At 36.2% G+C, this 144,179-nt stretch overlaps 1 protein-coding gene across 1 annotated transcript; it reads left to right on the top strand.

Annotated features, from left to right (window-relative positions):
* The first annotated feature begins 136,581 nt into the window (after positions 1-136,581).
* Positions 136,582-138,316, top strand: LOC149159523 (putative pectate lyase 18). Its single transcript, XM_089433504.1, has 4 exons — positions 136,582-136,702; positions 136,822-137,470; positions 137,571-137,674; positions 137,795-138,316. The coding sequence occupies exons 1-4, from the start codon at positions 136,608-136,610 to the stop codon at positions 138,153-138,155; spliced, it is 1,209 nt and encodes a 402-aa protein (XP_089289630.1). The 5' UTR covers positions 136,582-136,607; the 3' UTR covers positions 138,156-138,316.
* Positions 138,317-144,179: the final 5,863 nt, after the last annotated feature.

A 144,179-nucleotide genomic window follows, 5' to 3' on the forward strand; every position in this document is an offset into this window, starting at 1 on the left:
TGGTGTCCTACATCTCTGAACTGGACACCTCCAAGGAAATCTACAATAGACTGATGAGTTTATTTAAAGTTAATGATGCAAATCAAGTTTCGTTTCTTAGAAATAAGCTGAGGTAAATCAAGAAGAGTAAGTATGAAAGTATGCAAGCATACTTCTTAAGAATCACCGAGATCAAGAACGATCTCCTATCTATTGGGGAAACTATTACTGACAGAGAAATGGCACTCAAAACTCTTGGAGGATTACCATCCGAATGGTACGTGTTCAAGACTACTCTTCTGAACTATAATGTAATTCCCGTTTTCGAGGAATTAATGGCTAGATGCATTCAAGAAGAAACAAGGGAAGAAGTGCAAGAAATGCCCATGCCTAAAGGTCCTCCTGTTGCATTTTCTTCTCATGCAAAGAGAAGAAAGGACTCACACCGGGACGATGATCAAAATCCCTCTGATGGAAAATCAAAGGAATGACAAATTCAACAGCAAAGGTAAGAGGAGAGCTGGAGACCGAGGAAGAGGACAACCATTCAATAAGGCTAGAAAGTCCAAGAGGTATTAAATGTACCTGACCTCAAAAGGAACCTAGTGTCCATCTTGGCAATGGAAGACAGAGGCTACAAGGTAACCTTCAGCAATGGCAAGGTATGTATATGGAAAAATAATGTTAAAGATGCCTTTACTCTTGGGTTTAGTGTTGATTCATTATATCAGGTCGATGAAAGTCCGCTAGGTGTCATGTCTTGTGACACAACTCTTTAGTATGAACTTTGGCATCAGAGGTTTTCCCACCTTCATTACAAAGCTCTACCCGATGTAAGATAGATGGTAACAGGGATGCCTGAATTTCAAGTAAAGAAAGAAGGTGTATGTCCGGGATGTGCCGAAGGAAAGCTCAAAAGGGGACCATTCCCTTCAAGTCAAAGCAAGACCTCCGATATATTACAACTAGTTCACTCAGACATATCAGGTATGATGCCTGTGAACTCCTTGGGAGGATACTCATATTATCTTACTTTTACAGATGACCATTCTCGAAAGACCTGGATATACTTCTTGAAAAAGAAGGATGAAGTGTTCCCTTGGTTCTGACACTTCAAAGCCCTAATCGAGAATCAAACCGAAAAGAAGATCAAGATCTTAAGAACTGACAATGGGACTGAATATGAATCTAATGAGTTCCATAATTTTTGTAAAGAGGCTGGCATCAAGAGGGAGACTACTACACCATATACTCTTGAACGAAATGGTGTGGCAGAAAGCAAGAACCGCACAATTATGGAAGCTGTCCGGGCCATGCTACATGATCAAAGTCTTCCTAAGTTTCTATGGGCTGAAGCTGCAAACACTGCCGTATATGTACAAAATCGATGCCCTCATCAAGCATTGGGTTCCAAGACTCCTGAAGAAAAATTCACCGGTAAGAAACCTGATGTTTCTCATTTTAAAATTTTTGGAAGCCCTGTATACTTTCATGTGCCGAAAGAGAAAAGAAATAAATTGGGAGCATCTAGAAAGAAGGGAATTTTCGTGGGCTATGGTGAAAATACTAAAGGCTATAGAATCTATGTAGCCGGTCAAAGGGAAGTCATAATCAATCATGATGTCACCTTTGACGAAGATATGGATCTCAGCAAGGTGATCAATCTTCCGACTTTGAGGATCTCTCAAGAAGCCGACAGCAGGGAACCGAAAGAAAAGGCTAATGAATCAATGCCTGATGTAGAAGAACCCATGGATCCGATTGATCCTCCTCCACATGAGCCTTCCACTTCTAGGAAGAGGCCTTCATGGCTTAGGGGCCTAGTTGATGATGCTGAAGGACATGCTGCACCCCAAGGAACCTTTCGTGAAAGTAAGAAACCTAATAGGTATAAAGGATACCTGACCATCATCATACAAAATGAGCCTTCATCATTCTCAGATGCCGTCAAGAATCAAGTATGGAAGGATGCTATGACCGAAGAATATGAGTCTATCATTAAGAATGATGTCTGGGAAGTAGTTCCTAGACCCTGGACAAGACAATTGTTACTTTAAAATGGCTTTACAAGATAAAGCATGCAGCAAATGGAAGTATGGAAAAATATAAGGTTCATTTTGTTGCTCTGGGTTTATCCCAGAAGGGAGGTATAGACTATGATATTTGCACCTGTTGCCAGATATACGACCATCCGCTTGATCATAGCCTTTGTGGCTTTACAAAGATGGAACCTACATCAGATGGATGTTAAGACTGTGTTCTTGCATGGTTCTATCAAAGAAGAGGTCTATGTGGAGCAACCTGAAGGATTTGAGATTTATGATTGAAAATCTCATGTATGCAGGTTGAAGAAGGCTCTCTAAGGGCTAAAGCAAGCACCCCAAGCATGGTATGAGAGGATCGATAGCTACTTGATGAAGTTGGGATTCACTAGGAGTGAAGTTGATCCTAACCTTTACTTTAAGGTTGAAGATGACAAGCCTCTCATACTGATGTTGTATGTGGATGACCTCTTTCTAACATGTGCAAACCCTCTCATTCACAAATCTAAGAGGGAGATAGCTTCTGAATTTGAAATGAAGGACCAAGGACTTGAAGTGTGGCAGAAGCCAAGGGAAATTTTCCTATCTCAAGGAAAATATGTGGTAAATATATTGGAAAGATTCGGTATGATGGACTGCAAGCCTGTGACTACCTCAAGGATCTTAACTTTTAGAAGTTATACGGTAGTGATGTCGGACCAGACTTGGGAAATGCCTCTGAGTTTCAAAAACTCATTCGCATTGATGTTCTTGGTGAACCTCCGTCCGAACATATGTTTTGCAGTTAGCATTGTGAACTCATATTTGGTTGAGCCTCACTGGATCGATGCCAGGAATCTTCTGAGATGTCTTCAGGAAACAATCTCTCATGGCTTAAGATACACTGCCGGAGATGTGAGACTACTTGGATATACTTATGTTGATTGGGCAGGTAGTGTGGTGGACCATAAGAGCACTTCCAGGTACTGTTTCACCTTGGGATCTGCTTCGATATCCTGGATGAGTAGGAAGCAGAAGCCGGTGGCTTTGAGCACTGCCAAAGCAGGATATATTGTTGCTAGCATAACCTCTTGTGAGGCAGTCTGGTTGCGAAAGCTCTTCAGTGAGCTGTTTGGATTTACATTGGATACCACTGTGATTCTCTGTAACAACCAGAGGTGGGATTCGATTATTGAGGAATCCCGTATTCGTCAATTGCTCCAGCAGATAGACATCATCTGGGATATGGTAAGTCGATGAGCAAGGAAGCTCCATCACATTAAGATGATGTACAGGTTGATACACCTTGTCAAAGCCCCGAGGAAAGCTCTAATCTGTGATTTTCCCAAACGACTTGGAGTCGGCAAGAAACCCTTGTACAAGGGTCCTGCATGTTGCATACATTGAGCTCTGGGAGCTTTGAGGGCTTGTGGTTCCTACTGGAGCAACATATGACCACAGGGTGACTCACCCTCCCCTGGTGGTGCACACTGGAACAAGATGATTCGCTCTCTTGTGGGACAAGATGATTCGCTCTCTTTTGGAACAGGATGATTCGCTCTCCTGTGTAGCAGGATGATTAGTTCTCCTGTGAGGCCTGGATTGATGTGTTCTCCATGGTAGCCTGGATTGATGTGTTCTCCGTGCCGATTGTAGCAGGATTGATGTGTTCTCCTGTGAGGCCTGGATTGATGTGTTCTCCATGGCAATTGTAGCAGGATTGATGTGTTCTCCTGTGAGGCCTGGATTGATGTGTTCTCCATGGCAATTGTAGCAGGATTGATGTGTTCTCCTATGAGGACAGGATTGATTAGTTCTCCTGTCGAGGCATCCTACCCATGCAGTCTGGGACTCATGGGAAGTACCTCTCATCTGATCAATGAGCATGGAAATGAAGTTAGGGACCATAGTAGTACCGATGGATGCATCGTTGTAACTACCGTACTCCCTACGCTAGGATGACCTCCATTGATCTGGGATCAATGATACTGGTCTGGGACGAGTGGTAGGAGTTGTACCATACTATGATGCTGACTTCAGGTCGGTTGAGACTGGTCTGGGATCAGTGGTACATACTCTGAGACTGACTTTGAGTCAGTGGAGGATGATATTGGTCTGGGACCATTGGAGTTGTACTCACTATGACGCTGACTTTGGGTTGGTTGAGACTGGTCTAGGACCAGTGGTACATACTCTGAGACTGACTTTGAGTTAGTATGATACATCCTCGATCATTTCTTCTTCTTCATAATTCGGACAAAAGCAGAGTAGAATAGAAAAATGCAAGAGCAGAGCAGAATAGAACAAAACAGTACAGATCAGTGCAGTGCAGGGCAGAACAAGACAAAGCAGAATAGGAAAAATAGAGCAGAGCAGGGCAAGGGTCAGGCTGTACAAGGCAGTGCATTTGATGGATGAATAGTAACGGCCGATAGACAGATTGCAGATGAAGTTCTCCATGGTTGAGAGGGAGTGTTAAAATTGGCAACCAGGGCAAAACTTCATGTGGGTCATCTTATTCATGGCTAATAATATTTTTATTAGATTCCTCTCGTCGAGAGGTGTAGGATTGATATAAAAATCATCCAATTCTGATAAGTATTCATGGAGATATGAATTTATTTTGATTATGGAATTATTATCAAGCCGACCTACAACTCATGTAGGCTTAGAAGCCCAACAGTCGCATCTATTCACCCACCAACATTGTGTATAAATATAAGAGGACTTTTCCTCATTTGGACTCACTCATCTCATCACATCTCTCTCTCTCTACTGCGTAGATATGAGTCTCTTCTCTACTGCGCTGAAATGGGTCTCTCTCTCTCACACATGTGAAGCCGGAAGCTGTTGAATTTGAAGCTGCAACTGCAGAAGTAAAGATTGACTTGCGTGGCCTAGAAGATCTCCTCTTTGGAACTGCACTGTAGGTTCATCTGAACCTCCTTTGAAAGCCGCAACTTTTGGTTGTGGAATGAAGTCAATTCGACGAACGGTTTGCAAGATATCGACTTCCCTAGTTTGAAGCCAGAAACTACTGAAACTGAAGCTACAACTGCAGAAGTAAAGATTGACTTGCGTGGCCTAGAAGATCTCCTCATCTGAACTGTGCTATAGGTTCATCTGAACCTCCTCTAGAAGCTGAAACTTTTGGTGGTGGAATGAAGTCAATCCGACTGTCGGTTTGTGAGATATGGTCTGCCCTAGTTTGATAATGAAGCCGCTAATGCTGATGCTACTGATCTAGGGTTTGCTACTGCTGATATGAATCAGATTTTTTGTACTATTTCTCTCTGCTGAATTATTGAAGATAAAAGAAGATTTGATCAAAGGGTTTCCCCACACATTGTGGGGTTTGTCCCTGGCTAGCCGCCACATCTTGTGTCTCTTGTCTTGGCTTGTTTTCTATCGATTGTTTAATGTTCTATCTGCACTTTACTTTATGTACATGTGATTGCTAATCGGTGGAATATAATAAGAAAAAGAAGTAAACTGTTATAAGCATAGAACATACCATAACTTAACACAACATTATTAATATTGTACACTTTCATTAATCCAAAACATTTTTTCTAATTTTAATAAAAAATATAACAATTTTTATTATTTTAAAATATTAAAACAATGATAATTATTCGATTTGAGATACTTCAAATCCTAGAAGGAGATGTCTTACTCGTTTGATTGATAAGTAAATATGCCCTTTTTTTTCCAATAAAATAGTTGTTTTAAACTATGTCATTTGAGATTATTCAAATCTGGGAAAAGAGATCTCTTATAATGTAATTAATTGACAATTATACTCTTATTAGTCCTTGCCATCTGGCAATGGCTAGGGACTATAGTAATTGAAAATGATGTAGTTAACATTAGTTGACCTATTTGTTGGCACTTGTTTATCGAGTATAAACAAACTTCTTTAGTCCATAGTGATTTATGGTCTTATTTGGCCTCTTCCTGAGGTAGAGGCGTTGAAACCATATATTATCTTGCATTTATCTTACATTCATCTGGTTCTTTCTTGTCTCGTTCATTTTTCGAAGTTCTTGATTAATGCTAACATTAATCTAGCAGTATAGAATAATAGCTCCTAGCAATTGTTTATGTGGGACTGATGGGATTTCTTTGAAGTTGCCAACAACAATGTCTTTGAAATTTCCACCTGTTGCAATGTGTCTACTCTGCATGCTGCTGTGGTGTCTACGGAACAAATGTTGTTGTGTTGTCATCTCCATCTATAAGCATAAAGCTGAAGAATCAGAAGGCTGGATATGCAAAAAAAGGAGAGAACCGAAGGGTAGGGAGGCTTATAATAAGAATGAAGGAGGGGATTATGAGTGGCTTTAAGGACCACCAGCGGAGGTCGATGAAACCACGAATGGAATGAAGAAGGGGAGGGGTGATTCCCCAGCTATGTGAAGTATAAGATGGATATATAAGTACCATCTAGAAAGCGGAACGGGGAGAGTTAAGGGCTTGCAGGAGATAGCTGGTTGAATACCCGGAATACAAATAGAGACATGAGATTGCTGGTTGAATACTAGGAATAAAAAAAGATACATGAGATTGCTGTGAGATCGCTGGTTGAATACAAGGAATAAAAATAGAGACAAAAGATTTCTAGTTCAGAGACAAAAGATCGCTAGTTGAATACTCGGAACCATGATGTCTTCTTCAGCAATTCAGCAACCCTAGACACCAGACTTCTGGAGGCAAAAGAATCCACTATACGGCTTGCAAAAAATACATTAAATTTAGCAACGCCATTAGCTTTCTATGCAAGAGCTACCTTCTGTGCAAGAGCTACCAGCAACAATTACCAGTTTTTTGTGCAACAATGGCAAGCATGGTGAGAGGAGGAGAGGAGGTGTATTATGGCAAGAGGAGAGGAGGTGTATTGCTTCCATTAACTTTCTGTGTAACAATTACCAGCTTTCTGTGCAACAACTATGAGTTGGCCTGACAGATGTGTCGCAAGTTCAAGTCACATCAAAGAAGAAGCATCTTTTCACTGTTGAAGCCTATTTTCACTATTTTTTTCATCTGCAGTTGGTCTAATACCATGATTTCATGCAGAAATCATGGCAACAACAGAGATTCATGGAGAAATAATGGCAATAACAGAGCTTCTAGAGAGCTAACAACAAAGATTCTAGAGTGCTTGTAATGGTCTTAACAGCTCTGTAGAGAAGACAAACCACATTCACATTCTCAATTTTAGCTCTGTGGAAATGACAAACCACATTCACATTCTCAATTTTAGCCTCAGCTACAACATCAGTCACAAAATTTACAACCCACAACATCAGTCACAAAATCTATGACCCATCAGTGGGAAAACCAATGGGTTGTTTTTTTATTGATGTCCCTTTGACATTTCTATTCAGTTTGATTATGAAATATAGAAAAGGAGAAGGAAATTACCTCAACTCTGTGAGGAACCATAATCCAAGAATTCATCTGTCATAATTCAAGCAGTTAAATCAGTTCAACGAGATAAGTGAGCTAACAACCCTATAAGGCTACTTGACTATCCCGTAGGAGCATGGTGAGCTAATACAAGGTCCTTGAGCTAATACAAGGTCCTTGACTGACCACGCACAATCTCTCCATCCACCCCTTTCTGGTCTGATATCAAGAAATCTATCCCATACATGCAGATTGGCACAACTTTCTTTTTATAACAGACAACAAATTACTTGAGGGATCTCAAATTTTTTTAGCAAACAGTTGATGCCCAGCGCAGTAGCAAACTGCTAATGCCTAGCATAGGATGAAAACTTGAATTAGGGACTGGGACTACGACGAAGAACCAAGAGAGCCCCTTATTTCTCCTTTCATATGTCATTATAGCAATTTTTCAAAAAATCTGTCTTTTTCCTCTCATATATCGCTCCAACAATTGTTCGAATGACCTCTGCCTATGCTCTTCCAAATCTATTTCATATTTTTCACATAAATAGTCAATAGGTATCACCGTGTCAAATAGTGATATGTATGCATGTTGGTGCTCATAACTGATAGATACGTGGTTGTAACATGGGCTAGCTTTTACATTTTAATTCATATTTAGTTAAATTAATATATTTCTTCCAAATCTATTTCATATTTTTCACATAAACAGTCAATAGGTATCACCGTGTCAAATAATGATATGTATGCATGTTGGTGCTCATAACTGATAGATATGTGGTTGTAACATTGGGCCAACTTTTACATTTTAATTCATATTTAATTAAATTAATATATTTCCTTTAATAACTAGTTAACTGTAACAATTATCGCCATGCACTCTGCCAGATATTAGATTTCAAATGCATTGCAGGGTCTCTTGGGCACATGCGTTAAGTTTATACATGCATTTTGCCAGATGCATTATAGGGTCTTGTCACCACATGCTCTGGCCAACATGATATTCTGGTATGTCAATGTCGATGGCCTAATATACCAAAAAATGATGGGATAATTCCCATTTGTTAACAATTTTTTGGGAACATTGGTATCAAGGGTTCTGCGTGGATATTTCAATGAAGTGCCAATCTTTAACTCGGTCGAGTACTAATAAATCATTTTTACAGGTCAACTATTCTATACAGTGGGTGTACATCCTACAAGATGAAAAGTAAGTTTTCCATTTTTTCGCTCTTCTGTGTCTTTTAAATTCTTTTGTTTATGGAACCCATGTGTGAAAACCTCATCCTTGAAGTACATTTTCATGCGTCTTGATGAGTCTATCCTTGGCCGTCTCCACACTTTGATAGATGAATGGAGGTACAACATAGCCTTCCTTCCATCTATTGAATATCCATCTTGGGTGCCTGCTGATGTAGCCCCTACCTAAACTGGTCTAAATCTGCTTAGTACAGGCCATACCCCTTCGTATCTAAAATTACATTCAGGTGTAAAACAGTCGGTTTGTTTCCTTACCTACCTGAAGGAGCCAACTAAGGCAATCACTTATTCAGAATTTGAATTTATACAATAAATGCTTTCTTTTAGTTTGAATCATGATTGCACTTAGCAACTTTGTATGTTGGTATAGCCGTTGTTATCTAACTATCTTTTGGGATCCGACAGGTAATGTTTATCATGCGGCTTTATAATTCAGGCTACTGGTTGGTTTGGCTGACTTGGGAAGGCATCTTCACTTTTGTATCTGCGATTCTCATGGTCCTCTTTGGAATGTTGTTCCAGTTTAACTTTTTCCTCAAGAACAACTTCTCAATTTTTTTCCTTTTGTTCTTTCTCTTTCAGTTCAACATGGTGAGGACATGGACATCCATCCCAGTTATTTTCAAACCCGTAGAGTAAAGACTTTGATTTTCTTTTTAAAAAAAATGGACTGAGAATTGGGATGGGACAAATTGGTGTGCTCAGATTCTGCATAGGCAAGGCTATTGGAGAAAAGTTGACCTACAAGACTTTCCCCAAAAAGACCAAAGAAATTGTCCATGTGGAAGTCGAGATCATGCAACACCTTTCTGGTCATCCTAATGTTGTCACATTGAATGTTATTCATGAAGATGAAAATATTCTATATCTTGTGGTGAAGCTATGCTCCGAGGGACGCCTAATCGATGACATGTCCAAAAACGAATGCTACTATCAGCATCAGGCTGCAGAACTGATCAAAAACTTAATTGCCACTGAAAAAGCAAAGGGGTACCATCAGTCAGTAAATGATATTTGTTGATAAGTAATAGTGAACAACGACATGCTTTCAAAAGTATGTGTATAAGAAGATATTTATATTAGATTGCCACCAGCATCTCTTGCTTGAGCTTTTTAATTTTCTGAGTCTTTTTCCCCAGCTTCAACTCCAACACTATTTCATTTTTGATAGTGGACTCATTTTGAATGTTGGCTTCTAATTGAAATGCTTTTGTTGCATTTTGGTATCACAAAGCAAAGTCCTGGCAAGGAAACAAGGATAGAAGTACTGCGTAGAGATGTACATTTCCTTTCCTCTATCCAAAGCCACCTCATTTTCTTCTCTGCATCTTACCAGAGAGGAGTGCTCACTCGTTGTATATTCCATTTAAAATGTAAACCACTATGAAATTACTACCTTCTGTAAATGCTTGGCTATTCCAACAACCAAACATGGATGGATTAAATTCAACTTGTAACAAAAGATTAATAGAAACATTGATACTGCCCATTTAAGCCAAACGATGGTGCAAAGATGGTGAACATACAGGGCTAGTCAAACGCTGAGAAGCTTGATGACATATCAAAACTGATGCATCCTCGTTCACCTATAAAATCTGCTTGGAAACGTTGTTCTACTGCTGGTATGAATGCCTTCTAGGACTGCACAGAAGCACCCTAGCTGCTGGAGAAATCAATATGATTATAGTCAATTGCTACAAGACTGGATTATACTGAAAGTTAAGATTCAATCAAATTGGAAATATACCCTTGGGCCTTTGCTGCTGCTATGCGCAATCAATGAATGCATCCATGTCACTTGAATCAGCCTGTTAATATGTTTCAGACAAGGTGCTATGATCATCATGCCAAGTCCATATCTACTAGAAGACTGATCCATCTTCAATGACCATGACAACCCACCAGGGAGGAATTGGGTCTCCTTCAAGGGAGAAAGAGCTTGTTTCTTGTCCATAGTCCGATTGCCTTTATTCACATGTGGTTTTCAATGAATCAGAATATTTCTAAGCCAGTTCCATCACATTAATCTTCCTAGCACCTTTCAAAGGCTAGAGTTCCCCCAAAACTAGACACTGATATCTAAAGTAATGAAAATCCTTCTTAAATTATGAAAATAATATCTTACATTGTGCATTGCCATTCCCTCCAATTGTGTACAATCATGAAGACTAAATTTTGGCCAAATATGACTTCCACTCTACCTGATATCACCATTTCCACTGTGTAGGAATCTACCCCTATTCAATATAAAAACTTCACTGCAGGAAGCAAAAAAGAAAGACCAAACATAGGAATGAATTATAATATGTATACTTTTACAACTCGTAATAAAGACTGTTTCCTCCAAAACATTGTATCAGATAGGCGATACCATCACAAACCAGGGAAAGTTTTGGTCCTACATGTTATAGAGAGGAAAGGAAGAAGTGCAAATTCTGGAGAGGGTATTGAATGAATTCACATCTGCCACTTCAAGGACTAATTTTAATCATTTCATACACACTGCTTCTAAAGCATTCTAGTGTATAAGGGCGTAGACATCATTGTCATGCAGTGCTAGGATATATTTTGGAAAAAGGCCACTTGAGCATTCCATAGCTGAGATTTGTGATCACATTCAACTTATTCACAGGTAGGTTCTATGCAATCAGTTCTATGCTTGCAGATCCATCTATCAGATAACATTTTTTGCCCCAAAATGTAGCCTCTCTTTGGTCCATACCAGCTATGGGTCTTGTATGGTGTTAAGTATATTGTAGCCTTTGTTCATAAGCACTATTACAAGCTCTTATATGAATTGTACGTGAAGTCATCGTTCAACACCGCGTAGCTATTAAAAAGTTTAAAGCAACCCATGATCCTTCATGGATGTTGATAGTTAATTTTTTTTCTTATAGGTAGATAGATTTGGCAGAATTCAGGCAGGAGAGTTAAGGGCACATTTATACCAGCAGTTAAAGAAAGTTAGGCATTGAAGCCAGGCCTACCTTCGAGGCCTATTGTTTGTTATTTCTTGTTTGCACCAATTTTTATGGGAAGAACAAATGGCAGGTATGCCTTTTTAGCATTTTTATCCATGTTTGGCGGGATGGCTTCATTTTCTCTCGCCGCTTGCTGGCTAGGATGTGTTGTTAAAGCACTCAAAGCAGGGATTAGCTGCTACGCAACCTGTCTTGTTTATTCTTATTCTTACAGGCATTCTCTAATACTTGAAGTGTTAATCTCTAAATTCATATACCTGCCTTTGTTCTCGGTGTGGAAAATGACAGATTTGGAAAGGTATCTCTCTTCTCATGCAATGGACAATTTTTTATTATTAGCGTCGAAAATCTTATGCCCTGATCCTAGATATCCTGAATGCCACCTATCTGTGTGTTTCAAATTCGTTTCCGGTACACCATATTCTCAACGTGGGTGAGAGACTCCAAATAGTAACTGTCTTATCATGCTAAGAAAAATATATTAAAGCACGACGGATATGCCCAGCCCTATTCTATCCTATAGAACTTTTGAAGTTTTTTAAATTTGTCCAAAGAGCATGTGTTGGAATCATAAATTTGAGTTGTCAATTTTTTACTATCTAAATATTTTAGGGTTTTTTAATGCACTAAATATATATACAATAGAAAATTTAATTTCAACAATAAAATCAAAATCACACAATTTTTTTACCCAAAAATAAAAAATATTTAATAATTAACACAACCACATTAGTAAATGTAATTGATAGAAACTTTAGACATCATTTTGTATCATTTATATAATAATACCAATTACCATAATTTAATATTAATAATATTTATAATAGAAACTTAATTTCACTAATAATATTGATATTATTTATTAAATATTATTAATAGTAAAATAATAGAAAACCTGGAATCTCTATTTATCTTGGGGTCATGATCTAGTCTTGACAATGAACCACACTTGTTGGTTCGAAACAGGTCGACAAATGAATTTTGATGTGATTATTGCTGAAAACCACAAGCCTAAATTCAATAATATAAAACTTAAGATAAGAAAACCTATTATTATTAAAATCATAAAATAATAACACCAAAAATATAGATTAATAACCTAAAACTTAAAAGTAATATTAACTTATTTATTAAATATTATTAATATTAAAACAATATAAAACATAAAACCTAATATTATTAAAATCATAGAGTAACAAGTGCTACATAGTAGCTAGTTGTAGCAACTTAGCTTAAATATAGTTTAACTAAATAAAAAAGTAACGAAGACAAAAAAATTATCAGAAAAATAAAACAACTAATAAAATATTGTATTGTTGAATGTCGTCACTAAAAATTAAGTTATATGATTAATTAATATTGTTTATATTAATATACATATATATGTGTGAGTTATTTTATTAATATATATAATTGTCTATAATTAAATTTATTAGAATCTGTTTTTAATATAATAGTAAGTCATTTTAAATTGAAAATATTGTGAAAAAATTATAATTCTTGAAAATAGAAATAATAGAAAAAAGAAAAAAGAAAAATCAAAAAGTGAAATAAAAAATAAATAAAACTCAAAACAAAAAATTAGTAACTAATAGAAATAAAAGTTACTAAACAATCTATAATAATGCTTCAACCAATCAACTTACAAATAAATGAATTTAAATAATGATAAATAATAATAAAAATTGAATTCTTAATGTTAAACTATGAAGAAGTGTCATAAATTTTTGATCAAAGACTAATTACTAAACAATCTATAATAATACTTCAACCAATCAACTTACAAATAAATAAATTTAAGTAATGATAAATAATAATAAAAATTGAATTCTTAATGTTAAACTATGAAGAAGTGTCATAAATTTTTGATCAAAGACTAATTAATACCCATCAAAAATAAAACTGAATAATAAACCTAAAATAAATAAATTAATAGCCTAAAATTTAAAAGTAATAAGTTAAATAGTCACTGCATATTAGATTGACCTAGTACACTGTTAAGATATTCTTTGCCATAAATCAATATAGATACACTGATTGACCTAGTCCATTGTTAAGATATTCTTTGCCATAAATCAATATAGATACACTGTTAAAACATTCTTGGAATAAATCAATATAATCTACAAATCTGGTTTTACATTTTTAATCTCGTAATAAATTTACTCTCCAATAACTTATAAGGTGTGGTGAGCCGATTCCATCGAGTCTTTGAAATACGAACTACAAATCTGCTTTTAGATTTTTAATTTCATAATAAATTTAATTTCCAGTAACTTATGATTTTTGGTGAGCAGTCCATTCGAAGATATAATTCCATGTGACAGGATTTTATTTGTTACCTATTACTTATGTCAGAGCGATTCCAATAACATATTATCAAGAGCACGCTGGAGCGCAAACGTTTTATCCATGCAAGCCACGTTTCGGGTGCGGTTTGAGTTATGTTGTATTCTCAAATTAAAATATCACACATTGAAGTGTCACACATTTACCTGTAAAAATAAAAATAAAAATAAAAATATTTACAACTGTAACTTGAAATTACACATACTATTAATATATATGATGGCACTGGGATATAATACCAAACTGTCGGTCATTACTTTTATATTTTTTGTGAGAGTCTAAGGTCAAACACATCATTATACATATATTATATATATATAAACACAATGGCATGTCTTATATTCAACATGAATAATACACATGATTGTATTTTAATTTAATCTTGAGATTTTATGGATATTCCATCATATCATTTTCCAAGATTAACCAGAGTCATTTACTAGCACAGGTGAATCAGTTGCGATATTTATTACTCCCACAGTCTTGCTTACTTGTGGTGTTAATTTTGAAGATGTGGGAATTGGTCGAGGTGTGATGTATTTTCTCTTGTTGTGTGTTTTTCGTGGCACTGCCTTGCTGTCATCTTTGGAGGGAGTTCCTTATCGACAGTGCCCACTCATCGAAATGATCGAACGACGGAGATCAGTCTTAGATTTCTATGCCTCTGGATTTGGATGTCGCTTCTCCATTTCTTTCATTTCGGCGAGGGTTTCAACTACTCAGAGGAGGGTTTCATTCCGAGCTGTGGCAATCGATAGCCTTGAATCCTTTGTTGAGTTATTTGTCGATTTGCATGAGGCTCCATACATATCTTCACCTGATTCTGGCTTTCCTTTGCAGGTGCAATATGTTTTTCCCATGCCCGAGTTTTGAAGGGAGGAGGGTTTCTACCCACATTTCCATTTCTCAATAAGGATTGTTAAATTTGAGTTTTTGTTTTCCCCATTTCGATTGTAAACTTAACTGAATGCACAGATTTCTAACTCTGTTGCTCCTTTCAGGTGGAATGGTGGTTTTAATGGTGCCCAAGATTTGGGAGGAGCATCGAAACTTGTCACAGCTCCTCTTTCTTGGAACAGAATGATCATTCGAGCAATTCCCCCAGGTATTTGTGCTTTAACTAGTTTGTTCTTTAATGGGCTTTGATAGCCAAAGAGTTTAGGTGCCAGGAGCATTATGCTACTGCATACATTGTTGTCTGTCTCTAATATTTTGTTTCATTCTACTGTTAGAGGTAACACCAGACTTTTATGGTGGAGATTGTATATTATTTAAGGGTGCAGTGGTTAATCTCCCCGACCCAACTTTGAATTATTCTCTCTTGTGCTTTCTAAGATATGTGACTTTGACTGGTTTATTAAGATGTTTCCTAGCTTTTTCTTGCATCGCGGTTTTCTAAGTTGTTTTCTTTGTTTTCTTTGTAACTCTCTGGTTATTTAAATATATCTATACTATTTGGCAAGGAAAGAGGGTTTCAATGCTTTTAGCGAGTAATGCATCATTTATTCTAAATCTAAATAGGTGGTTTGTGAAATGATTGTGTAGTGAGGCCAGGGTTCCATACCCTGTCAGGCCGTGACAAGGGATTCCTTATTTACAAGTTATAAATGTATAATTTCTGTCCTTAAATCCTACGAGCAAGTAGATAATTGTCTCTAATAAACAAAAACTCGGTTATTCCACTCATTCTTCCTTTAGTTAGCACTAGTGGTTCGTTGATTATTTAATTGACTGATAAGAAGGTCTATGTTATTATCAGAGTTTTGATCTTTTATTCTATTCTCTCTGTTATATAGTATGGAAATCTTTCACTATTTATTTATTATACTGTTATAATGAACATCAGAGTTCATATTCAGATTCTCACTTTGCCCTACTTTATGTGATATGATATGTTTACGATCTTACTCGTAGACTAGGGTTTTGGTAGTTATCATAAATGTGTAGTAACACTTGCATGTTTATATTTATTTTATAATTAGCATAGGTTTTTAGACATTCCTTTGCCTATTTCATTTATAAACTTGGCCATAAGGCTTATTTCTCCAAACTCTGTCATACTTGATTGTTTGCGTTATTCTACTAAACATTCCACAAGGGTTGGAAAATATAACTACTTTAACTAGATATTGAAAGTTGCGTCAAAGCTATTAAAACAAAATGCATGAGTTCAATATTTCTCCACTACTTATCAATTAACAATTACAAACATGCTTCTATTTAACTATCAACAAGCATAGGTTAACTAGAAAACTACATATTAGATTCCCTACTTAATTACTGTAAGGGTTTTCCACTTATCTGGATTTCGTTATCTGCCAGATTTGGTCCAACTCTAGACCCTGCTACTTGTTTTTTTGCCTCCCAACCTTGAGACTACTGTCACACTTAGTTTCCCCCCGAGTTATTCCTGATTTAGGAACCTTCTTCCTTTTTAATATTCGAAGCTCAACTATCTAGTCCAAACGAGATGTAGCCACTAGAAAGTCTCTTTGATCTATTAGCAGAGATTTCCTTCATTTCTTGCTCACAAATTTTTGATCTCTGATACCCTTATCCTCTTGATCTTCTTGAATAAATCCTTAAGAAATTAGTTAGGGACAGGTAACTGTCTTTCTAACTAATTAGCAAGTAAAATAATATTTACTAATAACTATTGTTTCATTTTTATGAAAAGAATTAAATTCCAAAAAATAGTTTTTATAACTCAGAAAATAAATAGTTTGTTTGGTCTGTAGTAATTTAGATATTTACATGGTTTGGGGATATCATATCTTCCCCCCCAAGATGTAACATCGTCTTGATGTTTTCTCCCTGAAAATAAACTTGGAAAGGTCTCCCTCATAAACTGCTCATCTTACCAGGTGGCCTCTTCCAGCCCATAGTGCTGCCATTGCACTTTAACATGGGTGATAACTCGTTTCCGTAGTGTTACTTCTCTTCGATCTAGTATAACCAGAGGTTCGACCAAGAACTCGCCTTCCAGTTCGAACTATACATAGCAACAAAACAAGTTAAGTCATCAACCAACTTGTTTAATAAATCTGTATCTGTATTTAAAAGAGAAACTTATTGAATATTTTACCTGAATGTCTTTCGAATTGATTACGTGTTTAGCATCATAAATGTATTTCTTAAGTAGAGAAGCATGAAAAACATTGTGCACACAAATGTGGCTAGGTAAGGCAAGCTAGTAAGCCACTGGTCTAATTCGAACAAAAATTTGGAAAGGCCCATAAAATCGGGGTGCTAGTTTAGCACATCCGGTCCATTGCAAGGTGCTTTTCTTGGCTCGCACTCAAATGTAAACATGATCCCCTGCTTGAAATTCTTGGAAGCTTCTTTTCCAATCAACAAAGTTCTTTTGTCAGTCCTGAGCAGCTTTCAAATTGGCTCGTACCTTTTTGACCATCTCCTCCATTTCCTCTAACATATCTCATCCTAACATCAACTTGTCCTCTGGAGCACTCCAACTCAAGGGTGTTCGGCACTTATGTTTGTATAACACTTCGAAGGGACTCATCTGTAAAGATGTATGGTATCCATTGTTATAGGAAAATTATACGAAGTGTAGGTATTCCTCCTATTTTGATGGCTGTTGCATTACATAAGTTCGCAACATGTCCTCAACTACTTGATTTACTCGCTCCATTTGTCCATCCGTTTGAGGATGATATGTGGTGCTAAAGTGTAGTTGTGTGCCCAATCCTTCAAAAAGGGCCTTCCAGAAGGCTAATGTAAATTTCACATCACAGTCAGAAATGATCATCTTGGGTATCCCATGTAATTTAAATTTTTTTTGCATAAATATATTAGCAATTTGTACCGCTTTATAAGTTGACTGGACTGGTATGAAATGAGCAGACTTGCTTAATTTGTCCACTACCACCATAATGGAGTCATTTTTCTTTTTTGACTTAGGCAATCTAGTAATGAAATCGATGGATATGTTTTCCCATTTCCATTCAAGAATAGGCAGAGGGTGGAGTAATCTTGCTGGGTGTTGGTGCTCAGCTTTTATTTGTTGGCATTCCATACATCTCGCTAAATATTACGTTACCTCCTTCTTCATACCAGGCCAAAAAAATTCCTTTCTTAAGGAAGAAATCATTTTCTGGTATCCGAGGTGGCATGCATAAGGAATCTTATGATATTCATCTAAAATTAAATTTTTAAGATGTTTCCGGTTAGTCACATATAACCTTTTGCTATAAATCAACGATTTTTCCTGAATTTACCTCATATCCCAATTGTTGTTCATGATTGTTCGAAATCTTTGCTTGCTGCCATGAATGTTTATATACTAAATCTCGCATGGTTGTTTCACGAATCTGCTCATAAAAAGTCGTTCGTGATTCACTGAAAGAAATTTCATATAAACAATTTACCTTTCAACTTAAGGCATCTGCAACCCAATTTTCCTTTTGCTTCAAATGCTTGATTTCAAAATTGAATTCAATTAGGAAGTTTTCCCAACGCATTTTCCTAGTATTTAAAGTGGCTTATTTGAAGTAGTTTGTTAGACTATGATGATTAGTCATTAACATAAATTTTTTACCCATCAAGTAATGTCACCACATCTTTAAGGTATTAATCATTGTTGTTAGTTCTAAGTTGTCTGCTGATACTTTTTTCCGTACTCTTTAAGCTTTCTGGACTCATAGGCAACAACCCTGCCTTCTTGCATTAATACGCTACTTACACCTTCCTTTCTAGCGTCTATGCAAACCACATATTATTTATTGGGATCAACAATTTTCAAAATGGGTGTGGTGGTAAAGAGATGCTTGAGCTGATCAAATCTCCTTTGACAGTAGGGGGTCCACCTAAAGGCTTTTCCTTTCTTTTTTAGAGAGGTAATAGGATATGTCACCCTAGAATAACCTTCCACAAATCACCTATAATATCCAGCTAGACCCATGAAGATTTCTTATTTTCTCTAGATCTACTACGCTTCCATTCTTGGTGATGATATGTCCCAAGTACTAGATTTATTCCTTAAAGAAGTCATATTTGTTGTATTTGGCATACAACTGGTGTTCTCTTAAGACTTGTAGAACAATATGAAGATGCTCCTTATGTTCTTCTATGCTCTGAGAGTAGATCAATATGTCATCATTAAAGATTAATACAAACTTGTCTAAGTATTGATAAAATATATTGTTCATGAGACACATGAAGGTTGCTGGGTCATTAGTTACCCCAAAAGGTAGCACTACGAACTCATAATGTCCATAACGAGTTTTGAATGTTGATTTTTCTATATCCTCCTCCTTTATCTAGATCTGATGATAACCTGAGTAGAGGTCATCTTTGAGAATATAGTAGCACCCTTTACCTGATCAAATAGCTCATCTATATGAGGTAGGGGGTACTTATTTTTAATGGTCAGATTGTTTAACTCACGGTAATCCATGCATGTTCGCAATGTTTCGTCTTTTTTCTTAACAAAAAGCACTGGAGCTCCCCAAGGCAACACACTCGGGTGGATATACTTTTTATCAAGCAACTCTTGTAGTTACATTTTCAATTCTATTAGCTCTAGTATGCTCATACGGTAAGGGGCTTGGGAGATTGGGGCATCTCCCGAAGTTAACTCAATGGTGAAATCTATGTCTCTTTTCAGGGGTTGGCCTGGGATTTCCTCAGGGAATACATCCGAAAAATTTTGTACCACTGGTATGTTTTCTAATGAAACAGATTTATCTTTAGAGTCAGTGTACCCTACTTGTATTGCATAAATCTGGTAGCCTTTTCTGATGCATTTTTCTAATTGGGAGGCTGTTACAGGTCTTATTTGCAGAGGTTTTTGAATACCTTGAATTTCCTGCCTATCTCCATTCTCTCTCTGTAACTAATGGTTTTGGTCTTACAGTTAATAAGGGACCAATGTTTTTCCAACCCGTCCATACCTATAAGGATGTCGTATGACCCCAGCGGTAACACATTAAGATCTACCATGATAGATTGATTAGCTAAAATTAGAGGGAAATTACTGACTTTGGCCAAAAATCTTCTTTTTTCTCTCGTGGCTCATTGTACTAACAAGGGATTTTTAAACTTGAAAGCTTGCAATTTACATTGTGCCACTATCTTGGGGCTAACATAACTCAAGATAGCCCTGGGATCAATTAAAATGGATATAGTTTAGTCAAAAACTTTACCTTCAAATTCAACCATGGTTGGCTGAAATTCTGCCTGATGGTCTTCAAGGGCAACATTAATTTTAGGGAGGCTTCTTGCCACTTCTCCCACTGTAGATGTTTCTTGTATTTTAGAAATCTAATCAGCTCCTTTGTGGTGTAAGTAGTTTTTTACATAATGCGGGCCTCCTCACCCCCAACACTGTACATGTGATCTGTTAGTTAAATCTGCTTCAGTTCTGCCAGCTTGCTCATTCATCCTGGTTTCGCCTCGTACTTTAAATCTGGGTTGATTCCTATTCATATTCTAGTTAGTTTGATCTTTATAGAATCCCTTGTTGCCTGTTCCCTTATTCCCCTTATGGGTGGGAACAAATTTACTTCACTTTTTGTCAGCCCACCTCTTGCTCATATATCCCTTTTGTTTGTTTTGCTGGTAAAAGATCCATGCCTTACGAATAACTTCGTCCATGGTTTTTGGGTTATCAAATTCCACTCATTATTTCATGAACAACTAGAGATTGTTGATAAACCACTGCACCTTTTCTTTTTCTTCACGTATGTAAGGGATATACCGAAGTAATGACGTAAACTTTGTTATGAACTCATCCATGTACATTTGGCCTAGTTGAAGATCATGAAACTCTTTTTCTTTTTTGTCATAAAATCTTTTTGTTAGATATTTTTCTTTAAAATATCTCTAAAAATTTTCCCAGGTTATGCTTTGTTCATTGACTCCTCGAACTGTTTTTACTTCCTCCCATGACAGTGTGGCTTTCCCTTGTAGCTGGAAAATAGCCTGACGAGCCTCCAGATTATGTTCATACTCGTACAACTAGAAATATTTGTTCATACTGATGAGCCATGCTTCCTCCACCTCTTCATGTTCACCATTAAAGAGAGGAGGCTTTATTTTATGAAATTCCCCTTGAAGTTCCATTTTCTGCCTTTTCTGTGTCTTGTGATTTGACACATTATCTGATTCTTCATTATGATTTTCTTCACCACCTTTTGTTTCCACATTCCCCATTCGAAACTCTTGTTCCCCTGTCATATTTCCGTGTTCAAGGCTAGGGAATAGTGGCCAATGATTCTATCTATCAGATAGACTCTTCATATTTGTTTCTTGCTCCAACACCAATCTTCCATTGTCTGCCCGTAGCTGGGCCATCTCATCCTTGATTTCTTGTACAATCATCATGATATTTGTATTGATATTTCGCAGCTCATCACCTAGATGCACCCAAACCTCGTGATTTCATTCCTGAAATGATGTTGGTCCTGCTCCCATTATGGACATGTGTGGTAAATTCCCAGTTCTCCTCATGCTCACTGCTCCCTGCTTCCTACCTGCACATCACCGAATTTGTTATTTCTTTATTCTAGAGGTCTTAGTTTGGCAACCTAAGTGCTCTGATACCATATGTCACACATCTACCTGTTATATTATGTAAAAATAAAAAAAATGGAAATATTTACAACTCTAACTTGAAATTACACATACTATTAATATATATGATGGCACTAGGATATAATACCAAGTTGTCATTACTTTTATATTTTTTGTTAGAGTCTAAGGTCAAACACATCATTATATATAGCATGTCTTATGTTCAACATAAATACACATGATCATGTCTTAATCTAATTCGCCAATTTTATGGATATTCCGTCATATCATTTCCCAAGATTGACCGGAGTCATTTACTACCATTCATGAATTAGTTGTGATATTTATTACTCTTGCAGTCTTGCTTACCTACAGTGTTAATGTTGAAGCTGTGGGAATTAGTCGAGGTGTGATGTATTTTCTCCTGTTGCGTGTTTACCCATGGTACTGCCTTGCTGTCAGCTTTGGAGGGAGCTCCCTATCGATGGTGCCCAATCATCAATATGATTGAATTACGGAGAGGGGTCTTAGATTTCTATGCCTCTGGAGTTGGATGTTGCTTCTTGATTTCTTTCATTCTGGTGAGGGTTTCAACTGCTTAGAGGAGGGTTTCATTCCGAGCTATGGTAATTGATAGCCTTGAATCCTTTGCTGAGTGATTTGTCGATCTGCATGAGGCTCCATACATGTCTTCACTCAATTCTAGCTTTCCTTGGCAGGTGCAATATGTTTTTCCCATGCCCGAGTTCTGAAGGGAGGAGGGTTTCTACCCACATTTCCATCTCTGGGTAAGGATTTTTAAATTTGAGTTTCTGTTTTCCCCATTTCAATTGTAAACTTAAGTGAATGCATAGATTTCTAACTCTATTGCTCCTTTTAGGTGGAATGGTGGTTTTAATGGTGCCCAAGATTTGGGAGGAGCATCAAAACTAGTCACAGCTCCTCTTTGTGGGCTCGGAATGATCATTCAGGTAATTCCACCACGTATTTGTGCTTTAACCAGTTTGTTCTTTAATGGGCTTTAATATCCAGAGAGTTTAGGTGCCAAGAGGGTTATGCTACTACATATATTGTTGTCTATCTCTCATATTTCATTTCATTCGACTATCAGAGGTAACACTGAACTTTTATGGAAGAGATTATATATTGTTTAAAGGTGCAGTGGTTAAACTCCCCAACCCAACTCTGAATTATTCTCTCTTGTGCATTCTCGGATATGAGACTTTGACTGGCTTATTAAGATGCTTCCCAACTTTGGTTTGCATCGCGGATGTGTAAGTTATTTTCTTAGTTTTCTTGGTAACTCTCTAGTTATTTTAATATATCTAAAATTTTTGGCAAGGAAATAGGGTTTCAATGCTTTTAGCGAGTAATGCATCATTTATTCTAAATCTGAATATGTGGTTTGCGAAATGACTGTGCGTAGTTAGGCCAGGGTTCCATAACCCGTCGAGCAGTGATAAGGGATTCTTTATTTACATAGTATAAATGTATAATTTGTGTCTTTAAAACCTACGAGCAAGTAAAATATTGTTTCTGATAAATAAAACCTAATTATTCCATTCATTCTTCCTTTAGTTAGCATAAGTGGTTCGCTGATTATTTAATTGACTCATAAAAAGGTCTTTGTTATTATGAGAGTTTTGATATTTTATTATTTTCTCTCTATTAGTATGGAAATTTTTCATTGTTTATTTATTAAACTGTGATAATGAACATTAGATTTTATATTCTCACTTTCCCCTACTTTATGTGATATGATATGTTTACGGTCTTACTCGTAGACTAGGGTTTTGCTAGTTATCAGATATGTGTAGTAACACTTGCATGTTTATATTGATTTTATAATTAGCATAGGTTTTTAGACATTCCTCTGCTTATTTCATTTATAAACTTCACCATAAGGCTTACTTCTCTAAACTCTATCATACTTGATTGTTTCTGTTATTCTACTGAACATTCCATGAGGGTTGGAAAATATAACTACTTTAACTAGATATTGAATGTTGCTTCAAAGCTATAAAAAAAAATGCCTGAGTTCAATATTTCTCCACTAATTATCAATTAACAATTATAGAAATGCTTCTATTTAAGTATCAATAAGCATAGGTTAACTAGAAAACTATAAATCAGATTTTCTACTTAATTACTGTAAGGGTTTTCCACTTATATGGATTTTTCTATATGCCAGATTTGGTCCAACTCTAGACCCTGCTACTTGTTGTTTTTCCTCCCAACGTTCTGACTAATGTCACAGTCAGTCTCCCCTTGAGTTGTTCTTGATTTAGGAACCTTCTTTCTTTTTAATATCAGAAGCTCAGCTATCTGGTCCAAACCAGACGTAGCCATTGGAAAGTATCTCTGACCTATCAACACAGATTTTCTTCCCTTATTTCCTGCTCACAAATTCCTGATCTCTGATACCCTTATCCTATTGATCTTCTTGAATAAATCCTCAAGAGATCAGTTAGGGACAGGTAACTGTCTTTTTAACTAATTAGCAAGTAAAATAATATTTACTGATAACTATTGTTTCATTTTTAATAAAAGAATTAAATTCCAAAAGATAGTTTTTATAACTCAGAAAATAAATAGTTTGTTTGGTCTGCAGTAATTTAAATATTTACATGGTCTGGGCATATCAGATTCCCCCCCCCAAGATGTAACATCATCCCGATGTTTTCTCCCTGAAAATAAATCTGGAAAGGTCTCCCTCATAAATTGCTCATCTTCCCACGTGGCCTCTTCTGGCCCATAGTGTTGCCATTGCAGTTTAACCTGGGTGATAACTCGTTTCCGTAGCGTTACTTTTCTTCGATCTAGTATCACCAAAGGTTCGACCAAGAACTCGTGTTCCGGTTCGACCTATACATGGCAACAAAACAAGTTAAGTTATCAACCATCTTTTTTAATAAATATGAATTTAAAAGAGAAACTTATTGAATATTTTACCTGAATGTATTTCCAATTGATTACGTGTTTAGCATCATAAATGTATTTATTAAGTAGAGAAACATGAAAAACATTGTACACAGGAATGTGGCTGGGTAAGGCAAGCTGGTAAGCCACTGGTCTGATGCGAGCTAAAATTTGGAAAGGCCCACAAAATCGGGGTGCTATTTTAGCACATCTAGTCCATTGCAAGGTGCTTTTATTGGCTCGCACTCGAATGTAAACATGATCCCATACTTCAAATTCCTGGAAGCTTCTTTTTCGATCAACAAAGTTCTTTTCCCAGTCCTGAGTGGCTTTCAAATTGGCTCGTACCTTTTTTACCATATCCTTGATTTCCTCTAACATATTTGGTCCTAACATCAACTTGTCCTCTGGACCACTCCAACTGAAGGGTGTCTGACACTTGTGTCTGTATAACACTTTGAAGGGACTCATATGTAAAGATGTATGGTATGCATTGTTATAGGAAAATTCTACCAAGTGCAAGTAGTCCTCCCATTTTGATGGTTGTTGCATTACATAAGTTTGCAATATGTCTTCAACTAATTGATTTACTCGCTTCGTCTGTTCATCCATTTGAGGATGATATGCGGTGTTGAAGTGTAGTTGTGTGCCCAATCCTTCAAAAAGGGCCTTCTATAAGGCTGATGTAAATTTCACATCACAGTTGAAAATGATCATCTTGGGTATCCCATGTAATTTAAAAATGTTTTGCATAAAGATATGAGCAATTTGTACCGCTTTATAAGTTGACTAGACTGGTATTAAATGAGCAAATTTCTCAATTTTTCCACTACCACCATAATGGAGTCATTTTGCTTTTTTGACTTAGGCAGTCCGATAATGAAATTGATGGATATGTTTTCCCATTTCCATTCAGGAATAGGCAGAGTGTGGAGTAAATCTGCTGGGTGTTGGTGCTCAACTTTTATTTGCTGGCATTCGAGACATTTGGCTGAATATTCTTCTACCTTCTTCTTCATACCAGGCCAAAAAAATTCCTTTCTCAGGGAAAAAATCATTTTCTGGTATCCAGGGTTTCCTGCCTAAGGAATCTTATGATATTCATCTAAACATAAATTTTTAAGATGTTTCTGGTTAGGCACATATAACCATTTCCTATAAATCAACAATTCTTGTGAATTTAACTCATATCCCAATTGTTGTTCATGGATGTTTGAAATCTTTGCTTGTTGCCATAAATGTTTATATACTAAATCTTGCATGGTTATTTCACAAATCTGCTCATAAAAAGTTGTTCATGATTCACTGAAAAAAATTTCATATAAAAAATTTACCTTTCCACTTAAGGCATCCACAACCTAGTTTTTCTTTCCCTTCAAATGTTTGATTTCAAAGTTGAATTCACTTAGGAAGTCTGCCCAACGAGCTTGCCTAGCATTTAGTGTGGGTTGTCTGAAGTAGTTTGTTAGACTATGATGATTAGTCATTAACCGAAATTTCTTACCCATCAAGTAATGTAGCCACATCTTTAAGGCATGAATCACTAATCTCAATTCTAAGTCATATGCTGAATACTTTTTTTTGTACTCTTTAAGCTTTCTGGACTCATAGGCAACAACCCTGCCTTCTTGCATTAATATGCCACCTACACCTTCCTTGCTAGCATCCGTGTAAACCACGTATTCTTTATTGGGATCAACAATGCTCAAAATGGGTGTGGTGGTAAGGAGATGCTTGAGCTGATCAAAGCTCCTTTGACAGTCGGGGGTCCACCTAAACACTTTTCCATTCTTTTGCAGATAGGTAATAGGATATTTCACCCTAGAAAAACCTTCCACAAATCACCTATAATATCCAAGTAGACCCATGAATGATCTTATGTCAACTACATATTTCAGTATCGACCACTCCATGATAGTTATAATTTTCTCTGGATCTACTGCGATTCCATTCTTGGTGATGATATGTCCAAAGTAATGGATTTGTTCCTTAAACAAGTCACATTTTCTGTATTTGGCATACAACTGGTGCTCTCTTAGGACTTGTAGAACAATACAAAGATGCTCCTTATGTTCTTCTATGCTCTGAGAGTAGATCAGTATGTCATCAATAAAGATTAATACAAACTTGTCTAAGTATTGATGAAATATATTGTTCATGAGAAACATGAAGGTTTTTGGGGCATTAGTTAGCCCAAAAGGTAGCACTACGAACTCATAATGTCCATAACGATTTCTGAATGTTGTTTTTGTTATATCTTCCTCCTTTATCCAGATTTGATGATAACCTGAGCAGAGGTCGATGTTTGAGAATATGGTAGCACCCTTTACCTGATCAAATAACTCATCTATATGAGGTAGGGGGTACTTATTTTTAATGTTTAGCTTATTTAACTAATGGTAATCCATACACATTCACAATGTTCTATCTTTTTTCTTAACAAAAAGCACTGGAGCTCCCCAAGGGGACACACTAGCGCAGATATAGTTTTTATCAAGCAGCTCTTGTAGCTGCATTTTCAATTCTGTTAGCTCTGGTATGCTCATACGGTAAGGTGCTCGAGATACTGGGGCAACTTGTTGGAGAGAATACTCAATGGTGAAATCTATGTCTCTTTTCGGGGGTAGGCCTAAGATTTCCTCAGGGAATACATCTAGAAAATTTTGTACCACTGGTATGTTTTCTAATGAAACATATTTATCTTTAGAGTCAATGTACACTACTTGTATTACATAAACCTGGCAACATTTTCTAATGCATTTTTCTAATTGGGAGGTTGTTATAGGTCTTATTTGCAAAGGTTTTTGAATACCTTGAATTTCCTGCCTTTCTCATTTCTCATCTCGGTAATTAATGGTTTTGGTATTATAGTTAATAAGGGACCAATGTTTTTCCAGCCAGTCCATACCTATAAGGATGTCATATGACCCTAGGGGTAACACATTCAGATCTTCCATGATAGACTAATTAGCTAAAATTAGAGGGCAATTACTAACTTTGGCTAAAACTCTTCTTTTTTCTCTTGTGTCTAGTTGTACTAACAAGGGATTTTTAAACTTAACAACTTGAAATTTACATTATTCCACTATCTTGGGGCTAATATAACTCAAGGTAGCCCCAGGATCAATTAAAGTAGATATAGTTTGGTCAAAAAATTTACCCTCAAATTCAACCATGGTTGGCTGAAATTTTTCCTGATGGTCTTCAAGGGTAGCATTAATTTTAGGGAGGCTTCTTGCCACTTCTCCCACCATAGATGCTTCTCTTATTTGTGAAATATTATCATCACCTTCGCGGTGTGGGTATTTTTTGACATAATGTGGGCCTTTGCATCCCCAACATTGTACATGTGGTATGTTAGTTAAATCTACTTCAGTTCTTCCAGCTTGATCATTCATCCCGGTTTCGGCTGGTACTTTAAATCTGGGTTGATTCCTATGCATATTCCGGTTAGTTTGACTTTATACAATACCTTGCTACCTGTGCCCTTATTCCCTTTGTGGCTGGGAACAAATTTACTTCCCTTTTTGTCAGCCCACCTCTTGCTCATATCTCCCTTTGGTTTTTTTCACTGGTAACAGATCCGTGACTTACGAATAACTTCGTCCATGGTTTTTGGGTTGTCAAACTCCAGTTGTTCTTTCATGAACAATGGGAGACTGTTGATAAAGCACTGCACCTTTTCTTTTTCTTTGCGTATGTAAGGGACATACCAAAGAAATGATGTAAACTTTGTTATGAACTCATCCATGGACATTCGGCCTAGCTAGAGATTATGAATCTCTTTTTCTTTTTCATCATAAAATCTTTCTATTAGATATTTTTCTTTAAAATATCTCTAAAATTTTTCCTAGGTTATGCTTTGTTCATTGACTCCTCGAACTATTTTTACTTCCTCCCACGACATTTTGGCTTTCCCTCATTAGAAAATAGCTAGGCAAGCCTTCAGATTATGGTTGTACTCATACAACTGGAAATACTTGTTCATGTTGATGAGCCATGGTTCCATCGCCTCTTCCTGTTCACCATCAAAGAGAGGAGGCTTTATTTTATGGAATTCCCCTTGAAGTTCCATTTTCTACCTTTTCTGTGTCTTGTGATTTGACACATTATCTGATTCTTCTTCATGATCTTCTTTGCCACCTTCTGTTTCCACATTCTCCATTCAAAACTCTTATTCCCCTGTCATATTTCCATGTTCAGGGCTAGGGACTAGTGGCCGATGATTTTATCTATCAGATAGACTCTTCATAATTTTTTCCTACTCTAGCACTAGTCTTTCGTTGTTTGCCCATAGCTGGGCCATCTCATCCTTCAATTATTGTACAATCACCATGATATATGTATCAGTAGTTCGTGGCTCATCGCCCAGATGCACCTAAACCTCAGGATTGCCTTCGTGAAATGATGCTGGTCCTACTCCCATTATGAACCTGTGTGGTAAATTCCCAGTTCTCTTCATGTTGACTTCTCCCTGCTTCCTACGTGCACATCACCGAGTTTGTTATTTCTTTATTCAAGAGGTCTTAGTTTGGAAACCTGAGCACTCTGATACCATATGTCACACATCTACCTGCCATATTATGTAAAAATTAAAAAATGGCAATATTTACAACTGTAACTTGAAATTACACATACTATTAATATAAATGATGCCATTGGGATATAATACCAAATTGTCATTACCTTTATATTTTTAGTGAGAGTCTAAGGTCAAACACATAAATATATATATATAAACACAACTGCATGTCTTATGTTCAACATGAATACACTTGATTGTATCTTAATCTAATCTGACGATTTTAAGGAAATTCCGTCATATCATTTCCCAAGATTCACCGGAGTCATTTACTACCATCAGTGAATCAACTACGATATTTATTACTCTCGGAGTCCTGCTTACCTACGGTGTTAATGCTGAAGTTGTGGGAATCAGTCGATGTGTGATGTATTTTCTCTTATTGTGTGTTTTCTCGTGGTACTGCCTTGTTGTTAGCTTTGGAGGGAGCTCCCTATCGATGGTGCCTAGTCATTGAGATGATCAAACAGTGAAGAGGGGTCTCATATTTCTATGCCCCTGGAGTTGGATGTTGCTTCTCCATTTCTTTCATTTCAGCGAGTGTTTCAACTGCTCAGAGGAGGGTTTCATTCCGAGCTATGGTAATTGATAGTCTTGAATCCTTTGCTGAGTAATTTGTCGATTTGCATTAGGCTCCATACATTTCTTCACTTGATTCTGACTTTCCTTGGCAAGTGAAATATGTTTTTCCCATCCTTGAGTTTTTAAGGGAGGATGGTTTCTACCCACATTTCCATCTCTTGGTAAGGATTATTGAATTTCAGTTTTTGTTTTCCCCATTTCGATTGTAAACTTAACTAAATGCACAGATTTCTAACTCTATTGCTCCTTTCAGGTGGAATGGTGGTTTTAATGGTGCCCAAGATTTGGGAGGAGCATCGAAACTGGTCACAGCTCCTCTTTCTGGGCACAAAATGATCACTCGAGCAATTCCACTGGGTATTTGTGCTTTAACCAGTTTGTTCTTTAATGGGCTTTAATAGCTCGAGAGTTTAGGTGCCAGGAGGTTTATGCTACTGCATACATTGTTGTATGTCTCTGATATTTTGTTTCATTCAATTGTTAGAGGTAACATCGGCCTTTTATGGCGGAGACTGTATATTGTTTAAGGGTGTGGTGGTTAAACACCCTGACCCAACTCTGAATTATTCTCTCTTGTGATTTCTTGGATATGAGACTTTGACTGGCTTATTAAGATGCTTCCCAACATTGGCTTGCATCACGGTTGTCTAAGTTATTTTCTCAGTTTTCTCTATAACTCTCTCATTATTTTAATATATCTATAAGTTTTGGCAAAGAAAGAGGGTTTCAATCCTTTTAACGAGTAGTGCATCATTTATTCTAAATCTGAATATGTGGTTTGTGAAATGACTGTGCGTAGTCAGGATGGGGCTCCATAACCCGTCGGGCCGTGACAATGGATTCCTTATTTACAGGTTATAAATGTATAATTTGTGCCTTTAAATCCTACGAGCAAGTAGATAATTATTTTTGATAAACAGAACACGGTTATTCCATTCATTCTTCCTTTAGTTAGCATAAGTGGTTCATTGATTATTTAATTGACTGATAAAAAGGTCTCTGTTATTATCAGAGTTTTGATCTTTTATTCTTTACTCTCTATTATATAGTATGGAAATCTTTCACTCTTTATTTATTAAACAGTTATAATAAACATTAGAGTTCAGATTCTCACTTTTCCCTACTTTATGTGATATGATATGTTTACGGTCTTACTCATAGACTAGGGTTTTGGTAGTTATCAGATATGTGTAGTAACACTTGCATGTTTATATTGATTTTATAATTAGCATAGGTTTTTAGACATTCCTCTGCTTATTTCGTTTATAAACTTGGCCATAAGGCTTACTTCTCTAAACTTTGTCATACTTGATTGTTTCCATTATTCTACTGAACATTCCATGAGGGTTGGAAAATATAACTACTTTAACTAGATACTGAAAGTTGCTTCAAAGCTATTAAAAAAAACTCCTGAGTTCAGTATTTCTCCAGTACTTATCAAATAACAATTACAGACATGATTCTATTTAACTATCAACAAGCATAGCTTAACTAGAAAACTACATATCAGATTCCCTACTTAATTACTGTAATGGTTTTCCACTTATCTAGATTTTGCTATCTGCCAGATTTGGTCCAACTCTAGACCCTGCTACTCATTGTTTTGCCTCCCAATCTTGAGACTATTGTCACAGTAAGTCTCCCCCGAGTTGTTCCTAATCTAGGAACCTTCTTCATTTTTAATATCAGAAGCTTAGCTATCTGGTCCAAACCAGACATAACCACCGGAAAGTCTCTCTAACCTATCAACATAGATTTTCTTCCTTCATTTCTTGCTCACAAATCCCTAATCTCTGATACCCTTACCCTCTTGATCTTCTTGAATAAATCCTCAAGAAATCAGTTAGGGATAGGTAACTGTCTTTCTAACTAATTAGCAAGTAAAATAATATTTATTGATAACTGTTGTTTCATTTTTAAGAAAAGAATTAAATTCAAAAAATTGTTTTTATAACTCAGAAAATAAATAATTGTTTGGTCTGCAGTAATTTAAATATTTAGATGGTCTAGGGATATCACATCAAGTTTGATAAATAATTTTTTAATAAATTAAAAGTCATTTTTTATATTTTATTTTTTAATAAATTAAAGATAGAAATAGAAAAAAAAAATCGAGAAAAACTATTCACATATTTTTTATATTATCTTTATATAATGTATTAAACTAAAAATATTTTGAAATTATCAAATTTTAGCAATTCATGATTTTAAAATTAATAATTCCTCAAACCCAATTCTAATATAAACCAGTAATTTAAATAATTACACAAAACTTATAAATCAATAATTCTAAATAATTGCACAAGGCCTATAAATCAATAACTCTAAATAATTACACAAGACCTAGTATGAGCATATATTTCTAATATATTTCTAATTATATATTATACCCTCTAAAAAAAATTACCCACCAAAAATTCCAAAATACCTAATAATTACTTTCCAATTATATATCATACACAATTATCTATATCTATATATAATGTATCGATTGTAACTTTTTTACGATGAAAGTAAGGCAGCGGCAGCATTGCCTTTTTATGGAGTTATTCTTGAATGACAAGATATCATTCTAAAGTTTTTTGTTGTTTTAGACCACGGAGTTACTCTTCGATAATTAAACATTATTCTGAAGCTTTATGTTGTTTTAAATCATGGATTTACATGAGACATTGGAGTTTTTATATGATGTTGTAGAAAAGAAGTTGGAGTGTAAGGGCTTTCAATAGAATTCATATTTTGTCACAAGTTTTGGGATAAGTTCACATTCATTGTGTCACATGAGCAGGATGGCTGGGTAGTTCTGCAATGTTAGATAAATTTAAAATTAAGTTCATATAAGATTTGATATCTTTGGGTATTTGATGAATTTAGAAGGGCCTAATGTAATTAATCAACTATGAATATGATTTGGTAAATGTATATTAATATTTAGCCACATTAAAATAATTTAAATTTATAACAATTTAAAATAAAAATAAAAATAATATATATATATATATAACCTTAAGATGTTGGATGAACTAAACTTTTGTAATGGATAATAAATGGTTACGGTTTTGTTTGATTGAGTGGAGTAAAATTTTATTTAGAATTTTATATTTCTAGATAAGTGAATAGGTAAGTAATTTTATAAATATTAATTAAGTATAGATAAGTGAATAGGATAGGTAATTTTTTTTTGTTTTTTTTTTATATAATAATAAAAAAAATTAATAGTTTTTAAAATAAGGGAAAGGAAATTATATATATGAATACTTTTATAATAATTTTATTAATAATAAAATTAATATGGAGGTGATTATAATAATAATAATAATAATTAATTTAAGATAAAAATAGTGTTTTTTTTACATTATGGTATGGTTTTCAATTTATACAGGAAATTCTATTTATTTTAACCAATTAAAAAAGGTTTTTTTTTTTTTTTTTTTTACCAAAACTAACTCAAAGTATATAGGTAAGTCATAATCTTTTATGTTATAAATTTGAGTGGTAAATTTTACATTGATTTATTTCCACATGATTTTTGAATATTGTTTAACTATTAATATTACATTAGTCTTATGTTTATGCCACAAAGTATATAATAAATAAATTTCATTATAGTTCAGATTAGTTAGAGTAATTCTATAATATAATCTATAATATAATTAGATGATCAATTTGCAGCCATAAATAATATAAGTTATATATGAAAGATAGATATTAATGATGATGGTGATGATGGTTAACGTCCACCGAGACCAAAATTTGGTCTATCATACCTAAAGAAAGCAAATTAATTACTTTGATTGAAGATTTTATTCCTATGCTCAAAAATCTTGGAGATAAGCCTCCCAAGCTCACTATAATTTTGACATCATAAAAGGCTAGGAAGGTTAGTGTTGCAACAGAGATTATGAAACTAAGATCTAATGTGGTTGTACATGGGGCACTGTAAGAGGAAGTGATTTTCATCCTTGATATTCATATTCTCACACATATGGGAGATTCTTTCCATCCATGGTGTTTTAGTAACTGCCCAACTACCCGTTTCACTATGGAGCTGATGAGAATTCGTTCTAATCTTGACTATATTAATTTTCTTCTTTGAGATAGTTAAAACCGAGAGATACTTTTGATCTTCTAGGGTGGGGTTGATGATCTCCTTATAATAATAATTATTATAATATTATCAAGTATTATATTACATTTTATTATTAATTAATTGCATTTTAATAATATTAGTTAATGATGATGATGATGATGGTTAACGTCCACTAAGACCAAAATTTGTTCTATCGGACCTAAAGAAATGAATTATTTAGTTTGATCTAAGATTTTATTGCTATGCTCAAAAATCTTGGAGAGAAACCTCCCGAGCTCACTATAATTTTGACATCATAAAAGGCTAGGAAGGTCAGTATTGCAACAAATATTATGAAACTGAGGTCTAATGTGGTTGTACACAGGGCACTCTAAGAGGAAATATTTTCATCCTCGATGTTCATATTCTCACAGAGAGATTTTATTGCTATGCCCAAAAAGCTTGGAGAGAAACCTCCCGAGATCACTATAATTTTGACATCATAAAAGGTTAGGAAGGTCAGTATTGCAACAAATGTTATGAAACTAAGGTCTAATGTGGTTGTACATAGGGCACTCTAAGAGGAAGTGATTTTCATCCTCGATGTTCATATTCTCACAGAGATGGTAGATCCTTTCCATCCATAGTGTTTTAGGAACTGCCCAATGACCCGTTTCACTATGGAGCTCATGAGAGTACATTCTAATCTTGGCTATATTAATTTTATTCTTTGAGCTAGTTAACACAAAGAGATACTTTTGATCTTCTAGGGTGGGACTGATGACCTCCTTATAATATCTTAATTTTCTTTTAGCTGTTAAATCTTTCTCACACCACATTTTTTCTTTAAACTTAGAAGTAACAATATTTTTAATATTATTAATGTTTTGCAATGCAACATTCTCATAGATCTCCCAATGGTTTAACCAAGCCCTGGTGTCTTTATATCAACCTCGTTTGAGCCTTAGGTAGTTTTGGCTAGAATTTAAAGCTAGCTTAGAAAGTTTTATGATTAATATATAAAAAATTTCATAACACTGAAAATTATCACATGTAGATTATAGAGTGGCATTACATTCACATCAATGAATAATATTATGTGAATTTTTTGTTATGATCACACAAAATAAAGTGACATTTTTACAATTAAATAATGTATTATAGTATGTGTTATATATGAGAATTAAATGAATGTCATTTATCCTAATTAGGAATTGTGGAACTATCCAACCATCTAACAACTTGTAAATGAATTGTGGAATTACTCAACCATTTTTATCAACTTGTTATTTGTTGTTTATTTTTACTTAAGATGGATATAAAAAGATGATTAAGATGGATGGAGACTCTTTTTTTTTTTAATTTCTATTTAGTATCTAGGATAATAATCACTGTAACAAACAAATCAATGCATGTCATCAATAATTACACATTATTAATCTAATTACTTTGTCACCTATGCACATCACTCATATATTCATATTATATTAATTTCTTATGTATTTCTCCATTAAATTGGTTTTTATTGTTCATTTATATTCAAGATGGATCTAGGTTGATGATTATTGTAACATATAAATCAATATGCATCATCAATAATTACTATTTGCATACATTGAAATCAATACGCACTGTTAATCTAATTACTTTGAAAGCAATGCACATAATCCATTTACTTACATCATATCAAAATTAACATATACACTAAAACTAATGCATCTAGTGCAAACAATAAAATATGATTAGAAATCAAATTTACACTAAAATAATGCGTTAATTACAATAAAGCAAATAATATTAAAAATCAATAGAAAGAAAGAAAGAAATTATTTTAACGTCCACGAGGCTAAAGATAGCCTATGGGATCAATGAATCAACATTTACACTCAACAATGTGTCAAATGCAATAAATCAAATAAAATAAAATAAAAAATCAATAGCTGCAATGAAGTTATTGCATTACACACAATTAATCAAGTAGAATTAAAAACTAATATCTACATTGAAATAAATGCATCTATCTTAATAAAAAAGAAAAATATTAATGTCAAAATAACCTACATTCAATTTAAGAGCTAACATATGTATCTACCTCTTTTTTGTGAAATTTCAATAATTTTTTACATATTATTTTTAATTTGATTTTGAAACAATAATGAATTTCTAAATCTAACATTTTTTATTTATTATAAAAGCCTTAGCTCCCCTTCTTATGGTTAACCATCTTCAATATTATATAATACTATATAATATTAAAACTAATATAAGTTTTTGAATTATTATAATATTATGTTTAATAAGATATAATATTACATGTAAATATCTTTATAATTAATTAGTATTTAATATTCTACTATATTAAACTTAATATTATGTTAAAGATTTTCATCCCAATATTCTTCAACGTTATTTATTTATTTATATATATATATATATATAATTTATTAATTAATATTTAAATTAATAAAATATTATATAATATAAATATTTTTCTATTGTAAATTAATATTAAATTATATTTTATGAAACCTATAATTAATATATATATATATATATATATTTCACCTTAATATATTCATTCATATATAGTGTAATAATCTTCCATAGAAGGTTCTATATATAGAGAGAGTGAAAAAGAAGTATTATTAACTATTCCTATCAAGATTAGTTAGAAGTTAAAATTAGTTACTTATAACCACTTTTCTTTATTGATTGGAAAAACGATTTTTACATGGGGACAGGAATAATCGATTTTCGGAGAAAACGTTTAAAGAGTTCTTCATAACTAATTTACATTATTTATTGAGGGGTTGAACTCGTGATTTGGTTTTCTATTTTCTTTTCTTCTTAATAGCGTTTCTACCAAATTGTCACCATTTTTTATAACGTTTTTGTTTTTGAAGTACTTCCATTTTAATAGCGTAGTTTGAACTAGAGAAATGAACAAAGCCAACAATTGGAGTTCGTTTTAGTATAGAGATAGAATGAGAGCATGAAAAAAAATAGTGCTAGCTGATGAGGAGAGAAAGCACAGATGAAAGGAAGAAAGGGGAAAATGCTTTAAAGAAAAGATAAGTGTCCTATGTATTGAATTCTCTTGATTCCTTTAAATTAGATTTCTAAAAAGAACCACTAGACCTTTAAAGAGGAGTATGTTCTTATTTTATTAGATTTTCTTGATGAGAAATATGCACAAAATATAACTATCATGCTTGATATTTCTTGAGAAGAAATAAATTCTTTACTTGCACCAAGATATGCTACTATGCTTGATATTTCTTGAAACAAATATGTTATTTTATTGCACGAAAAAAAATAGAAATATAGTGTTTGATCTCTTGAAAGGAGATGACCTTTGCATCCATGAAAAGTGCACCTATGATGCTGGATTCTTTAAAACAATTATACATGGAAAGTATATAATTATTGTGTTAAACCTTCGAAGAGAAGCAAGTAATCGCATGGAATAAATGCATTAGCTTTCCTTTGAAAATATACTTATATCTACACGAGATAATCACTAACACATTAGTTTTCTTTTAGAACAAAGAATGTATTTTCTTCTACAATAGAGTTTGTAAATAACTCTATCTTGGGAAAGATGCTTTTGGAAAAGGGACTTGCATTTGCATGCATGATAATAGTATCTATTATGTTAGATTTCTCTTAGAAGGGGACATGCATTTGCATGCATAACCATAACAGTAATAATATCTATTTTATTGAAAATATTATTTAGTTAAATGAACAAAGAAGAAGCTAAGGGGCTAGCTCTCTTTGAATAATTTTTTTATCTAATTATCTATGTAGAAAAATGAAGATAAGTTTATAACATTATTTAAATGAAATGGATGGTTACAGTGGTTTCCTTTGGATATGAATGTGTACTAGTGCAAGAATGATCATAATAACGTGGTAATTATTTCGACATGCTTGATAATTATTTACTATACATGCACAATGTTGTTACAAGAAGCATGTTGTGATATCATATTTATATATCATGTACGCACATGAATGGATGTTAAAAGATCACTTTTAAAGGATGATTATTGATTGATTACTGCCTTATCTAATCATGTTATCAAAGCTTGTTGACAACAAAAATTACAGGATATGATGGCGATTTGAACAAAAGACAAATTATGTTTAATATTATGGTAGATAAAGAAATAATGGTCTATGAATATGAGTATGAGCTGCAGGATCATCCATTGATGGAACAATCATGCCACAATGATATAAAGAGTGGTGATTTGGGGGTAAATGATTTCATGATGATTGTAATAGATTTTAGCTAGGTATGTTGTATTTTAAAGATATTTCATTATAATATTTTATGACAATGGTTAAGGGATGGAATCCCTTATAAGCCATTGAGTGAGGGGTGAATACCCTCACAATCATTTAATAATAAAATTAAACATTTTCTAGTTTTCAGCCTACTGGGTTTCTAAGGTATATTGGTGTTCCATGTTGTTATTGATTATTGTGTCAGTTTGATTATGTTGATTCCTTGCTTGATGTGATTTTCATAATATCAAGTATGTGATTAATTAATATGGTTAAAGGAACCATGAAATATATGCAAGGTTACATCATACAATTTATGTTAATCTACTACAATAGTGGTTGTTAATGGCTATGAAACTTACTATACCTCTACTGAAAGTTACTCTATGTAATGATGAATATTCTATCAAATAGTTAATGAGGAATATGGATTAGTAATTTGGATAGTTACCTGTGGGTAAATTGTGTAAATTTTTTCTAACTCCATGTATTTTCATGTGAGGTTATTGGGGTATGTTACAATTGGTATTAGAGCTGAAGGTTGCAGCATTGGTGTCTTCGGGAATTGTTAAGTAGAAAGGAAATCATGGTATGCTACTAGTGGGCATCAGCTCAGGTATGAGTCTAACAATCTACATATTGATACATGCAATAAATAACTTCTGGCTTGAGATGCATGATGCATGTTTATAATTGCATTGAAGAGTAATAAGTAATATTTTTGGCTAGAAAACTGTATTCGTGACATTTGAATCCCGATGAGGATGAAAAATAATAAAACCTCTATTACACCTACGAACAATCTTGAACACTCACTAGCGAAAGTGAAATTTGATGACCAACCTTTGAAAATATGAAAATATTAATGATACATTTAATGAACATGACTATGGTTACAATGCACTAATTTTAATGAGTGAATACATGAATGTAAAATATGGGGAATTTCCTTGAATAAAACGATAGAATGTTTTAAAATGACATGGGAATAACCCATTTAGATATTAAAAAGAGATAATGGGTCAAGTAGTGAGACTTGACTGTAATAACTAATTGTTGATTAAGTCTTTTCATGGTTGCATTAAGATGGTTGGTAGCAGTGATTGGTTAGTGTTACATGACTAACTAATAAAATTTATATGCATAATTTGGTTTTTATTTAAGCTTGTTGCAAGTTGTGAACAAGTGATTATGGTAGTTACTTCATGGACTGGTCTATTGATAACAATACACTGTGGGAAATTGGGAATGTTTGGATTGTTACTCTAATTGTTATTGACATTTACACATTAATGAATATTTTTATATAATTTTATGCATGACTTTGTTGTATGCATGAAACTAAAATTGTTTCAAAAGTGTACTTTTTTAAACAATGCATATTTATGACGTTGTTGATGGGATTAAGCAGAGGTAGCTTAATGGCAACAAGAAAACCGATGAAGGTAAAATGTTGCAATGTGAATTGCAATCGTAAATGAGAAGTATAATTTTATAGTATCCATAATTGTGTTATTTAGAAAATGAAAATGTATAGCACCTGTATGTGAGTTATCTCTCCTATCAATATAGATATTGTGGACCGATGTTGTATGAATGCATGATGTACATACATATTTCTTTTGTTTTAATGATAATGTGCATATGGTTCATTATGTAAATTACTGTGGGAAAGAATGCTAAAAGAGAATTTTACATGCCAGATAGTTGTGAAAGGCCAAGAGGCCTTGGGTTGATGGTAGTTGCTTGTCCGGACGGGTTGATGGCACTTTCCTGCTCAAATTTCCTCTCCATAGAGATAAATGAACTTGGTAAGGGAAAAGGGTTTGCCAAGATGATGAAGAGGGGAAAAGCCCGAGGAAACTCTGTTGATTTGGAGCCTATTGGAGGAGGCCCAAAATTCCTCGTAGATGGGACCCTGCCATAGGAATAGGCAAGACGCTGCTAAGAGGACTTTTGTATTGGACCTTTTGTGGCCATTGGAATTATTGAGCTGGTAGGCCAAGGGAATTCCAGAATGGACCTAGTATGGTGTCTATTAGAGGACTATTTAGATGTGAAAATCACTCAATATGGTTGTGTAAACTAGTTCTCATGGGTTAGGAGGAGAATTCTTTTGCCACTATGGTTATCATAGCATAACAAATTAACTATTCAGTTATCTATTGTGTTAAAAATGAATTTTATATGTAATTGTGTAAACATGTTATGTACATCTTGATAGGAAAGGAGCCTTGTACTTGGTAAGGAATTATTGGTAGTGGAGTTCATTTATTGTATTGCTAATATTTTGAATGTCTTAGTAGGGGCTAGGACAATATTCACCTAGTGAATTTATTGATCATTTTGATGATTAGAGAGGTGCTCTCTGAGTACTTTTATAAGTACTATGTGGATGACCTTAGTAGGAGCTAAGACAAAAGACAATGTGCATGTGGTGTAGTGATTTATCATTTTGATGACTAGAGTGTTGGTGCTCTTTAAGTACTTGTAGAAGTATTGTGATAGAAATATCACCTGACATTTCATAATTGATTTATAGTTAAAATTCTTTCATTTGATTGAAAATTTTGTGACTAATATGATTATGTTGGATTTGTTAGTCATAGAATACATCGTTCTTGTTGTTGAGCTATCAAACCATTGGATTTTTTTGCGTAAAAGTGACCATGACTTCTTAGAGTAATTGGTAAGTAATGGTAAGTTGGTATAGAGATTTTGTTTTTATTTTGTGAATTTAAACAATGGCTTAATGATGGAAAGTGGAACTTGTATATTTTTGCAACTATAAATGCTTATAGTTATTGATAAAACATTAACATTTTTGGTTATTGGTATTTCTTGGAAATGAAATCCTTAATTTTCAGGGGGGAGGATCCCCTATTGGGTGGTTTAGATTGTTATGTCATGATTAGAAGTTGAAATCTTATTGAGGGATGAACACCAAGGACAATATTCTCTCTAATGGGGGGAGTATTTAATAACCCTTTGTAGAAGATTCCATTAATATATATATAGACATGAGTGAAAAATAAGTATTATTAATCATTCCCATCAAGATTAGTTAGAAGTTAAAATTAGTTCTTTATAACCACTTTTCTTTCCTGACTCGAAAAAACCATTTTTACATGGGGACAGGAATAATCAATTTTTGGAGAAAACGTTTAGAGAGTTCTTCATAACAGATTTACATTATCTATTTAGGGGATTGAACTCGTCATTTGGTTTTCTATTTTCTTTTCCTCTTAACAACGTTGCTACCAAATTATCACCATTTTTTGATAGCGTTTTGGTTCTCAGAGTACTTCCATTTTAATAGTGTACTTTGAATGAGAGAAATGAAAAAAGCTAACAACTGGAGTTTGTTCGAGTTTGTATAGAGATAGAATAAGAGCATGAAAAAACAGTGCTAGAAGATAAGGAGAGAAATCAAAAACCAAAGGAAGAAAGGGGAAATTCTTTAAAGAAAAGATAAGTGTCATATGCGTTGAATTCTCAAAAGTTTTCATGGCTAAACTTATCTTGTGAAATGCATGATTTATGTGGATAGAAGTTAATTAAACCTGGTGATTGTTTTAAAATTCTTACTTGCCTTTTTTTTAATGCATAAAAGATGTGTTAAAAAGCATGAGAACCTTTCATATAGAAAGATAGAGAAACTATTTGTTGGTTTATGAAAGTAATGTATGACAATCAGGTGCATAATTTCTTGAAAAATAAACAAGTGCTTAATGCACAAAGTTAATAAGTTTTCTTCAAAAAGAAACATGTATCTGCATCAAAAACAAAATTTACTATGTTAGATTTTCATAGAAAAGAATAATTATTCCTTGGAGAAGAGATCATGTTGCTTCTTGGGAAAATTTTATGTTATGTTATATATGTTGCTCTTGCTTGAAAAGAATAAATGATTATGATAATTTCCTTGGAAAGCCATACAATAAATAATAAGTGTGGTAAAATACACATGTTCTATGGCATTAGATTTTTCTTGGAAAGAAACATCCCTTTGCATGCATATTATGTTTGACTTGCACACACACACACACAGATATATATATATATATATATATATATATATATATATATATATATATAGAGAGAGAGAGAGAGAGAGAGAGAGAGAGAGAGAGAGAGAGAGAGAGATAAACATGTATTTGCATATGTGAAAGAGTGGTTACCATTCTTTTGATTATTTTTGAAAAAGAAAAACATGTGTTTGCATGTTTAATGTTAAGGATATTATTTCACAAAAGCATGGTAAACATAAAACTAATTATACTGATCTTTAGTAAAAGAATTCACAAAATTATCATAAAATATTAGCCATGTTATTTTAGAAATACTACATAGTAAAAGATAAATTAATTGTGCTAATTTTTGCAAAGAAAAATATATGAACTCTTTTTAGTAAGAAATAATAACTAAGAATATTTTCTTGGAAACTTGCTTATGAATCATGTGCATATAAAAAAAGAACCCATGTGGGTTTTCAGGAGAGATTGTGTGTTTGTATTCATAAAATGAATTATGATTGTATTAAAAGAAAACATGTTTCATGAATCAAAAAATGTAAGAAGTCGTGATATTTTTCATAAAGAATGTATGTGATGTTTGCTTGAGAAAAGATAAAGAAACTGAGCTATTTTATTAAAAAAAGACTACAAGGAATTTTGTGTGGGAAGTTAGACTATTAATTAATTTGAATTTATTCACATGATTCCTTTGCATTAGATTCCTAAAAATAATCGCTAGACCTTTAAAGAGGAGCATGTGCTTATTTTATTAGATTTTTTGATGAGAAATATGCACAAAATAGAACTATCATGCTTGATATTTCTTGAGAAGAAATAAATTATTTACATGCACCAAAATAGGCTAATATGCTTGACATTTCTTGAAGGAAATATCTTATTTTCTTGCGTGAAAAAAAAATTAGAAATATAGTGTTTGATCTCTTGAAAGGAGATGACCTTTTCATCCATGAAAAGTACACATATAATGATGTATTATTTAAAAGAATTATACATGGAAAGTATATAATTATTGTGTTAAACCTTGGAAGAAAAGAAAGTAATCACATGGAATAAATGCATTAGTTTTCCTTTGTTTGAAAATATATTTATATCTACACAAAATAATAACTAACATATTAGTTTTCTTTTAGAACAAAACATGTATTTGCATATACAATAGACTTTGTAAATAGCTCTATCTTGGGAAAGGTGCTTTTGGAAAAGGGACTTGGGTTTGCATGCATGATAATGGTATATATTATGTTAGCTTTCTCTTAGAAGGGGACATGCATTCGCATGCATAATCGTAACAATAATAATATATATTTTATTGAAAACATTACTTAGTTACATGCACAAAGAATAATCTAAGGGGCTAGCTCTCTTTGAATAATTTTTTGTGTAATTACCTACGCGGAAAAACCAAGATAAGTTTCTAGCGTTATTTAAATGAATTGGATGGTTACAATGGTTTCATTTGGATATGAATGTGTGTTGGTGAAGGAATGACCATAGTAACATGGTAATTATTTTGAAATTCTTGATTATTATTTGTTTATACATGTGCAATGTTATTAGAAGAAGCATGTTGTGATATCCTATTTATATCTCATGTATGCACATGAATGGATGTTAAAAGATTGCTTTTAAAGGATGATTATTGATTGATTAATGCTTTATCTAATCATGTTATCAAATCTTGTTGACGAAAAAAATGATAGGACATGATGGTGATTTGATAAAATGACAAATTATGTTTACCATTATGGTAGATAAAGAACTAATGGTCCATGAAGTTGAGTACGAGATGCACAATGGTCCACTGATGGAAGAATCATGCCACAAGGATATAAAGAGTGGTAATTTGGGGCTAAAGTAATATCTTATAACAATAATTAAGGGATAGAATCTCGTATAAGCCATTGAGTGAGGAGTGAACACCCTCATGAGCATTTAATAATAAAATTAAACATTTGTTGGTTTTCACCCTACGAGGTTTCTAGGGTATATCGGTGTTCCATGTTGTGATTGATTATTGTGTCAGTTTGATGATTTTGACTCCTTCCTTGATGTGATGTTCATAATATCAAGTATGTGATGTTGATTCCTTGATGTGATGTCCATAATATCAAGTATGTGATTAATTAATTTTGTTAAAGGAATCATGAAATAGATGCAAGGTTACATCATATAGTTTATGTTAATATACTACAATAGTGGTTGTTAATGGTTATGCGACTTACTATTCCTCTACTAAAAGTTACTCCATGTAATGATGAAGATTCTATCAAACAGTTAATGAGGAATTTGGATTAGTAATTTGGATAGTTACCTATGAGTAAATTGTGTAAAAAATTTCTAACTCCATATATTTTCATGTGAGGTTACCAAGGTATCTTACATTAAACCTAATTTTATATTAAAACTTTCTAACCTAAATTATTTATTAGCCGAAGGCTTCCTAATTTAGTTGAATTTTATTTTTTTAATATATTACTTCAGTTGACTTTTGTTTTTTAATATATTAATGGGCATGATTGAGTTTGGTAGGTAATATTATTTGTTAGTTTGCCGAGTAAAATTATTTGTACTAACATGTGACTTATTGCTGGTATTTCAAGGAATGTGAAACAACGTCAATTAAAAAATATTTTATTAAATAATATTTTAATAAAATGCACTTTAATAAAATATTTGAAATTACTTTCTTTCAAAAATGTTGTATCGAGAGACACGGTGGCCTCTCGCCTCCCCAAAGTGGCAATGTTACCATAGAAGAAGATGCGGCATAACATTCTCAATTTGTGACAACATTAAAATGTATCCATCCAAGCCGAGCTTGTTGGAGATTCTTTCCTATTTGTAGAGAACATCAAGAACTGACTTCCCACTTGCCTTCATATCTCCATACATTCCTCAACAGGTTTAGACTAATTGGTCTTTCTTCATTCATCGAAAAAAACTTCACAACAGATGCCTAGGCTTGATAATCAGGAGTTTATTTTCCAACTCAACCAAATCCAGCATTATTGGTATCTAACTCCGCACCTATAGCCAAAAATTGAAATTCCTTAAATAACTATTTAAAATTTATTTAGATCACCTACAAACACATGAAATGACATGGGGAATGTTAATATGGCCACAGTGTATGTGCGAGTATTGTTTGGGGACATGCCTTCATGTTGTGAAGGACATTATCCCAAATTAAATATGAGGTGGTTTTCAATTTATGTCGAATTATATGGAGAAAGCATGGTCTCACGATCGATGGTTGCATGTTGGATTATTGTGGTTTAGACGTTCACATTGTGTGCTTGAATGAATTGACTCTAATATTTGGTTTTGGCACCTGCGAAATAATCCCACATGCATAGTGTTAATAAAATGATATTTGTTTTCCATGAGACACATTTGGATATATACCTAGCAATACGGAGGTGGCTCGATCCCTTAGTTGAAGGTTACATTATTATAGGGTAAACATTATTTTTATTTTAAATTAATTATAATTGCAAAATTTTGAGTCCAAGGACTTAGCCTCAACTCAATTTTTCCCTAAGAAGTGGAAGAGGTTTGTTGATGACACTTACGTCATCTGGCCCCATGGTCGTTAGAAATTGGATCTGTTTCTAAACCACCTTAATCCCCCATCGGAATCCATCAAGTTCATGATGGAAGTTTAGGTGGATGGATACCTTCATTTCCTTGACATTCTCCTCTCTAGAATGAATGATGGTTATGTTTCTCACCAATGTTTTTGCAAAAAAACTCTCACGGAACGATATCTTCGTGCTAGCTCTCATCATTTTCCTACTAAAAAAATTGGTGTTCTTAGCACCTTGGCTACCCAGCTCTGAGAATCTTTGGCAAAAACCACATGGAGCAGGAGAAATATCATATCCTTGAAGTTTTTAAAAATAATGGGTACAACAAAACTCAAAGCCTTAAGGCCTTTCAAAGAGCTTGTAAAGGATATAGGGTTAAAACTACTCGTGTTGATTCTATCTCGAAGGTTCATCTCTCGTTTATTCAAGGGACCACATATAGGATTGCCCATATCCTTAGAAGGAATAATGTTTCCTATTCATTCAAATCTCTAAGGACCATTAGAAATTCTCTTTGTTCGGTTAAGGACCGTATTGACCCAAAGGACATGAAAGGAATTTACCTAGTTCCATGCTCCTATGGTATTCATTATGTTGGAGAAATGGGTCAATAAATTAACCATAGGATTCATGAGCACGTTTTAGACATAAGGAACTATAGTTCCCGCTCTTTGGCTCTAGCTGAGAATGTAGAGAAATCCAAACACCATGTCTGTATTGAGGATTCCAGAGTCATTGCTAGAGTTGATCATTTCCACCATAGGAAGCTTAGGGAGGCATTCGAAATTGAGAGGAATGTTAGAAATATCAACAAATACAATGCTTGGAAATTGAGTAAGAGTTGGATTCCAACCCTCTCCTTATGATCCTCTTGTCTTTTTCCTCCTTGTATATTGTTTTGACCCTCCTCCTCCCCAATTTTCTTTATGTATTTTATCTTATTATTACTTAACATAATTATAATAATTCTCAATCTCCTAAGTAATTTATATTATAGTAAATTCCCTCCTCTCCTTTTCTTTATATATTGATGGTAGTTATTATCCCTTATCTTTATTCATTTTATGACTCCATTTTAACATAATTAATATATACTATTGAACTCTTAATTGCTTCATTAACATATAATATTTTGAATCTAACTCTTAACTCCTCATTGATTCATTAACATATAATATTTTGAATCTGACTCTTAACTTCTCTTTACCTAATTCTTTATAGTATATAATATTTTAGCTCTAAAGCTCATTAGTATTTAATATTATTTATAATCTCCTAACAACTCTTGTCAGTGATATTTATAGGTTATTCTTAACCATCTTATTAATATTTGAAGTATACTTAACAATACTATTTTATAACTAAATTTATAATAATAAATAATTCCTATCGATTTTAGAATTTTTGGATCCTACTCTTAAACACCCTTAACCTTATAACTTGAGTATTATTTAAAATTATATAGAAACTACATTTATTTTATAACTTTATTATTATATAATCTCATATCCTCTATTTTATTAAGAACTTACTCTAACTTTCTTAACAACTTATTACTATTACTTATCATAACAACTAATTTATAACTAAATTTAGAATAACTAAATCTGGAATATTAAATAATTTATAACTAAAATTAGAATATTGAATCATTCCATTCTAACTTTTTACAATTTCTCTTTACCCTATTTAACTAATCTCCAACAACTACTTTTCAATGGCTAGTTTTTCAATGTCTCACCTTGGGCAATGATGCATCCCTGCTATTTATTCTTAAAGATTGTATGATTTTTTCACCTTGTCATGAGGATGAAACACATTAGTTGTTTGAAACATCGACCAAATCCTAATGTTGTGATTAGACTGAAAGACATTTATCAATAATTATAATTCTATATATTTCTATTTACATCAAATATTTTATATATTAATAATTCACAAGCGCTTTTAAAAATCACTATAATTAATATTAAATATTATAATAGTTAATATTAAATATTATAATTTTGTATATATGTAAACTATAATATAAATGTGTGAGAGAAACTATTGATAATCATGTTAGTAGTTGGAACTTTGATTAATTTTTATTTAAATAATTTTTAAAATAAAATTAAGTAATTATTTATGTTCAAAGGTTGAAATATGTTCTCCCAATTGAGATACGGGACATTGTTAGAGGAGACAGGATGGGATGTGATATGGGTTGTACAAAGGTCATAACAACTATCGTCCTCCACATGCGCAAGGCAAGAGGTGTGGTGTTCTTCGATAGGAATGCATGGATGGTGGGTTGGCAAGGTGGCGGAGGAAGGAATAAGGAAGGGTGGCGAAGAAGGTTAAGGCATTCGACGTGCAAGGTAAGAGAGAGAAGTTGTGGAGACAGGAGGCGACTCAAAGTTGGGGATGGGTGAAGGAAAGCGAGGAACCTTGGATGCAGACAAGAAACAAAATCCCAGTTTTTAATTTGGTCTCGCTCCTGTATCAATTCCATGACCTGGTTGGGCTCTTGTATCAATATCATGATCTGGTTGGGGTTTCGCTGAGGGGCAGGGGGGATAAGAGGTCGTCTCAATGGGGAGTAGCTTTGTATGGGAGGAACTAGTGGAGGAAAGGAGCGTCATGGCCTGGTTCTGCCTTTTTTTTTTATCCCATTTGAACCAGAACCTTGGCAGCCACATTGGCAACTACGAGCTGAGAAGATACACGGGCCTATCTCTAGTTGCTCAGACCAGGGGAATAAGGGATAGTGGGTTTTCCATTCTTAGGGGACTGGGTGCTGAAGAGAGAGACATGAAAGAGTTGAGGACAGGGGGCAGGTATTTCAACCATGATAGTAGGATGCCGAGAAAACCTTGGGAAATTGGGCACCTTCATGGTATTGAGGCAAAGCTTGGGATCCTGGGTGGCATTCTAGACAGAGGGAAAACAAAGCCATGGTTGGCATCTGCTAGCTAAGGGTGTTGAAAGCAAGTACAAATCCAAGCATCATGCTAGGATCCAGATGGGCTTGAGGGCTTGGTTCCAGATGGAGAGAGATGACTGGCAATTGAACCATAGGAAGGGGGAGGGGTACTATGAGTAGCCCTAGGAGATGAGTCAGAAACCTAGTTCCCTTAACCACTTGTGGGCTCTGGGCTACCATTACTCTCAGGCAATAAAGTATGGAAGAGAGGCACTGTATGAACAACAAAGATGGGATAATGATCAAGGATTAACGAACTTAACTTCATTTGATTGTCCACAGGGCATCACTGCATAGGTTATGGCTCGAGCAGTGAGAGGATGTGGTCGAGGTGGGAGAGGCCTGACCCACCAGGCAGACAAGGGTCTGAGCATGTCGGAAGTTCGCACAGGTCGTAAGCCTGTCGAGCGCCTCACAACAGAGGCAGTAGCGACATACCGAGATGAGACAGATGCAGGAATTTAGAAGCTGATTAAAGATTGGGAAGCAGAGATTAAGTAAGAAAGTGAATCAGAGGAATATATTGACAATTGGTGGACATTGGTCCCAGATCGAGGGAATACCCGTGGTAGAATTACTCAATTTAAACACACTCTTTATTTGTATTTCTTAATGAAAAGTCTTTTTGGAAAAGTGATGGAACAAATCTTTGTGGGGATGATGGTAACAGTGCAGGGCCTGCCAAACTATAAAAATACATAAAAAAAATCCTCTTTCAATTGTACAAATAGGACATCAGGATGGATGAAACCGACTGCCACATCCCTTGCATCATGGAGTTGTATGAAATGACAGGGGAAACTGCTGAAGATCCTGCTCATGTCACTTCTGTCTCTGATGAGTAGAAAGAGTAGAAGGACTAGAGTCCTCACGCATAGTTTCTGTTTATGTGGTTAGCTTTTAAGTTTCTTGTTGCATATGATAGTTTTTACAGTTATGTAGTATCTGGACATGAGATTGAGACTTATCTATCTTGGCTAGAAATACTGAAGAAATTTTATTTTTGGCTGGCGTATAACATTGATTAGTGTCCAATAGACTTAGTTTCCCCTCGGGGTAGTTGAGGCCACCAGGTGAATCTGTGTGGTGTAAATTTGCCCAATATATAATAGAATATGGATGGACCTGCCAAGCTTAACAAAAAAAAAGGTTGAAATATGTTCAAGTCTTATTTTACAAATTAAAAAAGATAAAAAATATACTTTTATTAAATATTTTGTAATAATTAAAATAATTTAATTGCCCAAAAAATTGTAAATCCCTCTCATACATAATAATTTTAGATATTTTATTTATAATTATTTTTAAATATCTAAATTATATATTATATTCAATTTTTCTTTTTAATAATATAAAAATAATATATGAAAAACACAGTTAAGATATATTATATATTATATTTTTAATAATTTGTAAATTATAAAAACTGCTCACACTATGTAAATCATATTCATAATTTTTTTTCATCAATTTGTGAATTCTAAAAATTATTTATTACGATTTAATCTAATGAAAGTTATATTTCCATATCTTTTTATAAAATTTTCATATTACATTGTTTTTATTTTATTTTTTATTTATAAATTAGATTAAATATAATTTTAGAATTTGATAAAAATGACATCTACTGAATTATTAAACATAAAATTTCATGAAAATTAAACTTCATCTAAACTAACTAATTTATACCTCTTAATTAATATATTAAAATACTTTATATATAATAAAACTAAACCATATAAAAACATAAATCTCATATAAAATTATTTTAGACATATAAAATTATATTAATTTAAAAATAAAAAAATAATTAAAAATTAAATTGATATTCAATCCCATGTTATGATGCATGTAATCTCCTTTGTCAAATATCACATGTATTAATTCACCTCACCTATGTATTAAGCTAGACTTTTCATCTTTCAATCTCGTGGGTTTATAATCCCTTGGGTTGTCCCAATGTCGCATTGTGACAAGGATTGTCTCAATATGAAAATTATGGTCGAGCATGATCCAACATCGCATTATGTGAGGGATTGTCTCGATATCAAAATCAACCATGGTCAACCGTGTTTAGTTAAGGGTTTATAATATTCAAGAGTTCAGCCAAGCATGGTCGAACGCCAAATTGTGACAAAAAATTTCTCAATATGAAAATCAACCATGGTCAACCATGTACAATCATGGTCATCCATGATCCAATGTCACATTGTGACAAATATTGTCTCAATATGAAAAGAAACCATGGTCAACCATGGTCAAAGGTCACATTGTGACAAAGATTGTCTTGATATAAAAATCAATCATGGACAACCATGGTTAACCATGGTCCAACATCACATTGTGAAAATGGTTGTCTCTATATGAAAATAACCCATGGTCAACAATGTTTCCTCAATATGAAAATCAAGCATGGTTATCCATGTCTCAATATCAATCATTTGGATTTATTAATCTAAGGGTTCATATTCCTAGGGTTTTATATTATTCCCTTGGGTTTAATATTATTCCTTTCGGTTTATAATCCCTTGGGTTTTTGGTATTAATCCCTTGGTTTTATTATTCTATTGGGTTTATAATATCAATCATTGTCAACCATGGTCAAACATCGTCAACCATGTCCAACCATGTTTTATAAAATCAATCATAGTCAACCACGGTATAATGTTGCATTGTGACAAAAATTGTCTCAATATGAAAAACAAATATGGTCAACCATGGTCTAACGTCGCATTGTGGAAAAATTGTCTCGAAATGAAAATTAATCATGGTTAAGCATGGTCCAATGTCGTATTGTGACAATGATTGTCTCAATATGAAATCAACCATGGTCAAACATGTTTATTTTAGGGTTTATAATATTTATCTTAGGGTTTATATACCTTGGATTTATAATATTAATGCCTTCAATTTATTATTATTCTCTTAGCTTCATAATACCTTAGGTTCTTAGTATTAATCCCAAGGGTTGATTATTCCCTTGGATTTATTAATCTAAGGATTCAACCATGGTCAAGCATAGTTCAACATCACATTGTGCCAAAGATTGTCTCAATATGAAAATAAACCATGATCAACCATGTTTATTTAAGGGTTTATAATATTTATCTTAAAGTTTATATACCGTGGGTTTATATTATTCTTTTGAGTTATAATCCCTTGGGTTTTAGTATTAATCCCTTGGGTTTATAATATCAATCATTACCAACCATGGTCAATTATGGCAACTCAAGGTCAACCATAGTTCACCATGGTCAATGATGGTTAGCTATGATCCAACGTTGCATTGTGACAAAGATTGTTTCAATATGAAAATCAGGCATGGTCAACCATGGTCCAACATCATATTGTGAGAAATATTGTCTTGATATGAAAACTAGTTATGGAAAACCATGGTCAACCATGGTCCAACATCACACTATGACGAGGATTGCCTCAATGAAAATAAACCATGGTAAACCATTTCTCAATACCAATTCCTTGGGTTTACTAATCTAAGGGTTCATATTCCTATGGTTTAATACTATTCCCATGGGTTTATAATATCATTCACGATCAACCATCGGAGACCATGGTCAACCATGGTCAACCATGATTTATAAAATCAATCAAGGTCAACCATGGTCCAAAGTTACATTTTGACAAAGATTGTCTCAATACAAAAAACAAATATGGTCAATCATGGTCCAACATCGCATTGTGAAAATATTGTCTTGATATGAAAATCAATCATGGTCAACCATGGTCGAACGTTACATTGTCACAAGGATTTTCTCAATATGAAAATCAACCTTTTTCAACCATGGTCAACCATGTTTATTTTAGGGTTTATGATATTTATCTAAGGGTTTATATACCTTCACTTTATAATATTACTGCCTTGGGTTTAATATTTTTCCCTTAGGTTTATAATATCAATCCCTTGGGTTTATTAATCTAAGAGTTCAACCATGGTCGAGCATGGTCCAACATCGCATTGTGACAAAGATTGTCTCAATATGAAAATAAACCATGGTCAACCATGTTTATTTAAGTGTTTATAATATTTATCTTAGGGTTTATATACCTTGGGTTTATATTATTCCCTTGTGTTTAATATTATTCCCTTGGGTTTATAATTCCTTGGGTTTTTAGTATTAATCCCTTGGGTTTATAATCCCTTCAGTTTATGTTATTAATCCCTTGGGTAAAATATTATTCCCTTGAGTTTGTAATTCATTATGATTTCAATATTAATTCCTTGGTTTTATAATATCAATCCCTTGGATTTATTAATCTAAGTGTTCATATTCCTAGGGTCTTCTATTATTCCCATGGGTTTATTATTCCCTTGGGCTTATAATATCAATCCCTTGGGTTAATTAATTTAAGGGTTCATATTCCTCGGATTTATTATTATAGATTTGTGTTTAATATTATTTCCTTGGGTTTGTAATCCCTTGGCTGTTTAGTATTAGTCCCTTGGGTTTATTTAACCTTTGGGTCTTGTTAGCCCTCAGGTGTAGCGCTGATGTTTTAAAGGTCAAATGAGGATTCAAGCTACTCTGCTATTCTTAAAAGGGTCCTACATGGGCCATTATTCCCCCCCTCCTCTTACCCCTCTCACACTCTACCTGTCCCACTTCCTGAATTCACCTTCATGCCCCGACAAAAACCTTTTTATCCTTAGCCCCAAGCATGAAAGCAAAGTATACCCATAAAACCCTTCCCATATGTCTTACGCACTCATAACACATTCCCTCAAGACATCCCGTACATTCCAACTTCCTTCGCCATTGATCTCTTCACGAAGATCCAACGGTCCACTTTCCCCTTAATCAATGCAATTTTCCCGATACTCCTTCACCGTTAGATCATCCCTACCAGATCTAACAGTTAGCACCCTTATTGCGTGGAAAACATGTGCGATAGATACTCGGCTGATGAGGGCGGCTTTTCTTTTTCCCTGCTGCTGCATGTCATCCACTGAATGGAATCGGGCGAGTTCTGACACTTACTGCTTATCACCCGATGCCCATATGATAAAAACCATTACGAATCAAATCAAACCACCCCACACATTATTTCCTGCGCATCTCCGCAACTCAATAACCATCCGATCTTCCTGCCTGAAGATCCAATGGCCCGAACATGTTCCACTCCCACCACGATCGCTAGCCTCCAAAAAATGATCTCCACTGAACATATCCTTTGGTTCGATGACCACCATTCACAATCACTTCAACCATTCATTTTCCCATGCACTCCATACTCCACGCCCTATCTATTGCATGAAGGGGAATATGGCTAACTCTGTCAGTCTGGTGATAGACTGACCATGAAACTAAATTAACAGAAACCATGGCCAAGGGAGAAAAGGACACCGCACGACTCAACAACCAAATTAAATAGGCATGGAGCTCCATGACCACAATTAATCAAACCACTTAGTAGGACAATGCAGCATCAGAATGGATTAAATGTTTTCATGACGAAATGAAATTGCGTCCTGAAACACGATCAGACAGTTAATGCCAGTTGGTGGTAAATTAAGACCGTCCATCCCTAAATGGCTAAGGGCCATTGTAATGACAGATTATAAATAGCCAGAAGAAAGATGTAATCAAGGTTGGTAATTGTGTTTTGGTTCAACTTCTGGAGACTGTAGATATTTTGTAGCTTGTAGTGTCTCATCTTCATTTTCAACAAATGCGAGCTTCTTTTGCTATTAATTGCTCAATGCCCATTTCTCCTCTATTCTAAACTTGTACCTGGAATGTTTTATTCATGATATCTTCCATGCCTAATGCTAGATAACTGTCATCCTATATTTGTATTAGTAAATCGAATGTATCATTGAGTAGGTCACTCAGGTTTCTTCTGTATCTAATGCAATATAACTATCATCTTATCTCTGCATTGATAGAGTATATTTGCAAGTTTCTTTACTAGTTTAAGTTGGCCATCATACATTCTATATGAATCTGCTAGTGTGGATAGTATTCTTCATTCATTCACTTAATCTGCAAATTGTTGAGCATTGGTGGTCTACAGCCTTGTAGTTTGAGGGTGTTCATGCATGTCTAGAGTGAAAATGGAGTAGAAGTGGTTATCTGGCTTGAACGAAACCATCACCCATCCCAGTAATTTCTTGGAACCATATTAAAAATTATATGTTACCAGGCATCTCCGAGCTACAACCTAGGAGAGTTTCTTGGAGCCCTAACATAATTGCCGCCATTGCTGAGGAGAGGAGATTGAAGCTCAGCTTCCCTGGGAGAATGACACAGATCCAACTTTGATGATAGACAAATCCTGGACACATTTTCGGTTTTAATAATCTATCTGGTGACTCTATTGGAGGCCGAACCTTGTGGCGACTCCACATCATAGTTCTGGCTAAATTTGTGAGGCATACTCGAAGAAATTCTTAGAAGTCACCAGTTGACCTAGTACCTTACCCTGAAAATATCATCAAAGGAAGAAAGATATCACAGAAAGGAGCATCAGGATCAGGTAAACCTAAACAATCTTATGTATCTCTGCAAGAAAGGTTTGTAACAGAGCACATACATGTTGAGCATGTAGCCTCTAGCACTAGCAATGAAGAAATTTTTTCAGAGATTCATAAAGCTCCTTATTGTTTAGGTCCTCCTTTGGATATTTTCCCAAAGGAAACCTCCCCTCCGTTCCATCATATTCCTTTAGCATTGTCAGTCAAACATCAGCTTTCTATCATTCAGATTACCAGTACTCTTCAATCCACCATAACCATGGTAGGTCCACAAGCACTCACCAAAATGGAAAGAATCATAGCTACTAGGTATGGGCCCTTAGTATTGCCTACTCCTTTGAATGCAATGCCTGCTAGAGAATATTAGAAATACATGCCTAAGTTCACTGGAACTGAAGGGGTTACAGCTGAAGAACATCTTGAGTCATTCTATAGCTATGCTGATAACCTAGATATTAGTGAAGATGATGTGTGGATGAGAGTTTTTTTCAAAAGCCTAGATGGAGAGGCAAGAAAATGGTTCATAGAATTAACCCCTGGGTCTATAACAGACATTTAGGCCTTAGATGATGTGTTCCTAAAGCATTGGGGGGATAAGAAAGATTTTCTCTATTATCATACTGAGTTTGGGAACCTAAAAAGGGAAAATGGGGAGTCACTTTCTGATTTCAATAAAAGGTTTAACCACATGTATAGCAAGATATCAGCTGAAGTGAAACCCACCCCTGCCTCTGCTAAGCTTACCTATGCCAACACCTTTGATTTTGACTTCTGCTTTCTATTGAGAGAAAGAAGATGTGCTTCTCTGGTTGAGATGCAGTATGCACCTTTGGAGGTAGAGTCAAACATCATGGTTGCAGAGAAGCTCAAGGGACATGTTGATAGAAGGAGATAGAGAGGTGAATCTTCTTCATCCTCAGACCCCAAGATAAACAAAATGACTAAGATGATAGAGTCATTGGCCTCTGAAATATCCAAGTTGAACGTTGAGCAACATTTAGGGAAAGGAAGGGTTCCTAATACATTTGCTCCTAGAAATCTAAATCCATATAGGAGAGCAAATGAACAATTGTAGATTATGCAAAGGGGAAAAGAGGCCAGCAAAGAATAGAAGGTGAAGACTCCTTTCCAGAATGTAGTCATGGAGGATGAGCAGTTTGATGAGGAGGATGAGATCCACTGCATGGAAGACAAAGGCATTGCTTCCTTTTTGACACTTGCTACCTATGAGGAGTCATTACTCAAGGAATAAACTAGCCAAGAGTGGGAACATAAGTTGTTTTGCAAACTAAAGATCAATAGAGATACAACCTTAGGTCAAACATGAGTAATGCCAAAGAAAGCCCTATCCAAAGAGTTGTTGTCCCCATAAAGCAGCAAATTAGTAGGCAGAAGTGACCAGCATTTGAACCCATCGACATCAAAGCACCAGCTCAAGAGGTAAGAGGTTCTGAAAAGTCCCCTTCCCCTTTTAGTTTTGAATCAGAAGCCAAGAAGTTGAAAATATCTATACCTTTGGTAGAACTGGTAAAGAGTGAGGCCTTTAAGAAACCCATCCTTGATTCCCTTGAGCTCAGAGCCACCCAAGCATCAAATGACTATGTCAATTTACAAGATGACAAACCTGTAGTTGTGCTTAGTCCAATGACTGAACCCTCTAATGATAGCTCCCCATCATTCTATGTCTCCTTTACTATTCATGACAAAACCCTTCACAACTATCTACTGGACACAGGTGCCAGCCATACTCTAATGCCAAAGGCTGTCATGGATGAGTTAAGCCTTGACCTCACTAGACCCTATCATGACTTGCTCTCTTTTGACTCAAGAAAGGTGAAATGTTTGGGGTTAATCAAAGATCTAGCCATCACCTTGTCCCAGCTGCCCACGAAGAGCATGATGATGGATATCATGGTAGCAGATGTCCCTCCTAAGTTTGGCATGTTACATTCCAAACGATGAATTAAGAGATTAGGTGGGACATTCCATAATGATTTGTCTTATGCCACTGTCTTGGTTTTTGGGGGAGAAAGCAGAAGGTTATACGAGGAAGCCCAACTGGTTAATATCATAAGTGATGAGAAGCATCCCACTACTCATCCCATTTATGCTGTGGACACTGATTTTGGAGCATGTATTCTCCGAATTGAAAAATCTCAGTTGGCTTCAGTGCAGCTCAAGTAACTAGTAGGCCAGGTCATGGAGAAGGAAGGGCCACAGATTTGGGATATGTTCTTTGATGGATCTTTCTCTAGGGAAGCTACAGGAGCAGGTGTAGTGATGGTATCTCCAACATAGGAATGCATACATCTGTCTTTCAAGCTGACTTTTCAGGTCACCAACAATATAGCAGAGTATGAGGTTTTAATATTGGGCTTAAATGCTACCAAATAAATGGGAATCAGAGACATAAAGGTGTTTGGAGATGCTGATCTCATCATTCAACAAGTAAACAAAACGTTCCAAGCAAAGCACTCTAGGCTGAAGGCATACAAAGATGAGGTATGGAGGCTCCAAGATTCTTTTAATAGCTTTTGTATCTCATATATTCCCAGAGTCAAAAATCAGCATGTTGACTCCTTTGCTGTGTCTGCTAGCATGTTCATCCCTCCCATGCCTCCTAGATTGACTTATGAAATCCAAGTGAAATATAGACCATCCTTGCCTAACAATGTCAAGTATTGGAAATTTTTTGAGGAGGATGATGAAATCAATAGGTTTCTACAAGTCATTGATGAATTCTCTGACATGCAAATTGATCAAGAGAATGAAGCCATGGTGGAATGTCACTCGTCCCAGCTAAGAAATAGAATTGGCCATGACAACATTGTACAACTACCTAGTAACCATATACCTAAAGGGTTGGTGCCTCTAGAGAAGTTGTTTGACAATAATGATATACCGTATAAGCCTGATGAAGAAGCAAATAAGTCTACAGTCCATAGACATAACATAGGGAGCCCAGACCATCCCAAGTATATAAATCTATCCACTCGTTTTTCTGTTGCCCGCAGTTTTGTCTACTGCACCCTAATGAATCAATTCGTTGATGTTTTCTCCTGGGAGTATAGTGACATTAAGACTTATGATCAGAACATCATTCAACATAAGATTCCACTGGAGAAAGACACCATCCCTTTCAAGCAGAAACTGAGACCCATTAGCCCTCTAATACTTCCTTCGATTGAAAAGGAAATTAAGAAATTGTTGGCTGCCAAGACCATAGTTCCATTGAGGTATTTGAAATGGGTAGCCAACTTGGTAGTAGTAAGGAAGAAAAGTGGAGAAATCGGGCTTTGTTTCAACTTTAGAAATCTCAACAAATTCTCTAAGAAAGACAACTATCCCCTGCCCAAAATGGAACATCTGCTACAAAAGGTTTCAGGGGCTAGAGTCATGTCTTTCTTGGATGGATTTTCGAGGTACAATCAAGTGGTTGTACATCCAGAAGACCAAGAAAATACTTCCTTCACCACTCCTTGGGGCATTTTTATGTACTCCAAGATACCCTTTGGACTGATGAATGTTGGGGCCACCTTTCAGAGGGCTATGGATATAGCTTTTGTGGGAGAAAAGGACAATTTTGTCCTGATTTACCTGGATGATATAACAATTTACTCCAGCAATCATCAGGATCACTTACAGCATCTGAAGAGGGTATTTTTGAAGTGCAGAAAGTTTGGGATTTTAGTAAATCCCAAGAAGTCATAGTTTGCTTTGGAAGAAGGAAAAATTTTAGGGCACATTGTTTCTACTGCAGGTTTTAGGATTGACCTAGAAAGAGTGAAAGCAATATAGACATTATCTGTTCCAATGTCAAAGAAGGACATTTAACCCTTTTTGGGTAAGATCAACTTTGTGAGGAGGTTTATTCCCAATTTTGCAGAACTAGTGAAACATATCACCTCCATGTTGAAGAATGGATCAGAGATCAAATGGACATATGTAGCAAGAAAATATTTTGAAGTCATCAAAAGAGCTATTAGGGAAGCTCCCACTCTAATCAGCCCAAACTATAACAAGGAGTTCCATATCTTCTCTTTTTCTTCCTGTGACACCCTTGTAGTAGTTTTGTTGTAGAAAAATCATGAAGGTACAGATCACCTAGTGGCCTTTTTCAGCAAAATATTAAGAGATACTGAATTAAGATGTGACATTATTGAAAAATAGGCTTATGCTTGTATTAAGTCTTTGAAGGCATTCCGAATCTATATTCTACACTCCAAGGTGATTTCCTATGTACCATCTACCTCAGTAAAGGATATCCTAACACAGCCAGATGTTGATGGAAGAAGGGCTAAATGGATTGCAAAGCTCATTGAGTTCAACATAGAATTGAAGCCCATCAAGCTTATCAAAGGCCAGGGCCCAACTAAGCTAATGGCTGAAGAAAATTGCAGACTGCTGGACATAAATTACATGAGTAGAATTTCAGAGGTTGAACATACAAAGGAAGGAATAGTGGAACGAGGGTAGAATCAGTCTTTGGATGAAAACCTGGCTTCTTGTGAATGGTATTCTGGAATAGCTCATTGCATGTTGAAGCTAGAAGTTCCCCCAGGCCTTAGTTCAAGCCAAGCCAGGACCCTTAAGCTTAGAGTAGCCAACTTTTTTGTTAATAGGAACCTGCTTTATTGGAAGGACCCAACTGGAATCCTTTTAAGATGTTTAGACAAAGAACAATCTATGGAAGTCATGCACCAATTCCATTCTAGCATTTGTGGAGGACATCATTGTTAGAAAACCACAACCCACAAGATCCCAAGAGCTGGGTATTATTGGCCTACTCTATTCCCTAATGTGTTTTCATTTGTGAAATCTTATGATGAGTGCCAGAGATTTGCAGGAAAACAACAACTGAAATCTTTGCCCCTAAAGCCAATACATACTAATGGCCCCTTCCAGTAGTGGGGTTTGCATTTCATAGCGGAGATTAATCCCCATTCCAGTGGCCAGCATAGATGGATTTTAGTGGCCACTGATTATTTTACCAAATGGATTGAGGCCATCCCCACTAAAAAAGCTGATCACTAGGTTGTCATGAAATTCTTGTTAGAGAACATTTTCACTAGGTTTGGCTACCCAAACAAATTGGTTATAGATAATGCAACAAATTTTAGGGCAAAAGAGTTGGTGGACATGTGTGACTCAATGGGAATAAATTAGTGCATTCCACCTCATATTATCCTCAAGGTAATGGCCTAGCAGAATCATCCAATAAAAGCCTAGTAAGGATAATCAAAAATCTTCTGGAAGACAACAAGCGGAGCTGGGATTCCAAACTAAAGTTTGTATTGTGGGCTAACAAGGTTACCACCAAGGAGTCCACAGGGAACTCTCCATTCAAGATGGTTTATGGCACTGAGGCTATTTTCCCAATACAGTTGATCCTCCCTGTTGCCAAATTTTTGTAGGAAGAGCAGAAAGAGGAAAGTGACATGGCAAGGAGAATGAGTGACTTCGCTGAAGTTCACTAGATTAGAGATCAACTGATTGAGAGGTCTGTAATACATCAAAGGAAAATCAAGGAAACTTTCAATAGAAAGGAAAAGATGGACAATTTTTAGGTTGGTGACCGGGTTCTCAAATGGGATGCAATGAAGGAAAAGAAAGGAGATCATGGTAAATTTGATGCTCTATGGACATAACCTTTTGCAATTTCTCAGGTCTAAGGGAACAATACTTTCATGCTGTGAATTTTGGAAGGAGAAACAGTTTTTGATGGCCCAATTGATGGGCCGTTTTTGAAAATTTATTTTAATTAAGGCTTTTCAAGCCTCAGTATTGTAGATATGTTATTTTACAAATTTTCAGTATAGGCTTAGATAGACTCCATGCCCAATGGAACACTAGGTAGTATTTCTGATTTTGGCTGCTTACAGGAAAGGTAGTGGTCTACAGTTCTTGAAAGCTCACAGTTAGGATTTCATCCCCAAAAGGAGCTAGTGTTAGCCCTTAGGTGCAGGGCTAATGTTTTAAAGGTCAAATGAGGATTTAGGCTATTCTGCTGTTCTTAAAAGGGCCCCACATGGGCCATTATTCCCCTCCTCCTCTTACCCCTCTCACACTCTACCCATCCCATTTCCTGAATTCACCTTCATGCCCCGACAAAACCCTTTCTATCCTCAGCCCCAAGCGCGAAAGCCAAATATACCCATAAAACCTTACCCATATGTCTTACACGCTCATAACACATTCCACGAAGACATCCTGTACATTCCACCTTTCTCTGCCATTGATCTCTTACTGAAGATCCAATGGTCTGCTTTCCTCCTGATCAATGAAATTTGCCTGACACTCCTCCGTCGTTAGATCATCCCTACCAGATCTAATAGTTACTGCCCATATCACACGGACAACAAGTGCGACAGATACCTGCCTGATGAGGGCAGTTTTTCATTTTCCCCCCGCTACGTGTCATTCGTTGAATGACATTGGGCAAGTTCTGACACTTACCACTTACTGCCCAATGCCCACGCAATAAAAACCATTACCACTTAAATAAAATGACCCTGCATGTTATCGCCCACACATCCTTGCTACCCAATAATTGTCCAATCCGCCTACCTGAGGATCCAACGGCTCGAACATGTTCCGCTCCCACCACGACCGCTAGCCTCCAAAAAATGATCTCTGCCATACATCTCCATTGATCTGACGGCCACCTTTCACGATCACTTCAACCATTCATCTGCCCATGCACCCCATACTCCATGCCCTGTCTATTGCACAAAGGGGAAGATGGCCAAGGGAGAAGAGGACACCACATGACTCAACAATCAAATTAAATAGGAATGGAGCTCCACGGCCACAATTAAGCTAACCACTTAGCAAGACAACGCAGTATCAGAATCGATTAAATGTTTTCGTGATGAAATGAATTTGTGTCCTGAAATACGATCAGATAGTTAATGTCAGTTGGTGATCAATTAAGACCCTCCATACCTAAACGGCTAAGGGCCATTGTAATGACAGATTATAAATATCCAGAGGAAAGATGTAATTAGGGCTGGCAATTGTGTTTTGGTTCAACTTCTAGAGACTGTAGATATTTTGTAGCTTGCAATGTCTCATCTTCATTTTTAGCAAATGCAAGCTTCGTTTGCTGTTAATTGCTCAATGCCTATTTCTCCTTTGTTCTAAACTTGTACCTGGAATGTTTTATTCATGATATCTTCCATGCATAATGCTAGATAACTGTCATCCTATCTGTGTATTAGTAAATTGAATGGATCAATGAGTAGGTCACTCAAGTTTCTTCTATATCTAATGCAAGATAATTGTCATCTTATCTCTACATTGATAGAGTAGATTTGCAAGTTTCTTTAGTAGTTGCAGCTGGCCATCATACATTCTGTATCCATCTGCTGGTGTGGTTAGTATTCTTTATTCATTCACTTAATCTACAAATTGTTGAGCTTTGGTGGTCTAAAGCCTTGTATTTTGAGAGTTTTCATGCATGTCTGGAGTGAAAATAGAGTAGAAGTGGTTATCTGGCTTGAACCAAACCATCACCCATCCCAATAAGTTCTTGGAACGATATTGAAGATTATATGTTACCAAGCATCTCCGAGCTACAACCTAGGAGAGTTTCCTAGAGCCCTAACAGGTCTCAATATGGAAATCAACCATGGTCAACCATGTTGATTTAAGGTTTTATAATATTCAAGGGTTCAACCATGGTCGAACATGGTCCAACATTGCATTTTGACAATGATTATCTTAATATGAAAAGCAACCATGGTCAACCGTGTTTATTTAAGGGTTTAGAATATTTGTCTTAAGGTTTATATACCTTGGGTTTATATTATTCCCTTGAGTTTAATAGTACTCCCTTATATTTTTGGTATTAATCCCTTAGGTTTATTATTCCCTTAGATTTATAAAGTCAATCATGGCCATCCTTTGTCAATCATGGCTAATCATGGTTGACCATGGCCAATCATGGTCAACCATGGTCAATTGTGGTCAACCATCATACAACGACGCATTGTGACAAAGATTGTCTCAATATGAAAATCAACCATGGTCAACCATGGTCCAATGTCGTATTATGACAAAGATTATCTTGATATGAAAATCATGGTCCCACGTCAAATTGTGACAAGAATTGTATCAATATGAAAATCAACTATCGTCAACCATGTTTATTTTAGTGTTTATAATATTTATCTTATGGTATATATACCTTGTGTTTATAATATTAATCCCTTGGGTTATTATCCTCTTGGGTTTATAATATTGATCCCTTGGGTTTATTAGTTTAAGGGTTCATATTCCTAGGGTATAATATTATTCATAGGGTTGATAATATTAATACTAGGGTTAAATATAAATCCCCTGAGTTTATAATCATGGTCAACCACGGTCCAATGTCGCATTTTGATAGAGATTCTCTCAATATGAAAATAACCCATGCCCAACCATTGTCAGCCATAGTTGACCATGGTCAATCATAGTCAACCATGGTCCAATGTCACATTGTGACAAGAATTATTTTAACATGAAAATCAACCATGGTCTAACGTTGCAATAGAACAAAAATTGTCTCAATATGAAAATGAATCATGGTCAACCATACTCCAATGTCGCATTGTGACAATGATTGCCTCTAAAATGAAAATGAATCATAATCAAACATGGTCGACCATGTTTATTTTAATGTGTATAATATTTATCATAGGTTTATATACGTTGGTTTATAGTATTTATCTTATGGTTTATCGTAGGATTTTCTCAATATGAAAGTCAACCATGATCAACCATGGTCAATCATGGTCAAAATTGGTCAAATATGGTTGACCATGGTCAATTATGGCGAATCATGGTTAAGCATGGTCAATCATTGTTACACAGTAATTTGTCACTGCCTTCTTGTCAGTCACCCTGCTGTGCCAATCACTAAGCTTCATGCCTTCTGAACTGGCCCAAAAACCCATTTTCCTAAAGTTTTGTTCATCAGCGCATCTGTTTGGAAAATACCCGCTATGACTGGCGCTCCATAGTGTATCCCGCGCGCTGCCAGCTCGGAAGGACATCACTTTTCCGCGCTGGTAGCCAGCGTGCCTTTCCCGTGTTCTTCCGCGCTGACATGACTGTCCTAGTTATGTGAACGCGGCGACATCGCGTCAGTTGCCTCATAATCCGCGCTGATCCAGTTTGGGCGAATTTGTTCAAACAACCAGCCTTCCAGATAACTCCAGGCTTGGTTGTTAGCTTTGTGAATGTCGACTCCCTTCTATGGCATGTCTGTTCGACCCTTTGCAACCATTTCCCTCAAGGATAAGCTCATCCTTCCACCCTTTTTGGAGGCTCCTTCTCCTATATAAACTCTCACCATTACCATGAGCAGATAGTTAGACTTAGCTTGGAATAGCTTGGATTGTACAGAGCTTGTAGTGCTCAGATTGCTGCTATAGGTTTGGTGTGCTAGGTGTGGAAGTGATTGATTGCTTAGGGAAGGTTGTTTGGTACTATTTGTGTGAGAGAGAGAGTTGTTTGTCTTGGGAGAATCATCCTCAAAGGTGAATTCTTGAGATACATGCTGACTGGCCCCTCCTGAGAAGGTTACCGACGTCAGAACATTTGGTTGTACTCTTCTCTATTCTAATTAATAATAGATGACTGCTATTATTGTTCCATTCTCATTTGTCTATGCAATGGTTAAATGTGAATTACATCTTTTCTGACTGATGTATGGTTGCTTTTACTAGATTTCACGCTTGTGTTTGTTTCCCCTTCGTGTGTGCAGGTATCTATTCGCGGAGATCGCTGAGGATTGTGACCAGCCGAAGCGGAGGAGCGAAGGCATCATCTCTTCGTCAAATGACAGCGCAGGAATCCAAGTAGGTGCTCTTTACCTCTTGTTTAATTGTAATTAGGAACATGCGTAGCAGCATTGTGTGATTGTTGCTAGACCCCTGCTGGGCTAGTAGGGATCGCCTCTACCCGTAGAGGGGATTTACCTCTCCAACAATTTGGCGACTCCGCTGGGGATCAGCCTTTTTGTCTCTTGAGTCCACTTTTGTGTTTGGCTTTGATTGATCTCTTTTCGAGTTTTTGGGATTGTCTCTTTTGTTTATGAACTTTCTGGGTGTTTCTGGGAAGCATCTTTATTGTTAAAAGGCTCTTGCCTTTGGTTTGGGAAGTTTTTATTTTGGCCTTCCTTGTTTTTTGCTCTCAGCGCGTTTTAATTCCGAACAGTCGCGCTGACGTCGCGACCCTGTTCTTTAGTTTCCTTTTCATTGCGCCTGTACGTCTAACAGTCGCGCTGACCTCGTTTTCAAGGGCAGCGTGCTTTATTCGTGTCCTTCCGCGCTGGCATCGCGTCCCCTCTTCTTTGTGGTTTTTGTCATCGCGTCTGTGTGTTTTATTTCCGCGCTGACCTTGTTTTTCTAAGACAGCGCGCTTTATCCCTGTTCTTCCGTGCTGACATCGCAAAGTTGCTACAGGCCTCCCCCTGTCAGCGCCGAGTTGCTGAAGGCTACCCGCGCTGATCCTGTAAAATTCATTTTTGACCAAATTGGCCTCTTGAACCTCTTGCTGTGACTTTCCCTTTTTCTCTCCACCTGTCTGATGACTTGTTTTTCATTGTCTGAACTCTGAACTGCTTGATTGCGGAGCTTGGTTCCATAGGGTTCCGTTTTTGCTCAGTTCTTAAGTTTGCAAATACCTTCCCTTTTTGCTTTCGCTGCTTGGTTTGTGTTTCCATCGTTACTTTTGCAATTGCTGGATTGTGTTGGGTCTCTAGTTGACTGGTTGTGACTCTCGTCCTTCGGGTGTTCGCGTTTCTCTATTGATTTCACACTCTAGCCCTAGGACATCTAGAGGCCGTGTGTGTGTCAAGCCTACCGTAGGGGATCTTGTTTGCTTGTTCGACCAGCCGATTTCAGATTTGTTTATGCACTTGTTCAGTGATTTTTGGAGTGTTTGGATTGTGTTTCCGAGTGGTCTTTCGCTTCCTCCTTGCTTGCAATCCTCGCTTGTCTTGCAAGAGCTTAGATCACATAGCTCGTGTGGATTTTGTTTTCCTTTGATTTGGAAGCTTTGGTTGAGTGTTTCGGGGACTTTGTGTGCTTTCATTAAGTAGTTTACTTGGTGTTCCGGTTCCTCCAAATTCACTTAGATGCTTTGTGTCATTGAAAAGAAATCAAACTAGTAGCTTTGCTTTGAAAAATTGAAAAGGAAAAGAACATTTCATTGATTTGCATCTTCAAAAAGAAAAAGTTTCCTTTCCTCGTTTTAGTTGCATTAAGTTGCTTGTTTGCTTGTACTTGTTTTGTTTGATTAAAAATTCCTTGCCCTCTCGTAGCTAGAATTCATCGAACAAAACGGAATTTTTTGGCATATAGATTGCATCTAGGTAATTGTGAGCGAACATACGATAGAGCTTGAAATCGAAACTTAATCTCAAGATCAACTGTAAAATGAACCAAATGAATCTAAAAACGCATTGGAACTAAACACAAATATCTAGAGGTCTAGGTTAGAGATGTGTTCCGGCGTCTTTAAACATAGTCACTGTTGTTTCACATTAGGTTGGGTGATTCCTCCTTCTGTGACTCGATAGTGGTCTAACACGGACTGCGCTCCCACGTACCGTCGCGTATATAGGGAGACCCCACTAGGCTTTTATCCTTTATCTATAGGAAGCCGAGTCGGCCGCCCTACGATTCGCAATGCAGTGAACACAGCATTCACGAAGATTGACCACCCGTACCCTAAAAAGTATTTTGTGGTTTTGCGAAAAGTTTGGCACACCCTCTACCTAGAATTCCAGAGCAGTCACTTTTGATCCTTTTCGGACTCCCTAAACGAAAAGGTGCCTGTGAGCGTCTTGTCACTTCGTGCTCATTAAACAATCAAAGGAGACTGGAGTCATCTTTTCGTCCTTTTCTCGACTCCTGAAACATGAAAAGGTCAAGTTTGGTTCTTGTGTCTTAAAATTAATTTGGCCACGATAACATCACCTATTTTAGATCTTGTGTGCGGTAGTTTTGAGTAGGGTTTTATCGTTAGTTTCCTTTAGGTTTTCTAAGGGGTTTGGTCATCCTGGCTGACCCATCAACTCCCGGTCTAAGTGATCAAGGTTTTCCGTCCTCTGTTGCTCCAGAGGTACCACTTGTAAGCGGTACTCTTCCCATTGTTCCGAGTATCCAGCCTATCAACGTACGTGCCCCAGGTGACGAAGATTACATAGAGGATTGGAATCCCATCTGGGAGCCCGATTATACCCCCCGTACCCCTCGCACCCCTCTCGGTATGTCGTCTCCAATGTCTTCTTCCCACATGGATGAGACAGCTTCCAGCACCGGTGAGACACCCGTGGTCACAGACGTCGAGACCCCGATCCCGGCTTCCTCTCCCCTCCCTCCACGATATCAATCAGTGAGGGATAGGTATGCCGCTAGAACGACTTCTACTACTATATGGGATCCTAGTCTTGTTGCCTCCACTGGGCCTTTTGTTTCGCAGCCCCTTAGTACACCCCTTACGACAAGGCTTAACACGCCCGTCACCTCAGTTCCCACTCAACCTACTGTCTGTGTAGCACGTTCGACTCCGGTCGTCAGTGCTGTACCGGTTTCCTCGTCTGAAAACCCTCAAGCTGGTTCCTTTGTTGGTGGAATTCCAGGATCAGGACCGTATGATGCTTTTGGGGAACCCATAACGGACTCGGATTACGAAGGTCCCTTCTTTTTCTATGATGAAAACGGTGAGTTCCTTGAGAGCATCTCAGGCCTCCCTCATCGCCCTTTCGAAGAAAACGAGGAACCCTTGAATGTCACGTACGATTACGCTACTCACATGTTCATAGGGAACCGGGATCCTCCCAGGCAGCCCATAGGACTGCCCAATCAAGGCCAGCTATTCTATGTGCAAACCCCCCAGGGGCAACCACTTTATGGCCCGCCTGACCCAAGACAATCTGGGGGCCCACAAGGTCAACCTTACCAGGAACAACCCATGGGCATTGGAGGTCTGCCATATCCATATCAAAATCAGCCCACTGGACAACCAGAGCAACCTTCTTTTCAACAAGGCCAACTCGGTTTCCAGCAAGGGTACCCCTCTGGACAAACTGGCTCAGTTTACAATCCTCCAAATCAACGAGTAGTCCAGCAAGGGTATCCTCTTGGGCAGGGTGGACAACCCTATGTTCAACAGGGCCAACCTACCCCTCAAATCACTCATCCTTCTGGGCAAGGGGGGCAACCTGCTATACATTAAGGCCAACCCTCTGCTCAGCCCATACACCAAGGAGGGCAGCCTGCCATACAGCAAGCCCAGCCCTCTTCCCAATCTGGTCACGCTGGGGGACAAACGGGCCAACCCTCTATAAAGCCAAATCAACCCGTTGTCCACCCTCATCGTCAACCTGGACAAGCTGGCCAACCTCGACGTCAACCAGCTATCCAGCCAATTCGACCATCCGTTCCACAAAGCCAACCCTTGGTGGCACATGGACAACCTGGTGCCCAGCAAGGCTACCCTACTGGCCAACCAGGTCCATCTCGAATCCGACCAAGTCAACCTTCGGGACATATGGTTCAACCTCAGCCGGTTCAAGGACATTACTCTGGGCCTCAAACTCAAACAGGTTATCAACCCTCGTACCAAACGCAGCCTGCCTACCAGGCTCCGTATGGGACCCAGCAGTCATCTGGCTACCAGCCACCCCAGGGGCAAAATCAGTATACTCCTTATCAAAATTATCAGCAACCACAGGTCACTCCTTATCAAAATTATCAATATGGTCAACCTGTCGGGCAAGCTGCTAATACATGGGGAGCTGGGGGGCAGACACAGGGACAGCCGTCCGCATATGGCCAAAATCCATACGGACAAAACTCCTACGGACAAACTCCCTATGGACCAGGTCCATCGGGACAAAATTCCTACGCGCCAGGTCCTTTTGGGCCGGGCCCGTCCGGACAAAGTTCGTGGGGGCAACCCCAATCTGGGTGGAACCCTAATGTCGCCTCGAATCCGCAGCCACAGATGTCCTTCAACCCGCAGCTACCATTTTTGGCAACGTTGGAACTACCTGATGTGTCCAAGTTAACAAATGACCCTATTTTGCATAATCCATATTGGCCACCGGTTCCAACCAAAATACCAGGTGACTGTCCAAAGTTCGACGGCAAAGCCGGAGAGGATCCTCAGGACCATGTAATGACTTATCACCTTTGGTGCTCATCTAACTCATGGCTTGATGATTCTATCCAACTTCGCCTCTTCCAGAGGACTCTCACTGGTTCAGCTGCTAAATGGTACATCGAACTCAATCGCGGCATGTTTTCAGATTTTAACTCATTGGCTATGGCCTTTTTAACTCATTTTCAGTTACCCATTCGGTACGAGACTGGGACTCATCTGCTCACGTCTCTAAAACAGGACACGGCGACGCACATCTCCGATCATATACATGAATGGAGAAGGCGTCGTCGCTTGATTAAATTTTGGATCCCTGATCAACTCCTGACCGACTCGTTTACCACGTCCTTTGTCCCTAAAATTGCCAAAGATATCGCAATGGGGGCGTGTGTAACTGAGGAGCAAGCAATCGCGCGAGCTCAATACCTGGACTTAGTGTATTCTCAGTCAGGTACTTTGTATGAGTATTTTCCAGATGCCCCGAGGCCCGGACAACCCAAAGCTCCACCAAAGCCTTCTGTTGATAGAGTCATCGGTTCCGTAAATTCATCATCTAAGAAATCGACTGCGAACCCTGGGAAGCAGAAACAAAATGCCTCTAACGAGAATGCTTCTCAGAGCCAATCTATTCCTGGGAATACCTCCGAGGTAAATGCCGTTCAGTCCACCGCGGCAGACAAATCCTCGAAAGGCAAAAAGAAAGGAAAGGCCAAAGAAAAATCTGGACAGCCCAAGCAGAACCCTCCTAAACCTCCTTCCGAGGAAGGAGCCAAACGGAAGCCTAAGTATCCTTGTCTCATTTGCGAGGAGGATCACTACACCAAGGATTGCCCCAGGCGGTCCGAGGTTAGTCGGCTTTTGAAAGGTGCTCCAGGGTCCCCTGCCGTGCTTAAAGAGCCTTTCCCGTCCCAGCAGACGCATTAGGTGGCAGATCCCTCTCAATCCTCTTCCTCGTTCGGTTCTCAAGTGTTCATGGCTGGAACCATCCCCATCCATGTCACGACTCGAGCGAAAGATTATCCATCTTCAGCCGGGAAAGAGCCGGAGGTTCCCTCCAGCGCTCCTCCGTCCAGTTCTGGTCCCCTTCACATTGAACGGCCCAGCACCGAGACGATCCCCCGACCCCCTCCCAAAGGTGTACTCAGGAAGTCATCTTATAACCCCAATGCTCGTGCTGCACAGCATTATAGCATTGTCGAGGACTTAGCTCAGGCTCCGTCTGCTATGTCCGCATTAGAAGTCCTCCAGAGCTGCCCCTCCCAGAGGAAGTCCCTGCTATCAGCGATTGGTGGAATAGACCTGGCAGATTCGGATTTATTCTCTTTTGATCTCGAGGGTTTTACGCAGAGATTGCCTCACCAGGTGGCCTTCCTTATACAGGTTCTCATCAATGGCAAAACGATCCATCGTACGGTCATTGATGAAGGTGCCTCAACCTGCATCATGTCGGTTGCTTGTTGGAAGGCTATTGGTTCCCCTGCTCTGAGCCAGTCTCCTACCACCCTAGAGGCTTTCGATGGAAGAGAATCTCGTCCATATGGTATCCTCCCGCGATTGCCTATCTCTTTAGAAGGGAAAACGGTAGAAGTCGAGGTTGAAGTCGTTGACGCTAATCTCACTTACAACCTCCTCCTTGGACGAAGCTGGACATATGCCATGCACGCCGTGGCTTCCTCTTTGTTCCGTGTCGTTCGTTTTCCCCATCAAGGGAAAATCGTCACAGTGGACCAGCTGTCCTTTTTCGCTTCCTCTTCTGAAGGGAATGTGCCTTTCGTAGAGCATACCTCCAAATCGCTAGTGAGTGTGGGTGCTGGATTATTTAAAGATCCCTCCCTGATGGGAGTCTTTCCCCTCCCACCTCCAAATCTCGCCTCCGTTAACATGATCGCAGTCCGTTCCGATCCATGGGTTCTCCCTCCCTTGAATCAGGAAGACTCTTAGGGCGAGATGATGCCGTTGAGTCCCGCTGAGCTCAACTACATCGAGATAGTCGCTGCATCAGCTCCACCTCCTGAACCTGCTTTTCCAAGAAGTGTTCCTGATTCATATGACCGCTTCCCTTGGTTGGGAGAAGAGGCCACTTCGGATCCCCTGAAGGAATCATTTCCCTCCGACGAGGCTATCATTGAGACTATGTCTCCCGAGGAGCTCCCTTGGTCAGATTACCACCATCGCTCTTCGTTTCTCCCTCCTCATTCGGAAATGGCCACATGTCTCGAACGGTTTGCTTCATGTGTCCCATCTATCCCTCTCCAAACACCTGTTCAGTTGTATCAAGTGTCTTCGGAAGGAAACATGGGTAACATTACGCAAACTCTGGCTATCGACATCTTTGTCAAAACAGGGGTTGTCAAAAATATTTATATTGGAGTCACATGCACTCCTGAGGAAATTCAACTTTATACCGATTTATTTCGTGAATTCCGTGACGTTTTCGCATGGTCTTACGAGGAAATGCCCGGCATTGAGCCCAATACTGTGGAGCACGAAATCCCTACTTATCCCGGTGCTAAGCCTGTTCGTCAGCGTTTATGCCCAGTGCACCCTCGAAAGGCTGCAGCCATCAAGGCCGAAGTTGAAAAACTCCTTCGAGCTGGTTTCATCTATGCCATTCCTCTCACGGAATGGGTATCTAATATAGTCCCTGTGAATAAAAAACAGGGTACTATTCGGGTTTGTGTTGACTATCGCGACATCAATCGCGCCTGTCCAAAAGATAACTTTCCTACGCCTTTTATTGATTAGCTTATCGACGATTGCGTAGGAAGTGAAATTTATTCATTTATGGACGGCTTCTCTGGTTACAACCAGATCAACATAGCCCCCGCAGACCAGCACAAGACTGCTTTCATTTGTCCTTGGGGCACCTTCGCTTACAAGAAGCTACCTTTCGGTCTCAAAAATGCCAGTGCCACTTTCCAGCGTGCGATGTCATATGCTTTTCATGATATCCGACACATCGTACAACCTTACCTGGATGACCTACCAGCTCATTCAGCTAAACGTCAAGACCATCCATCTCATTTACGTGAAATCTTTCTCCGTTGTCGACACTACCGTATTCGACTCAATCCGCATAAGTGTGTCTTCTGCGTAGAATCTGGCCAACTGCTCGGGTTTATCGTCTCCCGGGAAGGTATCCGTCTGGATCCCCTTAAGGTCGAGGCCATTTTGAATCTTCCTCCCCCTGCCTCTCTACAGCAGTTACAGAGCTTGCAGGGGAAAGCCAATTTTCTCAGACGATTCATCCCAAATTATGTCGAGGTGGCTAAGGGTTTCACGCGATTATTGAAGCGAGACACGCCCTTTCGCTGGGACGCTATCGCTCAACAATCTTTTGAGCGTCTTAAAAACCTTCTGGTCTCAGCTCCGCTCCTAAGACCTCCAAATTACCACCGTGACTACACCCTTTATTTGGTCGCCGCCGATACCACCATCGGCATGGTTTTAGTGCAAGACGACGATGATGGCACCGAGCATGTTGTATATTATCTTAGCCGCAACCTTCTGGATACGGAAACTCGCTATGCATACGTCGAGAAGTTGGCATTGGCAGCTGTCTGTGCCGTCCAACGTTTCCGTCATTACATCCTGTTGCGCACAACGACCGTGATCTCTGATTGCAACCCCATGACCTATATTTTGTCACGTCAGTTGCTGGGGAGCAAATACTCAAAGTGGATCGTAATCCTCCAAGAGTTCGACTTGGAATTCACTACAGCCAAGTCTAAGAAATCGCTGGTCTTCGCCGAACTGCTCTGCTCCTTACCATCTCAGTCTACACCATCTCGTTCAGAGGAACATATTGCGGATGAAACGCTATTTCTCATCAGCACTCTCGACCCGTGCTACGGGGACATTATCGTATATTTACAAACGTCTTCGTTTCGTCCCAACACATCGAAAGATGCTCGACGACGAATTCGTCACCAAGCTCAACCATACCGCATTTTGGGCGATACCCTGTACCGCCTCGGCGTCGATTCTGTTCTTCGCCGATGCTTAACCCTTGAGGAGGCTGAGCGAGTCTTGAATGACTGCCACTCCGGCGCTTGTGGCGGCCATATGTCCGGATATGCTACCGCTCAGAAGATCCTCCACGCTGGTTATTTCTGGCCTTCTATCTTCAAGGATTGCATCCTTGCTGTACGTGCATGTCACGAGTGCCAGGTTTACCACCGGAAGATGCGTGCACCTGTTGCACCACTGCACCCTGTCGTAACCGTAGGTCCATTTGCAAAATGGGGCATCGATTATACGTCCTCTAACCCTCGTTCGGCCGGGGGGCATGGGTACATTATCGTTGCTGTGGATTATTTCACCAAGTGGGCCGAAGCGATGCCTACATTAAACGAAGACGGTCATACAGCGGCGCAGTTTGTATTCAACCATATTATCACTCGTTTCGGAGTCCCTCAGGCTATTGTTACAGATCACGGAAAGCATTTCCGAAATCATATGATGACGGAATTAACGACCCAGCTAGGCTTGCGCCAAGATAGTTCGTCACCGTACTATCCTCAATCGAACGGTCAAGTCGAAGCCGTGAACAATGTTTTGATCACCATGCTTCAACGCACCGTCAATACACACAAGTCGAACTGGCATCTTATGCTTTTCCCAGCCTTGTGGGCCTACCGGACTTCTATGAAGGATGCCACCGGTTTCACCCCGTTTCAACTGGTCTATGGACTGGAGGCTACCCTTCCCGTCGAATGCGAGATTCCTTCATTAAAATTAGCTGTTGAGTTGCTTCCCAACACCACTCCGGTGGAGGAACGGCTTCTTTACCTAGAACGGTTAGACGAGACTCGTCGTTTGGCTTCTCTGGCTATCGAAGCACAGAAGAAGAGAGTCAAGGCTCACTTCGACCAGAATATTCGTCCTCGTTCCTTTGTTGAGGGAGACTTAGTACTGCTCTACGATCAAGCTAAGGATAAGCTGGGGGCAGGAAAACTCGAATCCATGTGGTTAGGTCCCTACATCGTGAAAAGAGTTTTACAAAAGGGCGCATATGAGTTGATTGATTATGAAGGAAATCCTCTTGACAAGCCCCGCAACGGGCTGTATCTGAAGAAATATTATGCATAACTTCGCGCACTCACTTTGTATATACGTGTGTTTTGTGTGTTGTGCATGTTTTCGTTTTTGCCTTGGTGTGAAAGCGTGTTTGCCTCTTATTGTGTTTTCTTCTTCTTGTGCAGATGTCTAGTGCACCTTATGTTGGTTTCGCTGATGGCGCCTGCCGTAGTACTTGCAATTTGTCATCTGCGGCGTGGGTGATCTACGATCCTCACGGAGAATTGTTAGACCTTCAGGGTGTCTGCCTAGGTCGTACCACTAACAACGTTGCCGAATACAGCGCTGTAATTGAATTACTTGCCGAAGCGGTTGACCTCGGCATCCGAGAATTAGTGGTGAACCTGGACTCCCAGCTGGTCGTCCATCAACTTAACGGGCGATATTCCGTCAGAGACCAACGCATACTAAGGTTGTACCTACGTGTAAGATTGTTGGAATGGAACTTTGATTATATTACATATCAGCATATTCCGAGACGATTAAACACATTGACTGATGCATTGGCAAATCATGTGTTAGACAGACATTTGCGGAACAGATAACATCATGCAAGAAGACATAGAAAGCATAATAGAGTAAAGCATATGTAAATAAATCATTTCAAGCATAGTTTGCATATGTGTGCTTTTAAGCTTGCATTAAAAAAATATAAATTCATGGGTCATGTGTCGTGCGAATTCATACATAAGATCACAGTTGTACTGAAAAATTGCATAACATAAACAAAACATCATCACATGTAACAATGATCCATCCAAAAACCGGTATGTATATATATATATATATCGTGTGGCGCACTAAGGCGCTCAAAAATAAGTGTATATGTCCAAAATATCAGTACGTCTGAGTCATGTGTCTCAAAATAACAGTGGAAATAAAGCCTAGGCGACTATTCGGCTGGATGATGCTCTCTGTAGTACACAGCTGCTCGTGCTACCCGCCTCAGAAGACGGTGCACCCTGGGTTCCACCCCCACTGTATGGATCTGATGCTGTAAGGGGACCTCTTCGACCCCCTGGTAGTCAGGCACTCCCTCCAGCAACCCCTCAAGGTTGCGAGCCACAGTCTCTGATGTGTCAACCCCTGGAGGGACTAAGGCCAAAGCCCCGGCCCCCTGTCCTTCTCTCCGTGCCGTGGCAGCCAGGCCAATCGTTCTAGTGGGCCCCACATCTGCATACCGTGACACTTATTAGGACATGTACATAAAAAATTCCAAAACATTACAAAACTCAAAAAAGTCAAGTGTTATACCTGCATCATCCCACTGATCACCTGGGGGCAGCACCATATCAAGGTCATTGCGGAAATCCATACCCGCGTATGGCCAGTCCTCCACGAAGACAACCTGCTGATCTAGCCAGTCCCGGAAGAATGTCCCCCAGGCATGTGGCCGGCCGCCACCTCCGCGTGGCATGATACGAGCCCATCGTGTGGCCCTCGTCTCCCGAGGATCCCTAATAGCATCCACGGCCATCGTCTGCAGCCGCATGGCTGGCACTCGCTCTAGAATGAGCGGGACTAAGATAGACCCGTAGCCAAACTGTTTCGTCTCCCCGCGACGACAGTTGCTCAGCTGCCTCTTCATGTTGTTGGTCATTGCTGTGCACCAATAAAACACTGTAGGCTCAAGGCAATCAAGAGCTAGCATGAGGTGGGTCTTTGAAGCCTCGTGGTTGGCCATGCTTCCCGCTGCCCGGGTCACCATGAACAGGATGGTGCGGAGGACTATGTTTCCCACTGTGGGGATTGCTACTTTCCCACTCCTCGTCTTCTCAGCCTCCGGGCATACTCGAGCCATGAGATCATCTAGAGGACCGCCGCCAGGTCGCTATCCCTCTATGATGGGCCTCGCACCCCGGCGTGACAACCCAGTCAAAAAGAAGATATCCATGTGGTCAAATTCGATATCCTGGCCCCGGATAGTGAATTTCATATCCACCGGGTTCCATGCCCTGATCAGTAGCTCGAGAAGATCATGCTGAGCTCTTAGGCGAGGTGTGAGAAAAAATTTCATAAAACCGCAAGCCCACATGGCATTGCAGCAATCCACATTGGCCCAAGCAGCAATATCTTCGACATCATGCACTCTTCCCTGCCATTGGAAAGCCATTACGTCCTGCACAAACCATGAAAAGAAATTAGAAGTGCTGGCATAGGATTTTTCACGTTCAAATTGAAACAAAAATCTTTTCCGCGCCAGCGCGGCTGTTTTAAAAACAGCCGCACTGGCCATGGCGGCCCTTCGTTATTTTTCGAGGTCAGCGCGGAAGAACACGGGTTTTCCACGCTGACCCGAAGTTGGTCACGTTTTTTCCTAATTCGGCCAGCGCGGACCCGCGTGGGATATCTGCGCTGACCGAGAGCGCATCCATGCACCAAGAATTCGCCCGATTGGGCAAATTCAACCGTTAAAATCCTACCAAAAACAACCAAAATGCAGGGCAAAGGAACGAGAACCTACCTGGAAGAAGCGGTTCGAGAAATGGTGTCCGTACGGGCTGGAAATCACTCCGTCAACTTTCTGGCTTCTCCACGTTCTTCACGTCCCAAATAGTAAAATGGTAAAAATGACTTCTTACTCCCCTCTATTTATAGTAAAAACTCGTAAATTGCCATATTTTTGGGTTTTTGCCATTTTTAACCATGACTTTAGCCCTGAATTTATCAATTGCATGTTTTAATATGTTTTTTTTACACATATCGAATGGATTTATGCGGGTAGTGCTCTTGTGCAGGTTCGAATAAAAGATGAAAATCATCATGGTCCTGAAATCACTTGGTCCCAACAATGTCGTCTTTGAGCTCTTTTCCGACATAAAACAAGAAAAGATGGCCGAGCCTCCTTTCAGCTCGTTAAAGGGAACGAGAGGCGGTCATTTTAAGCTCTTTTTCGGACCGTGTAACTTAAAAAGATTGTCGGGTGTTTATCGTTTCGCACTCGTTATGGGCCCTAAAACGATGTGTTTTCGACCGATTTTTTACTTTTTCGGGTCAAAAGCACTATTTACGAAAAGTACTCCTCGATCGTAATGGTCGGGCAGTTCTTTCGAGCATTGTTTTATACTTTTTCGGGCTCGAGAGACACAACTGTACGAAAAAGGACCCCCCTGGAGTCTTCTTTTCTGCTGTCTTTTCAGGCTCTCTAAACAAGAAAAGACGCCGAGTTTTTCCTTTGTCAGGCTCGTTAAACACTTGATGACATCGGGTATTGTCGAAATGACACTCTTCGAGCATATGCTATCCCCGTCAAGCTTGTCATCCAAAAATAACCGGGGTACCTGCCAGAAATGGTGGGGAAAATGGAACTGTAATCATAGTCGTGTCGGCAGTATGTCGCTCTTGAACATGGCACTCTTCTGCTTCGTGTCTGGGTGGGACCATCTCATCTTGTTTTTCACTGGCCTCCGTGGGTTTGGGTTATCTTATTCGACCTCTCATCTGCCCATTGCCATTATTACTATACCCTCTGCTCATTTGATGTCAAATACTGCCAAACCCGCTACAGTGCCGCCGATATGTTCAAGAGAAGTTGACCTCTGCAATAATACAACCTCATCTGCTATCTCACACAAATCATTTTTCCTCTGTCTCGTGTCGATGATGTGCGAATCATTATGGCCCACCTTCGATCAAGGTCACTTCCTATCGACTTCAGCTCATTATCCAGGACGGTGACTTAGAGACTCCCTTCAGGTGCCTTAGAGCCTGCATGCCCTAAAGGCAGGTTCTTCGTGTTCGACGCGAGGTTTACATCATTGGCCTCCGATCGAATGATTCCGTGGGTGTTTGACACCAGCTCATTGATTCACATGCCGCGGATTGTACCTATAGTACCTTGAGGGCCATTGTCATTATTGGTGGTACCTCTCGCGTCTATTAACAGTTTTCATCATTGACTGGTAATCAGACGATGTTCATGCATGTTCAACTTCAACCCATGTATTCACATGCTTGAACTTGTACTTTGTTCGGATCGGGACAGAGCGCAAGACCCTGGATCCCCCTCTATTTATGGTCCAGGTTGCGATTTTGTGGATGATCATTACATGACTCATTGATGGATGGCTGCGCCCATACCTGAATCTTCGTGGATGGCTGCGACCATACCTTATCATTATTATTGTCTCTTTAGCTGGGTGGCTGCGTCCATTCCATAGACCTTTTCAGATGTCTTTTGGATGGCTATGCCCATGCCTCGACTGCATGTACTTGACTATCAGAGATATTTCGGTCCTTCCTGGTGATGTTCCAGTTCGGCGTGTGTTGTAAAGCATTTCACCCCTCCCACTCTCTCAGTCTTCATGCTTTAGGGGGCATCTGTTACACAGTAATTTGTCACTGCCTTCCTGTCAGTCACCCTGCTGTGCCAATCACTAAGCTTCATGCCTTCTGAACTGGCCCAAAAACCCATTTTCCTAAAGTTTTGTTCATCAGCGCGTCTGTTTGGAAAATACCCGCGATGACTGGCGCTCCATAGTGTATCCCGCGCGCTGCCAGCTCGGAAGGACATCACTTTTCCGCGCTGGTAGCCAGCGCGCCTTTCCCGTGTTCTTCCGCGCTGACATGACTGTCCTAGTTATGTGAACGCGGCGACATCGCGTCAGTTGCCTCATAATCCGCGCTGATCCAGTTTGGGCGAATTTGTTCAAACAACCAGCCTTCCAGATAACTCCAGGCTTGGTTGTTAGCTTTGTGAATGTCGACTCCCTTCTATGGCATGTCTGTTCGACCCTTTGCAACCATTTCCCTCAAGGATAAGCTCATCCTTCCACCCTTTTTGGAGGCTCCTTCTCCTATATAAACTCTCACCATTACCATGAGCAGCTAGTTAGACTTAGCTTGGAATAGCTTGGATTGTACAGAGCTTGTAGTGCTCAGATTGCTGCTATAGGTTTGGTGTGCTAGGTGTGGAAGTGATTGATTGCTTAGGGAAGGTTGTTTGGTACTATTTGTGTGAGAGAGAGAGTTGTTTGTCTTGGGAGAATCATCCTCAAAGGTGAATGCTTGAGATACATGCTGACTGGCCCCTCCTGAGAAGGTTACCGACGTCAGAACATTTGGTTGTACTCTTCTCTATTCTAATTAATAATAGATGACTGCTATTACTGTTCCATTCTCATTTGTCTATGCAATGGTTAAATGTGAATTACATCTTTTCTGACTGATGTATGGTTGCTTTTACTAGATTTCACGCTTGTGTTTGTTTCCCCTTCGTGTGTGCAGGTATCTATTCGCGGAGATCGCGGAGGATTGTGACCAGCCGAAGCGGAGGAGCGAAGGCAGCATCTCTTCGTCAAACGACAGCGCAGGAATCCAAGTAGGTGCTCTTTACCTCTTGTTTAATTGTAATTAGGAACATGTGTAGCAGCATTGTGTGATTGTTGCTAGACCCCTGCTGGGCTAGTAGGGATCGCCTCTATCCGTAGAGGGGATTTACCTCTCCAACAATCATAATTGAATGTCACATTGTGACAAAGAGTGTCTCAATATGAAAATAAACCATTATCAACCATGATCAATCATGGACAACCATGGTTAATAAGCATGGTCACATTGTGACAAATATTGTCTCTTGGTGCAATGTCACAATGTGACAACCATGTTCATCAATGGTCAATGATGGTCCAACGTTGCATTATGACAAAGACTGCCTCAATATGAAAATCAATCATCGTCAACCATGGGCCAACGTCGCATTGTGACAAAGATTGTGTCAATGTGAAAATCAATCATGGCCAGCCATGGTCAACCTTGTTTATTTTAGGGTATATAATATTTATCTTAGGGTTTATAATATTAATCCATTGGGTTTACAATATTAATCTCTTGGGTTTATTATTTTTCCCTTGGGTTTTTAGTATTAATCCCTTGAGTTTATTAATCTAAGGGTTCATATTCCTAGTGTATAATATTATTGATAGGCTTTATAATATTAATCCTAGGGTTTCATATAAATCCGTTAGGTTTACAATCCATTAGTTTTAAAATATAAACTCCTTGAGTTTATTAATCACTTGGGTTTATAATATTAATTATTACTAATAACTAATTGCATTAAAAATAATTTATATAAACATAATATTTTTATAATAATAATAATTTTATTAAAATAGCTATTTTTAAAATATTATTATTATATTTTTGTGAATATGAATATGAATATTATCACTTATATTAGATCTATACATTAAGATCTAATGGCATTTTTCAACCACTTTTATTAATGTGGTTGTGCATGTGATTGATGTACACCTTCAACATATATCAGCGACACTTACTAATTAATTAATTAATAAGCCCTAAGCTAATTAATTAAATAAATCCTAAGTTAATTAATTTATTATTGTTGTTAATTATTATTAACAACAATATTTAATATTTTATCTTTAATTATTTTCTTTAATTTACAATAATATTTTATATTTATTTATTGTTAATTAAAGATTATTATAGTCATTTTAAAATTATTATTATTATTAATTTTTTTTTTCTCGATAAGACTAATTCTATTAAGCAGTAAAATATTGTACAAGAGGATACATTCCAGAGATGCAGGATACCGGCAATCGGAAATGATAGGACTATCAACCTCGGTTCCGGGAAATGAGCTAAGCAAGCAAGGAGCTAGAACTAGTCACTGAAAGCTTAAGAAGCATTGAATGCTACCCTGAAAGAGTAGGGGTTTCAACACGAAGCTTTTTCCCTTTCCTTTTTTTAACTTCAACTCAACCACTTTGGGGTGGATGGGCGATTACAACTTGCAGATTGGGGTCCTCCACAGGGGAGCCCTCCTTTTCTGAGTCCGAGGAAGAGGACAAATGGACACGTTTCTGAGCAATGGTTGAATCAGAGGAAGGCGCCAGGCCCTCGGTGGAAGGGGCCACAGAATGAGGGGCCTGATTCAATTCTTCATCGCTATCTTCATCTTCAGAACTGGAGGAATCAGAATCCCCGACTGGAGGAGGAGAGCATGGAGCCCATCGTTTGGATTTGGGCTTGGAGTCGTTGGCCTTGTTCTTTTTTGCCAGGCGAGATGGGCAAGTATTCTGCAAATGCCCAGATTGTTGGCAATGGCGGCACCGAAAAGCAGTGTTCTCGTAATCCAGCGTCTGGGTCCAGACAAAGTCATTTATCTTGAGATTGATTTGTTCTGGAAGACCTTTGCTCAGGTCTAACTCCACACACACTCTTGCATATGAGCAGAGGCCTTTGGATGCCCTCCAAAAATCTCCATGGATGAAGCTGCCCAATGTGTCTCCTATAGCTCTAAAGACACGAGTATTCCATAGATGAGCAGGTAAGTTTGGAAGCCAAATCCATACCGGTGTCTTGGTAATGACTGCAGTGGCTAGATCAAAAGCTGGAAACCAGGGAGTCAAAAAAAGCCCTGCAGTTCCCATGAACCAAGGGCCCTCTGCAAAGGCCTTTTCATAGTGCTTAATGTTATCAAAGAGAACAATGAAATAACCTTTCGAGCAAAAAAAGATCTTACAATGATGTGTCCACTTTGCATGGATCCATGCATAGAGATCCTGAGATCGAGGCCACAGTCCATTAAATCTGCAAATGATGGCTCTTTCTGCAAATTCTTCATGCTGGGAAGCCAGATCTTCATGCATGAGTTAAACAGAGGGAACTTCTTCAATTTTTTCAACCAAGAAGGCCTTAGATTTAAGGGCTTCTGGGGGTTTGGGGTTCTCGGAGTGAACTGCGTCCTTGTATGAGAAAGGCCGAGTAGAGGAAGATTGTCCCGCTGCACCTCCTCTCAAACGAAGGGTAGCCACCACCGAGCTATTCTTGGAAATGTTGTAAGCAGAGAGGGATAGAGGGTTTTCAAGTTGTTTACATTGAAAGAGAAGTCGTAGAAGGCTAGATGGGATCCCCAATCTGCGCTCTAGATTCAGTATGAGGTCCTGCACCAGATCTGAAGGGCGAACCCATTGCATGATGGTTCTGCCTGCAGGCTGAGCAATCTGGATCTGAAAGGAGTCAGATAAGGGCTTTGACCCCATGCAGATCTCTGTATCTGGCCAGAACACGGGTTTTTCTGCCTTCTGGATGACCAGATCTGGCAGATCTTTGTCCGATCTGACTCTGAGACTGCGATTCGGATAGCAAGTGATTGCCTCAGATCCATGCAGAGACCCTGCAGATGAATCATTTTTCGGCTCTCTCTTGCTTGATTCCAAGGACGGCATGGAAGGTAGCAAAGCCAGAGCCTTGGCCTTGGGATCTTTAAGCTCCTGCTGCGGACCGACAGCCCACACCGGCTTAGACCCATCGCCTCCAACGCCGACGCTCTTCAGATGTCCAAGGAATTTGGGCTCCATTTCGAAGAAAGTATTAACCAGAACTCCACCCGCCATCCGCGTGAAATCCATATGCCGACTGAGTGCCGCCGTCACAAAGTCTGGTAACGCCATGCTGCCGACGCCATCGCCGATCTCCGGCAGCAACCGCGTGGACTCTGCATCCCAGAACATGGCCTCGAAGCAGAGCCATATGTGCGCTCTCATGGGATTAAAAGTAAACGACCGGACGCCGAATTCCGCCGCCACTCGGGCGGACCAGCCCATGAACAGATCGTAGATGAGAACCAGGCGTTCGGGAGGCTGCAGGCCCCTGGATTCGTAGTACTCGCGGCTGGTCAGCTCCGCCATGAGAGCCTCCAAGGGTTTCTCCATTTTCTCCATCTTCCGGCTACCGCTCATTTTCCTCTGCTTTTTCAACACACCTTTCCAACAAATTGATATCATTATTATTATTATTATATATTATTATTATTATTAAATAATTATTTATTATTAAATAATAATAATTATTTACTATACTGATAATAATAATATTTTTATTGCAATAGTTTTTTTTGTATTATTATTTCTATTGTTATATATTTATCCATGGTAGATACAAATGAAGTCTTTGGCTATATCAACCACATTAATAATTTTAATGTGGTTGTGCTAGTATATATTATGTAACTTAATATTCTATATAAGTTAATATTAAACTTAGTACTTTTTTTTTAAACAGGAACAAGTATTTTGTGTTAATTCTGAGGAAAAAAAATAGGCTTGGTAGCCTGAGTACTTAGATCCAAGGGAGGGAGATGGATCCCAAGATAGAGTTCCTACATGACTACAACTATTAACTCTAAGTCCAACATCTGAAACTACCACACTACCTGTGAAGCAACGGAAATTTTGGAGAAACAAAAAGACATCTTTGCATTTCATGTTTAGTTTCAAGACTATTTTGAAAACTGGTTTTTCACTCCTATTCTTTTTGCTTGTTCATCCATATTTAGGCTGATTGATAGACTTATCCTCTCCTAGAACACAATATTGATCTCCATTCTTCGATTCACTTACTTTTGTAGTCTTCAACTCTAGTAGTGAAATCCTTTTCTCTTGGGTACTAATTATGTTGTGATGTGTAATGATGATCTCTCCAAATGTAGAAATTTCCTTCTCAAGATTCCTTCAATGTTGATTAAATTGATTGAGTTCCTTTCTAAGAGAGGATATTTTTTCCTATAAACTCTTAAATTCTAAGGTACAGGCTGCTTCACATTGGTTGTTCCATTTCTTTTAAAGTTATTTAGTTTGGGATAACTCTTCATGGAGGCCTTTAAAACATTTGAAAGAGTTACCCATGGATTCAAAGGGGTCCATTTAATAAGGAAACTCAACAGGGGTAGATTAGATGCAATAAGAGTTCAAGATGTATTAAACATGAATGAGAAGGAAACGAAGGAAGGGGATATTTTTATCCTCTCTTGGTCATCTCATGCATGATGTGCAGGAGGCTCGAGAGATCCTATTCTAAGATCAATTTGATTTGAATGAAGGAGGCATATTTCCTAAGGGAATTGATCTAAAATTTTCATCCTTTTGAACTTTTTGGGAAGAGAAATGGTGGATTGTGTAGATCATCTTCCAGATTCATTGCATTAGGTTACTTGTTAATCGACGTTTCAAACCAGCAACGGTAGTTCATCTTCATGATGTGAAAGAATTAATGGAAAACTGGTCTTATTATTCAGTTTAATAAATAGATGTAAGAGATGCATTGCCGACAAATATTAGGGATTATTAATTTATTAATTTATTATTGAATTTATAATCTATAATCTATAATTTTAATTATATTTTGATTTTAAATGTTTTATTTTATATTTTGTTGTTTTAATTATGTTTTAGTTATTAAAAGGTTTTGAAATTTATATGATTCATAAATAGTTAATTTTGAAATTTGTTTAAAGTTTTTTATATTTAATGTTAAATTGTTGTTTATATTGAATTCTAAAATCTTGTTAAATTATATCTTATTAAGGTTATAATTTATTTTAATTATAATGGATTGAATTATTACTATTTGTTGAATATTTTAATTTTACAAATTTATTATTGAATTTTAATTAATAATAATAATTGTGATTATCAATAATTATTGTTAATTTATTAATTTGTTATTGATTTATTATTAAATTAATTTATTATTGATTTATTATTGAATTAATAATAATTATAACTATAATTATTGTTAATTAATTAATTTAATATAGAATTATAATTTATTAGTGCCATATTTGTTTTATTACATATATATATTATTTTAATTGTTTTGCTATAAATTTTGTTATATTAATTAAAATAAAATATAATTAAAAGAATAAATATAAAATAAAACAAATACTACCCTAACAAATTATAATTCTATATTAAATTAATATTTTAACAATAATTATATTTATAATTATTACTAATTCAATAATAAATTAATTTCATAATAAATCAATAATAAATTAACAATAATTATTTATAATCACAATTATTATTATTAATTACAATTCAATAATGAATTAGTAAAATAAAAATATTCAACAAATAGTAATGATTCAATCCATTATAATTAAAATAAATTATAACCTTAATAAGATATAATTTAAAAAGATTTTAGAATTCAATATTAAGAACAATTTAACATTAAACATAAAAATTTGACTATTTATGAATCATATAAATTTCAAAACCTTTTAATAACTAAAACATAATTAAAACAAAAAATATAAATTAAAACAATTAAAATAAAAAGGTAATTAAAATTATAGACTATAAATTCAATAATAAATTAATAAATTAATAATCCCTAATATCTGTCGGCAATGCATCTCTTACATCTATTTATTAAACTGAATAATAAGACCAGTTTTCCATTAATTCTTTCACATCCTGAAGATGAACCACCGTTGATGGTTTGAAACGTCGATCAACAAGTAACCTAATGCGATGAATCCGGAAGATGATCTACACAATTATGAAGATCGCAGAAACCTAAGAGATAAAATGGTGGATTGTTGGAAATCCCTTTCTAATATTGATGTCTACATATACTACATTTGAAGGTACCGAGATTGGAGCTTGCTAAATATGGAACAAGTTCCACCATGATGTTGGAACCTATTATTATGATCATGGAATAGGGATGCACTTGGTTTCTTCATTGATCTATGCTTCTCCTTGCTTTCTTTGGCATGCTCCATTTTCTTGTCTATCTGCAATTATTTTTTTCATTCTTAAAACATGATAGAAGGGTGCCCCTTCCTATCAAGCTAGGTAATTTTTTTTTATTGAAATTAGGATTTAATCTATATATACAATATTTACACTTCTTCCTTTGTTGAGTTGTCGTATAAGCATAGTTGAGTCACCCAATATTATGGGGTTAATTGATTGTTATTCTCTAAGTATTATTACTCCTAGGATTAGCGCGTAAGCCTTCAGGTAGTTGTTAGCTTCTTTCCTAAGACCCCATACAATTGATGTTTCTTCATCTGCTTTAGAACTAGTGATGATCGCCTATGCACTGGACTTCCTTGGATTAGTTTTGTATGCTCCATCGAAGAAGAGGAAATGTATGCTTTGTTATTTGATCCAACTTAAAATTATTATTCTTTAAACTTGATTTTTCACTTTGGTAAGTTAGATGGTTCCCTTTATTGATTGAGAGTAGCATGGCTGATTTTTGGTAGAGAAAAGTGGAACCAAGTCACCTCAGTTTCCTAAAGAATGTTTTGGTAGATATTATTTTTACCTTTTGATAAAATAGCCACAATTGTAAGGCTTCGTGTATTTTCCCTGACCTTTGTTTTCTCAGGTATATTTGACTTAAATATGCCTTTGTTTCTGGTAAACCATATTTTCTAGCAAAGAGTCGTTGGAAGGGTATGCAAGAAATGATTGACGAAATTTTTCTTTTTAAGAGGATAGATATAACTGGTATTCCACAAAGTGTTGACAAAAAATTTAGAGCAATCAAGACCTAAGGTTTGGCCTCACTTTGTAAACAAAGGAGGCTATCGTAGTCTAGAATTTTGCCAAACTTTTCACTCCCTTTGTGCAAAGGAGCATCTCACCCAAGAGAAGTCATAACCATTAGAATAGATAAGGTATCTAAATCAGCATTGGAGAACAATGATTGTCGCGATACTATTAACACCATTAACCATATGTTTACTCTATGCAACTACATTACAACTGAGACATACATTCATAAAAAATAAACAAAGACATCATGAATGATAAAAGAAATTTTAAAACGGGCCATGCAATCACTGACTCAAGTAACACAAGGTGTCCCAAAAATCTCATTTCTTTATCATATGAGAATTAGAGGATGTAGAGTTCAGAGCCGAAACAATTTCCACATAATTGACTTTGGAGGACTAAGTGACATAACCTCACCCCAAATATCAACAAGATCTAGTGCAGGTATGACCCAAGAATCAGATTTGACTGAGATCATGTTGACAGAGGCAACATGAGGAGGTGGGAGTGGAAAAATTCCCATTAAGGCAGAATCTTTGAAGAGACCTGCCCCCACACTCTCACAGGGACCACCAGAGTGCTTGACATATGGAGCATTGCCATCTGAGGATGAAGAGGCGAAGAAAGACAGCTGGTCGACAATGGCAATTTTCCCTTGATGGGGAAAACGAATCACGCAAATAAAGAGGAGGCCATGGCATGCATGGCATGAGTCCAACTTCAGCCGAGTAGAAGATTATAATTGAGATTGGCGTCAACAATTTCTACTTCGACCTGCACTGTCTTGCCTTCTAAGGTGATGGAAGGGTTAGGTAAGACATCGAAGGGTCGTGAATCGTGCCCATCGAAATCATCAAAAGTGTTCGGAGACTGGTTCAGTGCAGGGGAACCAATAGCCTTCCAACATGCAGTTGACATGATGTAGGTGGAAGCACCTTGATTGATGATAGTGTCGTGGATGGTCTTCTCATTGATGATTACCTGAATAAGAAAGGCAATCTGATGAGGGAGCCATGGAACATGGTTCTCTAGATCAAAACATATCAAATTGGAATTGGTGCAATCGATGCCCCCAATAGTTGACAGTAAAGATTTCTGCTGCGATGGGAAGCTTTGGAGTACCTTGAGAGTCAACATGGCTGATGGTGCCTCAACTAAATCCTTAACAATATTGTAGTGTTGAGCATCTCAAGCATTGGGATTATACGAGGATTTTTGCAGTACACCTCAAGAGGGTGACCGCGTAATGGAATCAAGTTTAGGGTGCTCAATTTGTAGAGGGCCAGAACTCAGGGTAGAAAAAAAAGGTGCAGCTTCTTTCTCTTTCCCAGCTACCAAAGATAGAGTTTTATAGTCTTTCAATCGGGTAGCCACATTAATAGGTGTGCTCATCATGAACACTTGAGATACGGAGGAAGTAGATTGGGGTTGGTCTACGATTTGTTGAGATGGAAAATGGATATTTGAGGCTAGCAACAGTCACTTTGAGTAGGCGACTAACTTTAGATCATCAAGGAAAATCCTTAGTGTAGTGATATTCCTTGCAAATGAGGTAGGGATACTTAGGTTTCCATTGCAAAGATTCGCCAGCAGATGATTTAGGAGGAATTTGTTTTAGGGCATCGGCTTTAGCTTTTCCTTTGCCTTTCTTTTTCCCTTTCGAGTATTTGTCCACTGCGGTAGACTGCACAGTGTGGACCTCTAAGGTTTTACCAGGGCCAGGTGGATTTTGGGATGAATTATTAGGTACATCATTTGAGACCGACTTCTGTTTGGAAGAATTTTTAGTAGGGGTCTAGGATACTAAATGAATAACTCCATCGACGGGAGGAACAAATGATGACTTTGATGTTGCGGGATTAGATGATGGTTGCAGAGCATGGAGTAATAACTCATATAAAGTGCGAGACTGAGAGTAAACTAGATCCAAGTACTGGGCATGAGTGATGTCCTACTCTTGAGTGTCGCATCCACCCATAGCTAGATTGCGAACAATTGGGGCAACGAATGATTTGGTAAACTATTTAGTGAGCAACTGATCAACAATATTGAATTTGATCAGGCGACATCTATGTCTCCATTCATGGATATGATCAGAGATGTGTCACATTATCTTGCTTAAGTGATGTGAGAAAATAGGTGCGAGTTTCATAGTGAACCGACAACTGAAAATGCATGAGGAAGGCCATGGCTAAAGAGTTAAATTCATGGTAAGTACTTTGAGGTAACTCGATGTACCATTTCGCTACAACACCCATGATGGTTCGTTGGAAAAGAAGAAGACGAATGGAGTCATCCATGTACAAGTTCAACGATCACCAGAGGTGATATGTCATCACATGGGCCTGAGGATCCTCTTTAGCTTTCCCATCTAACTTTTGGAAATCACTTGGTATCTTGGATGGCACTAGAGGCTAGTACGACGAATGAAGGATCAAATCATTCATAAGGCATGATACATCTGGAAACTCGAGTGTAGCCAAGAAAGGTAATTGAGTGTTAAAAGGCATGGGAGGTCAATAAACAGGCCCATAGGGAGGATCCCATCCTTGCTGGTAAGGATTTTGCCCCACAATGGGGGATTTTGGCCATATGGCATCTGAGGCTGCCCGCATTGCAGATTACCTTGACCACAGGGAGGATTTTGACCTTGAATACATTGAAACTATCCAGGCATAGGTTGTTGATAAGAAACGCATGGGTTAAAAGGATGTTGAACCTATTGACCTTGGACATATGGATATGGGACTTGTTGTCCTTGAACATATGGTTGATGAACATATTGTCCCTAAACAAGAGGATTCTGGACCTGCAGCCCTTGGGCATAAGGTTGATATGGTTGTTTCTCTTAGATGTAGGGATTTTATACCTAATTCCCTTGGCCAGTTAGATTCTGAACCTGTTGACCTACAACATGAGGATTTTGGGCCTACTGCTGCAGGACTTGACCTTGACCCTACCCCTGTAAGGGTTGACCTTGTTAGTATGTATACAAGTGTTGTTGCTGCCCTGGTTGGTTTTGTTGTTGCAAAATTTGTCCCTGGGGCTATAGAGGTTGACCTTGTGAGGACATGGGTTGAGAGGTGTGCAAAGCATATTGCAACTGCTACTACATAGCTTGCTACAACTATCGTAAGGATTGACCTTGCAGTTGTTGCAGGTGACCTTGTTGCGGGGTAATTTTCCCTTGCTGTTGCATGGAGAGCCCTTGCTACAATAAAGGTTTCTCTTGCAGTAACAAAGGATACCCTTGTTGTTGTAGAGGTTGTCCTTGCTATTGCAAGGGTACTTGAACAGTGCCCGGGAAATTACCGAACTGAATCTGGCCGTAGTCGGGTTGGATGTACTGCCAAAATTGGAGGGTGTAAAGTTGATTAACCAATCCTTAAGAACCATATGGAACCTAAGGATTTTGGCATTGGACCTGAGCCCCATAGGGCTGCTGATACTGAACATTGCTCGATCAAGATGAACCAACAGGATTCTAAACCTATTGGTACTAGACATTTCTTGATCCAGTAGGATCAACAAGGTTATAAATAAGACCAGACGAAGACTGGTTTATACCAACCATGTGAGCTTGTGAGTCGCTCACATTAGTGGCACCTGACACCATAGAAACATTTAGGTTCTACCCCCCAAGCAGTGGCACAATTTGGCCACTAACTAGTGGGACAGAGGAACTGATAGAGACAATCTTTGAAACTACGGTTATGTCTAACAAGTAACTAGGATTGATGATACAAGAGTATTTGGAAAGGTGGGTTACATCGAGATTGAAGTAACAGACTATTTGGAAGTCATGTTCATAATGAATGGACCTGATGTAGGCCTGATACTTGATGCCCATACAAGATTATGGTAAAGTGATGAGGCACTAAGTGTACTTGAAACCAAGTGCGCCAAAGACACATAGATGGGTGGAAAATTGGCAGGAATACCTTTCAAAAAAGGAAAACCATTAGGAGGAAACTGCAATTGTGATTCTTCTCCCTCAACAGTGTGTGGAGTAGAAACTTCAGACTCATCCGGAGATGTGATTGGAGCATCGCCTTCGGATTCCATGTTTGAAAACAAATGACAATGAATGGCCAAATGCGTACGAGGTAATAGTTCAACAGGAACACTCGACTGGTCGACGGACTGTAAGGACATTGCGGTGATATCACAACAGGGTCAAACCAAGGGTTTGAAGGGTAAATAACTAGTCCAAGCTGACCGCTAGTGGTCAGTGAGTTCTCTAGAGTTTGAATGGGATTGTCCGGAGATTCCAGGCTAAGATCAGCAGATGACCCAGTATCGAAAGTAGGCAGAGGACGAGATGAAAATGGTTGAACACTAAAAATAACTTCCAGTTCAACATTTTGGTCCTCAAGTGACTCTAGTAGCTCAGGAAATATCTCCTCGGACAATCTTTCAAACAGAGGAGAGGAAGAGGAATTGGGTGAATCAAATGGTTTAGCCATGACAACCTTGTCTTAGTCAACGGAACAAATAACTTCAAGGCTTTAAAATGTTCTTCTACGAAAACTCATGATTTGGTCTCAAAAAGACTAACAGGCTGTTTTGGATCATGGGTAGTCAATTATTAAGACACATAAAAGGCTGATGCTCTTTCATTTTTTAATAGTCGATAAAGAAACAAATATGACTCTATCACTTTCAATTGGAAACAAGATCGAAAGGACAAGTGCTTGAATGATCTTTTAATTTTAATGAGTTAAAAAGATGAAATGACTACTCTGGATGATCTGGGTAAACATGATTACCAGGCAACCATGAACTATAGAATACCTCCTAGCAAACCAAGAAGTATGAACATGCAATCTCCCTGAATGCTATGTTCAATGTATCAGATTTGCAAGGTGGCTGACTCGGCTTCCTAAGGCTAAAAGGATTGCAGCCTGGTGGGGTCTCCCATTATATACTTGACAGTATCGGGAGAAAAAATTCGTACTAGCATTGTCTAATGCCGAAGCTAACGATAGCTGCTAGGTTTAAAGACACTGGAACATGTCTCTAGCCTAGACCTTCTAGATATGATCGTTAATGTCAAATGAGCCTTAGGTTAATTGAATTCATTTTAAAGTTGATCTTGAGTTAAGTTTCAATTTTCAGGTCTTAGTGATGCTACTCGAAAAACCTCTAATGCAACTAAATGAGACAAGACCCTTTCAATTCGATGAAATGCCTACACTAGAGAGGGTAGAAACTACCCTATCAAATGCAAACAATAAAACAACTAAAAACAAAATGATCTTTCACTACATTACCTTTTCAAATAATAAACTAATGAAAAATACATTCCAATTCCTAATTTCCTAACAAGCACTTATCTACTAGTCCTTTCAAAAACAAAAAATTCTCTTCCTTTTTCAAATATCATTCAATTCTAGTCTTTTAAATGATGCAAATTATCATAACATAATGATGCAACAAGCTAGAATTTCACACTTTTCATGAAGCAACGAAACAAACATTTTTCATACAATCTTTCAATGAAAAAGCCTTCGAGACAATAAGCTCTCCAAGCAGATGAAAACATGAAAAAAGTAGTTCATTAAGCTCAATGAAATACCCACATTACCAAACACAAGACCAACAATGTAATCTATGTCGGAAAAGAAATGTTTAGGCAAGCAAACAAATTTTTTCAAACTTGTGAAAAAGAGGTCAAGGTCATAAAAAGGACCAAAAACAAAATGAAATGAGTAAAAACACCTACAACTCGACTTAGTGAGTTCGCAAACTACTGAATGGACAACCAACTAGATGCCCTAGTGTCACTGGCCACTCAATGTCTCAATCAATCAAGTAGAAATATGACAAGCCAACAAGAAAACAAAACCAAATGAAAACTAACTTTATAATCATGAATAAAACGGTCCAAAAGGCTTATGGGGCCAAAACTACAAGAGCAGAACACACTGGCCAAGATTCGGGTCAAGCCCTAACCTTCACTTACAGGTATGGGCGCGATGGCCTAACTAATAAAAAGCACCAGAGGCTAGTCGGCGCGACTGTTTCTCAGCAACTCGCGCTGGTCGATGTGTTAGTTAGCGTATTAAGTGCGTTGATTGAGGTAGCTAAGGAAAAATAAAAATGAAATTGAAATAGGGACCAGATCTGCTACTATGAATTTTAGACTCAGACCAGTAAGTAGGAGAAAAGAAACAGAACCAAAGGGAAAAAGTGGAACTAGAAAAGTTCTCACGAAATCATGAAATATAAGATAAGCAAAAGGATTGGGATCCCCAACGGAGTCACAAATTTGTGGTGAAGTAAAACTATAAGTGCAGACACGAACGAATTCCTCTAGCCCGATGATGAGTCTAGCCATAACAGATACATTCTATGGAATATTTCCTTAGGTTAGAATCAATCAAGAGGGCCTACCTCTTGGTCCGCTTATCCTGCTTGATGATGTCCTCGCTCGCTCGCTCCAACTATCTCTCGCTCCCTTCGTCAAGCTCCTAAAACAAGTAAACAACAACAAACAACAAACATAATAATAGACAAATCACAATTCAACCTAGTTAACACGTCAAGAAACATTAATCCATGAATATGTAATATTACAAAACATGTAGGAAATTAATCGATAGTTGCATATATTAATATCAAAGAGAGATTACAACCATTCATCTTGACGTTGCAGTCTTCCTTTGACAAGATCAAGTTCCCACACACTTCTACTAACATTCCATGATGGCCTCAATCAGCAATAGTTTTAAGGCTCTTCCCTTTAGGCTTCACTCCAAACCAAAACACACTTCTCCCTCACACAACTAGATGGCTACAACTAGTAATAGCTTGCTTGTCTACTCCAAACCAAAATAACATCAACTCTCAACCAAAAACTATGACTAGCTTTTGTTTGGGAAGAAGGGAGGCTTATATAGGAAATATGGATGGGAGATGGATCCCCTTCTCATGGGAGAAGGACTTATTCCTTGAGGTAGTTCCATCATTATAGGGGAAAGGAGCCCAAACTATCATCCTCGACACCATCCGGCCAAACCATTTACTAGACTTCCATTATGAAGCTTCTAGAGCTGGAAGCTTCAGCTCTAATTTAAAAAACTTTCTACAACAGGACCAGTGCGAATAAAACATAATTCAGTCGCTCCAATTGGCATGGGTAGTGCTAATCTCTGCACATCAGTGTGGGGTATACAAAGGCCATTATCGTCGGTCTTGTAAACAGGGCAAAACAGAAGTTTCAGGGTAAATGGTGCAAAATGGAATTTATCTGCTTATGAAGAGGGACATGATGGGAGTTTCTTCATGAAGGAAAAGCATGAGGGGTTCACTATAGAGGTCCTCCAGGATCAAGGAACAGGGAGTACAGGGAGAGAGACAAAATGTTGTGTAACAATCAACCACGGTCAACCATGGTAAAATGTCGCATTGTAACAAAGATTGTCTCAGTATGAAACTCAATGATTGTAAACCATGGTCAACCATGTTTATTTTAGGGTTTATAATATTTATCTTAGGGTTCTTATACATTGGGTTTAATATTATTCCCTTGGGTTTATAATCCCTTTGGTTATTAGTATTAATCCCTTGGGTTTATTAATCTAAGGGTTCATATTCACAGGGTATAATATTATTCATAGGGTTTATAATATTGACCTTTGGGTTTAATATAAATACATTAGGTTTATAATCATGGTCAATCGTGGTCCAATGTCACATTGTGAGAAAAAAAATTCTCAATATGAAAATCAACGATGGTCCAACATCTCATTGTTGAAAACATGGTCTCCATATGAAAATCAATCATGGTAAACCATGGTCTAATGTCACATTATGACAAATATTGTCTCAATATGAAAATCAACAATGGTCAGCCATGATTGTTATTTGTTTCATAATATTTATCTTAGGGTTTATATACCTTGAGTCTATAATATTTATCCCTTGGGTTTAATATTATTCCCTTGGATTTTTTGTACCTAATGTTTCATTGTGACAAAGATTGTCTCGATATGAAAATCAACCATGGTCAACCATGATTGTTTTAGGGTTTATGGTGTTTATAATCCCTTGGATTTTTAGTATAAATCCTTTGACTTTAATTAATTAACAATAATTAATATATACTCTAAAAAAATTATTTAGTAAATAACAATAATGATTATTTTATTATAATTATAATTATAATTTTTAATTATGAATGAATGAATTAGTAAACAATAATTAATATATTTTATAAAAGAAAATCATATTTACTTAATAAATAATAATAATTAATAAGTTTATTATTATTATTATTACTATTATCTATTAATTAAAAATTAATTAATTTTTAATTATTAACAATAATTAATTGCATTAAAAATAATTTATATAATAATAACAATAATAAATAGTTATTTTCGTAATATTATTTTCATTTTTATTATTATATTTTTGTGAATATGAATATTAATATTATCAATTATATTAGAACTATACATTAAGATCTATTGGCATTTTTCAACCACATTTATTAAAGTGGTTGTGCATGTGATTGATATCCACCTTCGGTGTATATCAACAACATTTACTAATTAATTAACCCAAATTTAATTAATTAAATAAATCCTAAGTTAATTAATTATGATTATTGTTAATTATTATTAACAACAATATTTAATATTTTATCTTTAATCATTATCTTTAATTTATAATGGTATTTTATATTTATTTATTGTTAATTAAATATTATTATAATCATTTTAAAAGTATTACTATTATTTTTTATTATAATTATTTATTATTATTATTATTAAATAAATTATTATTATTAAAGAATAATTATCATAAATAATTATTATTTATTATAATGGTAATAATAATATTTTAATTGCAATAGTTTCTTTTTGTATTATTATTTCTATTGTTATATATTTATCAATGTTAGATACAAATGAAGCCTTCAGCTATATCAACCACATTAATAATTTTAATGTGGTTGTGCTAGTATATATTAACTTAATAATATATATAAGTTGATATTAAACTTAGTATGTTTTTTTTTTTTTTAAACAAAAACAATTCTTTTGTATTAATTATGAGGAAAAGAAAGGCTTGGTAGCACAATTACTTAGATCCAAGGGAGAGAGATTGGTCCCAAGATAGATTTTCCACATGAATACAACTATTAACTCTAACACTGACATCTAAAACCACTACATTTCTTGTGAAGCAACGAAAATATTGGAGCAGGAAAAAGACATATTTTCATTTCATCTTTAGTTTCAAGACTATTTTGAAAATTAATTTTGGATTCCTATTCTCTTTTCTTATTCATCCTTATTTAGCCTGATTGATAGACTTATCCTCTCCTAGAACGCGACACTGATCTCCATTCTTGGATTCACTTACTTTTGAGGTCTTCAACCCTAGTAGTGAAATCCTTTACTCTGGGGTAGTAATTATGTTGTGATGTGCAATGGTGATCTCTCCAAATGTAGAAATGTTGTTCTCAAGGTTATGCAATGTCAATTGCATTGATTGAGTGCCTTTCTGAGAGAGGCTATGTTTTCTAGTAAACTCTCAAATTTTGAGTTATAGTATACTTCACATTAGATGTTCCATTGCTTTTGACGTTCTTTTGTTTTGGATAACTCTTCTCGAAGGCCTTCACAACATTTGCAAGAGGTACCCATGGATTTAGAGGGGTCCATTTAATAGGGAAAATAAATAGGGGGAGATTAGAGGCAAGAAGCATTCAAGAGGTATTGAAAATAAATGATAAGGCAGATAAGGAAGGGGATATTTGTAGCTTGAGTTCATCATCTTATGTGTGATGTGTAGGAAGCTTGAGATATCCTAATCTAATATCTATTTGATGTGAATGAAGGAGGGATATTTCCTAGGGGAATTGATCTAAAATTTTCATCCTTTTGAACTTTTTGGGGGGAGAAATGGTGGATTATTGAAAATTACTTTCTAATATTGATGTTTACACATACTATATACTAAGGTACCGAGACTGGAGCTTGGTAAATATGGAACAAGTTCCACCATGATGCTGGAACCTATTCTTATGATCATGGAATAGGGATGAGCTTTGTTTCATCATTGATACATGCTTCTCCTTGATTTCTTTGGCATGCTCTGTTAGTTTTTCTATTTGCAACTTTTTTTCATTCTTAAAAGATGATAGAAGGGTGCCCCTTCCAATCAAGCTAGGTGATTTTTGATCCGAACTAGGATTCAATATATATCTACATTATGTACACTTGTTCCTTTATTGAGCTAGTGTGTAAGTATAGCTAAGTCACTGAAGATTATGGGCTGAATTGCCTGCTATTCTCGAAGGATTAATAGTCCTAGAAGTAGGGCATAAGCCTTTGTATAGTTGTTGGTTTCTTTCCTAATACCCCACACGATGATGTTTCTTCATTTCCTTCAGAACTAGTGATGATCCCCCATGCATTGAACTTTCTTGGATTATTTTGGTATGCTCTATCGATGAAGAGGAAATGTATGCTTTGTTATTTCATTCAGCTCTAAAATTCCTATTCTTTAAGCTTGATTTTTCACTTTTTTAAGGTGGATGGTTCCCTCTATCGATTGCGAGTGGCATAGCTAATTTTTGGTAGAAAAAAGTGGAACCAAGTCACCTCAGTTTCCTAAAGAATGTGTTGGTAGCTGTTATTTTTACCTTTTGATAAAATATCCTCAATTGTAAGGCCCCAGGTATTTTCTATAACCTTTTTTTTCTCAAGTTTATTTCATTTAAATATGCTTTTGTTTTTGGTAAGCCATATTTTCCAGTAAAGAGTTGATGGAAGGGTACGGTAGAAATGATTAGTGGCATTTTTCCTTTTGCGAGGATAGAGATATATGGTATTCCATGGGGTGTTAGCAAAAACATTATAGCAATGAAGACCCAGGGTTTGGCATGAGTTTTCCAACAAAGGAGGTCGTCATAGTCTAGCATTTCACCATTGTAGTCTAGGGATCTAAATCAATATTGGAGAACCATGATTGTCATGATGCCATTTACACCATTAACCATATGATTACTCTACGCAACTACATTACAACCAAGACATGCATTTGTAGAAGATAAAAAAAGACATCATGAACGATATAAGAAATTCTAAAAGGGGATCATGCAATCATTGAATCAAGTAACACAAGATGCATATAACTCCCTTTTCTTTATTAATATTTCCCAACCATTATATCAAGGATTAGATAGATCTTCATGATATTTTGAGATCAAATAATACTCCAAACCTTCCAATACATTAATCAAAACTTTTGTGTAGATGTAGAGTCCTACAGGATAATATTAGCAGAGATGGACAACATATGGATCAAAGGTTCCATCTATGGAAAAGCTTCTCGGTTTGTCTCTCTATATCTCTTTTATAGGATCACTCGCTTGATCTTTCTCTTGATTTGGTCTCCTTTGATGAAATCATAGTGCCCTTTTCCTTATTTCCTATTTATCCTTTCAAAATTAACCCAGTTTTCCTATTTTTGTGGGAGAGATTTCCTATTTCTCTAGTTGTTCAAGAACCGATCCGATATTTAGTTTACTTCCGCATTCAAATTTCTAGTGCCTTAATCCATTATTCCTCCACAACTATTCTGCAAGCTTGTTTTCCATATTTCCGAAAAATGAATGACCCAACAGGCCCCGACCATAATCTATTGACTTTCCCTCAAGTCAATTTGCTACATGTGCATCTGATCCTTTCTCCATCTGCACTTCATTCCTTATGGTTGTTTCTCCTTCAAACGAAGGACCCAACGCTAGCACCGTCTTCAATAGATCATCTTTGAAACTTGTGTAGGTGAAAAGGACAACATTCCATGTTTTCAACATAGCAAAGACTTCACCCAAAAGGTGTGCAATGGTCTTGGCAGTATGCTTGGTGGGATGACACTAAATGATGTCTTGAAATTTCCATCAACATTCATAGGGAGAAGCTGCAAACTGACAAAGAAATGTTATGCAACTGGACAAAGTTCATGAAGCACTCGCTTGGTGACCTATGAGGCATATTTTATCTAGCTGATCTAGGCATCTAACACAACTGATTGTGATAATAGCTCCTTTTGTTGTTCCAAATTAGAATTCCTCATAGCCGGAGAAATGGGTTTCTTAATGTTTTCCTAGAGTTAATAGACAAGTTGATTCTTTTGGTAAAGAACATCACTCCAATCAGAGACTTTAATGAAAATGTCCTGAGAGTCATGAATAAACTGTGGAAGGGTCTCTTTTACTAACGAGGGTGTAGTGATACCTTGAGAAATCGTGTCACAATATTGAGTAGATGGGTCTAGGACTTCCTGTTATATTATACTGACAGTAGCCTGTAGTTCACAATTCTACACAACCAATTTCAAACAAGCAGCTTCAATAAAGTCACAATGTTTGACAGGGGAGCAGGTGCCAAATTCTTGAGGTTGTTCATCAACAAACTCAGTAACGGTTGACCATATAAACTGAAATTTGAAACTCATATGATCTAAAATTTGATACTCTAACTGGGCTTTATCTAGTCGCAATTGATATCACATGCTTGTAACTAGGGTGATTTTTTGCTGATGTTGTTCACAGGTCATAGAAATTTCTCTACATTGTGATGCCTCGTGAACTAGGTTCTCTTTAAGCTATGTGATAGAGGCATTAATGAATTGAAAGAGCTACGGGCTAGACCATGTATGAAGCTCATCTATCGTGAGGGTAACTGATAGTGGAAACCTAGCGCACAATGGTTGTCTACTAGCTACCAATTTTTCTAATTGACCCTTGGGAGAAGATTCATGCTCTTGGTCATGCTCCTTAGAGATATCTTGGTGAAGCTTTAATATGATAGGTTTTTCTAGAATAGGAACGATGTGATTTTGTGGTGTGATGAGGGAAAGGACTTTCTAGTAGTGCTCAAGGTCATTAACAAAGGTAGCGACCTAGTCAGTGGAGAGGATTGAACTAGGTGGTGATGAGGGAATGGAAAACATAGGAAAAAGGCTCAAATATTGATGGTAGTGGAGGTGGAGTAGTCGCAGTAAATGAAAGGGAGATGACAAAAGTGATAGCAATTGGTTGAATATCCATTTATGTAGTTTCAAAAAAGTGAAATCGAAATCGAGGAAGTCAGAAATGGTTCCCTCATAAATTTCTGGCAATGCATTAGGGGAAGAATGTGATGAAGGAGGTTACTATTTAGTGATGGGGAAGGTGGGCTTAGTGGTAGCTATAGTACCCTCCTTTGTGAGATCAATGAGTCTGGACACAATTTGCTTGATATTTTTACAGGGTTGGTAAGGAGAAAGTGGGGCAAGGTTGGTAAATGGAGGAAGAGTAGAAGCAATGGTCAGTGACGAAACAAACAATGTTATAATAGCATGAATAATAGTAGCCTGAAGGACTAGGGAACCTACCTCCATCTAAGTCATATGTGTTGTATAGATACATTCCTAGGCCTTCTTCAGTTGTGTATGTAGGCCTTCATGAGTATCAGCAGATCATTTTCGAGATGAAGATGGGGAATCCTCAGTAGAGCCCTTTGGGCGCATATCATCAAATGAATAAAGAACCTCACAATACTAATACATAGTGATTATCTGAGGCCATGAAAGGAACTCATTATGGAAGGCATTCTCATTGAGATAAAATGGTAATTTACACATGGATAAAGTCATAGGATTGACGGTGAGTGGTTGAACATAATAGTTATTATGATTAATCCCAAACCAAATTTTATGAGAAGAATAGTCCAATATTATAAGGGGCACCATAGAGACATTGCATGTGACAACGATCATTTTGTTATACCAGTTCTTAAAAGAAAGTTGATTACATTTTTGTTGCGCTAAACCCTTAGTATTGTGTCATGGGGCATAAGCATAAGCAAACAAATCATGAACAAAAATGGGTGCTAGATCTCTTCCTTTAGGCAGGGAGCAATTAAACATAATGAGAGGAATAAGGAATTAACCAAAAATAAAATAAGTTTCCCATGCATGAACATCTTCAGCGGCTTCAAATAACTTGTTAAGTAGATATCTAGACCAATTGAGTTGTTCTCCTCTCACAGAAGCCTTTGCATTAGAAATGGCATCCAATGAGCATTCTCCTCTTGTATAGTGGCGCATGAGCTTGTTAGCGATAATATGAGAGGTGAGATTGATGGTTTGATTATTGATCAAATTGACCACTACTCCTTGGCCCTTTATTTGAGTGCCATATTTGGTATAGAGGTAACAATATTTGTGCTAGATTTATTGCCTCGTTTCAAAACCTTTTGGAATGTTGTAGCAACTTCGGAGCCATATGCAAGTATTTTTGTGATCCTACTAATATAATGGATATGAATTGGGTACTCTTGATCCAACCACAACGAACCTCAATGAAGCTAGCTGATTAAAAATTTAGGACATCGTTGACCTCTCTTGTGGTACCAAAAACATGTAATTTGGACAAAATTAACAAAGATGGCTGCTTCAATGGATGGAATTTGGTCTTGATTTTAAAAGAGGAGTGGGTATTGGGTATCACAATAGGTTTCATGAAGACATATGTGTGAAGGGAAGGGAAGAGAACATGGTCTGATAGGTCATTATTTACTAGGGTATCTTTATCATACTTCATAATGATATCATTGGTCGTGTGAATATGGGAGTCTATAGGAAAGAGGGAAATGACAGTATAGGATAGACGACTCATAGAAATGGAGCGAAAACTATAAATGAAGTGAATAGGGGAGGTGAAAGTAAGGTGGAGACTCAGAGGAGGTTGACACAGAAGCCAGGATGGAAAACTTGAGAGGTTCTCAGGTAGAATGACATGCAGAGAAAAAATAACGATGGTTATATATAAATGCACGATAAAAGTTTGAAATGACTTAGCCATTACCCCATAAATTCACTACAGGCCTGAAATCCATCATAATTATGACAAAACCCCTCAATTTTCCTAAATTCTTAAATGATTAACAACAAAAAAATAATAATAATTGAAAATCATATAGAAATACAAACAAATTAGATTGTGAATCGACTATGATAAGACCAAACTTGATGGCTGAAAATATAGGTAAATATAATGACAAGACATGGCAAAACCTCCTCAATCATAATTTCTTGTAGTGGGTTACAAGTAAAAGGTTTTATTGACATGATAAACAAAAGATGCCAACTCTCAATATGTTTGACACAATTGAAAAAAGAAATAGATTTTAACTAAGAAATGCTGCAACTATCCTAAAAAACTAAATAATACTCCCTTTTGAGAGAGTTCCCTAAAAAATAAGTTTCGACCCAAAATGGGGCTTCAAACGTGCACCATTCACCCATTGAGGAAAAAGGATACCATCCAACTGAGCAAGTTTGACAACCCCTAAATCTCTAATCTATGCAACATAAAATGAATCAAGTTAATGCATTTGTAGCTTACCAGAATGCTTAACATATTTTCTATTGTAAAGTAACACATAATCTCAAACATAAAAAGACTTCCTCTTAATATGCTAGTCATGCCAAGCCTTTTGTCTCTCTTTCTTGATAGTCTGGTGGATATATGAAAGGAAGCATTGCTCATATAGTTTCCATAATTCATGCAAGTTTTCTAGGATAGTTTTGTCTTCTGATGAATTGCACAATTGTATCAATGGTGCAATCTTTAACAGGGGTTACCTTTACCAAACATGTCAAATAATCTGTTATGGTAATGATATATCCAACATGAGGATGAAAATCAAGATGGTTGATAGGTCTAATAAATTGAATAAACTATTTTTCAAATGCCTCAAGTGCCTGAATTGGATGCAAAGGTATTTCATCCCACTTAAAGGGTTAACCAACCCACTGGAAAACATCACATTTCTTTGCATATTCCTTGGTATCCTTAAATAATGTTGGCCACCATATTCCAACTTATAAGACCTTCCTAGTAGTAGTTTTGTCTCCAACATGGCCTCCTGTAACCCTTGCATGAAATTCCCAGAGAACATTGTCCCTATCATGATCTAATAAGCATCTTCTCAAAATATGATCAAGCCTCATTTTATATAATTGTCTTGAAATCAATCAATATTTGATGGCTGTAACAACCATATGTTGCTTCTGAGTGGAAGTATAGTCATTAGAACACTGGTTGTGAGAAATAATGAAATATCTTCCATGTAATCAGGAACTACTTCAATTCAAAATAGGTGTGGATCAGGTAACATAATCATAAACTAAACCTACTAATTCTCTTGATTCAACGTGAGAGAGATGATCTAGACCCATAGTCAATCTTCCTACCTTGAAAATGGATTCAAAGGTAAATTCCTAGAATAAGATAAGCCACAGACATATTATCACTTTGAGCACAAGTTTATTAACCAAGTTATTCAAATTCGAATGATCTATAAAAAAATTAAATGGACCCCCAAGTAGATAGTGTCAGAACCTTTGGAGTGAGTACACCGAAGATAGAGCTTCCCTTTTTGTGGTTGTGTAATTCTTCTCTGTAGTAGAAAGTTTTCTACTAGAAAAATAAATGGGATGATCCAAGTTGAATTCTCCCCATTGTGTAAAAATATCCTCTAACACAATCTCATATGCATCTATATGGACATGGAATTCTTTATTCCAATTGGGATAAACGAAAATAGGTGAACTTGCGAGTTTCTCTTTAAGAGTGTCAAATGTATAATCACACTTAGCAGACCAAACAAAACTTTCAAATTTCTTTACCAATAAATAATAAACAAATGCATGCACCATGCATCAAATCCCAACATGATAATTCACACATGCCACTATTACCTGCAAATCCACAACTATTTCTTTCCCTTACTTGATGTTGTCCAAAATTTCTCTTACACTCCCATGCTTGTTCCTTGCTTTCTTTCTCCCTTAATTCTTCTCTCTCTTGGTGTTCAATTTCTTCATTAGCAAAACTAAAGTTTTCCAAAACTAAAAATTGATCAAAATATTATCAAAATTTGTCAATTATTTCTCAGGTGCCTTCTCTCATTAATTTTTTACCTCTCTTCCTTTCGTTTTCCCTTTTCTTTCCCTTTCCTTTATTTTCTCTCTAATTTCCCTTACATTCATATTTAGTAAAAACCTTCATACCATGCACAAACACTTTTTCCTCTTACAATGCTCTATGAGTAAACCTCTTTAACTTATAAGGACCTCTCAATTTATTCTTTATAAGGAGCACTAGTTTTAATGTATATGTATATGTATATGTATATGTATATGTATATGTATATGTATATGTATATGTATATGTATATGTATATGGATATATATATATATATATATATATATATATATATATATATATATATATATATATATATATATATATATATATATATATATGTATGTATGTATGTATGTATGTATGTATGTATGTATGTATAGGTATATGTATATATATGTATATATATATATATATATATATATATATATATATATATATATATATATATATATATATGTATATATATATTTATAATTTACACAAAATTCACACACAAATAACACGAGTTGTGACTCTTCTATTAATCACATAAACTTGATGATTACAATGAACCTGGTGAACGGTATTTAAATTTTTTCAACTAGCGACTCACATAAAATAACTTAACATGAAAACACACACCAAATTCAGAATTGTTTGAATATAGGATGCACTCAACCTGACTCACACTTAACTCAATTAACTCACACTCTAAATCTAGACTACACTTAAATCAAGTTATCTCTTCATGCATCACTTGACTTGGATCTTGCTAGATCTTCATGTGGGAGTAGTTACTATTTCTAATAACAATGAGCCATCGAAAAAGGTAATTAGTGTTCTTGCCCACATGTTCAATCATAAGAAGTTGTCTACACACGTTGATTGAATCTAGGTTGAATCTTGAACTTCTTTGCATAAGATTCAATGTGTTTGATAAATTTCTCCTTGGTAGGATATGTTTTTAATAAAAACCTTGACATGTCCCCTAAAAAGGCAAGACAAAGACTCATTGATTGTACCAAGATGAGATTCAAGAATTAGTGAATGAATGTGTCATCGCATAATGTTTTTGTAGAGCTTTTCAGAAAATTTTGAAGTACCTCCATCCTAAATTGCAAAAAAGAAGTGATCTCGATTGTTTTCACCTACCATAACCTCAAGGCACTGTACAAAATTTTTAAGTTAACCATGAGGATAATTCCAACCGTCTTGTGCACCAATAGCCACATACCATCTTTTACAACAATTATAAGAAAAAATGGGAGGCACAACTAATTATGAAAAATAGTTACAAATGTGAAATGCATGGCCAGCATTCAAAGCATTGATTTGTAGAGGGATTTTACCTCAAGAGGTTTGAGTGGACAATCTTGTTTAATTTTAGTTGAATGTATACCTCCTGGGACTTGAAAACATGATATGAAAATGGGGCTCTTAGGCATCTTGTCTAACTTACAAGAACCTCTCCCACTTCCAAAGCTTTAAATATTCCCAAGTCTTATTGATTAACCAATGCGGAATTAAAATGTGTGCTTGAAATAGGTGTATGCTTGTATTGATTTTTAACTGTTCATGTGTTGTAAATTAATGTGCTGAAACTGATATATAAATGCATATAACAGTAAATAAAACAACAAAGACAATGCAGCAGTAAAACACACAGAGAAACAAAAATTTAATGAAGAGTTCAACCACAACTCTTGGGCTACATCTCCGTGAGCTCTAGTTAATTCAACTAGGCTCTCTAGGATTATGGTATAAGTAGTTTTTGCAAGATCTTAGCTTAAATCCTACTATTTTTACACAAAAACAGTGGGTTCAGACACCATTTTATCCCTGGCTCTTGAAGCTCTGGCTCTTGGCTCTGGCTCTTGGCTCTTGGTTCTGACTCTTGGCTCTAACTCTGGCTCTTTGGCTCTTGGCTCTGACTCTGGCTCTTTGGCTCTAGCTCTAGTTCTCTGGTTCTTCGCTCTGGCTTCTTTCTGCCCTTTATCAAGTTACAACCCTGTTGGCTTTTCACATGGCTTCCAAGCAACTCCCTTGGCTACGTTGTTGCTTTTGCACTGTCTCTTTAGCTTCTGTGCTACCTCTTTTGCCTTAGCTCCCTGCTTTGGCTTACCCTTCAGTAGCAAACCATTAATAATCAACCTTAGCAACCATCAACAACTCAACAACCCTCTCTCTTTGACATTCATGGCTTTTAAGCCAAATCAGCACTATCTATTTGTTTTCCCTTTCGGGCTCTCTGTCTTCCAGGCACAGTCTGCTCAAATCCCCTCTATGAGCATTAGCAATCATTGTTAAACAGCCTCAGGGATGAATGCAGCCTATGATGTAACAGAATAGTGCATCGACGCTTAAAATTCCTTCAGAAATAGTCGTTCTCTGTTTACACAGGGAACGCTGTAAAACACGGGAAAATTCGTAGAGAAAATTGTTCACCGGATTTGAAATTTTCATAACTGCGCTTCATATCCTATCGGGTCCGCCTAAAATCGCTATCGCAAGTTGCTTCGACCCTGTTCCAAGGTTTCCCTTCGTATTTTAAAAATACATTAAAAATGGCAAAATCCCACTTATTGGACTTGAAATTATATGCAATGGTATTAATAAACCCTTTCGGGTCCGTAATATCACATCAGGGATATTTCCTTCGCAATCCATTCATTTGGTGGATTTAAAAAATACAAAGGAAATTGACATTTCTCGGATTTCAAAATATATCACACACCATTTATGATTGTTATTGAGTCCAGTCATCGCTGATACCGATTCTCCGATCTGATCATCGACGATCGACATATCGCATTTTATATATATATATATATATATATATATATATATATATATATATATATATATATATATATATATATATATATATATATATATATATATATATATATATATATATATATATATATATATATATATACATACACATAAGGCCCTACTCCATTGTGTTTGCTGATTGCGATCTGCTGATATCGGCAATCGCGGTATCGCATTGGTCTAATCCCATTGCATGTTATGCTTTCGGCTACCTCTGCCTGTCACCGTCGATTGCGATTGCCGATTGGATCTGGACCATTGATCGGCCAGATCCAATGGCTCCTATGTAAACACTGGTCAGGCCTCTGATAAGCTCAATTTCATGGTTTTCTTCATGTTTCTGAGTTCCAATAGTGTTATCCTTCATGTCTAAAACTTCTCCTTTTGCACTAGTTTTGAATATTTATGAGGATTTTGAAGACTTACAGGGTTCTTAGAATCCCTTTTTAAGGTATTTTTCTCCTTTTTGCAAGGGATATATGCAACTTCATTTTATGGCAACTTCTACAACCTAAGTCAGTTTTAGCCCATTCAAATTGTAGTAGATTCAAAATGAGACGATCTCTGCAATGGGACTATTTCCGAGAACATCTTGTGATTTTCATTTTCCTCTGATTTACAAAGGATTTGTGCTATTTGGCACCTTTTACCTCTTATATGAAGTCTTTTAGACTTAGAGGATTATCTAGGATCCATTTTTGGATTGAAGCATGATGTGGAGGACAATATTCTAAGGAACCGTTACTGAAAGAATTCAACTCCAAATCAAAGACCGATGCCACAAGTATTATTTTATAAATTTGTAAGTAGATTTAATCTTACAATATGAAATAAGGCATCATTATTCTTGTCCTCATCTCCTCATTTGAATTACTCAACCTTAACAACAAAAATTTGGTGACAATATCACAAGCTTTGCCATTGATATCAAAAAGAGAGAAGAAGGTTGTGGGTGATCAACTTGTCCATTAAGTTCGATTTGGTGGAGATATGAGAATAAATGATGAGGACATTTAGATTTAAAATAAATTACACTCAGAGCCTCAAGAAGCTGCAAACAAATATGTAGAAGAAAAATAGATAGAAAATATAGTTCTAAGCACTATCAAGGTTCGGTTTTCACAGATTTATAGACTACACACAATCTATGAATTTGGATGAGGGAATGTTAGAATACACATTGTTTTTCAAGATAGGACTAGCGCATTTAATGAATAATGATAGACTGAACACTAGGGTGGTAGAGTGTTAGAGAATGCGCTAATACCATGTAAAAGATTTAAAGCAATAAAATAGATGATAAAGGGTTTCAGGACTGTTTAAAGTGGTAGATATGACTAATTTATAGAAATAGATATTACATGTTTTTGAGAAAAACCTGCTATGATGCCACTGTTGGAATGAGAAACTAGATATTAATGATAAACATGAATTACTTTTCTATTCTAAAAGATGTTACATATAGATACATTCTATGACCATTAGATTCATCTTCCAAGGTCTCTTGGACTCCCCTTTATGGTTCACATTCCACACCATAACCCTCAGCAAATTAGGTGCCCAAAAAATCTATTTGTCATATGATGTACCTATTGAACATTTAGTAGTTAAATTAACCATTGAAAATAAAAGTAAAAGTTGTCCATGAATGCAATAAACGAATTCACCCCCCTAGGTTTAGTAAAGTTTCCAATACTTTTTAATTTTGAGAGTAGGGTTGATCACCTCCATATAACATGTTAGATTCCCATTTCCCTCTAACTCTTTATCGACTCAAAAATTTTGCTCAAATTTTTATGTAATAATATTTTTACAATTATCCTTATTTTTCAAAATGATCTCCTCCTTTATCCCCGAATCATGTAGCCAACACTAGGCATCCTTATTCCACTCAAATGTAAGTTGAAGTCTTGTTTTGGATAGAGTTAGAAGAAAATTTAGAAAACCTCTTGTATTCCATGTTGTCTAACTTTCTCATATAAATAAGGTACCTAGTCATAGCCATGGTTCCAATGGCCAAAAGGATTGATTCAATCAAGAGCGTAGGATATAGTGTGTTTCCATAAATCTTGTTACTGTAAGTTATAAAATATTTTTGTATGTCCTCTACCTTTATCAATTATTCCTTCTAGATACTACAAGCAAATTCCTTGCATCATATAAAATAACAAGAGTGAAAAGAGTATCCAAGAAGAGTTATGACTATACGTGTGAACATGGGGCCAACACAACTTGCATCTTCAAAACACTCTTCTTAGCTAACCACTTACAGAGGGTAAGTAACACTTTTCGCTAATTCTCTAACATATCCACATGAAAACAAATTTTCAAGTGCACTAATTCCAAACTGGAAAACATGTGAGCTACCTATACTTTCCTATGCTAGTATAGTTTTAAGGCTTTCAACAACATATTATTGTATCTGCCACTTGAACATGAGCTAGGGGTGAATTCTTCAATTTAAACCTGGAGTGTGGTATCAAGGAGAGACATTTTCTCTAATCTGACCTCAATTTCCAACATATTTAAATCTTATAGCCAACAAGGGAAATAGTGTGGTAGAAGGATTGTGTGGTTTCCCTAGCTACATGTTTAGTAGCTGTGTAGCGTATAGGAGGTTATCCTTGATAGGTTGGATGGTAAGCCATAGAATCATATGAAAACTCATGGTAGTGAACCAAATCATTAAAAAAATAGAGGATTTTAGAAGAGGAGAGGGTAGCATATATGACCAAATAATGTATAAGAGAGCCAAGAGTGGATCTATTCTCACAAGAATGAACTGGAAACATTGAAAAAACCACACATCACATAAAAAAAATCTACATATTCTATGCATTAATGGAAAAGATATAAGCTTGATCATGGGTGATTTAGGGAATTATTGCCAGAAAGAAACTTTCAAAGTTGCATGAGTTACTATTATTATCATTTGAGTCTACACCATGCACTGAAGCAAGGTTCGGGAGACATGTAACCATAACTAATTCATATCTTGAACTGTCATATAGTTGTTTGCTCACACTAACGACCACCCAATTTAAAGATATCATTCGAATATTCTTATTCTTTGAAGGAGATGGGGAGTTGAATGACTGAATTTGTATGACATAATAAGTCGACAAGCATTCAAATTACTAAGAGATGCAACATTTACCTAATATGGCCTAGGGTTTAGGGGATTGTAAAACCTACCTATAATAGTTAAATATGCATTTCTAGGAAAATGAACCCTCACATAAATAGAATAGCAGTGAATAGAGAATGTGTGCAAGTGTAGGTCACTAGAATGGTAGAATTTTCCCAGTACAAGAAAAATATTTTAGCTAAAATGGTATCGTTTAATAACGCTTACATAAACAAAATAAAGATATGGCGTAAAAAATGAGGAAATCATTCTATGACAATCAAATTCTACAATCAAAAACTCTAAGGATTAGGGTTTGAAGTTAGAGAAAAATTATTTGATATCATTACAAAAAGGGAAGGAAAATTCCTTCTTTTTAAGGGAAAAAAACTATGATTGATAATTCCATTATGGTGGATCTCTCTATGCATAGAAACTAATTTTTTGTAGACATGTGTTAACTCTTATTTTCCAAAAAAATTAAAAAACTGATCAACAAAATTGTAATAGCCATGGGTGATAGAGTCATAGTGTAATCGGTCTTTAAGAGCTAGAATCTCTTATGCCATAGTTCCAACATGAGAATTGAACATGGAAAAAAAATGATGTGAAACCTGTACAACGCACTAATAGAATTTTTTTAAGAAAAAAATGCCTGCTATGAAATGGGTAAATTCCAAGACTTGAAAAGAATAAATTCAATTCCAACAATGAAGCATCATGCACCCTAACCTGTAAGGAGAAAGGTTGATTATTAATTAGATATATATACATTTCTGGGTGGTGTAAGGATGAAACACAATAGTGGGAAAAAGGAGGATTAATTACATTTAATATTTCTTCAAGTAAAACATTTGGATACTGCTCTAGAAAAACAAAAGACTATGTCATTCGTTAAAAGCCATTGCGGGATGGTTGAACAAAGAGAAATAAAAAAAAAAGAAAAGAGAAATTCCGCTTTCACAACTGAGTGCAAGGACCCAACTCATGTGCTACAGTCAAGGGATATCAATCAAGGTAAGATGTATCAATTCTACAAGATGAAAGTAAAAGAAAGGTTGTAGGTAAGCCAAGTCTCCAAAATAAGGTTGAAAACATAACCTAGATAAGCGCAATTATACTCATCTTAAATGGGTTCCCAATAGTGCTCTCATCACCATACTAAATTAAGTGAAGCGCCATAGCTATTTGATAAAGTCCAAGGAAAGGGTACCTACTAATTTGACTAAATATCTCTGTTTAGAAATTGGGGTTTTTGAAGCTATCTTACAAGTTGTGCGTAGAAATTCCTACTCTCTAGTTAACCAAATGACACTAACATCATTACAACCACATACCATAGAGGCTCGAAAGGAAAAGATAAAATGGAATTATAAATGGGTTTTTAGTTAGAAAAAATGGTTTGAGAACTGAATTAGGAAAAACATCTATACATAACTAAAGCATTCACCAAGGCATTGGAATGTCAAGAAGGTCTATGGTTAGTTGCATATGGAAGAGCCTTTGACTTGGGCTAGAAGAAGGGTGAATGAGACTGATAGTGAGAGGTAAGGAAGGGGGTAACGTTACCCCTTAACTAACTTGAAGAACCCTAGACCGAGTGATGCAAAACTCATATATCTTAATAGTGGAGCTCATGAAAAATTCGAGCAACAAATTTAGCTTCAATATATTAGGTGTGTGTGACAACTTTCTTCAAGAATTTTATTAAGGAAGAACTTTATCGAGAACTCACAAGACGAAAGTGAACATTATATATTTCTATATGTTCATCTCTTTGCCTATGATACACCTCCTCCCATATCTACCCACTTTCACCGAATTTCCCTGGGTAAACATGAGTGAGGGTTACTATGACATGAATCAACCTCCTATATAACTTTAAGAAAATGGATCCCACAAAACATTATTGACTTCCCTCAAGTGCTATAGGACCACTAGGAGCTAACCAACCACTCCAGGTGCCAAACTCATGAGTTAAATTTATTTTTCACTAACCTAGAGCCTTAGCCACTCCCATGACAAGGCCTCCATGTGACTAGCACCCTTCAGTTCCTCCCACAGGCCTATTACCAAGTGACTACAATCTTTTCACTTAGTTATGTGTTAGCAACCGTGAGATCTGAGCCACTTTTTCAAGGCTAAGATCCAGACCTCTGCCTAGAAAATAATGAAACTTCCAAAAATGATAAACAACATAGATGCAAAGTCTATAAAGAAAAACATAGTCAAGGACTTGACCTATCCTGCTCTAATCATGACGAACATTTTGTGAAAGACATTGAGAAGATGAGATATACAAGTCATTAATGCATATATGAACATAGAGAACTGAAACTTATCTGAGATTTACCAACAATGACTAATGCCCTCTCATAATAGTTGTAATAAAGACTATTAGATTATGCATTCATTGACCATTCCTTTATCAATCAAACATGATAAGATCCATAACTTGTATCTGTAATAAAATCATACTTATAACCAACATATAACTAGATAACTAACAATGATAGAACAACCATTAAAGTGACACAATAACAAGTACATTTACTCATGAAATACAAGAGAAACTTAGCCCTTATTGACATATGTAAAAGCAAACCAAATGAGGGACTTCCACGTACCACTCAACCATATATTGTGCTAAACCAAATCATTCTTTTAGCCAATCACCCCCATATCATATTCCAAGCATGAATGTGGGATATCATGTAATAAAGCAATCCATAAACAACTAAGAGAATTCAGAGCTTAAACCTCCACCCTCACACTACAATGATCTCACCTAAACTGGTCCTGATATAGCAAAACCAAACTAAGCCTAGATGTGTTAGAATTCCTTCACCATCCCCTGGTGAATTTTCCCGTATCCATCCACCTATTTAGAGCTTCCTAGAGAAAACCATCTCTGCCCCTAGCCATTGTGATTCACCTAAGACCACCTCACCTAGATCAAAAAACTTCTAGTAATCCAAAGCTCAACCAAGAATTAATCTTGTCACAATATTGCTATCCAAAAATGGAAAGGCAAGGCTAAAAACACTGTCGAAACCCGAAGAAATCCATGAAAATGACAACTAACGAACCAAATTACACACATGCATATACCATGCATGCCAAAACCAACTATTAAATCATACATGCAACCTTTTACCTATAAGAATTCCCACTAAAGTCATTTGATCGAACCTTTACTTGTTTGATCCTTGGTTTCCTTTTCTTAACTTTGCTTTTATTTTCCTTCCTTTTCTTTCCTTCTTCTTCCTTTACTTGATTTCTTTCCTTTGTGATCTTCTCCTCTCTAAGATTAATTCCAAAATTGTACTGAAAAAATGTTGACCAAAGTTGTGAACTAATCCTCATAAGACTTTTTATTATTGATTCCTATAATTTCTTCATTTTTCCTCTACTTTCCTTCAATTTTCTCCTCGCATGAAACCGGTGACCTTTCACCTTCCTATTCTCCTATTTTCCATTATCTTCATAAATCAAATGCCAATCATTTGTTTTCCACTTTTCAAAGCCTTTGTTGATGCCTTTGCCAATTTCCCTTAGCCATAATAAACAACAAGTTCTACCCACTAGGATGATTTTCCCAACCTTTAGCTTGGAATACATGTCCCATGACCTTGGTCTTATTTTTACTTTAATAACTTTATTAAATGAATTTTTAACTCGGGGTTGTTACAAAACCCTCCCCCTTAGGGGAACACTATCCTCGGTGTTCAATGACACCTAAAACTAGCAAGACTGTTGAAAAACCCAAAAAACTATCCATGGAGCTTTATAACCCAATCCATTGTAGTATTTACAATGAACAACCTGGTCAAAATAAAACCATCATGACAACCATGACAACATGACAACCATATCACTTATTGGAGCTTTATAACACAACTCATTATGGTTATTTACAATATCAACCATACATAAATATGTACATATATCAAAAACACATTTTCCTCCACCAAAAAATAATGAAGGATAGCCCACATCTGATCAGTCATCTCCCATGTAGGTTCATCGCGCCCAAAGTGCTTCCACTACACTTTAGCTTTCTTGATTGCTTTGTTTCGAAGCATGATTTTTTCCGCTACAAAATGCACTGAGGTTTTGGATGGAATTCTCCTTCTAGGTCCACTTGCAAAACAAACCAATCAATCACATGATCAACATCCTTTACATATATTTTCAGAAATTAAATATAGAAAAAATCATGGAATTTCACTGTCAGAGGTTGTGCAAGTCTATAGGCCATTGATACGACCCTCTCAAGGGTCTTAAAAGGCTTGCAATACTGAGATGCGAACTTGGCACATGACCCAATCCTCAAGGATCTCTTATTAGGGTTGATGCGCAAGTACACATGATCCCTAACTTGAAACTCCTAAATGCCCTATGTTGGTTCACATAATTCTTCTTCTTGTCCTGTTTTACCTTTAGATTCTACTTGACAACCTACATTTCCCTTTCCATTTATTCCAATATATCTGGTCCAATAAATACCATTTTCATTGGATCATTCTAGTTGATGGGAGTATTACACCTCCACCCATAAAGTTCCTTAAACACACTCATCCTTAGTGACTCTTGATAACAATTGTTGTAAGAAAACTCAACCAATGGAAGATGATCCTCCCACTTCCATTGTTGACGCATGACATACATCCTCAACATATCCTCAAGGATCTTTTTTACCCTCTCTGTCTGTCTATCTATTTGTGGATGATAAGTTTCACTAAAGGCCAACTCTATACCCATACATGTAAATAAATCATTCCAAAACCTGGAAGTGAACTTAGCATGTCCATTTAACACAATCTTCTTCAAAACGCCATGCAACCTCACTATCCTCCTGATGAAGACCTATGCTACCTCACTAGTTGAATAAGTAGTATTCAATGTAATGAAGTGAGCTACATTACTTAACCTGTCAACCACAACCATGATGGAATCATGCTTCTTCAATGTCCTCAAAAAAAATGTAATGAAATCCATGAAAATTACCTCCCATTTCCATTTTGGAATTAGAATAGGATATAAAAAATCAATAGGGTGATTACACTCAACTTTCACCTACTTACAATCCAATAATTTAGTAACAAAATCTACCACTTCCTTCTTTAGATTCGACCAATAGTAGAACTTCTTCACCATTTCCAATGTCTTCTGGTATCCTGGGTGACCCGAGTATTGCTTAACATGAAACTCCCTCAAGATAAGCTCCGTGAGCTCACTTTCATCTGACACATAAATCATGTACCTAAATCTCAGCAAGCCATCTGATGTGAGATGATTGTCCACATCCTGATCACCTATACCCTATTGTAACATATCTTCAAGTTGTTGGTACCTGTCATCATCATGTCCTACCTGTAGGATCTGCTCATGTAAATCTATCCCATAAAATATCATAGTTGCAACATGGTTTACATTCACTCTCCTACTGAGTGCATCTGCAGCCCTGTTCTACTTTCCTTTAATGTATTTGATCTCAAAGTCAAACTCACTAAACATGGCCAACCATCTATCCTTCCTAGAATTTATATTTAGTTGGTAAAATAAGTATCTCAATCCACTATGATCACTCATCAAGATGAACCTTTTGCCAAGAAGATAATGTCTCAAAATATTCAATGTATGGATGATTGTTACCAACACAAGGTCATGAATCACATAATTTTGCATGTTCTCATTCAGTTTCCTTAACTCATAACACACGACCTGTCCCTCCTACATCATGAATCCACGAATTCCTCCCTTGGAAGCATCTACGCACACCACAAACCCTTTATCTGGATCTACCATATTTAATATTGGAGTGTTTGTCAATAGCTACTTCAACTGCTCAAAAATTGCTACACATTCTTCTATCCATTCAAATTTCTTTCCTTTTCTCTGCAAGGATGTAATATGATATACAATCTGTGAGAAGTTCCTGATGAAACTATGATAATAACCTACTAAGCCCATGAATGATTAGGCCTCATCCACATTTCTAGGAGCTGCCCACTCCATGACAACTCTGATCTTTTCCGCATCTACTGCTATGCTTTCCTTGGAAACGACATGCCCCAAGTAATGTACCTTTGTCTAAAAGAAACTGCATTTCCTAAGATTGGCATACAACTTATGTTCTCTTAGAAATCTCAATAATGTCGCTAAATGTTCGACATTCGCTTCCTAATTCTTAGAATATATATATATATATATATATATATATATATATATATATATAGATATATTGTCAATGAATACAATAACAAACTTTTCCATATAAGGATGCAACACATTATTCATCAAGCGCATAAAATTAGTTGGAGCATTAGTGAAACTAAAAGGAACTACAACAAAATCATAATACCCATACCTAGTCTGGAAAGTAGTCTTGTATATTTCCTCTTCTTTAATTTGTACATGATGGTATTGTGATATCAAACTAATATTTGAGAACATTGTTGCTCCTTTGAGTTGGTCAAACAAGTCATTAGTTCTTGGCAATGGATACCTTTTCTTTATGGTCACCTTATGTAGCTTCCTATGATCAATGAACAATTTGAGAATTCCATCCTTCTTCTCCAAAAACAACACTAGTGCACCCCAAGGTGACTCACTTGGCCTAATGTACCCCTTTTCAAGCATTTCCCTCAATTAGAACTTCAATTCCACTAAATTTGGAGTAATTATCTTGTAAGGTACCTTCGATGCTGGTTCTGACCCTAGTACCAACTCAATAGAGAATTCCACTTCCCTGTGAGGAGGAAACTCTGAAATCTGTGTTGAAAACAGATTCTAAAACTGCTCCAATACGGGGTACCTCTTGAATATTTTTGCGTTCTCAAGATCCTTACCCTTGTCACAACAAATATGGATTGAAAATAGTACACACCTGTTTTTGTGGTTGCACTTGGCCTCCATAACTGTAATCATATTCCTTGATGTTGACTTCTTATTTCTCTGCAAGATTCTCTTTTCCCCATTATCATCTACGCACTCAATATCCTTGTCATAACAATCTAATTTGGTCCTATGAATATAAAACCAATCCATACCCAACATCATACTATATGATTCCAATGGAAGCATATTTAGATGTGTTGATGTACGCATACCATTCAGCTCAAATGCACAAGCTCTTACCCAATGATTAAATTGCTTCTTAGTACATGTAGCCAACTGCACTAACCATGTATTTGCATGCACTTCTCTTCTCAAACCACACTTATCGACCAGGTGAGGATTAACATAACTATAATTAGATCCAGGGTGAATAAAATATAAACAATTTGACCATAGAGATTACCTTCCATCTCAATAATGAACTCATGGTGATCTTCCTTATTGTTTTCCACAACTACATAAATATGAGGAACGTGATGGCCCACATCCCCAACCATATGTGCCTCTTGAGCACTATAGGTTTGAGGCCTACCACCCTGGTAGAATGGGAAATACTTAGTGCGATGATATTTACCACATATTCAACACTGTAATGGTCCCCTACCTTCACCTCTATTATGTTGCTCTCCAGGATGTGACCCATGTCACTTTTCAACTACATTAAATTTATCGTAAGGAACTACATTCTCTTTCTCACCCGCATCCTGAGGTCTTCCCCTGTTTGGTGGCCACTTCCTTTTAACTTTCTCATTTCCCTTAAAATCATGCATAGGTTCATCTTTACACTTTGGATGCTCATAACAATGCTTCAGTTACCCGATGGCTTCCTCCAATGATCGTGGCTCATTAAACTCAATCTGGCCTCTATATTCTATGAAAAACCCACTAATGAACCTTTCAATATTTTCTTTCTCATCTTTGAGGTAAGGCACATACCTCAATAGCTCTAGGAACTTTCCAGTATACTCAGCATCTGTAATGGAACCCATTTGAAACTCATAAAACTCCTTAGCTCTATCATCATAATAGCTCTTTGATATGTACTTCTTCTTGAAGAGTCTCTCGAAATTGTCCCAAATCAACACTTCCTCTCGAATTCCCTTGACATTCTTCACATCTTCCCACCAAATATCTACTTTCCCTTTAATACTGAAGGTGGCTATTTTGGCTTTCATGTTCTCCAAATGGTTATGAAATATGAAGAATTTCTTTATTCCAAGAAACCATGCCTCTGCATCTTCTGACTTATTCATCTCTCCATCAAATTTAGGTGGCTTGACTTTCTTGAACTATTCATGTGAGTACTCACTCCTCCTATAAGGATGATGGAAGTGAAGACTGTGATGATGTCTCCTAAATGAGGAACTAGAGTGATACCCTTACATACCACCACCCCTATAAGGTGTATCCAATGATATACAACTTCTGACTATGTCCCCTCTATCCAACCTATATTTTGGCTGAGACCTACTACCCTATGTCCTATTATTTTTCTCTTCACGTTCTTTATTAATCCTCAATAGTCCCTGTCTTTACAAGTTTGAAAAACTATAATGGATGACAACATTGACCTATGATTTATTTTCATGAGCCCTTGAAAGTATTTCTTGAGACTCAACCAACCTATCATTTTCTTCTTTGCAAATTTTGATCTCTACCCTCAAACTCCTCAATATTTCTGCTATATCAGGAGAATACCCATCTCCTTCCTTCCCAACTAATCTATAGAGAGAGTCGTGTGAACTGTAGTGTTCCATTTTTCTCATCATCTTTGATTCTCTCTTCCTACAAGTATACCGTGTCATAAAAACCAAATATATACCATAAAAAAAATCATACCTCAATGGCATTCAGGGGAGTTTTATCTCATTTGCAAAATCAATCCACATTAGCAAGATACCTGTATAATCATAATCACATAAATATGGAAACAACATGCATGAAAATACCAACTGCATACCATGAACCCATCCATGACAACCATAACCATAACAATACATGCATAACTACATGCATCTATCAACATACGCTGAATGGCTAACCATAACCATACCACCCAAAGAGAGTGCAACCTTCTCTAATACCACTTTGTAATGCACCTCCTCCCATATCTATCGACTTTCACCAGCTTGCCCAAGGTAAACATGATATGAGGGCTACTATGAAATGACTCAACCTCCTAGATAACCTTAAGTAAATGGATCTAATAAACTAATACCTTAGAGACTTCCCTCAGGTGTTACACGACCACCAGGAGCTAACCAACCACTCCATATGCCCAACGCCTAAGTTAAATTGCTTTCTAACTAACCTAGAGCCTCCATCGCTCCCATGACGAGGCCTCCATGTGATTGGAACCCTTCATTCACTCTCATAGGCCTGCTTCCCAGTGATTGTAGTCTTTTTCACTCAGTTTTGTACCAACGACTACAAGATCTGAGCCAGTTTTTCAAGGCTAGGATCTAGATCTATGCCCAAAAATTAATGAAACTTTTGGAAATGATAAATAACATAGAGATAAAGCCTATATCAAAAAAAATAATTAGGTACTTGAACTATCCCAATCTAACCATGATAGTCATTCCTTCAAAAACATTAAGAACGTGAGATCTATAGGTCATGAATGCATATATGAACTTTGAGATCTGAAACTTATCTAAGATTTACAAGAAGGAACAATGCCCTCTCAAAATAGCTGCAATAACATCTATTAGGTCATTCATTCATTAACTATTCCTTTATCAATCAAACATGATTATAGACATAACTTGGATATATCGTAAAACCATGCTTATAACCATCATATAACTAGATAGCTAACAATGATAGAATAACCATCAAAGACACATAATAAAAAGTACATTTACTTATTGAATATAAGAGAAACTTAGCCCTTGTTGACATATTCCAAAGCCAACCAAGTTAGGGACTTCCACTTACCACTCGACCATAGATTGGGTTGAACCAAATATTTCTTTTTAGCTAATCACCTCTATGCCATATTCTACGCAAGAATGTGGGATCTCATGGGATAAACCAATCCATAAATAACCAAGGGAATCCATAGTTTAAACCATCTCCACCCTCACACTACTATTATCTCACCTAAACTGGTCTAGGGATCACAAAACCAAACCGAGCTTGCATGCCTTAGAATTCGTTCCCCATTCCTTGACAAAATTTCATGTCTTCACCTACCGTTTAAGGGCTTCCTGGGGAAACCATCTCCATCCCCAACACTTTGGATTTTCATGAGACCGCCTCACTTGGATCCAAAACCTTCCAAAAATGCAAAGCTCAATAAAAAATGAATCCCATCACACCATGGATATTTATAAATGGTAAGGAAAGGTTAAAAATATTGTTGAAACCCAACAAAACCCATGCCAATAACAACAAATGGACCAAATACACACATGCATATACCATGCATGCCAAAACCAGCTAGAAAATCATACATGCAACTTGTTACCTGCAAGTATTCCTACTGAAGCTGCTTGATCCAACCTCTCCTTTATTTATCATTGCTTTCCTTTGATTTCCTTGTCCTTCCTTTACTTTCTTGATTTCCTTGGTGCTCTTCTCCTCTCCGAGACTAATTCCAAAACTGAACTGACAAAAATGTAACCAAAGCTATGAACTGATCCTCATAAGGCTTTTTATTATTGATCCCTTTAATTTCTTCATGTTTCCTCTATTTTCCTTCAATTTCCTCCTCATATGCAACCTGTGACCTTTCAGCTTCCTTTTCTCCTATTTTCCATTATTTTCATAAATAAAATGCCAATAATGCGTTTTTTCCTTTTCAAAACCTCTTTTAATGCCTTTTCCAATTTCCCTTAGCCATAATAAATAACAAATGATTCCCATTAGGATGATTTTACCAACATTGAACTTGGAATACGTGTTCCACGACCTTGGCCTTATTTTTCCTTTATTAACTTTATTACATGAGCTTTTAACTTTGGGTTGTTACACTGCCAAACCTTTTATAAAATGGCATATCTAGCTATTATTGAACTATGTGAAATATGATTAATCCCAAATATTTTAAAAGAGGAACCTCTATAATATATATAATAGCCACATGTTGGCAATGTCACTACTCTTTTGTTTTCTGCATGTAGTTTTAGAGGAAATTTTTCATGTATCAAACGAGTCATATCTATTTCAAGATATAGATTGGCACATGTAGGAATGTCTATATCCTTACAATTTTTCCTTTAGGTGACGAATCAACCAATTGTGTTCCAATTTATTTCAGCACTTCCTTATCTCAAATATTAAGGCCAACTTGATCTTTGAAAGTTGCATGATTATCATTATTTATAACCAATTTAAATAAAAAGTTAGTAAATCATGTCAATATCTCGTCTCTCAATCATGGACATTTTCTATATATATTTAATGATGAATTGTAAATCCCCTTCCATTTCTAACAATTGAAAAGAAAGCTAAAAGACTATATGTTATTTCATTTTTATTAAGTAGAATTATGTTAAATTATTTGTAGTAACAAATATATTATTAAAAATATTTCCTTATCACATAAATTACCATATATAATCTTCTTCCAGGTTTTTATCATTGGCTTCATTGATTCTCTGTTTTTGTGGGTAGTTCATCTTAGTTAAAACACACTGAACTCTGAAGATGATCGAGAAAGATTGGAATCAATCAATAACTAAATGATAAAAGCAATTGCAGAAGTCTAGGTTTCAACTGATATGTGTGAAATCTAGCTGTAAATGCTAGATTCTTTAGTCATGAAACTACTACAATTTGTTTTCTTGGACATTAGGTACCTTGGGAGAGAATTCCTTAGATTTATACTGGCTATCCCCATCAATTTAAATTAACACATATATCATTGAAATCCTAGTCATTTCCTTTCCACGGGGTCATTAGCTCTGCTTATTATGAATTGAGGAACTCAATTTCAAAGCACATCCCTAGTAACCAATTTCAAGACTCACTCTCAGCTAGTACCTTGTGAGTGTTTGTGCTAGATTTTTCTGTGTTGATGCCCCTGTATTGTTTGTTTTTATACCCTAATACCTCCATAGGAAATAGATCATTTTCAAAGTCTTAGACTATTTCTTCCTTTTAACATGCTGCTTTCCTCAGGTTTTACTTGATGTGGCAAGCTGTAAATTGAAAAGTATTCTAAAGGATACCATTATTTTGAAAACCCAAATTTATGGTTTCTTTCTCTTATCAAACCAAATTCTGGAAATCTCATTCGTAAAAGATATGATGACATTTATATATTGATTTTATTCCTAGCTAATTTCAAGGTTGGGTTAGGCATTATAGGTGTTTATTAGTGTTGACATTTTCCTTTTAGTGATAACACACTCAAACTAAATGGAAAGTTTGTGCTACAGAGTAGTTTTTTTTGGATAAAAATAATATCAGAAAGGAAGCACCATCCATGAAAAAAGTGAACCCATTAGGATGCCAAGTTTTAAACACATGATACACATGTCACACTTAAAGAATTAAAAAAGCTTAGCAGCAGGTTGAACTTTAGTATCTTCCTATCAAAACTTCATATTTACCCAAACTACTAACATAAATTTAAGGATGAAAATTGAATAATACAAACACAACATCATGTACCATATATATAAATAACAAATATATTAGGTCCGATCTATATGAATCTACAATCTGGAAATTAGAACAACTAGAATGCTCCCAAACAACAATCACTTAAGTTGTCTATAACTCTTAAAATAAGTTATTAAAAAAGCTTGGCATCACACTCAATCTCTTCACACGACTGAAAGATAAATCACACACTAATTCTCACACTACTAAGCTATTGAGTTGTCCTCACTTCTTTGAGTAGGTCATGTTGACACATTCATCCATAGCGAAACTCAAACTTGTGATTGTTGCCATTGGTGGCGATGAAGTCATTCACAAAACCTAAGTAACCTCAAAAATCAAATTCATTACTATCAAAAATTAAAATACCAGTGAAACTTGATTTTAACATAAACAAATTCTTTTATTATTGTAAATAGACTAGTGGATATATAAGATAGCTTTAAATATGTTATTATGAAAATAATTGGTAATGTCTTCTTTGCATAGGTTGGGTGTGCCACTAGATCAAAGTAGGGGTCCATTTGTTTGAGTTGCATTACCATGTGAAATTACCAAAAATCTTATCGTGGGCTCATGGTGGATAGAGTGAAATTATGTCATTGAATAATGTTTAGAGAGGTTCACGAGGTCTTATTCCTAGTTAGGGAGATAGAAGAAGGGGAGATTGATTTGATTGATATAACTAAGAATGAGTCAAAATACCTATAAAGATGCTTAGAAAGAAAATAAGAAATTCTCACATTCTAGGTCATCCTCCATAAATTCATGACAAGTTCACATGTGTGGAACATGTGGTCTTCAATAGGTGAAAGGCTATTAAAATTGGAAACTAGGGCCAAACTCCATGCGAGTCATCTTATTCATGGCTGATAATATTTTTATTAGATTCCTCTCATCGAGAGATGTAGGATTGATCTAAACATCATCTGATTCTAATAAGTGTTTATGGAGATATTGATTTATTTTGATTATGGAATAATTATCAAGTCGACCAACAACTCATGTAGGTTCAAAAGCCCAACAGTCTCATTTATTCAATCATCAACAGTTGTGTATAAATACAAGAGATCTTTTCCTCATTTTGACACACATATTGATCGTCACATCTCTCTCTCTCTCTGGTGCGTGGTGAAATCTTACACTGGTGTGCGGCAAAATCTTGCACTGGTGCGCGGCGAAATCTTGCACTAGTGCGCGGCGAAATCTTGCACTGGTGTGCGGCGAAATCTTGTAGTAGTGTGCGGCGAAATCTTGGACTAGTGCATGGTGAAGTCTCAGACTGGTGCACAGTGAACAACTCACCGGTGGAGACTTGACAAGTTCGATCTAACGTTTGTTGCCCTATTTTAGGGCTGATTTGGTGTTTGCTACTGCTAATGTAAATCAGATTTATGTACTATTTCTCTCTGCTGAATTATTGAAGATAAAAGAAGATTTGATCAAAGAGTTCCCCATATTGGGGTTTGTCCCTTGCTAGCTGCCACATCTTGTGTCTCATGTCTTGGTTTGTTTTCTGTCAATCGCTTAATGTTCTATATGCACTTTACTTTATGTACATGTGATTGCCAATTTGTGGATAGTAATAAGAAAGATAAGTAAACTACTATAAGCATAGAACATACCATAATTTGACAAAGGCTCATTCCCAAGTCATGTGTAGGGACTCTAAAGTGAAGTGTTTCGTCCAAAGGGTGGAGTGTTTCATCCAAAAGGTGATAGATCATCTCGATGTCTATGTACATTCTCATTTCTCTTAGTGTGTTTCTGTAAATACAAATGCTTTGAACATATCATCAACTATGACATGATTATTTCAGTGGCCTAAGAAATCCTCTATAGTTTCAAAGACTACCAGAGTTTCAGTGTTTATAGCAAGCACCTACTCTTTGTTTTAGAAAGAGTGTACAACTTTTTATCTTTTCCGAATCATTTACAAAAACGTTCCTTAGGAAAAGCCCATACAAGATTTCAGGAAAACCTTCATTCATTTATGTAAACTATACAGTTAATTTTAATTTTTTGAAATAACTCAACAAGACACAAAGAACATACATAACAATAGGGAATTTTTTTTTCTTCTAATCACTAAGTTTGCACAAATTATAACTAAAAATTCAAGAGGATTAGCATACGTTTTATTTTCAGAATTTTAAAATTTATAACTAAAAAGATAATCCTTTAAAATTCATGAATTTTGAACTTACACATCTAAACGTCAAGAGATAATTATGCCTTACCACAATTTTAACATTTAAATAGATAAGAGCTAATGTTTGGTCCAATAGAATGTAGAATATTCTAATTCTAAGGAATTTTCAACAAAGACATCTATATCCACTTCATTCCAAAACTCAAGGTGAGGACTTCATTCCAAAACTCAAGGTGAGGTGCATAATTGTTAGCTAAATTAAAAATTCAAATAAATAAAGGAAGATAATGCAAAGAAGAGCAAGAGATGTGCAGGGAAAATAACATGATGATTATAGTAAAACTATTGTACAAAGGAAATAAAACAGTAGCCTTATCTTTTCTAAAATGGTATAGTCTATGTTACAAGTGGAATGAGAAGTATAGAGGAATCATATTATAAAATACTATTGACAAGTTTAATCTCCATCAATATCAAGTTTCTACTCCTTATATTTATAAGAAGCCTCCAATATTTTATGGCTAGGAGACATTGCTGACTCCTTAGAAAATATATAGTCATAGCACTTTCCATACCTGAAAATCAAGATAGATTTTAAATATTTTACCAGGATATAGACATATTTATTGTTTCTGAACTTCCATAACATTTTTATTATTGGTTTCATATTTAAACTTGGAAAATATACCGAAATATATTTTCCTAAAATAGTAAACATAGATAAAATAATCCAATGAAGAAGAATGATATACCCAACCGGTGTTCCATCCTCTAACATTATCTCTCTTCGGTTTCTATTTTCTTGGCATTTTTTTTCTAAACAAAAATTACATCATCCAAACTGCCAAAAATACTCTCCATAGTAAGCCATTCTTCCAGGAGTATAAATATTTCTTCTTTCTGCTCTGGAATATTTGTTTTCATATATTCAAATGCCCTTTAAAAAATTCCTTCATTATTATCCAAACATAAGTATATTATGCGAAACAAGCAAAACAAAACCTAGGAATTGAAAATAACTAACGTAAGTTCCAAACGATGAGTATGATGACACGTTACCGATCTTGTTCCTCAATAATTTATGGATCTAAATGCTGCTTCTCTTCAGCGGCTCCAGATTCTTCCTCAAAATTGACGGAAGCTTCAAACTTTGCATAGTTAATACAAACTTTCAGATGTTTTGTACGATGTAGTAGTCTTTCATACAATTGTCTTGTTCTTTCATATTCACCCTCCGATAGTTGAAATTCGATATAGGCTTGTAATTTGGTTAATTGAAAATAGAGTTAGGGATGAATATAATAGAAAAAAGAACCAATTACATGAGTATAATTCAATTTTTATATGTCACAAACCTTGTATAAGAGCTATCGCATGTCAAGGACAGGTTAAGCTATTGCTAATTCAAAATTTTCTTTTCCACTTTCAATCTCACCTAAAGACCTTTCTAGTTCAGCAAACTTAGTCCAAGCATAACAGTTTGGAGGTGCCCATTCTAAATATTTCTTATATAGAATTATGAAACGATTCATATTTCCAAGTTGCAATTCTATCTATATGTATGTTAGTGAAACATCTCCGTCAGTAACAGAAAAATCGAATTGGGTGTGTGTAATATCCCTGGCATAAGCTACAATAAAAACTCTTGTAAAATGAGTGTTGGTAAATAATTTAATATTATTAATTCTTATTTCGATATTACACGAAGAATATTTTTCTAATTCTTAATTAGAAGAACATTACAATATTAATACTTAATTGTTATATTGAGAATACTTTATAATCTTGTGTGTAAATGAATGGTATTTTTCAAGGTATATTTTATTAGTTTGAGATCTAATTGGTTATAGTTTTAGAAAAAGCTATGGATAGATGATGTTTTGTAGATAAAGAAAAAAAAATCTATTTTGAAAAACATGAGATTTATGGATGATTTATTGATGTATTTTAGAATTTATAAAATTATAATTTATGGATGATTTATTGAGTGAATTTAGAATTTAGGAAAAATATGATTTATGGAGTAATTTATGGGTGATTTATGGAATGCTTTTAGGATTTGGAAAATATATTGCATTTCTTAATTCTACTTATTATAAGCTTATCGATAATTAGAACTAATGGCCAAATACATGTAGACGCTGTGCAAGAGACGAATGACTGTTTTTGAATATTTATATGTACAAACTTTGTTGAATGAAAGTCGATCATGTCGAGAACTGAGTGCAAGAATGCTTCATCACTTACCAGGCCATTGTTGTCTATAATAGTGTGGAAGAACTTATCAGTTAAACATAGAATACTATGCCAGAAGTCTCGTTGGGTTGAGGGATTCTAAGAATTTAAAAGATAAGTTATCTATGCATCAATTTCTTAAAAGAAATTGCATATGTGTGAGATAAATATGGATTATATTATATTTCTCTTGGAGAATAAATTGCATATGCATGAGATTAGTATATATTATGCTAGATTTATTTTAGAAAATAACTAAGTTTGCATGCAGGAATATAGCTATTGTGCAAATAAGTATATGGTTGCATGTAATAAAAATAGCTACCATGCAAAGAAGCATATGTTTTCATGCAAAAATAGTTTCCACGAATCTAGAATTTCGATTTCTTGAAAATATTGTAGGATTATTGGAAAATGAAGATAATTTAATGAGGCTAATCTTGGAAATGATTTTCTAGATTTATTGGAAAATAAGGTCTAAATATGTTCTTGTATCTCCCAAATTGTGATATTTGTGTAAACGTTTAAAGCTGTTTTTTGAAATGAAATTGCTCTCAACAAATTCCTTTTTTTGATTTGAAAAACTAATTTTCAACTTTTTGAAAACCATGCCCAAAGTTGAAGACTAAAACCAAAAATTATTTAATATTGAAATAAGGAAAAATAAGTTGTAGAGATTCATTAAAATATTCTAAACCATAACACTTGTGTAAAAATTGAGAGAGAATTTTAAATGAATTTGTTCCCAACAAAAAACCTTTTGTTTTCAAAATTTTGTTTCCAGATATTTAGATACTGTGCCTAAAGTTGATGACTGAAACAAGAAAAACAGAGTAAATCAGAGTGCTCCCATTTGATTTCTCAGTGCAATAAGCATAGTTTTTTGTGTACATATAGAGATAGATAATGTGTTAGTGTTTTTGGAAAAACATGTATTGTTTTGTGCTAAGTTATTTATATTGATCTTGAATGAAAAGAAAAAGTCATTATGAGAGATTCTGTGGAAAGAAAGATGTAAATATTTGCATGCAAAGGAGAATATAATTATTGTGTTATGCTTTTTGAAAAAAAATATGTGAATGCATGCAATAAATATGTTAGCATTCCTTTGGAGAAGCACATGCTTCCGCACACAAGAAATAATAATTATCATTTTAACTTTACTTGGAATAGAGCATGTATTTTCATTTATAATAGTTATCGTGAATAGCTCTCATTTGGAAAAGATGTTGTTGGAAAGAACATGCAATTGCATGCATAGGAATATTGTCCATTGTATTATCTCCCTTCTACGTATTGGCATTCACCAAAAGTAATAAGAAAAGGGGATAGTTCTATTGATAAATTTTATGTCATTGCACGCATAAATATCATAACTATTGAGTTAGAAAAATATATATTTGAATGCACAATAACAATATCTATTATATTATATTTCCTTTGGAAAGACTATGAATTTACATGCAAGATTATGTTAACTATTCTTAAAAAATATTAGGCAAGTACATATAAGATTATGTTAGTTTTCTTTTGGAAAGACTGTGCATTTGCATGCAAGAGTATGTTAGCCTTCTTTTGAGAAAATATTATATATATGCATGTAGGAATAAAAACTATTGGGAAATTTCTATGTATTCACATGAAAAACCATAACTAATTTTCTAGTTTTATTTAAAGGAATAAAGACAGTTGTAGTGATTTAACAAAGAATGTGGACGTATGGGTGAGGAGAAATAAAAATTAATGTGGTGTTTGATAGTTATATGTTTTTTATTAATGCGTGTGCAATGACGTTAAATAAGGAATGGCATGATATTATGTTTATGTTTTATGTATGCACATGCATAGATGTTGAAGTATCACTGTTAAAATATTATTATTGGCTTGATTATTATTAAATCTAATCATGATATCAAAGTTTGCTGACAGTAGCAGTTGCAGAAAATATTGGGACATATGTGAAAGATAAATTGTACTCAATGTTGTGGAAGACAATAAACTAGTGGTCTATGCAAATGAAGATTGAAGAGAACAAAATTTGGAGCGGAAGACTTCTTCAAAAAATGACTTGTATGCGGGTTGTTGCCACATATTATCTATTGTAGTGTTCTTTCATCATCAAACTACTACAATACAAGACCATAATACAATTTCATCTCTTCATGACTCCAATACCTGAAAATTTCATTAATTTCTTCATCATGCATGTTGTTTTCAACATTCACTTCTGCATATTCTATGCAGACCTCATCTAGACATGGCATTGCAAGCCATGCTTCGATGAAATTCAATTCTTCTTCAAAATCAATATGTGTACTTGCAAATTGGAAATCAATGGTAAGTTTAAAAACATCTGCAAAACCACATTGGTTTTGTTCCTTCTGCTCTGCAATGAGAGCTTTTACTTGTTGTGCTTCTTTCTCTGCCTCTTTTTCTGTCTTTGTTTTCTCTTTGTGGGCTTCTTCAAATTTCTACTCTCTCAAAGAGTCTTATGCTCTCTCTCTCCTTCTTCGCATTAGGTTTCTAGAAAATTGTGTTGCCGGGTCACCTATTCTCTCTACTTCTCTCTCTTCACTCATGTTGTTGCTTTCTTAGGGAGTCTTATGCAAACTGCTCTGATCTCTGCTGCTTTGTCAGAGAGTCTTATGTAGGCTAAGCTCCAATACCATGACAAAAATTGAAGAGAACAAAATGTGGAGCAGAGGACTTCTTCAAAAAATGACTTGTATGTGGGTTGTTGCCACGTGTTATCTTCTGTAGTGTGCTTTTCATCATCAATATACTGTAATATAAGACCATAATGGGTGCACTATGTTACTAACACACACAAGATGCTGAAGAAGATGCGTTAGTTTCATTTCCTTACAACTTTTTTCCTTGCACACAGATCCTCTTTGCCAAACCATCATTAGCCGAATTCTGCTAATGCCACCACGAATTACAAAATCTTGAAGAGTGGTCTTCATACAGAGGAGCGTACATAGTCATCGAAGTTGCTTTGAAAAGTCCGTAGGATCTATATGTGGTATGTCATCAAGGTTACAAATTCTGCACTAGAAGTCAATACAGGAAAAATCAAAGCTGAAGAATTCTTTTAGAAGTTCATTTTTTTAAATTATAGAAAAGTTTCATGAAAGTTCATATAAAAATATGTTATAAAAGGTTTTTTATTTAAAAAAGAGAGTTTTTCTTTTAAAACATAAGGTGAATTTTAAAAAAAGAAGGGAGCGCTTCATTTTTTAAATAGGTTTTTTTTTTTAACAATATTTAAAAAAGGGGATTGTTTTAATCGACTCTAGGAATTGTGATTTTTTTTGTAAAAACTTTGGTGAAAGCGTTGCCCTTGTGAAAATTTGTAGACTCATTTATTTGTGGAAGCCAACCAACAACGACATTCTTATTGTAGTTAGACGCAATATCTACAATTTGTTTTGCTTGTTGAGTCGTGGTGAGCCAACACTCAACAAACAGGAAGAGATAAGAGACTGAGAAGGTCAAAACGATAACAAGAGATGTTTGAGATGTTTTTAGATTTAGAAGTGAAGAGTAAAAAGGATTCGTTTGCATTGACATGCATAAAAAAATCTATAGATAACAACATTCTTCCCCTGATTTTAGAAGCTAGGACAACTAAAGAGACCTAGGATACTCTTGAGATATGTTTTTGTGTAAAGCAGAGAATTGAAGTTGAAGATGAAGGTGGATTTATAGAATCAGATATACAACAAGATGAAAAGTCTATTGAATCCCATTGTGCTCAACCAGAAGTGGATGATTCTGTGAAAATTTTTCATAAAGAGAAGAGAAGGAGCACATAGATGCTTGTGAACCCCACTATGGAGAACTACAAGTGGATGAAAATTTGGTGATTCCAGCAACAAAGCTTTCTAATGAAATTTTGGTGATTCCAACAATAGAGCTTGCTAATGAAAATCTGATGAATCCAACAACAGATCTTGCTGAAGAAAATTTGGTGAATCCATCAACAGAGCTTGCTGATGAAAATTTTGGTGAATCTAGCAATATAGATTGTTGAGGAAAATGAAACTACAATTGGAGCAGTCTATGCTAAGCTGAATCCAACAATTCATATTGATGATGTAAAATTTGATGAAGAATTGTTCGCTAATGATGAACGGTTACAAGTGATGTAACAAAAACATCATATAGACATGATGTTATTTAGTGAGAAAAACCCAATTGAGTCAGTGTAAGACAACCTCCTTGCAGCAGCAGAGGTTAGTAAAGAAGTTGAAGAGACAGAGACAAAAACTGAGGAAGAGGCAAAGAAGCATGTCCTTTACTCCACATTCTATTCTCTTCAATTTTTGTCAATGGGAAGAACCACATTGCAAAAGAACAATGTTCAAGGCTTTGTGGTAAATGTTATCATGATGATTGTAATATCTTCTATCTATTTATGTTTCATTTAAGATGATCTTTATATGTAATATTTTATGACAACAGTCAAGCGATGGACTCCCTTATAACCAATGAGTAAGGGGTGAACACCCTCATGAGCATTTAATAATAAAATTAATTGTTTGTTGGTTTTCACCCTATGAAGTTTCCATGGTATATCAATGTCTAATCATGTGATTTCTTATTGTGCCATTTTTATGATGTTGATTCCTTGCATAATGTGACGCTTATATTTTTAAGTATGTTATTAACTAATCGAGTTTAAAGAATCATGTAATTGATGCAAGGTTACATCAGTAAGTTTAGGTTAATATGATACATCAATTGCAGTTAATAGTTGTGTAACTCACTATTCTTTTACTGAAGGTTACTCTATGTAATGGTGATGGTTTATCGAATGGTAATTGAAGTAATATGGATATTAATCTATAAAGTTATGCATTGATAAATGTTGTAAAAATTTCCTAACTCTAGACATTTTCCTGCAAGGTTATCAGTGGATGCCACAAGTGGTATCATAACGAAAGGTTGTAGCACTGGTGCCTTTTGGGAAGTGTTAAGTGGAAAATAGGTTGAGGTATGATGCTAGTTGGCATCATCTCAGGGATTTTTCTATCCAAATTTGCAGTGGACTAGATTTGATATGTGATGCATGATTAATGACCACATTAAGGAATAGTAAGTGATGATGTCTACCTTAAAATTTTGCTCCTCACATTTGAATATTGATGCTAATAAAAGATAGTAAAATATATATTCAATTTATGAACAAACAAAGCACTCAATAGTTATAGTGAGGATTAATTACCAACCTTTGCATGCATACTATTATAAGAATTATTATGGTGCATTTAAAAAAAACCATGAATAAAGTTACAATGCACTGGTTATAAAGAATGAATGCATGTATTGTTTTGTGTGATAACTAATGAATGTAGAAAAGTAGTGCTTATCCTTGAAGAGAACAATAGAATGTTAAAAGACATTGAAAGAACCCCTTTATATGTTAAAAATGAAGGATGAGTCAACTGGTAAAACTTCACTATAATGACTAATTGATGACTGAGTACTCTTGTGATGATTGAATTTAATATGGTTGGTAGCGTTGATTAGTTACTATTGCATGAATAATGATAAAAACTTAAATGCATGAATCAATTTTGATTAAATCTTATTGCAATTTGTAAACAAGATATTGTGGTAGTTTACTTCATATTTTTGATCTATTGGTAACAATACACTATGGAATTAGGAATGTTTGGATTGTTTCCATAATTGTTATTGGAACTTAACATTGATGATAAATCATTGTATTTGAATGATTAAAGTTTTGTTTAATCTTTTATTCACATGCAAGAAAACTACAATTATTTCACAAGAGAATATTGGTTTAACCATGCCTACCTATGCTTACAAGTTCTTGAAGGTGACAACGAAGTTGGATCATGATACAATAATGTTGTTAAAGTGACTGATTTGCTAGTTCTAATAGCTTAATGTTAGAATGAGTAGTAATCAAATGATGTTGATTACGTTAATTGTTTAAACCTTATAACTTTACAAATTAATGATTATATGATGATTTTATATGGGTTTCATATTATATTTAACAAGTATGTTAATTACATATTTTAGAAATCCATTTAGTATGTGTGAATATTGTGGTGACAAAACATATTAAATATAATCACAAAAGTCCATCATGTTATAGAAACATGGCATTTCCATTGCTCATTTCAAAAATGAAAATTTGATGGTGTTTGAATCTATTGGCATTACTGCCCATGGGGCTTTGGATTGACGATGAATGGGTGTACTGTTAAGGCACTCCTTGTGATAGGTCACTGGTTCAAATCCCCCGTGGGTGCTTAGGTAGTATTATATAGAACAAAAAAAAAAATCTATTGGCATTACTAGTTTGACTAACTCATAGAAGATTGTGTGATAGTAATGATTCTTGTTGATTGTTGGATAGATTTGTATGTGTAAATTATTGAATTTCCATGACCTTAGGTCTAGGTTAGAGTCTCAAAATCACTGATGCTACCAAGCCAAGAATCTCAAAAAGAACTACTTTGTATAGTGGAAAATATAAAGTAATAAATCACATATGCACAAGTATACACAATTTTTAACAAAATTGTACAATAATGTACAACCTCAATTTTCTTCATATTAAACCAAATCTAAATAATACAACAACCTATTATATACAAGATACAATGAAGAACTTCTCTACTACTTCAATGTAATATCTTGTGCTAATGGTCCTTCGCACTCGTACTGCTCACTAGCTGCCCCTTAGTCCTTCAAAGCACAAGACATTAAGATTCCAGGAGGGTTTCCACCTAACATTATTGCAAGGAAATTATGTAGCATGTGCACGAGCTAATCCAATCTTCTCTCTAGGTTGGCTAATTTCCGAGCTCCAATCTTTCAAGTTAGCAGTCTTCTTTTTTCATCAAGCTGCTGCACTTCGGCACCAAACTTCACCTACTCTTCACCTCCTCTTCATCACATAAATATAGCTTGTCCAGGGCTACTTCGGGCTATCAAAATGCCTCCCTCTACCAAACCAATGATGCCCAATTCTCCACTGCAGAATCTGCTCCTAATTGGGGTTACTTATTGCTCAAGACAATCCCAATATGCACCTCCAAATGCTGCTCCAAATATGTTTATACTACTGCTATAATATTGTGTCCTTGTTAGGGCTTTTTCCATGCTGCAACAACCTTGCATAACCTCCTTACAGTCCACAACAATCCTCCAATAAACTGTGGCCTTGGCTACGAGAGGCACTCCGCCTCCACGCCGAGGGTAAGGAATAAAACAAACCCTCAAAATTACCCATGCAAGCTTTTTCTATTGTGGTATGGCCTGCAACCTACCACACAACACTATTGTTGCAACATGACATTCCTAAAACACTCCAACAGGCCATCCGCAAGCCTCCAAATAGTTAGCATTTTAGCCCTTTATGCCTTGGCCTAGCAGCCAACAAACTCAGCCTCCAAAAAAACAAACTAGGACGTTGTAATAACCCTTCAGACAATCCTCCTCATCTCCCTGTTCTTTCCTCTCTAGTTATGGCCTAAAACAGACACTTAGTCTCTCCAACGAGTCCTATTGTAAGGCATGTGCTACACTTTGATGGATGAGGAATAGTCCTCCACTTCACTTCTATACATAAACATAAAGAGGGATCCAAGAATTTAAGAAGAGACATGTCTTTTGGATGAATTTACTTCAATCCTACATGACTTGACTGTCCATTAATTAATTGTCAACTTCAAAAATTCATATATTCATTTCTAGAGCTTCGCTTTAAGTGATCTTTGCAGCGTTGGAATCAACACGCCAAACTATATCACCTAAAATTTTCTCATGCTCAAATTATTCATGGTTTTGGCCCAAATCCTGATGGGTGAAAAACCGTAACCTTGGGTTCCAAGCCCAAAAGTGACCCTTATGGTGCTTTTCCCTCCAAACCTTGAACCCTAGGGCTTGGAGTACCTACCAAGCTACACAAATCAACACTTTATCTTAGTGATGGAGGTACAGCCCAAACTAGGAAGTAACTCATCATCGTCGTCACTTCTCACAACACTTGCTCAACGCCTTATGCTCACAACCACAATAATCCCTGTACGGTGAACTATGCCCTTCTTGGAAGTGTCGCTTACTCCCCATTAATCCTTTTCTCAATGTTATAGTTCCAGTTGAGCTTGTGATGAATACCAATTCCTAGGTACTTGTAAGAAGACACTTCCTCCAAGTTCCTATTGTCATACATAAAATTAGCGTAAGTGTCCTTCTTGGATTTGACAATCATAACTTTTGTTTTGTCAGTGTTAACAGTCATACCCATGGTACAGCAAAAATCCTTAAGAGTTCTGAGTTGCTTATCAAGATCAGATGGGCACCTTGCGAGAAGAACAATATTGTCAGCACAGAGAAGAATGATGATGACTATCCCAACTAAGATCGTGCCAGCACAACCTGCCTCCTCTAAACAACCTTCTGGCTTGTTGATGTAAATTCCAAATAGGGTAGGGGAGAGGGGGCAATCTTGTTTAACTCTGATATTACGCTTAATATCTTTCGACCACCCTTCATTGCTCTTTAACTTGGCAATTACATTCTTGTATAATCTTATAGCAACAATTCTCAACTTGAAAAGAACCTTTAGCTCTTATAACCTATTCCATAAATTGTTTCTAGGAATCGTATCAAAAACCTTTCTAAAATTCACAATAATTTTACATATAAAAATATAAATTTTCAATCATAAATCATGTCAAATGAGTGGTGGCTAAAACAAATTCACGTAAATAATTGTGAAATGTAAGAATTCACGTAAGTAATATTAATTTATGGTATTTATATATAAAACCAATGCTTTTCATTTTAATTAATTCAAACTTCATTTGGACTAAATTGATCAAATTAATGAATATTTTTTTTATACGACTTTGGCTCAATTTAAATTTATATATTAAAGTTAATCATTAAGGATTTGACATCCCTACCATTGAAATGTGAAACTTAATCTCTAATGAATATTTTTTTTTAACGACTTTGGCTCATATGACTGTGAAAACGTGCACCTACATCCGTATTTCTGTCACTATGTCAGCTGTTCCCTAACCATGTTTGTTGTTTTGATGTTTATACATGAAGCACATAGTGTGAAAAGGAAACCGAAAATTATGAAGAACGAAGCGGGCAATGCTTTAATCTACGAATTTTTTTTTTGTTATTCTCATTCATATTTTAATGTATGAATGATAGTTATTTAAACGTGTCTATTTGAAAGCAATAGAAGACCATTTTTATTCGGAGTTGAAAAAAAAAAAAAATTAAAGCTATTTATTTACATCTTCCTAAGATTGAAATGTTAAAGTTAATCTATAGAACGACTACATATTTAACTAAGATTTAAGTGTTAAACTTGATCTTACATTCATATTAAACATAACGATTAGATATATACCTAAGATTTACATGTTAAACTTCGATCTGAAATTCACATTAAACGTGAATTGCAACTTATGACGTGTGAAAATATTATTCTAGAGATTTGACGGGGAAAGTCAATGGTCAGAAGGTCACAATATTCCGTATTTTGTCTGGAGTTTCCCTTCACCATTTGTATCACTGAAAGAGCGGTACTGCAGTGTCGGTTGGTAAGGGTTCACCATTCTCTTTGGAGTTCAGTCTCTCATCTCAAAATTTTGACATATGCTAGTTTTAGCTATAACATATTAGTTTGTGAGACGGTGGTTTTTAGCGTGCATGTTTGTCAAACATCAAAGTTTAAAATTCTGTGCTGTGTTCAAAAAAATCGCAACTTACGTTTGCCATCTCCCTCGAGTCAATGCACGTCCCTACATTCCCTAAGCCATCATAAAAACATGCGCAGAGGATCAAATTCATACTGCAATTTACCAAGTGTGATGAAATGATAGTAACGACAAAACTGTGGATACTATAAGAAGGCCCCGGCATTTGCAAGAGTGGCTCAGAGCAGAAGCAACCACCACCAGTATTGTTAGTGTTGTTGTTTTCTTAAGAAGACAAACGTGAGTCATGGCTGTCAAAATGAGCAATCAAATTAGTATTTTGAGGTGCATGCTGTTGATTGGAATTCTCCGCTGCGTTCATGGCGGGGGGCCAAAGCCATTTGAATCAAAATATGGAGATAAGTTTATGGGACGGAAGATAGTCGAGGCCCCGGGCAATATAACTAGGTCCACGTTTCCTGTGGAGAAAGATGAGAGCAACGGACTAAAAATAGTTCAACAGTGAGTAAATGGCTCACTGCAACATTACATTCCCTTTTGTTAATCTCTCTGTTCTTTTTTTAGTTATTGAGGCTGAATTGACACGAGAATGCTTCAATGTATGCGTATTCGAACATAAGCAGAAGCACTATTAACAACAGTACAAGAGGAGGAGAAGAGCTGAGCGTGTTGTCATGTACAACGGGTAATCCCATCGATGACTGTTGGCGGTGCGACCCCAATTGGGAACGCAACAGAAAACGGCTGGCAGATTGCGGCATTGGATTTGGGAAGCATGCCATCGGAGGCAAAAACGGCAAGTTTTATGTGGTTACGGACCCCAGTGATGATGCCGCGAATCCGTCCAATGGTACACTCCGTTATGCTGTGATTCAGACGGAACCGCTGTGGACCATCTTCCAGAATGACATGGTCATCCAGCTCAAGGAAGAGCTAGTTCTTGACAGCTTCAAAACAATCGATGGACGAGGCGCGAAAGTCCACATTGGTAAGGGCCCGTGTATCACCATAAAAGATGCGACAAACATCATCATTCATGGCATCCACATTCATGACTGTAAAAGTCTAGGAAAAGCTGCGATAAATATGTATCCTTTGAAGAGTGGGTCGAGAAAAATAAATCATGGAGATGGGATTTCAATCTCGACAGCGAGGCACATATGGGTGGACCATTGCTCTATGTCTAACTGCGAAGATGGCCTCATTGACGCAGTAAAGGCATCCACCTATATCACCATTTCCAACAATTATTTCACTCACCACAACAAAGTAAGCAACCTCACACATTCATTCATTCATTAATTGCAATTCTCTCTACTTTATTCCTTCTCTTCTAGCTTGACAATGGTCTGCTTTTCCCCAATGGTAGGTGATGTTATTGGGTCACAGTGACGACCACCACCATGACAAAGTTATGCAGGCAACGGTTGCACTCAACCATTTTGGCGAAGGTCTCGTGCAGCGAATGCCAAGGTGAGTAATTAATTGTTATTTCATTCATTTCCCGTCTTGTTTTGCATTTTGTTGTGAAGGAAAAATATGAAATAGTTATTATATCATTTAGAGATTAAATTATGAATGAAATGGATGTAGGTGCCGATTTGGATACTTCCATGTGTTTAACAATGATTACACTGAGTGGGGAATGTATGCCATCGGTGGAAGTTCAAACCCCACCATACTGAGTCAGGGCAATAGATTCATGGCATCTGGAAATCCCTTGGCTAAAGAGGTAACCAAGAGGCAAAACTCCACAGAAAGTGAATGGAAAAAGTGGAACTGGATATCAGAAGATGATGCGCTGCAAAATGGTGTATATTTCACGCCATCAGGATCGCAGGTGCTTTCGACGTATACAACTGCATACAGTGCCAGACCAAAGAGTTCAGCCGTTGTGAAAGAGATCACCAGGAACGCGGGTGTTCTCTCGTGCAAGAAAGGAACTCGCTGCTAACTGCAACTTCTTACCCGCCATTATCACGACTGAATTTGAGTGCCCTCAAACATTGTCATTACTTTTCATAACTGTACTGTATTCTTGAATGTCTCCCTTCTCACAGTGCCGACAAAATGATCGGAGCTCTTATGCATTGCTTGCAACTTTCGTTATAAATTATGAGCAATTACTTCACAATATCTTTTATCATAAGTTATGCGGCATATTGATATTGATCTGCTATTGATTACCTTTGCAATTAAGCGAATATAAGGGATTCATGTTTATATCAAAATGTTTAAGTAGTTATTTTAATATATATAAATAAATTATTTTGTTTTTTTTTTTTTAATACGTTGTAGTTATAATAATAATTTTATTTATAGAGGTGGGAAGCATGATTATGATTCGGTAATTAAAGACTCCGACCAGAAGTATGTTTTAAAAAATTCAAATTCTATTATTAATATATTTTCAAAACTCTTATCCATCCATGTTTTTTAATATAATAATGGTCATCACTGTATTTTTATAATAAAATTAACAATATCCGGTCAGAATCACAATATCATTTAAAAATAAATTCCTTTTAACTTCAGTGGTGGGAAGCATGATTATGATGCGATGATAAAAATTTATTTTATATATATATATATATATATATATTTGAAAATCTTATTCCTTCCAGGCATTTTTTTATATAGTAATACCCATCCCTCTATATTTATATTAGAATGTTTTATATTGTAATGCCCATCCCTCTATCTTTATATTAAAATGAACAATATCACGTGAAAATCACAATATCATTTAAAAATGGATTCCCTTAATGTTCATAAGGTATTTTTTATACAGTAATGCCCATCACTCCATCTTTATATTAAAATGAACAATATCATGTGAAAATCACAATATCATTTAAAAATGGATTAAATCACAATATCATTTAAAAATGGATTACCTTAATGTTCATAATTTTAGACAATAAAATATTGTTGAATTATTTTAATTAAAATACCTGTAATAATAGTATGTTTTTATAAATTATTTGACTTTTTTTTATTTAAATTTATATCGTCAACTTGATTTTTAGGTAATATTTATTTATTTAAGTAATACTTAAAAGGCCTAGTTTAATTAGTAAATAAAATGGCATTGAAATATTTTTTTGGATAATTTTGTTGAAAATCTAGTTTAGATTTTTAAAAATTATTAGTTTAAGTTCATTAATTTACGAAAAGTTAGTGATTTTTAAGATACTAAGTCCATTTATTCTCTGATGGGGTGGTGCCGAATCATCACAATAGGTGCCTGCGTGTTGGAGTGTGGATAGAGATGGGCCTCCACGCGCAGCACAGATATCATAAAGGTTGTTGGGACCTGGGATCCTCCCGCGAGCATTACTTAATGTGCAACAAAGGTTAGGAGGGTAGCTATTTGCAGTTATTGGGCGATGAGGAGGGAGTGCTCGGTGCGAGAGAACAGTGAGGTATTGGCATCCTGTCTCAGGCGAAGGCTTGGGGGTGATGGTGCAGGATGAGTTTGGTGTAGGCAGGTATGTGGGGGACTAGAACCTACAAACACTCTGGTTGTGGGATCCAAGAGAGCATTGGAATAGCTGTTGTGATGAGAATCACAGTCTTGGAGTTGGAGAGTGTGCATGGTGGGCTTTCACTTCCCCTAGCTCACTGTGGGTCTACATCAGGAATGAGATTGATCCTTTGGAGAGGCAGTGTGGCGGAGACTTTGGGTCGTGGCTCTTCCTCTGGAGCAGCATGTCCACTTTAGAGACTAGTAGCGCACTTCCAACCCACTCGCAGAGAGTGGGGAGGGGTAAGAGAATTGCATGGGGTATACGGTGAACCGTGACGACGGGGAGGTAAGAAGTGTATTATTTTGTTTGGTCCATAATAGGCTTATGCAGTGGGTTGCACAGGGCAGCCAAGTTTGTCCCCGTGGTGGTGAAACTGGCAGAGGGGGAGTCAGATGTATGCCGAGAGAGAGAGGTCGCACTCGCAGAGGGGAGCTGGTCACCGTATGGAAAACTGTCTACCACACGATGTGCCCAGTTCAAGCTCAGAGTCGACCGAGAGCTGCCACTCTGATGTTCAGGCAGCCATGTCCCCAGGTTGCTTCACGGGCTGCGTAGAGGCCCCGACAACCCTAGACTTCATTGCGACACAATTGAACAATCTCAATCTATGCATGGAGACACTTAAGGAACAACGTTACGATGACCAAAATGAATTGGTGGCCTAACTCAACGACCTCCAACTCACGCAGAATGAACTCCCAGTCTCCATAGATGGCCTTCGGCAACAACTCTGGCGAACAAATGACCACCTCCATGCATTGGAGATGTGGATGAAGCATATTAATTACCGCACACATGTGCGGGCAACATTCTTTGCAGCCCCACCATTGTTTTCCCCCAACCCACCGCAATAATGTGTATTTTTAAAAAATTATCTTCTTGTGTTACCTTTGGTTCGGAAATAACCAATGACGCAAATTGTCTTGGCTTCTTCACAAGCTCAATCTTGTCCAGAGAAAAACTCTTGTTAGCTCTCAAGCATGTTATTTTGCCTAATGTGACATCAACTCAGATAATCTATTGATCTTATCTTTTTTTTTTTAAATTATGATAAATAATACAATTTCTTTATCGAAAAAAAAAATACTAAATCCATTTATACATTTAAAATTGTATTTTAATAAAAAAAATATCATTTTCTCATTTCACAAGGAAAAAAACTACTCCGTCTATTAGTTAAATTAAATTAAGCCATATCCAACTATAAATATTTCAAAATAAAAAATTTAAAAAATAAAAAATACCAATGAATAAAACTGTTCATTCCCTTATGAACAACATCATTTTGATTTAACTTGATTAAATCGTGAATTTGACAGGTATTCGTATTCAGCTGGTATTTTTTTAACAATGAATTTGACACACATTCGTATTGAGCTTCTAATTTCAACTTGCATTGTGAAAAACCATAACAGCTGACATTAAAAGTTGTGAATAGTGTTGCGAGCGAACATAAGTTTGAGGGGTATTTCGTCGGTAATTCCATGAAACTTGAGAAGACCTGACCTCCACGATTGCTTACATCCCTCAAACCACAAGGAAAACAATCGCCATTACGTACATCCCTTAACCCACCGAGCAGCCATGCGCAAATGACAATCAAACTTTAGTTCACGCAGCGTCGAATCTGTGGGGAACGGCAGAAAACACACACAGTGCCACAAACTGGTTCTCATCAAATTTATTGATTTCCGCCTAATTAACATATACCATTGAAACTTTCCACCTAATTAACATATACCATTCTTTCACGAGCCAGACTCGTTTCCATGGAACCAAATTTTTTAATTTCCATTGGTTTAAGAGTTAGAGTGGTTTCCATCTTTTAAAAGATAATAAATTGAAGTATCCTTTTAAACTATTGAGAGTACTCCATTATGTAAGTCTTTTTATTAGAGAGCGGCACTAATGACTTTCATAGGTGAAAAAGTGGTAATAGAATGTTCGAAACAAATTTTCTGGTTTCCGATTGGTTTAAGAGTTAGTGTAGTTTCCATCTTTTAAAAAAATAATAAATTTAAGTAGTTTTTAAACTATTGAGAGTAATGACTTTGATAGGTGAAAAAGTGGTAATAGAGTGTTCGAACCAAAGTTTTTGGTTTCCCATTGCTTAAGAGTTAGTGTGGTTTCCATCTTTTAAAAAAATAATAAATTTAAGTATCTTTTTAAACTATTGAGAGTATTCCCTGAGATAAGTCATTTCATTAGAGAGGGGCACTAATGACTTTGATTGTGAAAAAGTGGTAATAGAGTGTTTATAAATGTTAGGAGAGAAAATCTAAATAAAAAAGATGTATTTAGTTTAAGGATAAAAAATAATTATAATATTTGTTTGTATTTATTTTAATTTCAGATTTATTAAGTGTTTAGAGGGATCAAATTTCAATAGATGTAAATTTTCAAGAGATTTGATCTATCTAGATGCTTGGTAGGTCCAAAGTTAACATAGATCTAGGCTGGTTTAATTTCCCTCTTTTAAATAGGCTATATTCCACATGAATATCATAGGTCATTTTTATTTTTATTATAATTATATCATTCTAATGTTATTTTTATTTTATTATTATTATTATTATTATTTTCCTTTTTTTTATAAGTTAAACGACTTATATTACATTATATTAATTTTTTTATAATAATCTTTTTCATTGCAATTTGAATTACTCAAAAATGCTAAACATTAGGTTCTAATAGAAAGCTAAGAGTTGGAGAGCGTTTCTTAATGAAAGTATTTCATTAAACATACAATTTCTTTATATTTTTATATTTATATGAATTTCAAAAATGTAAATATGTTAATACAAAAATATATATTTTGCAACTTTTATCTTCTTATAAGATATTGGAGTTTTAAAAAATTGACCTTTAAACTTATATCCTTAAAAAATCCGTCTCCCTTACTATTTTCGCTTTTTTAGTTCGAGGTTATTTCATTATCGTCTTGGCTTATTTGAAGATTTTCTAGGAAGGAGGTTAAACCTAATTTAAATTAATTGATTTATGATTTTCTTAGGTTAAAACTTATTATTTTTACAATATAGATAGCTTTTTAATGTATAGAAAAAAGGAAAATTATAGTAAAGAACTAATAAAATATATAAATCTCTTAAAAATAACAAAATAATAACAAATTAGTCTATCAAAAGCTAATAACAATAATTTGAGAACAACAATATAATTTGAAAAACCATATCAACTATAAACAAATTTATTTTAAACCATGCCAAGATGGAAACATGGTTATCTAAACTAATAATGATTATATATAATTGTTTGATTGTGAGCCCTTGGATAGTCAAAAAGTATGAGACTGTATTGTCATTGGTTGTAATCTTTATCTCAATGAGTTGTTGTCATGATCCATTGATGAGTGTTTTGAGGTATGGATGTAGAAGATATAAGAAGTCAAATTAATGTATTATAAATTCATATCTTGGGATCTCTATGATGTGCAATAGAATGAATAAAGACATTTTCTCCCCTCTCCCTTCCATGCTAAATTCCCTCTTTCCATGAGAAATACCTTTCCTCTAAACAGTGGCTTGAAAGAATTGAGCAATGGAGAAAAAATAGTTTAAGAGTAAGTAAATTGGGCATTGTAACATTACATTTTGTTCTATATATATATATATATATATATATATATATATATATATATATATATATATATTATGTTGGATTATAAATTGACACAAATTATTCATATGTCTATTCAAGCACAAGTCGAAGCATTATTAATATTACAAGAGGAGGACAAAAGTTGATCGTGTTGTCATGTGGAACGAGTAATCCTATTGATGACTATTGGTGCTCCTACCCCATCTGGGAGAGGAAAAGAAACAAATGGAAGATTGTGGGACTAGTTTTGGCAAGGATGCTAATGGAGGAAAATATGGAAAGTTTTATCTCATTATTGAAGCCAGTGATAATGTTGTCAATCCATCCAATAGAACATTATGTGATTCCACGACTAACAGAGATTCACTTTGGATCATCTTTCAGAATGACATGGTCATCGATCTTCACCATCATCTATGAAGTCCCTTGAGGGATCCAATATTTGGATGTGCAAGTTTTCTAAGTTTTGCATTATAAAAAGTGATCACACCTCAAGAGATTTGATTCCTCTAATATCTTGCTAGATCTATCATTAAGATGGATCTATAATGGTTCCATAGCCCATCATGACTATGATGTGTACCTCCATCCATGCTCAACATGGAGTTGTCACGTGTCCCTTTTAAAATAAGAATAAAATATTATTTGAATTAAAAAATAATATGTGCTATAATAATAATAATAATAATAATAATAATAATAATGATAAATACATATTTGATTAATTTTACTTAAAATTATCATAAAACATAGTCACACTCAGACTGTTCTTACTTTATTGGTTGTTGATATTACAACTTAAAATAAAAAAGATATGGTAAAAATATTGT

The sequence above is a fragment of the Pinus tabuliformis genome, chromosome 5_2 (assembly GCF_031772625.1).
Source record: "Pinus tabuliformis cultivar Carrire ecotype Pingquan chromosome 5_2, CPIR1, whole genome shotgun sequence".
In the NCBI taxonomy this organism is placed as follows: Eukaryota; Viridiplantae; Streptophyta; class Pinopsida; order Pinales; family Pinaceae; genus Pinus; species Pinus tabuliformis.

Excerpts from the sequence above, each read along its gene's own strand:
- LOC149159523 (XM_089433504.1), top strand. The coding sequence starts at position 136,608 with ATGGGACGGAAGATAGTCGAGGCCCCGGGCAATATAACTAGGTCCACG. Across the intron at positions 137,471-137,570 it reads ATTTCACTCACCACAACAAA|GTGATGTTATTGGGTCACAG; the intron begins GTAAGCAACCTC and ends CCCCAATGGTAG. Across the intron at positions 137,675-137,794 it reads CTCGTGCAGCGAATGCCAAG|GTGCCGATTTGGATACTTCC; the intron begins GTGAGTAATTAA and ends AAATGGATGTAG.